This window comes from Anas platyrhynchos, chromosome 1 (assembly GCF_047663525.1).
Source record: "Anas platyrhynchos isolate ZD024472 breed Pekin duck chromosome 1, IASCAAS_PekinDuck_T2T, whole genome shotgun sequence".
NCBI lineage: Eukaryota > Metazoa > Chordata > Aves > Anseriformes > Anatidae > Anas > Anas platyrhynchos.
In genome coordinates, this window is record NC_092587.1 from 136955018 (window position 1) to 137099196 (window position 144179).

The window sequence follows — 144179 nt, forward strand, 5'->3', positions numbered from 1 at the left end:
TCAGACTCTAAAAAAGGTACACACTTGCTCTTCCTAGGAAATGTGTCATTGGACTTCTCCCATCCACCCTCAAAATATGGAAACTGCTCCCTGAGTGGTACAATGCTCAGACGGAATATTTTGCCAGACAGAAAATGACAGAGTCCTAGTCTGGGTCCCAGGAGACCCAGTCCTGCTGCAGCCTAGTGCATGACTTAAGGCAAATCATTCAACTCCCCTGTCATAGCATTAATGTTAGCAATAATGAGTATTTCTGCTATGCTAAAATGTAAAGACTCCAGACCTGAACTTCCTGGGGCCAGGTGTTTCCTATCCAGTAAGATGTTTGCAATAGAGATAGGTTCAGAGCCTCTCTTCTCTGCCCTGGCATGACTCCAATGAGTCCAATGAATCCGAAGATCTAGCCAATGCTGCATAGATAATGGCTAACAGAGTAAGGCTCCGGTTTCATTAGATGCCTCTACAGATTACCATAACACAAACAACATAGAATTAGACCATGAAAGAAGTCCATAGCATTCTACTTCTTTTGGAAAACAAACAATCAAGCAAAAACATTGGTTTTAATGGACTTCATCTCAGCTCTTTGACCCTGCTTCCACAAACTCGTCCTTGGTAGTTTTCAGTCTTTCTAATTCTATGGATATTGCAGGAAGGAAAAAGGTGGTGTGTTCAGCCACTTCCAGGAAAGCAGATCTCATCACATGTAACGTATTTTTGGGAAGGCAAACACCATCACTCCAAACATCCCCTCTTCCTCCTTCTCTACCCCAGTTTTTATTGCTGAGTATGATTGCACATGGTATGGGATATCCCTTTGATCAGTGTGGGTCAGATGAATTCCCTTCCTGTTCCTTGTGCACCCCCAGCCTCCTGGCTGGCAGGGCAGCACAAGAAATAGAAAAGCCCTTGGCACTGTGTAACCACTGCTCTGCAACAACTAAAAACATTGGCATATCATCACCGCTATTTTCATTTAAAATACAAAACACAACATCATACAAGCCTCTACAAAGAAAATTGACTCTATCCCAGCCAAAACCATGACAACAAACTATGTCCAAGCAGGTCTACCTGGGAGTGATTTAGTGATCCCTGGTCTACAAGCCTATGCCTCTTGCATCCCAACCTCATACGGGGGCAAGACCTTGATCTCTATCAACTCTTGTTCTCACACTGGTTTCCGGTTGAAGAGTCAGTGGGTATACAGTCTGGAAATAAGTACAGCACGTGCTAGAGGGTCAGTGTAACTCTGTCTATTTAAGAAAGGATATTTAAGAAAGGACATATGGTGAAACAGTTATGGTACCAGTCTTGAGACACCAGGAGACACTGAATACATGCTTTGCCAAAAACTTAGTAAGTCATATATATTATACTTATTTAGGTAGATAGGTCATCCCCATACCCATTCCTACTAAAACAAATTATATTTTCAACCTTTAAATTTTACCCAGCATCCATAGAGCTCAAATGTGGCCATTCTGCTGAACAGGTAAGTAACAAGGGGGACATTGTGTTTAGATCCTTGTTCACCCCACTGCTTCTGGGAATACACTTGGAAACCCTGGATGGACTGAAGGACTTGCAGACAGGGAGGTGAAAAATATTTTCTCCTGGTCCACCATAGCTAGAGACAAGACCAGGAGGAGTGCCCAAATAGATAGTGAAGGACAAGCAAGGACAGGTTTACCCCAGATATCACTACATTATGCACCATACTACTGCAACAGTGTTAAAAACACCACATCTGAGTTCCAGAGAACAAAAGTATGTCCAATTCATAATATTTTTACTTTTTTTTTCCTAGTTTTACAGGCTAACAGTTGGTAAACAACTAAACTTCTCTTAGTTTAAAAACAAAATCTAATTTATTTTTGGATTTAGATTTGGTCTGCCACATTTGGTCAGTAGAATCACTGCTGATAACAACTAGGCTCTTGCTACTTATATAAATGAGTTTCACCATACTTCATAATAATAGTACCAAAAAAAAAAAAAAAAAAAAGAAAAAAAAATTAAAAAGTGAGATACAGTGATTCCTTAGAGGTTATATATGTAAATTGCACTGAATCCAAGCTACAGTTCAACAAGAAAAGCAATATTTTGGGACAACAGTTCTGCTTTTGTAATGAGCCTGTAAGATTCATTCCACTGAAATAGCTACAGGTATATTATACCCCATGAACTATTACAAAATTAAACTTCATAAGCAATATGCCAGTGCTTTGTGTGATGCATTTGCTAAAAGAATCATTCAATTTATCATGTTTTCCTGAAGCGTTATGAGACAAGGTCTTTGAATAAAACTCATTTCATTAGGCTACCTTGTTACATGGGAAGATAAGATCTACACTTGACTAAAGACATCATTCCATCATGCCCATAATCACCCTACCTGGAGAAGTAAACATTCAGGACCTTAGAAAAATGGCAGTGCATTGCTTCACTAATGGTACTGAAGGAATACATTAAAAAAAAAAAATCCAGGCAGACATGGTGAAAAATTATCTGAAAGCAAATTCTAGTACTCAAAAAACTCTTCTGTATGCACTGGATGCAAGTCATTCATGCTGGGCATTCACCCCAGCTTGGGCACTTAGAAGGCAGCAGTGTGAGAGGACTATGTAACCATGGCTAAATATCAGATCCAGGGTTACAATGCATGCTTTGCTTTTCCATTGACAGATTAAAAGGGATATCTTTTGAACATTATTATCCACACAGTTCTCATATGGATGCTGTTACATCGGCTGTAAAGACACATATATTTGCATAGCTTATATTGTTAAATATTCCTGAATGAAATCTGAGATACAGTCCAAGCTGTGACACAAATTCACTGTGTGGTTTTAGGTTTAACTTTTCTGTGTTTCTGTTTCTCAGCCAATACAGAGAAATCTGTTTATACATATATCTGAAAGGAAGTTGTTGTGTTGCTATTTTAGAAGTCCTTGTGATGTGTTTTGATATCTGCAAGCAAATATTCAGAAGTTAGAAAATTTGAAGCAATTTGAATTTGAAAATTTGGTGCAATTTTTTCCAGTTTCCCTTTGTTAAAATTTTACAAGGCTCAAACCTGAATATCTTCTTGTTTTCTGTGATGTGAGTGAGAAGTAGCTCCAGTAAAACCAACTTATTCAAACAGTCAAGGCAGAGCTCAGGTTTAACTATAGTTCCAGTTTCATATGAAAAGGTCCTGTGTCACTTCTGTGTCAGGTCGCATCATGTACAATATAGAAAACCCCCATTCCGCTAATTTCCCCTGGGTAAGTCAGCATCCCCAAAACCTTGAATGAAACATCGTATAAGGCACACTGACAAGGCCAAGATTTTCCCAACTAGATTAACTGGCTGGCCTTTTGTACCAGGACTCACATCAACGGCCACACTACAATTTGGTAAGAAATGTGCAAACCTCTTTTTATTTTCCTGGTTTAATTTTCAGATAGGTAAGTTCCTTGATGCAGCTAACTATTCAACTGCATGACTGCTCTGGCCAGCCCCAAACAGAAGAGATAAGAACACTCATTAGAAAGGTAAGTGGAGATGGGCTTCTATGGACTTATAAGAACTTGCTCTCCTGCAACCTTAAACAGCATTCTAGGTGTGCAGTTAAATGAGTCTTTTTTTCTGTTGCTATTTCACAGTTAAATAGTAAGTCTCCACCTTTTACAAAAGCATTTTTCATTATGTGATGTTGATGAACCCCTTGTCAAGAAACATCACAGACATGTCTTCTAAGCGAGGACAGTTTTCTGTTGAAAATATTTCTGGTTAGAAAATTAAGAATATTTTCATTTCTTTCAAAATGATTTTGTCCTGCACATTTATTTATGGATATCAATGTTTTTGCTTTTCCATATGTTGTGGGTTTGTTGGTTTGGTTTGGTTTGGTTTTTTCATTTTCACATTCTTCCCCTCTTCTTCCTTTATGTCCTTTTTTCTGATTTGTCAGTGGGGGAGACAGTATGGGAAAGGCAAAGGATTCTCCTTTTTGTGGAAAAAAAAAAAAAAAAAAAAAAAGTCTGCATGAGATAGTATTTATCACAAATATGTTGCCATTTTCCTGCTGAAAATGGACATTTTTCAGCTACTATGTCTCAGTAAACAAGCAATTAAAAATCATGCTATTTGATCAACTAATCCTAACACCTTAGTTGTGAGATACTTTCCTACCCCATTGAGGGTGACTGTACACACTAATAAATACATTTCACTCACAGAAGCTGCAGGTGAAATCTCAGATGTATTTTCTTGTCTTTGACTTCTACCCAATCCTCACACAAATTCATGTTCCAGACTGAAAAGTTCCTAGCAACAAAGTTTCTCCCTTACAATCATTGTAAGGGTAGGCTATAATTCTGTTAATAGCAAGTGTATTTAATCCTCATTGCTACCCATCCTGGTGTTCATTATGTGGATTTTAGATTCAACAGTGCATACATCAGCCAATGTGAGAATCTGTCCTGGAAATTCTAAATCGACTCCAATTTCAAAATAGCCAGTGAGAAGTGAACTTTTTTTGAAGTCCTTGTTTGATGAGGTGTTTGAAGGAAATGCATTCCCTCTGTCCCAGCTAAGCTCTCAGCATCCAGGGAGAAGCAAAGGATGAAAAAACAAGAGAGCAAGCTCCTTCAGAGAGATGCATATTTTGCTGATGGTAGGATTTGGACACAGCACAAAGAAGGGGCACAGGGACAGAGAGTTTCCACTTACACAGGTCAGCGGTGTGTCAGGGAGCTGTTAAAGCCACTTTGTCTAGACTGTATGTTCTTTGATGAAGAAATTCTCTTTTGGCTATAAATATCTGTTCAGCACTTTGCTGTGGGTTTGTGACAGGGATTTCACCGGGATCACCACTCTCACATAAGGCACATATTCAACTGAAAGACTCAGAAATATGATCTTTAAATGTCAGGAACCAAAGAAAGTCAAAGCTCTAATAAACATAGGCACAACACAGTTTACTCACAAAGCGCTTAGTTTGTCAGGAATACCACATAAACTCTGGGTCAGTGAGAAGATGGCTCTGTCCTAAAGCCCTTCTTCAGACACTGCCACTGATGGCTATTTCTAAAGCACTGATGATGGGAATAACATTTTAATGTTCACTGATGCCTTGTAGGTTAGATACGTTTCAAAGACCATACTCTCATTGTCAAGATCCTGATTTGTGAAAGAAAACAAACAAAAAAAAAAAAATCAGAAAATGAAATCGGAACAGAACAAGGGGAAAAATAATGAAGAAATTTGAAGGGAAAATAACCTCCTTGAAAGTACTTCCCAACCTTTTACAAGTTACAATCCCCAAAACATTTTTGCAGTGGTGCTGTTCATCCTTGCATAATGAATTCACGACTATTAACAATAGGTTTGATTTTCTCAGTTACCTTTTGTCATTCCCTTAGAAGTAGTCCTCTGACCCTCAGGGTCCACTGGAAACCGCTGTGACAGTATAATTATGATATACTAAGTATGAAGGGACAAATTTTAAAAGAGCAGGGCTGGAATTTCACTTTCTAAATGCAGGTAATAATATTCTAAGTAACACAATTATATCCAAACATGGCTTGCTTAGAAAATGTAGGGACATATAATTTCTTAATCATTTGCTGTAAATGTCTTTATGCAGGATCAAGACCTTCGTACCAAGGATTCTTTTTTACTCCCATGCTGAACCCTGCATCTGCCTGTCTTGCACTTGGCAGCATTATATAATTTTAAGTTAAAAACTAGCCATATGATATCAGGCCATATCCTCAGCTGGAGTAAATCAGCTCTGCTGAAGCAACAGATCTGTGTTGATGTACACCAGCTGAAGTTCTGGACAATTTTTCAAAATAAAAGCACTTTGAAGTGACCCAAACTACAGCCTCCTAACAACCCTGTACAGCAGATGAATGTAAATCTCACGAGTCACTGCAAGATGCTGATCTCCCATTTCGACTGAAAATATAGCCATCACAGAAGTGATGTATTATGTCTCACTTTTATTCTCTGGGAGGAGGGTGCAGGTGAAAGGAAGCAAAGGGCAGCAAAGGGTCTGGGTCTACAGTCTGTTTCTGAAACTGCCAGGACAACGAGGCTGTATGTGTCAGCTTACCTCTGGTTCATGCTGTCTCACACAATCAGCCCGACCCAGTTGAAGGTCATGTCTCTGTCACTTGCCACTTTGGAGTCATTTACATTTATGTGTAATTGTTTTTTGAGTGTGCATGTGTTCAGAGGAGCCGGATGGCTTGGGAATTGGTAATAGGATATCAGAGCCTGTCACCAAAAGGCCACTAGTTCAAAACCAGAGCAGTTGTTCAAGCAACCAAAAGGCGCTAACTTTCAGAGAGCTGCCCAGTGGCTTAGATGAAATGAGTTGATGATTTCAGCCTAGATCTCCCTGGACATGCATCCCTATTACAAAAATCTGCTCTGTCGCTACAGCTGTCAGAAAGAACACCTTGTGGATATTGTCAACTGAAAGGTCAAAGAATGATGGTGTGAGTGTGCAGATGACTCCTTCCTTTCATCCCTAGCAGCCTGTTTTCTCAGAGTCAGACACACACTGCTGGAACAGTGTTGGAAATGCCACCCAGCTGCTGCCCTTGCTGGTTCCATTCTGGAGGTTGAAACGTGACATCAGACCCATGGATGTTAAATCTCATGCCTTTCAGAATCATTTAAAACGCTTGAATAAAGTGCTGTGAAAACAGTAATAAATAAACATGCAGAGAGAGCTATAACAGGCTTCGAAAAAAGCATTTGCAAACCCTATGGCTCACTACACCTCTCTTACTAAATTTCACTGACAATGCCAGCAGGTGCCTGGTGGCAGAATTACTGATTTGTATTTATTTTTTCCCTAGCATCTATTTTATCGAGTGCTGGTTTTTGTGTGTGTGTGTTTGGTGTTTTGTTTGTTTGTTTGTTTGTTTGTTTTCCCAGTAGCTCTGTAGGATTTATGCTCTTTACTCAGCACCTGCTTCTCACTTAGGAAATAATCACTGCTTCAGGTCTGTCTGCCTTGCTGAGGGACAGAGAAAGGGATGAAGGGCCAAAGTACCTATTCAGCTACCAAGAAATCCACTATCACAGAAAGCCGTAATTAGGATGCTTGCCCTCAGCAGCACAAAGTAAGGGATGAAACATCCTGAGCTGCATCAACAGCCCAACCCCAAGTCATCCTACACTGAACAGCACTAGCAGAATCCCAGTAAGGCATGACAAATGCAATTTGTTGGGTTTTTCACTGTACTTCTCTCCTCCCTACACAGCCCAGATGGGAGCAGACTCACCTCCACCTGCATGTGGGGATGTCTTACAGTTCAAGCATTATTCGCAGAGACTGTAGGCATATCTTCAAAGAGGGTAGAAGAGATAGCAAAACAGCCATCAATCCATGACAGAACAGAGTTCAAAATCTGCTAATCCATGAAGTATATACCCCGTTACTTGTTGTGGTTGTTATTACAGTCAGCCCTGAGTTACCTGCTGCTCTAGCTCTGAAGTTATTGGTGTGTGAGATGAGTAGATAAAAAACAACATGGATCTGCTTATAGGAGCTGCAGTCAGCTCTGTGGTCTGAACTACACCTGTAGTGGCAGAGATGGGGCTTTATGCTCTTGAGGTACTGAAAGGAAATCCAAGCCCTGTGCTCTTCAGGCCTCAGGAGAACTCGATCATGAGTCAGAGCTTTATATCTGATCTCATTTCAGGTAAACAGTCACCTCACAGAGTTTCCCGTAACCTCAAAAATATCCTTCCTGTGCCCACAACTGATCATGTAAGTTCTACCACATTTTGGGTCTCAGAGAAAGTAAAAAGACAAAAATATCTTTCTTGCCCATTGCCTGGAGAAATTTCCATTTCTTCATTCTTCCACCGTTGTTTGTACACCTGCACAGATGATCAAACACTTCAGACTTACGGAAACCACCAAAAGCTGAAACATATGTACTGTGGCAAAGCAGATGGGTAATGTTATTAACCAAATCTGGTATCTGGAAGGAGCTAGTAAGCACCTCCCCTTCTGAAAACAGAAATTAAAATTGTTCCCTGTTTTTGGTGACTAGATGAGCCCAGGGTTACACAAAATTACCCAAGAGGCAGTTAATAGCACAAAAGCAATCCCAACAGCAACTACTGGCATGAGCAGCTGGGTCCCATTCTTGTTGAAAGTCACAGCTTCAAAAGTGTCTAGTTGTTTGCCAAATCACTTCTAGACAGCTCAGGGGCTACCTAATTAGAGACTGGTTTAGACTGAAGTGGACTTCCTGATCACAGTTCTCAGTTTTCACAGTTTTTTTCACAGTTTTTTTCTTCTGTGGCTGATATACACCATTGTTTGGTCACTTGTCCATGGTCACTACATCTTCACTACAGAATTATTTTGGGGCTATTGCATATTTCACCTTATATCATCCTGTTTCCTATTTGTTTGCTGAACAAACAACTCCAACAGGTGTCTGGGGGAGGTTTATTACTGTCCTTTGTATTACAGTAGTCTATACAGAGCTTCATTAAGCATTGTTCAAACATGGAGCAAAAGAAAGTCCCAGTTCTTACAATTCACATGCCAGAAGCTTAGAGAAGCACAATAAGTAGCCCTGGTTTAGTGCACTGGACAGTGGCAGAAGCAAGGAAAGGCCAAAAGGCTTCTGATACCTCCTCACTCCTGAAGCTCATCCATGCCACTGTCTTCCTCTTCCTGAAACCTCTTGTCCTGCTTGTATTGTGTTAGTCTGTAGGAAGTACAAGTCACAGAATCACAGAATGGCCGAGGTGGGAAGGGACATCTGAAAATCATGTAGTCGTACCCCCCTACCAAGTAGGATCTCCTAGAGCACGTTGCTCAGGATGGCATCCAGATGGGTTTTGAACATCTCCAGAGAAGGAGACTCCACAACCTCTCTGGGCAACGTGTTCCAGTGTTCTGTCACCCTCACAGTAAAGAAGTGCCCTCTCATATTCAGTCAGAACTTCCTGTGCTTCAGTTTGTGCCCATTGCCTCTCCTCCTGTTGCTAGGCACCACTGAAAAGAGACCAGCTCCATCTTCTCGACACCCTCCCCTCAGATATTTATACGTGTTGATGAGGCCTCCCCTCAGTCTTCTCTTTTCCAGGCTAAACAGGCCCGGTTCTCTCAGCCTGTCCTTGTAAAACAGGTTCTTCAGTCCTCTAATCACCCTTGTAACCCTCCTCTAAACTTGTTTCAGTAGTTCTATGTCCCTCTTGTAGTGGGCAGCCCAGAGCTGGACACAGCACTCCAGTGAGTGGCCTCACCAGGGCTGAGTAGAGGGGGAGGATCACCTCCCCTGACCTGCTGGCAGCACTCTTCCAAATGCAGCCCGGGATACCATTGGCCTTTTTGGCCACAAGGGCACATTGCTGATTCATAGCCAGCCTGCTGTCCACCAGGACTCCCAGGACTCTCTCTGCAGAGCTGCACTCCAGCAGGTCAATCCCCCGGCCCGTACTGGTGCTTATTCTTCCATAGATGCAGGACCCTGCACTTGCCTTTGTTGAACTTCATGAAGTTCCTCTCAGCCCAACCCTCCAGCCTGTCAAGGTCCCTCTGAATGGCAGCACAGCCCTCTGGGGTATCAGCCACTCCTCCCAGCTTTGTGTCATCAGCAAACTTGCTGGTGCACTCTGTTCCATCGTCCAGGTCATTGATGAGTAAGTTCAACAACACTGGAACCAGTACTGACCCTGGGGGACACTGCTATCTACAGGCCTCCAACTAGACTCCACACTTCTAGACTGTACTTCTAGATTTATAGAAAATCTGCAAAAAGGGGAGTGAGTAGATAGTTTTGATAGAGAAACTTCCTTTCTCTTTTTCCTGCAGGTGTTCAAATACTTGCGGTATAGACAGCTGAGTTGCCTATTCCACCACCATGTGTGGCTCCAATGCCAATGGAGCTATGGCCACAGATAGCAAACCAACACTCCATATACCTCCAGCTCATAACCTTCCCTTGCCAATGCTGTGTGCATGTAGCATTGTCTCCTCTCTCTTTTGTCTCCTACTGCCTGAAAGTTACTTTGTGCCGATTATCTTTCTGGAGGCATCTGTGTTTATCTTTGGGTGGGTTTTGAAGGACTAGGAATTTTCACATTTCTTAAGCCTGAACAAACTTTGAAAATCCACTGGTAGGAGGTTCTATGTGATGTTTATTACCTGAGCATGAAAAGTGTTTCCCTATCTAATTTCTGTAGTCACCTACAGTTAAATGCAAGTGCGTGAGTTTACCTTTGCAATTTTATACCTTGTGAGACATGAAATCCTTGGTGCTCGCATGCACATATGAGTGTTTGAGCACATACTTGCTTAATTAGAAAGCAAGAAACATCACTGGAAACAATGACATGCCTGTTAGTCGACAACTGCCAAGTTAGAAAACTGCAGCAAAACTTTCTCGTCTCTAATTCAAACAGACAGTTGTGTATTCTTTTTTATCCATTGTTTTCTACTTTATTTATCACAAAGGTGAGCACAACAAACATCTGAAGTAGCTGAATGGTGGATTTATCACATTTGACTGATGACTCTTTGATAAAGTTGACTTGTGTATGGTTTAAAATAGTAGATATGAGTTAAAGCATCTATCCACTCACCACTACAGGTGGTGGTGAAATTTTGCTCAAATTTCGGGGAAAAATGTGGATCTCACTTGTGGTGGATGCTTGCCAACATATCCCAAGCCCACAGCTACCTAGTTAGCCTGTTTTGAGAAAGAGGTGAAGGAATGAAAGAGTGAATGCAGAGTAGGGTAAGGCTGAAGCATGAAAAGGGATCTAATTTTTCACCTGATTGAAACTTTCAGGTGCTGAAGACTCTCTCAGCAGCTTCTCATTTTCTGGAGCCCTGAGGGCCAGGTGCACAAATTAGTCCAATATTTTCTGCTGCAGCAGGATTTCCTGGATGGTTCCAGCCCAAGGTAGGTACCAACTGGCCAGGTATTCAAAGGGCTAATAACACTGTATATCAAAATCTTGAACTTGACCTCACTTATGAACTTGACCTCACTTATCCTGAAATATTATGACACTGATATGTGCAGGTGGGATTTACTTATTTATGTATAACCATGACCAGGGCAGAGCTTTCCGAAAACTAATGCTGAAAGGAAGTTGACCACTTAGAAATTGAAATTTGTCTTTTCCCTTACTCTGGACAGAGGAAAGCTGTTTGGTTTAGGTTCTCTTCAAGTAATGAATGCCTGTTGCTATCACTTAATTAGAGTTCATAGCAATAGCATTGTACCAGAGGTTTTGCCTATCTGTGCTCACACACAGTGAAGGAAATTGCAAAGTCATATAGTAAAATATTATAGAAGATAGGTACAGCCTGATAGGCACAGCCTGATAGAGTGAACTGGCAATGGATCAGCTAAGCTGCACAAGTACACTCAGCTAGAAACTGGCAGATGGCTTAATTCAGGAGTGTATGAGTAATATTATCAGTAATTGTCAGCTTTGAGTTAAGACAAGATGAACAACATCATGCTACTGTGAAAGAAGCAAGCAGTGTACCAGGCTGTATATAAAAAGAAACACTACTCATAAGATGTATGTTGTTATCCAGTTCCCTTCCTATCAGCAGGCAGACCACCACAGGAGTCCTTGTATTCAAGTCAAGTACTGCAGGAATGTATGATTTACGGGGGAACAAAAATAAGTAAAAGTCTAGAGGACTCAACCTTCATTGAAGGAAAGATTGAAGGGTTTGGAATTATTTAAGGAATAAATTTGAGAGGAAACTCACTGATAGTCTTCAAGTATGTAATTGATCTGCAAAAATAGAATGATCTTTTCCTCATGCCTATGTTTGATAACTCATCAAATTTTGGATTAAAATTAAAAGTGGGATGGTTCAGGTTTGATCTAGAAACTTTCTAACATTGAAGACCTTTGAGCACCAACACAGACAGCCTGGCAAGGCCATGAAGTTTGCGTCACTGCAGCTTAGACAAAAATCCTCCAGAATGAGACAGATCCCAGTGGCCCAGCCCAGAGCAGGAGGCTGGACCAGACAGCTTCCTGAGATCCCTTCCAGCAGTATGATCTCCTGGCATCTCAGAGCAAGTAATGTATGCTTCCAGTATTACTCACCTAATTCAGCAAACCTGTGGGTTGGTGCACACCATGACACTACTCAAATACATTTCTGGAACAGTGCTGCCATAACCTCCTCTTTCTGACCATGTTGGTTAGCCAGACATCTGTGAATGTAGAGGCAACCAACATTCACATCCCAAAGCCTCCCTGCAGTTCTACAATATTACACATAGGGAAAACAACATTTAAAGGACGTAGCCTAGATAGATAGTGAACACAGAAGTGTAGTATCCTTGGTACACAGGGGAAATATTCATATCGGTATGGTGGAGGTTTCAAAAGATTTGCAGGAGATGCACCAAAATTTTAAGATCTGTCTACTTTTGTCAGAGAAATAACAGAGTTGGTTAAGTAATTAATGATTAATAAAAATTATTTATGGGTTCTAAGTCAACCAGGGTGTAAATGATATTGAATTATTTCTTGTAAATAGAAAGTAAGCATTTGAAGAGCTAGTAATAAAAGGCTTTCTGTCATGCTGTGTTCACTAGCATTATCATTTCTTCTGCTCCCTGTTGCTACTACAGTTATTCTGGGCTGATAACTGAGAAGATAATTTAACGACAAGGTGTCTCAAGACCTAATTCCCTAGTTTTTATCTGTCTGCTTTTACACTGTGGGATGTGCATAAAAACAAACCAATTTTCTGTTATGAATGAGGAGAATACGCTGTACAGCATGGTAGCGCTGTTAGGACTTCCACACATGGTCTCACTTCTGGACAAGAAGCAGCCAGCCGATATGAATTTTTGCAGTTTACTCACACGATAGGAAGTTTCTTGAGATACTTCTGCAGAGAAGTGACTAACAGGCATAAGAGAACCTCCTGAGATAAAAAGAAACAAATCCAAACTTCCATATGCAAAACTAATCCAAAATAAACTGTTCTCTAAGGCTTATAAATATTTAACTTTTCATCTTTAAAATATTGCCTAGCCTTGGTGAAGGCTGACACCTGAGATTCTTTCCAGTCTTACAACTTACCTTTCTTATATTCCATGTTTCTTTTTCTCTCTGACTTTTCTACATGTAACATTAACCAGATGTAGGAGAAATAAAATGTCCTCAAGAAAAGGGTTAATGTTTACAGGACTTGCTATTTGATTGAAAGCATAAATAAAGCCACTCCCCAGCTAGGCTACAATCTTTAAGTATTTGACTCAATACTCAAATCTTTGAATTACTGTATGACTGCCTGGGATTGCAGGGGACTGAGCTAGGTGACCTTGTGAGCTTGTTTAATATTATGGTTGTTTCTATAAATGATCGTTCAAACAACCAAGTAGAACCTACAAACAGATGAGATTTGCCCATCAGGAACCCGAATGTATTTCTTCATAGGACAATACATGTTATTTTTCAACAGTCAGTTCCATGAAAAGAAATACACTTTATGATCTATGAGACCAATAAAAACCAACTCAGCTTGAAAGATGAATTTCAGTTTTCAAATAATCCCAGTGAAATGAGTGTGAAGGACCTACAGATCAAGAATTATTCATAGAAATTATTTAGACAATAGTTTCAAATAACCAACAAATGTGAGAAAACTGCAAGCTATTAACACACTATTCACATGCCAGAAGAGAGGCAGTATATAAAATAAATTATTCAAGACAAAGAATTCTATTGCCCAGTTTTACTTCAAACAGTGTTTTACCAGGAGCACCTTTTCTGTGGACCAGGTCACTGATGCAATGTTTTCAGTAGGGCATGATATACAGAAGACATTCACTCTAATTTGTAGACAGCAGAAAGGGAGAGACACTGCTTCTGAGGACTATTTGCAACATCTAGTTTGGACTTGAATTCTGGTTTGCCATCTGGAATAGACTGTAGAAACATGAGTCTAAGCCTCTAATTTAGACACATTAAGGGCATAAAGTGAAATACAGTGAATACTTATATCATCCTGCAGCAAACACTGGATAGTGGCCAACAGGGGCAATTCCCATATGCACATGAGAGCACAAAGAACCAGTCTGCAAAGGACTAGCACCATGCACATAGTGCTACCTCACTTTCAAGCAAGTGATCTCAAAGAAAAGTCTCTTGGTCCTCTTCTGGGGAGGACCACATTTCTGAAAAGTTACTGTCTAGGTAAAACAAGCAGCAGGGCACAGAGATACACAACAGCAGGAGCAAAATCCCTCATCTACTCATAGGCAGAGATGGAGTGACTAGGAAGAGCAGCATTCTCCAAACCATTAGATGTTTATGTGATTGGGATGGAGACATTTCTTTCCTAGGCCAGAAATCCTGGCCTTCCATTTTCCATCTGATGTTCCTTCTACAGTGCCAACACAGGCTTGCTGTGATGTGATTTTTGTGGAAAGGAAGACTGAGTAGACTACCAGATCTTACCTTCTGTCTTGTGTTCCTTTTCACACAGACCTGCTTTGCTGCTCTAGCCATGACTGGAAACATGAAGTGAGTAATTATGCAGAATTCACTGGTGATACTTACTCCTCCAGTTTATGCACCTATTGTTGGCAAAACTATTTGTCCTTGACAAGTTTGGTCAGTTAAAGGTCATACAGTTCTTTGCCCCAGAAGAGTTGTCACAACAGCATCTTGGCCAAATTTCATTAATGTTGCAACAACAAACACTTTCTGCAGATTGCTTGAAGGGATTGTTCTTACCCAGTTCCTGCCTTAAAATGACATAGGAGGTTGCTCAGAAGTGTTAAGCAAATCCCCACATTTTGCCCTAGACTCTTAAGTAGTGAGATACTTTCTTTTCACTTATAGTTTTAGGACAAATCCATCATGATAATGGTCCAAGAACACCAGCTCTCTCTCCTATACAACCCAAGATGGTATAAATCCCTTGAGGATAACAGACATTTTGAATTAATGTCTTTCAGACAAGAAATCTCACAAAACCGTTGCCCTGTTTCAGAACTACCCAACTTGGTTCTACACCTCAGCTTCAAAACTGGACTTTAAAACAAACCTTAAACCTGACATGGAAATTGCTTCCAATTTCTCCTTCATATGCAGCCTGGTTTTTATTTTCCACAAACCAGTTTCCTCTTCTTTGCTAGTTGGATCTGCAAACGCTTAAAGAGGCACCTAAAATTTGCTCACCAGGCTCAGCTTAGCTAGAAACAGATTAGGCACAAAGGAGAAAAATCAACCCTTTATTTTCCAGAAAGATTTTCTTGCTAAAGCTGTCCAGGAAAGGTGGGGTGCAAGCTCCCAGCCCTGCCACACACAGCTGGGACTATGGCAGAGTCTCCAGCAGAGAAACATTTAAAGGCATTTAAGGCACCCTATGAGCAGCAGCTGGAGATTGCATCCAAGGCAGCTGTTTCAGTATGTGGGAAAGGGGACTGCAGATTAAAACAGACAAGGCAGCTTAAGGGAGCATTTGGACTGAGCTCCAAGTGTAGACACCCCTTCTCCACCAACAGCTGTGCCTACGGAAGGACAGTGGAGCATGCACTTGCTCCAAAGCCCAGGACGCACAAAAGAGAAGCTGAACAGCTTCTCAGACTTGCCAGCAAGTGCTGTTACTGTCTTCAGACCCTCTCCAGACTGTCATTAGGGAGCACCACATGTGTGTGGCAGACATCGCACCAGACACAGCTGTTGGCAACCCCTTGCAAGTGGAAGGCCAGTGTCGGTACTCCAGTGCTTAGCTGGGAAGGGATAAAAAGAGAGGAAACTCCATTTGAATGCCAAATACACACTCACAGACACTTATCTTTTGGCGTGGAGTCAGGGCAGGAGCTTACAAGAAGCCTCGTGTCTCCTTTCCCTTTCTCCCCTGGAGTAATGCCTTGCTGTTGTGAGTCTATTTGTTTCTGAAAGGCCCGAGAATGAACAAGGCTTGGAATCTCTTTTTGCACAACAGCATTCTTTCATAAGTCCAGAGATGAACACTTTCTGCCTCTGGTCTGTGTTCCCACACCTTGCCTTTACACACACAGAGACAGAGCCTGGGACTGTACCACTAAGGAACAGTGGCTTCCCAGAGAGATGGACAGCTGATCTGGAAAATGCAGAGACACCTGATTATAAGCTAATGTGCCAGGTCCCAAAGAGCTTTTCAAACCCATTTTCCAGTCTGGAGCCTGGACATAGTTCAGATTCAAAGTCTGGACTCAAGGAGAGCGCTGAGCTCAGAACTGTGTGCTTGGCATGTCCCTGGCCACACTCCCAGGGCTTTCAGCAATAGCACAGGCCACCTGGACAGGTCAACCATAAGGGGCCTTTCCTGATCAGAAAGCTGTGGACTCACAACACAATACCCTTTTGCACACTTTGGAGGGTTTAAAGAAAATCCCACAGTTGAGCTCAACTATGCAGATGTACTGAGCATGTCTGACCCCAGGTGAGCATCCTGCACTTCTGAGAATTCCCCAAGGCCTATGGAAAGCAGCCTGCCCCTCTGTACTTATCCCTTGGTGGGAACACCTCAAATCCATGGAGCTTGTTACTTACTTTATCCCCATTGCTGCTTTCCATCACAAGAAAGCAGGATGTAACCCTGCTTTATAAGCAGTAATTTGCAAGTGTACGATGCCAAGATCAGCACTGTGTTCCTCTCACAAGGGCGGAGACTTTCATATTTGCTGCAACGGATGAGACATAGCTTCCCACAGTTAAAACAATTTGGCAGGACTCTGCCTAGTAACACTGTCATCAACACAAATAAAATCTGTTTGATTTGATACCAAACTTTTCATCTACTATATTAACAACACTTTTATGCTCCTCCGTCTTATAATTTGGCACGCCAGTAGCACTGAGAAGCTGCGAAGTTCCCGTTGTGCTAGATGCTATGCAAACACATGGCACACTTTCCCTGCTTGCCTTCAGGCCTGAAGTCAGCAATCGAAAATACTACATTAATTTTCCAGTCTCAGAATTCCTCCCAAAATACTGCAGTATGTTATTGCACTGTCCAGAAACACCCCAAAAGCATGCAAGAAAATTGCTCAGTGTTACAGTTCCCCACCTTTTCTGTAAAAAGCCAGTGTTTTTTTATGGGGAGGGAATCACATTTAGACATATTGCATGGTGGCAGTGCTCAGTCCCCCTGCTCCAAGTGCAACCAGTGTTGGTGCTGGTACCCTCCATCACCAGGTGAGTTATTGCTCCATTACAGGCCTGTACCCGGAACTCCATTCAGACTGCAGCAATAACAAGACAGATAGGTCTTTATGAAATCTACACTATTAACACTATTTGTTTTGCCATGAGTTGACAACTTTAGTAAATTGCTCATAATTGGCTATCAAGGAAAAAACACAGCTCTGTTCACCATTATTATGGTATTGATTTTCAATAATTGCTTTTTTTTTGGGGGGGGGGGGAGGGGAGGGGTTGGGGGTGGAGTGCATGCATCACTTTTGTGTCATAAGAGAGCCTACAAAGAAACTGGCTGTGTAGGTCTGCTCTACGTCTGGAACTTCACTGTGACAAAGCAAAAAAAAAAATCATAAAATTCACACTAGAAGAGGAGAAGAGGCTGAAGCAAAGATTTATTTTTTCTTCTCTGACATTATATTTTAGCATTAAAAGAAAAGAATGGAACCATGTAGCTAAACACGATGGTAGCCCTGTAGGATATTCATGTTAGTCAAAGGCTGAAAGACATTAACATTAAAAAACTCCATAGGGTTATTTTAAATATTCATTAGGAAATTTACAAGCTTTGGTGTAATGGCTGAGGACTCCAGTGTTTTTATAATTGGAAGCCAGGCCAGTGGAAACTTTTCCAGTCATGGGAAAACACTGTGGCCCAGTTTTTGTTCCTATGTTAGAGATTCTTGATTATGCTCTCTAAATATTAATCCTTTCAACACATCCACTCACACATATACCTGATATTACAGTATTGTTGTGCTGTATTGTTCATTATCAGCTCTTCTACTTGATGTTCCTTTTTTTTTACCTTCTTTTTTTTTTTTTTTCCCTAAATATGCAGTCATGCCCATGTCCCAAAATACAGCACACTCCTTGTTTCAGATGAAAGAGAAAGGGAAGAATGTAAAGAGTGTCTAGTGTCTCTCAACAAGTAAACGATTCAGAAAATTTGCTGACAAGCACAATCATTTAACATAAACCCAGAAAAACAGTCAGAAATCCTATTTAGGGATGACTCACTCAAAAATCAATTAGCACGAGATTATGAACAAATCTAGGAGAAGAAAGAGTATTTCTGGTGCTTTTTTCCTCTTTTTTTTTCTATTTTTTTCTATTTTTTATATATCACTTTTAAGCTATAAACTAACTAAAAAAAATCAGCATTTGTTCAGTTTTCTGGCCTCCTGTTTCTGTGGGCACAGGAGAACTGCCTGAATTCTTGCTTCCTCACTTTCTTGTTCTATAGATGTCAAACGATCACCATGAAAGACTGGGAAAGGAGAGTTCTGAAGATTTACCCCTCCCAGGAGATCTTTGCCCAGATTTGCTATAAAACTCAGTGTAATCTTTGATCTTCCAGTGACTTGTACTCTTCTCTGTTACTTGAAACCCAGCATTATTATTAAGCTTAAGTAGATTGCTTTAAACTTCTAAAATATTTACTCTCCTGCCTCCCAATGGGATGTTAACAATAAAAAATAGCGAGGGCTTCTACATTTGTTTTTACTTTACATAAACGAATTAAGCAGTCTCTACTAGACTCGTTTAGACCCGCAATAATGTAAACTGAAGCAACATAAAAGAGCCTCCACATCCATGTTTACAGAATAGAAATCCTACAGTTTTTGGAGGGAGAAGTTTAGAGAAGGTGCCTAACTCATCTTTAGTCTCTCGTCTGTGAGCAAACCTTGATAGGCCTCTCTGTTCATAAGGGAAACGTGTGACACTAACAGCTTCGTTGTTTGCTTTTGTATTTTTTCAAGTGAGTTCAAAGGAATCACTTGATTGTATCCCTTCCCCCTCCCCCACCCTTCATCCTTCATAACCATTGTTTAATGAATTTTTATTAGAAAAGCATGGCTGCACTTATGAAAAAAAAAAAAAAAATCTGTCTTTGAAACCAGGAGGAGAGTGTGTTTTCCCTGGCATTAGCCTGTTAGTTTTTAATATCAGGTTTGCACTGGAGTTGACTCCTGGTGCATTTTGGAACCATAAGCCAACAAAGTGAAGCTAATGGGAAAGGAAATAATACAGGAGAAAAGAGCCCCTTTTGAAGTGTGGGCAGGAAATCTGCACAACTCTCCTCCTCCTCCTTCTCCCTCCTTCTTCCCCTACCCCCATCCCATGCAACGTTCTCCTCTCCTCATAAAGAATGTCTGTTTGTTGTTTGCTTTTTGTTTAGAGGATGGGATCAAGCAAAAGTACCAGCTTAACTACAACTTCTTAATTAGCAAAACTTCTGAGAAAAGCATTCCTTGGTGTAAAAAAAAAAAAAAAAAAAAAAAAAAAAAAAAAAAAAAAACAGTAAACATAAGGAATGAATATACCAAAGATTCAATGTTGTAGTTCTGGACAAGGAAAAAGTTGCCTTTCACCAAGCTCTCCACTACAATATGCCTCCCATAGAGCCTCTGAAAACCAATGATGTGCATAACACTTCTTGGTTCAGTGAAGATACTGGAGCATGTCATAGGTGTCTCAGAGACCTACTCACACTCTATTGTGTTAAAAACATGAAGAAAAAATTACAGCCAGAATCACCTCCAGCTCTTCATACTAGTGATGCAAAGCATTGCCAGATTACAGTAATTGATTTAATCCCAGCTGTTTACTGTAGCTCATTCTCTACCAGCAGCCCTCAAGAAGCTCAATTTGTTTTGTATAACTGTGAGAAGTCTGGAGTAATGTTGGTTTTCCCTTGTCATTTTCTCTTTGCTATAGCTTTGGTGTTTCCTGTAAAGAAAATGGTCAGTGGGAAATCAGTGGAAAACCCTCAAATTTAAAATTTGGAGCTTTGCCTACTTTGCCTACTCAGCTACCTACATTGTCACAGACCTTCTTATTACTTTTAAGTTACTTTATCTCAGTAAGTTAAAGTAAGTTACTTTATCTCAGTAAGTTACTTTATCTCAGATACTCAACTATTTCATGGAAATTGGACTTTAAAATATTTTTGTGATTTTTGAACATATCTGAACACTGCAGCCAAGAAGGCCAGACATAATCACACCTTCACCTTATCATAAAGTACCTGGGGTCTGAACATGAAAAAGGCAGTGGATATTGCAGCCCTGTGAATCAAGTATCAAGAGACTTGAGAAAGAAATGCAATGGAAAGTGAACGAGATCACAGATTTAAAAAAAAAAAAATCTCTTGTCCACTATCTTTCAACTCAAAGGCTATGATAATGGAAAATGATATTTAAAAGAGCCATGGAAATGTCTAAAAATGAAATAGAAAATGCTAGGAATATAACATGCCAATAATCAGGGTTAGTTTTGTCCCATAGTGTTCCAAAATGTCATACTAGGATCTGTTTTCATCAATGTTAGAACTCCAGCATCTTGTTTTAACGTAAGCCAATATTTCCTTGGACATACCATCTAGGACTGAGTAACCTGAAACATTTCTTGTCTGGTAGAGCAAAAGCATGGCTGGGACATCACCTAGCCAGTTACTGGGTGTGTGGTGTTCATATGCAGGAAATACTCTATGAACATGATGTATCTTTAGATCAGGGGATGCTGGAAGCAAGGCTGCTGCAGTTTCCAGTGATACCCGGACTCCTTTTGTGTATTAAACACAGAAGAAATGAATGAGATCAGAGGATGGAAGGTAACTTCCTCCAAATGTTATATAATCTTTCTCAAAACCAATTCCATCATAGCACTAATATTATAGGCTTGTTAATTAAACTAGGTAAGTATGTTTCTCTCCATCGAGAGGGTGAGTGAGAATTTAGGAGATAAATCTGTGCTATTTCTTATTTGTCATGTTTGCTGATGATAAGAGAAGGTTGATAGAACAGGACACAGCAGACTTGCTGAAATATTCCTCTATCCATTATGAGACATTTTTCAAATTACTAATATCAAAATCCAGTTGTACACATTTCATCAAGGACCGATCATGTCTACACACTACTGGGATAACAGAAAAGTATCTAACAGCCTATCCAGAAATTGTGTTAGGTAAACAGAATACTACATACTTTACCTTGCCACATGCTTTTATGCTTCTTCATAAGAATGTCATTACACAGTAGTTGTGTGGTGTTTTGTAAAGTCAGGGCATTGAAATAGCATTGATTTTCTTCCTTGGTAAGATATCCATGTCATAGTTATCCTGAATTCCCATTAAGGCTGATGAAAAGAAAATGGGCACTTCCAAGACCCAACTCATTTCCTCCAAAAGCAGAAACCATATGAATCACATCCTAAAAGTCCTTATTTCCATCACCTATGGAGAGAGCGCTGAGTGAGTAGCTCAAATATAGCTGTCCACAGGAGAGAAGTCTGAGGCAGTGATTCCCATCCCTGGGGAACAGACCTTAGCAAGGTTTTGAGGATCAGGGAGGGAGGGACACAAAGTAATGGGAGGCATGTGGCTGGAGTGTCAGTGGAGCTGTGACAGACTAGTTTGATCCGGGCTGCAGAGGTTCCATGTGTGCTAGTAAATTTTTAAAAACTCCTGCTGACTTCCACGTGTCCTCAATGTCAAGCTTGGTGTTAGGGTACTAACTGCTCTGATCCCATTTGCCTCTATGGTCGTGCTGTCTCAGTTCATGACCTCAGCAGCATCCCCAAGTGGCACTAATTAGCCCTTCTGCCTGTGAGAACTGCAGCCCAAGGACCCAAGGTGTATGTGTATGTGTGCAGGGAAGGGGCATTACTTGGAGATCTCTGTGCTATCATTAACTTGATGAAGTCACTCCTTCAGCCAGGAGATCTGAAATCTAGGAGGCAGAAAAATCTAACCAGACATTTGGCAGTTTTTTTCTGCCATGGTGTGCAATCACTCCTCTAGATCTGGAGAGACAGCAGTCTCCTGGTCACTGGCTGAGAGCTGAGTCTGCTCTGGTGGCCCACATTTGGGAAAGTAAGCTGTGTTTTTATGCCTTCTGCAGGAATCTGTGTGAAGGCTGCAGTTACTGCTTAGTCCATCACTGCAACTATGTTCCCGTGAGGACTAGCATTGCAGCCCTACAGAATTTAAACCCTGTAGGAGTATGTTATGGAACAGGAAAGATTATATGTCACCATTCAAGGCACCATGGTGTAGGGCATGGTGTAGGGATCTTTTTGTGCGTGTGTTTGTTTTGTTTTGTTTTCTAAATTCTGATGCAGCTAGTCTGAAATTCCACGGTGTAAATGCACTCTGCAAGAAATGCAGTGAAGGATCTCTTTAAGCCAAAGTTGGAGCACATTAAAAAAATCTTTTAGGGAGAGGTTTATGTTGGAAGTTTCATTTCTTCTCAGAAAGAGCAGTCAGGCATTGGAATGGGTTGCCCAGGGAGGTGGTGGCGTCACTGCCCCTGGGGGTGCTCAAGGAAGGGTTGGACATGGTGCTTAGGAACATGATTTAGTGGGTGACAGTGGTGGTTAGGTGGATGGTTGGACCAAATGCTCTTGGAGGTCTTTTCCAATCTTAATGAGTCTATGATTCTATGAAAGCAACGAGGCAAGCTTGACCAGCTTCAATTCCTGAGCATGTTACAGCTTCCTTGTGTTATGGAGCAGTTTGAATGTACCATAGATGATTTCTCTATGCCTTAACATCTCTTTAACAGAGCAGTAATGATAATTCCTACCACCCTGTGACTCATTTTTCTGGGGCAGTTGGAGCCCTTAAAGTTCCTCAGCTGAAAACATTCAAGTGGCTGACATAGAGTTAAATATAGGTCTGAGATGGAGTCAAGCTACTTCAGGAGGCTGTTTCTCCATCTTTCAAAGAGGGACAAAGAAGCAAGTGGATAAAGAAAAAAATGATATAAAACCAGAGGCTGTGCTTGAAGGTTTGCTTGGCTGAAACAAAGCCATACTCTCTAAATACCAGTGCAAAAACAGTTTATTAAAAAGTGGTGAGGTAAACCCCATGTGAAGGAGCAAGGGGAGTCATTTCACATTTTTGGCACCAGAAGGCTGGAGGAACCCTCACCTGATGTCATTTTGAAGTGCTTTGCAAATACACTAAATAAGAAGGGGTTTCTGCACAAAATGAAAACTTATACAAACCCTTAAAAAAAGCCAAACTTTAAACACGTGGAAGCTTATGAAAAATTAGATGATGTGAAAAACACTTTAAATCAAAGCAGCAGGTAAAGCTGGAAATAAAGTTATCTTCAGTTAAAATCTCTATGTACCACATTGACGGTAATGCTTCATTTCCTGTAGACTGTAAGTAAATCAAAGCCTACTTTAGGTTTCCATATCTGTCTAAGATCTCATCTCCAAGAATGTATTATTTTGGCATTTCCCACATTGGAATTACCTCTGGTCCAAATTTGGGTAATAGAGTATGATAACATATTAACAAGTAATAAGCATGAAATTTTTATCCATTTTAAAATGTATTACTGAGAAAGAAAACAAACACATAAAAAAGCCAGCATTTCAAAAGTAATCAGCAATAGAACTGAGAAAACAAAAGACTTAGGTCACAAGAGAGAAATGAAAGGAAAAGAAAGTATAGCTAATTGGTAGCACTTTTGCAGAGAAAGAATGTAAGAAAAACTGCATACCTATTCAGGAAAAGTAAAACAGATGTGTGAAGTGTCTGACTGAGCTATTGTTTTAGCTTTGTAATCTAAAATAGCTGACTTGATTTCATTTTAACAAGGGATTAGTTTAGCAGACAGTTTGGATTAGCAGCAACATACATAAATAAACATGCTGCTCTTAAAACTTAAATACTCGGCTTACAAGATGCAGGACAACAAGAATCAGAAAAATGTTAGTCTTGAACTTTTAAATTATAGAGCCAAAACACATGTCCATTCCATGGAGACAAGGAGTTAGTAAGAGCCTTCACACTGAACAATGTAATCTAAGAAATATTTGTGCACATGATTTCACTGAGAAGCAACTCAAGCACAGCTCATTGCCCTAATTGCAGAGTAGTACAAAATATTTTACACCTATGCTATATTAAGGAAAAGAAGGGCCAGCTCATACTTTGCTATTCATACCTTCCTATGAGCAGGAACCTAACACATGTCCAAAATCATGGGTTAGTTATTTTGTAAAAAAAGATGCATGTTGCTGCTGCCATATATATATATATATATATTTTTTTTTTTTTTTTTTGGGGGGGGGGGGACACGACACTCTAGTTCTCTAGTTGAAGAAAGCTCTTTTTCTAATAAGCTCTTCACACAGAAGCAGAGATCAGGATTAACAGGTCTGAGGAAAGGAGGTGTCTGGGCTGGTAACCAGAAAGAGGATGAGACTAGGAGAAAACCACCCATCTTGCCCATAGGCAGACAACTGTCTTTTGGTGAACAGTCTCTGATCCTGCACTAACTATTAAGTCACAAACATTCACAGACACTTGGGAGGTTATATATGATGTTGTATTGTCCATTCCAGCACTGCCAGGCTGGATGTGATTGGAATGTCCTGGCATTTTCTGCAGCAGTCATTCTTCTACCTCCTGTAAGAGATCAACATTAATATGGGTCCTATGGTTTTTTAGTCCACTTAAGTCACTGAAGTCTTAAGACTGCTACCAGTTTCAGTGCACTTGAACTCTTAACCTCAGGGCTAAGGCCCGCATTTGGATCTACAGATTCACAGAGACTTGCAGGGGGTGGGCAGGGTGTTCCCTGGAACAGCAATAAACCTCAGTGGTCACGGGAGTTTTCAGTTCAGTCCCTAATTCCTGCATGTTCTCTCTGTAAGGATAGCCCTGATGGAACAGTTTTCCTTGGAAAAGAGTAGAGCAAGGGGGAAGGGTATTGTGCTGTGCTCTACATCCAGGACAAATGTATTGAACCCAGTAGGCTGTAATTGCAGCAAGAAAAGTTTAAAGTAGAAAAAGTAAAGAGTAAAGTTTAAAACCTGGTCTAAGGCCAAAGATATAGAAATGTTGTGGAGATTTTATAAGTGGTGTTCTGTAAAATGAGTTAGACATGCATTTGTGAGGAAAGGCTTAGAAAGGCAGAGCCTGGGCTATGTCTGTGGTTCCTCCTGTTTTTCATGGAATAAGATTCATCTGATCGAATGCTGACAGACACAGTAGATACACACTGCCAGCTGTATGGCAGGCAGACCTTAACATGTATTAAATCCAGAGATTTTACAAGAGTCCCAATTAAAACCAAGAAAGTTTAGCAAGGAGTTGCATCTGTCTGGATGACTACAAAAGAGAGTGCCTGAAAGAAAGATCTTGCAGATGTAGGAAAGAAGGCTTCTGAAGAAATCAGAGAACATCAGACCTGACGCACATATCTCCTACAATGAGGATTTTCAGGTTAAAAATAAAAGACTAGTGGTAGGTGGGAATGTACAAAGGTAATTTTGCATCTGACATGCTTTTTTCTTGTAGATTTGTCACCAATTATGACATTTGTGTCCATTTGTGGAGAAAGAATATAAAGCAGAGTGACAAGGTCTGGCCTCAGAAACGTGGTAAAAATAGAGAAAATATATTGATGGCATCCTGAGGCAGGCCTTTAGTCTAAGTAGCACCTTCCAATCTCATTTTATGCCTTATAAGTCCATCTTATAAGTCCACCTGAGTCCTCTTGCAAACATGAGAACTGAACCAGCAGAAAGAACAGAGTACGGAGAAATGTAACAAGAGCAAAGTGATTTCAAGACAAACATAAAGCTAGGCTATGGCTATGCCCCCAGAAAGTTTTTCACAAGAGGTTGAACAGTAAATGAATTTGTGAGCATCCTACTTAGTATAGGAACTCATAAAGAAAGGGATGCTCCATGGTGGGATGGTGAAGAGAGCAGTGGCTGCTCCTTACAGAAGACCCTATTCTCTCTTTGGGAGCAAGGAGACCACAGAAAGTTTCATTAGAGAAGCAGTTGTTTCTGACAGGATATGGAAACTCACTGTCTATACACCAAATCAACCTCCCAAGGAAGGAGTGTGCTGTCTGCAAGAGTTGTTACAGGGAAGAGCTGGAAGTGGGTTGAATTTTGAAGTCAGGCATTGGACCAATAAATCATTAATAAGAGGACACAGGATTCACAATAACTCTGTGTGGTCTCAAGACTCTTCAGGTTTCATCTGGACTTTTCTTCACTTTCCTGAAGCTCTGTTTTATCTTGTAGAGCTGTCATACCAGTTTTCTAATGACCAGGTGGTTGTTTGACCAATTTATTCTTCCACTTGCTAGACATCTGTTTAGATTTTCATGGTTGAGATAAACATATTTGTATGTAGATATAGTTGCAAGTAGTTATTCACAGAATCACAGAATTTCTAGGTTGGAAGAGACCTCAAGATCATCGAGTCCAACCTCTAACCTAACACTAACAGTCCCCACTAAACCATATCCCTAAGCTCTACATCTAAACGTCTTTTGAAGTCTTCCAGGGATGGTGACTCCACCACCTCCCTGGGCAGCCCGTTCCAGTGCCTCACAACCCTTTCAGTAAAGAAATTCTTCCTAACATCTAACCTAAAACTCCCCTGGCATAACTTTAGCCCATTCCCCCTCGTCCTGTCACCAGGCACATAGGAGAACAGGCCAACCCCCACCTCGCTACAGCCTCCCTTAATGTACTTATACAGAGCAATAAGGTCACCCCTGAGCCTCCTCTTCTCTAGGCTGAACAAGCCCAGCTCCTTCAGCCGCTCCTCATAGGACTTGCTCTCCAGGCCCCTCACCAGCTTCGTCGCCCTTCTTTGGACCCGCTCAAGCACCTCGATGTCCTTCTTGTAGCGAGGGGCCCAAAACTGAACACAGTACTCGAGGTGCGGCCTCACCAGAGCCGAGTACAGGGGGACGATCACCTCCCTAGCCCTGCTGGTCACAGTGTTTCTGATACAAGCCAGGATGCCGTTGGCCTTCTTGGCCACCTGAGCACACTGCTGGCTCATATTCAGCCGACTGTCCACCATCACTCCCAGGTCCTTCTCTGCCTGGCAGCTCTCCAACCATTCCTCTCCCAGCCTGTAGTTCTGCTTGGGGTTATTGCGCCCCAGGTGCAGGACCCGGCACTTGGCCTTGTTGAACTTCATACAGTTGACCTCAGCCCATCAGTGCAGCCTATCCAGATCCTTGTAAAATGAAATATCTGTGAACCCAAAATACTGATATAGTGAAGAGGAATGCAGGCATGAGATGGGACATAGGGTGATACTGGAGACTCTTGGGCTATAACTTTATCTATGGTCAATAAATTATGATTATTTCTGATTCCAGAAGAGTGGCAGCTCAAGTAATCACATGGGCAAGACCCTTCTTTCCTCAGAGAGATGACCAGGAGATACTGACCAGCTCAACTGGCCTGCCTGCAGCCACACAGTTTCCCCCACACCAAAGGTGGGGGAAGGTCTGTCTTTTTTGCTACAGCAAGTAGAAGCAGAAGACCTGTCAGTAACTTACAGTCATCTGTTTGCATGTAGAGTTCTTCCAAACACAGAACTGTCCCAGCCTGAGAAGACCCAGGAGCAGCATGGAGATGGAGAGGACTAAAAATGACCCTGGCAAAGAACTTGGGAAATCAAAAACAGAAGCAGGTCCTGTATGCTTAAAACATTTGCATTAAAACATTAAGAAGAAAATGACTATCAGACGAAGCATTCCTTTTATCCATGGTCCACACCAAAATCTCACCAACCAGGCACCTATCTAAGCATTGGTACCCTGATACTCATGTACCACAGGTGGCCCATCCTTTGGGGGCAGGATACACCTGTCTTTAGGCAGGGAATCTTCACAGTCACGTTCACATGTATTTTACAGTGTGATGAGAGTGGCCTTTGACATAGGCTGACCTTTTCTTCTGTGACACAGCCTTAAGTGACACAATTTAAACATGGCAAATAAACTCACGAAGATGGGAGTGAGGTAACATTGGCATATGCTGCCTGCCTAGCTCCAGTTTTGCCAGCAACTGGTAAGGCAGAAAGCAGAAAAAGAGCAAGTTTTGACTACTCCAAGATATTTTTGCCTGAGTAAAGACTGTGAGACGTGTCCTAACACTATTTTAATTAAAATGCAATATCAATTGGATTTGAACCACCACCTTTGATTCCAAACTCAGCAACTTTATGTAGCAGGCTTGAGTGGAGATAAAAAATTAATGTGTTAAATAATTTAAGCATCAGAGAGTCCCATGACCATAATATAAACATATTGATGTTGGCAAGAAAGCATTTATTATTAATTTTACATAAGAGCTACAAAGTTCCAGGTGCATTTCCTAATTCATGCCAAACTTTATAAATATGCAGAGTTTCGTGGCAATTAGAACTTATTTATTTGTATCAATTTACATTAAGGAAAACAACAACTATACAAAAAAATGAGTATCATTCTAAGTTTTCTGTGTATATTTGGCCTGAACAAGCAAGTACTCTTAATAAGTTTTCAGTTCTACTTCAGTAGATGAGTAGGTGTTTACAATAGAATCATAGAATCATAGAATATCCTGAGTTGGAAGGGACACTTAAGGATCATCAAGTCCAACTCTTGACACCGCACAGGTCTACCCAAAAGTTCAGACAATACAAAAGGTATTAACTTCCCATTTTTTAAATTGTCATGGCAATGCCCCAGATTTCCTACAAAGTCCTGAATAGATACTGGCTGAAATTTAATGTCTTCTGCCTTTAATTTCTTCTTACCTAGAATGATGACCCCACCTACAGAATATCTGGAACAGTATGTGTATACGTATATGTATATGTATCATCCATACACACACATGTGATATGGATATATATACATATATTCAGGAGGCTATACATGCTTCTAGGATAAACAGAAGTGTGGCAAACACCAATACTGTAAGAAAGAATTTGCATATTTTTTTGCCATTAATAATCAGTTGGCAAAGAGTCTTTCCTGAAGTTTCTTCAGAGCGTGCATCTTTGAAGAGGCTCTTGTTTTCTGAATACTGCAACTTTAAATGAAGAAATCCCTTCACCTACTCTCATTTATATTCAAACACAGATATTACAGTAAGTCACTGTGTTTGCTCTCTTCATGATCTAGGCCCAAATTTCCAAACAAGGATTTCCATGCCAAACTTTTAGACCCTTGAATTTGGAGGGGAAAAAACAGTGTCTTTATGTTTGTTTTTCTTACTCAGCATTTCCCAGCTCTGAAATAACACAAACAGAGGCCAAATGCACTGGCCAGCGTTGAACCCCAGCTCTGGAAGCTGCGTGGCACCGAGGAGGGAGCAAGGTGGTCCTCAGATGGCACCAGGCCGCCTGGGCTAGCCCTGGCACCAGCAGCATGCTGAGGCTGCAAGACAGCACGACTGGACCTCCTCAAGCTCAGGTGTTGCCCTGCCAGATGAGATGCTCGACCAGAGCTGTGCTCCTCAGCCCCAAGCACGGCACTGCTCAGCCAGACCCGGAGAGCCAGCTGGCCGTAACAGGGGGCTTGTTTATAAATAAATCATCTCTCAAGTGTTTTTGGATCATCAGCTGCAGCATTAAAATGGGCGCCATGCTGACAAAGTAAATACAGAAGGCAGGACTAGAGACGGCAGCACAATCATAGAGCAGTTGGGAGCAAAATGAGAACTGTTCTTTCTTTTTCTCCTTTTTTTTATTTTCTTACTAATGTAATTAAAGATTTCCTCAATGTGGGCACAAAGGGAGTATTTAAAGTGAAATTAAAAAAAAAAAAAAAAAAAAAAAAAAAAAAGATTTAAAGGTTTAATATACCTTCAGGGAAAAAAAAAAAAAAAAAAAAAAAGCTAAAATATTTCCTTAAAAAAAAAATAGAAAGTTCCACGAATGGCTGGTGAAACTCCATAAAGCAGCTGGAACTTGTTAATAGTCACACTCTCCTGTGACCTGAGATGCAGGAATCTAGCCATGAATTTTTTACAGATATCCTTTAAAACAAGTGCTAGCTGATATCACAATGGCCTGCTGGACTGAAGCTTTCTGAAGACAGTGTGGCAACTACAGGAAATCAACTCTCCTGACATTTACATTTCAAGGAAAACCTTTTTTTTATTTCTTCTTCTTAAAAAAAAAAAAAAAATCAGCAGCAGTGACTCAGTATTAAAAACCAACAGTATGTTTTTTCTTCTGTTCTGCACATATGGTTCCTCTGAGAGACCAGAGTTAATGAATAGTAATAGTAATTTCTTCACTAACCATTGCTAACTTTGATACCATGTGAAAAAGATTCAATGTGAGAGAGTGGTTTTCTATGAAGATGGGTCTGACAAACCTGCTGGATCTAACCAGCCAGAATTTTGCATGGAGTTCATAAAAAAGGGCTAAATATCTCTGTCTTTATCATGGCCAGAAAAAAAAAAAAAAAAAAAGAGAGAGAACATACTTGGAGTCATGCTCCCAGGCACTGAAACCAAAACCCACATTCAGATTTTGGTCACTATTGAATGCTATATTCAGTCAAAGGTTCTTCAACACTGTTAACACCCATAATTCAGAGCTGTGCAGAAATAAAGGAAATAAATTCTTTCCCATGAGGTTTTGTTCCCCGTGGATCAAGGATGAGGACCTTCTGTGGACCATCCAAAGATCCATCTAATTTTTCTTTGCAGCTTGCAGAGGATGAAATGTCAGGAGTTATTCCCAACGAGCTGACCAGCATGCTGACACAACATGAGCTATCTTCAGCTGGACTCCTGGTGGCTTTGTTGCCATGGCACAATATATTTAGCACAGCTTACCATACAAGCTGGAGGACATCACCAGCCCAGTGAGACCACATGGCAGCTGGATTAGAGAACATTTCCCTTGAGGTGCAGGTGGAGGGAGTGTACACCAGCCCTCTAGCAATGCCAGTATGAGGTCAGAAAACAACACATCTAAACTGGAGAATTCTTGAGAAAAGTCATGGGTCGGCCATAAGTTTTTTCTAAAGCAAACTTGTGAATTGGCACTTGTTTAAAAAAAAATAAAAAAATAAAAAAGTTATATCAAAATCTGGGGATAAGGCAGAGTAATAATTTGCTGCCTGAGCCATTACCAGCTTGCTGGAGGTAAAACCAGATTCTCATCCTCCAACCTTCAGGATGCAGCAGGATTGATGTGCTGTACTAGCAAGACATTGGAATACTTGAGAACTTTTGTCTGCTTAACCATGGTAGAGAAAGCTATTTAATTTCCTTGTGCCTCTCCTCCCTTTATCAAAGAAACCTGGTAGGATGGGATGTGGCTTTAAGGATTTCTCCTCCCACACTTTTTTCTGCCTTGTTCTGGCTTTGTACAAGGCCCAGCAAGTATTAGAGTTAAAGCACTGCTGTAATAATAGAGCCCTTGGGAAAGGTGGCACTTCCATGGCTGCAGGTGTTGAAATACTCACCCTGAGATCTCAGCCTCATTAGCTCCGCTTGCCAGCCCCCTTATTATTGGAAAGGTTATTATAACACTGAGCCTATGTGAAAGAAGTCAGGCTCTGATTTGGACATATATCAGCCTCCCAGAAGCACCACCACATTTGGCACAACTCTGCTGTCAAAAAAAAAAAAAAAAAAAAGCCCACAAACTGAAAAGACTGGAGACTGAATCTACTGGGCCCTACAAAAGGTCATTCAAGGTCAAATCAGGGTGGCAATATGGGGAAACTGGCTCTGCTGGAGCTCCTCTGGTGCCCGTTCTGCAAGGCAAACTACAGTCTTTAGGTCCATCACCTTCCTTCACAACCACTAAATTCAGACAAACATTCTTAAAAAAAACAATCTCAGAAAAAGTTAAACTAACAAGCTCTAAATAGGGGAAGGTGTTAAATTATGTGTGGCCTCATTCTTGTGCTCTCCCTGACAAACAAAACATGGCCTAAAGAGAATTATAAACTATGGGGCTGTTAAACTTTCCTCAAACTCTTTATTTCAGGTTCCTTATAAAAGAGTTGATACACTGGATACCTAGGCATGCCATATGGTATAGGCCATAAGGAGAAGGGAGAAGAGTGATTCTCTTCTCTACATGCACGCACACACACAAACACGTATGTACACACATTTCCATTGAAATGAATGAGCCCATTCATAGGAAACACAAGTTCAGTTGGTTTATTAGGCTTGGAACCAAGTAACACCATCTCAACCTGCCAGAGTTAAGTTGTACACACCAGAAAAATGTCTCACCTGCAGTACCTGTCAGCCTATTTCACATTAACGTAAGCACTACAATTTCTACTATCCGTGGACCAAATCCTGAAGGCCTAACATAGCCCTGAAAATGAGAAAAATTATCTTTCCCACCCTGTCTCAGCGTTGCTGGGACTCTCCACCTCCTTAGGAGGCAGGCAGTGTTTCCCGCAGGAATGACTGCCGACAGGAGGAGGGACATTCCTTGAGGTTCCCTTTTCAGAGACTTCTCAGAATCCCTCACCTCTCTCTGGGTGGGTTGGCATCTCCTCTCCCAGCTGAAGCAAATGGCCTATCTCCCACAGGGTCTTAACTGATCAATCATCAGCCATGGGCAAGTTGCCTCCAGGCTGTCTTCTGGCCCTCAGTAGCTCTTCCCTCTGTGGTCTCCAGACCTACTCAGCAGCGGAGGTGCTGGGAATAATCCCCTGTCTGCTTCCAGCTGTCTGTGCACTGCAACAAGAGTCTCACAGTGCCCTGCCAAGCTGCTCAGCCTTTGAAGGCACAGTCCCAAATACCACACGTTCCATTCTGAGTCAGAAAGTAACGACAGCTATAATTAAAACCGTTATTAATGTAAATACATGAAATCACAATAATAACTAAGCTGTCCAGTGGACTCTGAGGTGGTGCCTTGCTTCCTCTGGCACAGCAGACCTGTTGCTGCCAATAGGCAGGGAAGCTTCTCATTCTGGCTGGCTTGCAACTTGGAGACCTATTATCTAAATATGCTGGGTTTGTTTCCTCTGTCACACCCCACATTTCACCAGGCTACTGGACCAAAACTCACTAATACTGATATGTGGCTGGTTAAGGCAATATTTCACTGCAAACTGCTTACGCACTACTTCTGACCCACTGCTGTCAAGTAAAGCATATTAGGTAAAACAGATCTTTGATGTCTATCATCAGTTGTTTAGCTGTATCTCCCAACAAAATTGTCTCACAGGAGTCAGAATAATAGTAAGTACATCGTTCTTACAGTTCTGTTTTGGACTTTTTTTCCCTAATCAATAAAAATAATCTATGTCTACTTTGCTCCAGTCATTTTTTTCTCTGTACTATCAATACAACTTTTTCCTACACCTTGATCTTTATTTCTGGCATATGCAGCAAAACTTAAGAAACCCTTCGATACTACTGTTCCTTTAAGGTCAGAATAAATCTCTTTATTCCTTTAGATTTTTTTTCCCTCAAAGAACTCCTATCGACCTCCATGACTACTTTTCACATACTTTTTAACAGCAACTTTGGAGCCATGATCCTTGAAATAGGATTTCATGCCGTGGTAGTAGTCCCCTTTAAATTGATAACAGTGGTGAAGAATATGCTGTTCTTGCCAATATGATTTTAATTTTAATTACTCTTTGTAGTGTCTCATTCTATGTAATCAATCTGAAACTCACAGCCCTTAGTCCATTGCAGAACACAAAGTTTATTTTTATTAGCATAACATGCTAATGTTGGACTTCATCACTTCTGTCAAACACTTTAAAGAGTGTGTCTACATCACCAAATTCCTTCCAGGTTCAGGCTCAATTTACAAATCATCCATTCGTAGTTGAAAAAAAAGTAGGCTGTGAATTCTCTAGAGTGTTTGCAAGGCCATTTTCAGTAACAGCAATAAGTGGTTTGCAGTCGATTTCAGCTAATAAAATAGTAATAGCTAAGGCCTCCCACAACTAAGACATGAAGTCTTTTACAACCATGCCAAAGCCTCCTTCTCTATCTGAGCTTATTAACTCTCATTTCCTGTTAGCATCTACTATGCATAAACCACTGGTCTCTAGCTGTGACCACTCTACTGCAAGAAGATTGCACCAAAATCTTCATAGAGACACGTGGACTACATAGTTTTGTGCATATTACACCCTTAAATTAGTTCCTTTTACATCCTATACTTTTTATTAAGGTCAGGGAATGTCATTGTGTAGGAGCATTCTCCATTTATTTATATAGTCAGAAGTGTAAGGCACAATTGTCCTGAAGTAATCCATCATTCCAATAAATCTACTATTTCTTTGTCAACAGCAGTGTTTTCCCTGTTACCTATATGTCTTGCTGAATAACCTTCTCTCTCAGGTGTGTTATTTTTGTTACAGAAAATTTACATTTTGCTCATGTCACACTAACCCAGCAGCTCTGCTTCTGTTCCAGGATACTCAGAGATTCCAGTCATTCTCTTCTTTTACCATCTTTCCCCGATTAAAATGTCATCTGTGGTGCCTCAATTCCTTCTGTACTATAAAGACTTTGTTGTATTTCCTGATGAGAAATATGAAGTGCTGAACACAACCTAAATGGAAGTATAAGGAAACAAGATTTTGTCCATAAGTCATGGCAATTTCACTAAATATATGCTGTGTTTTTCTAAAGGTATTCCCCAAAATCCTACTGTTACATCCAGTATATAAAAATACCTTATATAGACAACTTCAACTGAAAGTGATCCCCTAACAGCTACTGTGATTTTTTGTGTGATTTTTTTTCATATTTGTTCAATTCCACTGGTCTATCCAGATGCAAAACAAACTGTTTCTCTTTTGTTCCCTGAAGATGAACAAGGAATGCACCCACAGTTTGTTCTCCTATGCATTTTGTGATTCTTGGGGTAATAAGCTCACACAGCTCCTCTTTTAGCTTCTTTCTTAAGAGAAACAGAGTTTGAATAGGAATACGGACTGGAAGGAGGCTGACTCACTCTTCTGACGTGCATTCTGCTGAGAGACAGCTTGTTCCCTGCTTGGTGTCCACTAGCTCTTCCTTGGGTATATTGTACTCCTTTCCTCTCAGGAGAGCACATCATCCTGATGAGAACAAAAACTTGACACATTCTCATTCCATAATGGGTACTCTTCTCCAGAAAGTTAATACAGACTGTATCTGTCCATTTTATTTACCCTCATGTTAACTTTAGTTGCTATTAGCTTACCCCTGTAAGCTTCCTTTACTCTCTATTATCTGCTTCTTGTCAGGAGGATAACATTATTTCAATCAACACACCATCATGTGCACCAGTATCCAATTTAAAATGAATAAATGTCTTACTTGCTTTCAGGGTGATAGTCCATTCATCTTCTGATGAATTGCTCTTATGAGGAATCCCCCAGAGCAAATGGTGCTGTCATTGATCTCCTCTATGCTGCTTCTTACAAACTATTTCACAGTGATGTAATCCAGCACATACCTTTTTCCAGCTTATGGCTTGTGTTGTTTTCCACACCATCTGCAGTCCCAGATGCTGCTCTTGTAGGATTCCAATTATAAATTCCTCAAACATCTTTCTTTGCACTATTTTGGTTTCTCCATTATGTTCTCCCTTTCGTTCTGAGCAAGGGAATTTGCTATTTTTACAAAATTTAACTCAGAATCACAGAGCAACAGAGGTTAGAGAGGACCTATGAAGAGCATCTAGTCCAACTCCCCTGCTGAGCAGGGTCACCTGGAGCGCATTGTGCAGGATGGCATGCAGACAGGTTTTGAATATCTCCAGACACAGAGACTCCACAGCTTATCTGGGCAGCCTGTTCCAGTGCTCTGTCACCCTCACAGTAAAGTGTTTTCTTGTATTCAAATACAACTTCCTGTGTTTCTGTTTATGATTGTTGCTTCTCATTCTGCCACTAGCACCACTGAAAACTGCCTGTGCCCATCCTCTTGACACCCTCCTTTCAGAGGGCCTTCACGTTGAAAAGAGCCCCTCTCAGTCTTCTGTCCTCCAAGATAAACAGACCCAGCTCTCTCAACCTCTCCTCATATCACAGATGCTCCAGTGCCACAGTCATCTTCGTAGCCCTCCCGTAGACTCGCTCCAGCAGTTCTATGTCCCTCTTGTACTGGGGAGCCCAGAATTGGACACAATACTCCAGGCATGGCCTCCCCAGGGCTGAGCAGACAGCGAAGATCACCTCCCTCAACCTGCTGGCAGCACTCTTACAAATGCACCCCAGGACACCTTTGGCTTTCTTGGTCACAAGGGCACATTGCTGGCACGTGGTCAGCCTGCTGTCCACCAGGACTCCCTGGTTCTTCTCCACAAAGCTGCTTTCCAGCAGATCATCTCCCAGCTTCTACCAGTACATGGGGTTATTCCACCGTAGGTTCACTTCATGAGGTTCCTCTCCACCCAGCTCTCTAGCCTGTCCAGTTGCCAGGCATAGCCTTCTGGTGTATCATCCACTTTTCTGCTTAGAACTTCAGGACCACTGGTCCAAGATAGACATTATTTTCTATCTGTCTTCACTTTCATGAACAGAAAAAGAGTATGGGGTCATTCAGATCTTTTACTGTTATCCTCTATACATCCAGAGTTTTCTCTGCAGTGAAATTTTCTATAGTTTCATACTTCTGCTCAGGATACTTTCTGCCTTCCTTTTTATTCCTAGCACCATCAGGTACATCCTGGTGCTCAATTAGTGGACAAAAATTTGACCTGGTAGCCTGCCCATTTTCCATGGCTGTGCATACCTATCCCAGATCCATGGTTCTTAACCACATCAGCCATCAGGGATCCCTTATCTTTACAGGACAGAGATCCAATCCTCACCCTGTGGCTTGCCTGTAACAGTGGTTCACAAGCACCACGTTGACAAGGCTGACACCCTGAAGGAGCTTCTAAGGCACGGAGGTTGCTTTGCTGCCTCAGGGGATTACAGAGCCTGAAACCATATTAAGTGTTGAACAGACTTCTCTCTCAGATACTAAGGTTTCTCACAGACACTGAATTTATCTTCTGTCCAAAGCTCACAGAAAAAGTTTCCTGAATGGCAAAGAACTTCTTCCCTAAAGTCAGTTTTCCTACAGTGGAAGATGTTTCTCCTCTTCTTTATAAGCTCTCCGAAGAACTAGGACTGGCACAATTCTTCTCATCATTTCTTAGGTTTGCAAGTCATGTAGCACATGTTCTTTAAATCTAGCAGTTCTTGGAAGAACTGGACCTGTTACACATTCAGGATGCAGAAGGTCTGCACACAGCCAGTGAATCTGCTGCCCTCAAAATGCACAGGACAGCACATCTGGTCCAGAATCAGTGGTACAGTAATAAATAAATAAATAAATAAAAGCAAATAAACTCACACCTTGGATATATAAGATGTAGTGGCAAATGCTACAACAGATAAAGTGAAGTGGGAAAGTATCATTTCCTTCTGTTTGTCCTTGACTACATCTTTATCAGGTACTTCATGGAAACACCATGAAAACAAAAGGCTTGCTACTTCATACACTAGCTTACTCATGCTCATCTCTGAACATGGTGAGAAAGGATCAATCTACATGCTAGGCCCAAGCAGGTGGTCAAACATATGGAAATCCCTTGTAAATAAGGACAGTCTTTCAGATCCCATGTGGTTGGAATTGCCAAAATACAAAAGGACGTCGTCTGGAAATACCTCAACACAGGATAGGTTGGAAGCATAGACAGGAAAAAAAAAAAGTTAAAATTACCTTTTTTTCTGATGAAAGGCAGAGTTTGAATGTGTTGTACACTTCGATAATATGCCATAATGAAACATCTTCCATATAAATATCACATGTACGCATACCTGTAAAGTTGTAAGAGGTCTGAGGCTGCTGTAAAAACTGATCCAGTGAGTAATGCTTCAAATTATTGTCTGTTTGTCTCCCAACCACATAAACAAATCTTTATCTTTACAATAACAATATCAGGGTAACTGAAAAGATGCATCAGCAGCCCATGAGCTCCTGTCAAGAGGTAGGATGTACTCTTGGATTTTGTTAAATTAAATAGGAGTATAAAGCACTTTACAAGCAAAGCTGAATCTGAAATTAAATGATGATAATATCACCTCTATGGAAAGACCCAATGTATTAATAACACTATAACACGTGTTTTCCACATTCTCAAAACACATAGGTTTGACTGAAATCCTTACAATCCAGCAGCAAAGTGCTGTAGAAAAGTGCAAGAATTTACAAAAAAGTTTTCATCTTCTGCGTTAACACTTCATATGTTTTTTAAATAACTGTTACTACAGTTTTGGTCTTCCCACTGTGTAAATTCAGTAGGATTTTCACATAAAGTCTGGTCTATCATCTGTTTATGGAATATTCAACACATTCAGGGGAATAAGCTATTTGACATAGCCAAACTATCCTCCTCCAAATTCCATGTTCTCATAATCCCTGCAGAGCTTCAGATTCCAAGAGGAGTGCTGCTACTAAGGACCAGCACAAGGCCAACTCAGATTTATTCAGATTCAGGCCTTTGGAAGCACTTTTCTTAACCCAAAACAAGAAGTCAGATTAAATTTTTCCTCCTGACCCCAAGTAAATCCATCACTTTAAACTCTCACAACTTTAAATATTAATTGTTTTTCCTTTTTGAATTTGGCAAGATTCTCCTGAAGCAGTGAGAAAGATGATTGTTTCAAGTTGAACCTTCATAGGTCATTGTGTCCCGAACAAAATCAAGAGTGGTTTTGCTTACATCATTGAAGGTATATTGTGGTTTCACCAGTTGAAGATATTGACATATATTTAGCACTTTTTGAAGTAATAAAAATTTGTTTGCAACTATTTTTTATTTTTCAGTTTGAAAATTGCACTTTCTGGTCATACATGCACGATTGCAAAATAACTAAACAAATCTTCCTGATATCAGTTTTAGTTTCATAACAGATTTGTCATTAAACTGGGATGACACATGATCATTGTTATTGCCAATGGACCATATGAAAGAAAATCTGAGTGAAAATCGGATTATTATGGAGATTTTTTAATCTACTGTAAGCAGTCAATTGTAAGGATAATATGTTCCCTTCTTGGTTATCAGAAAAGCTTCTCAAAAGTTTGGAGCTAAAGGCTAGGGAGACCAAAAAGGAAGTTTAATGGTTTGTCATTTACTTTCACTCTGGAAAAATTCTCTGAGTTTGGCTTTAAAAGAATTTTTAACAGTATAAATATTAAGCTACATGCTATGGAAAATCCTGTATAGAGTCTGATGTGAGGAGGGAAGAGGGGATCTCATCAGTCATGCTACTACCATTCTTATTACTAGCTTTAGAGAATGACAGTTCAGCAATTTTAGAAATAATGATACCATATCATCTGATCCCTCTCATCACACAATGCAGTATCATCAATACTGTTATGGAGTCATTTCTTCTACAAATATTTAAAAGCTAGGAATTATTATTGACCATCAATGTTGGTAACTATAGTATGTAGAAAACACTTACTATCCTAAAGTCCTGTGATCACACTCACATATAGAGATAACTTTCCATGCAGCACAGGCCTTAGCTCATTGAAAAATCCTCCTTCAGATGAGACCAAATTCATGGAAATAGTTATGATCAACACCAAGTATTTTCCCTATACTTGCTAGCATTCTTACAGAAAACAAAATACTGTGTTTAGCTTTCACTCAAGAAAGGATTTAGAGGATTGAGAGTTCCTGAGAAATTTCTAATTAAATACAATAGATTAGGAGGTCTATGGCATTACAGCTTAATTTGGCCATCCATCAACATTTCATAACCCTAAGCACATTACCTTGACCAGCAATGTGAAATGTGAATGAACTAGAACACTGACAAGGTTGAGTCCCAAGAGGGAAGGAAAAGGAGATAGAGAAAGAGAGGGGAGGGTGGAAAAAAAGCTTGCTGAAAAGACATCTGAAAGAAGAAATAGAATTATGCTTTCTAATGTTGGCAAATAAGATAAATGAACATGAGTGTTACATGTTTTATTATCTTTAAGGTTTAGAAAGCATATTTTCTGTCAGGAGAGTAAAGCTGCCTCTCTTGTCCTCAGATCAAGATATGCTAAAATTAAAATATATGACATTATAAGGGAAGATAATCAGCCTTCCAGTACTGAAACAAAGCCTGAAAAATTAGTCTTAGGTCTCTATTCTGCCCTCTAGTTATTTTTTTCTGAATATCATGATCAGAAGTGTTATCTCCAGAAAGGGTAGTCAAGTTATTCCTAATGAGGCTGGGGATATAGGCCACCCCATTGCAGTGTGCACCAGCATAAGCATATGGTAGACCTGAGGCCCACAGACAGAATTTTACTTCCATTGGCTAAATTGTCTCTTGAATCACGTCACATTCATATCACCATTAGCAGAGCCACAATCCAGCCCTAAAACAGGATGTAAAGTAACATGTTTTCTTAGTAAACATGTTGATGGTCTGCAGCTGACAATTCGACCTGAAAAAAAAAAAAAAAGTGCCCTGCGTTTATGGGACACCCAGCTCAATAGCCTTGCTAGACAATATATTCAGCCTTGCTTGCCCCTAATTCCTTACAAGCAAACAGGGAATGGTCCTAAGAAGGTGCTTATAAGCATCTGGCATTTTTCTGGTCGTGGTTGTCTGCCCTCCCTCACCTTCTTTCCTGGACTCTTCTGAAGCATGTAAGTGTGAGGCAGATATGGAGGTTAGCACAGGCTCAAATAGCACAACAATTCTGGGAAGCATCAGTCTATTACCCATATTCAGTAAATCCAATTTTACCAAGCAATGCCAGCTCCAGTGCTCCTGTACAGTGGATCCCATTATGATGGGAGACAGGATGCAGCCTGCAGTCTCCTCTGCCACTAGGAGAAGCTATTTGGCTCATCTGACTGGTAGAGCAAGGCAATCATGTTCTATGACATATGGAAAAAACTAAAGGCAGGAAAAGTATGATTTAATGAAAAGTGATTTCTGGAGTGCCCGCTACAGATGCACTCAGCTGCATCACATAAATTGTAGGGAAAGATTCTGGATTTTTGTGTTTTATTTTGCTTTAGGGTTTTTTCTCAGCCTGTTAGATTTTCTTAGTGCAGGTTTCTGCTGTTTCAGAGATTCTGAATTTGTTCCTTAATGTGTTCTTTTCTTTCTTTTATATGAAGTTAATTCTTATAAATGCAGAAAAATAATTTTTTTTTAATACCAATATTTTCTTGTGTCTATCAAAAGTATGACAGATGCTTCATTACTGGCCTCACCAGCTTGAGGAGGTGGGATTTCCACCTTCAGAGGGTTATGTCTATTAGTGTGAAAGATTTAAGGTGTCTCTGCTACAGAAACAAGTGCAGTCTGGCTTTTATGTCATTTCCAGGAACCACATCATATTTCAGCTGTACGGATGCTGATCTGATGATCTTGAGACATTATTTCCAAAAAGTAATGGTTTGTGTATGACCTTCAGACACACACTTTTAATTGTAGTAGGCTCATATGAAAAGTGTGACAATCTGTCAGTGTTTTATCAGAGCCCTACCATCACACCTGTCCACCTGTACAACACAAGAGGTTTCTGTAGCTGGGTCACCAACCATATCCACAGTGAGCATACTGTAAGAGCTACTTCTGATAGTCATGGATTATGAGAACCCTACAAATTGCTTTGTTGCTCTTCCACATTTCCATTTTGCCTGGCAGCAAGCTGAGTGGCCTGAAGCAGATTGAGAATTTCTTGTGTTCTCCTGGGATGCTATTTTCTCTCTCTGTCTCGGTTTCCCCACCTGTAAAATGTGTTATATTTCCTACTGAAAGGAGTTGTGCTTAGTTTTAAATGTTTGTGAAACATTCTGAAGTTGAAAGGTTTGGAGCAGTAGTTTCTGGCTAAAGTTTACCTTAAGCAAAAGTGAGATTGTAGAGAAGGTATGTTGTAGCTCCAAGGAGCAGCAAGGAAGCACTTAAAATAGTCGTGAGGAGAGAGAGGTGATATAGTGAGAGAGAAATCCCTGAACATAAATTCAAATAACAGCTGGAAATATATTTTCATGACATTTGGAATTACTTTAGTGCATTGTATGCAAATATTCATACTTTTTAAAAGAGAAATTGTCTTGAAACACAAAGTATTATAAAATTCTAAAGAAGTATAATTTATTATTCTTAAGTATAATACATTACCCTTATTCACAAGGTAATTTTTCTTGTATTTATTTAGCTCCCTATGCCTTTGACAATCAATTACTAAGTCAGAAAGAACACCACTGGTTTTTTGTGGGTTTTATTGTTTGTTTGTTTGTTTAATAATCCCATATCATACACTAAAGTAAACATGACCAAATTCTAGGAACTAGTCACGGCACACTGACTGTGGAGTGGGGATTTTGTTCAAGATTCAGATACCTAAACTTGAGTGTTAACAATGTCGATGGCTAAAAAAGAACAAAGTGTCAACCTACTCAGAGGGAAGATCCATGATTCAGTCAGCAGCCATTTTCAGGTGCTCTAGTGTATCCGGTGAGGTACCAGCTAGATCTCCAGAAGGTCCCTCATATGTATTACACCAAAACTGACAGCCTTATTTGGAGGTCTCAGATACCATAGACCATCTCCCATACGTAGATGAGTAAGTCCCTAAGTATCTTCTTGAAACTCCATTGACAGAATTAACTAGACCTCCAACCACTTCAGTGAGAGTCTCGGACACTGAGCTAACAGAAACCTACATTGTCAACAGCTGTATGGAAGTTAAGCTGTATTCCACTCCAAGCTGTAACCTGTCCCTGAGGCTGAAGAACATTATTGTTTACATAAACCAGTTTGTTCCAAACTATGGACATTTGACTTTTGTTAAAAAACTAGTGGAATAAGCATATGAGCCCTGTTCCCAAGAGTTACAAGCCATCCCATTTATAGTAAAGTGTTTTAAGCAATTGCTCCAAACAACCCTTAGAACTGCTTTTCAATGTCTTCCTTTAGACGAACAAGTTTTCCTCCAGAGAAAAACTGCAGAGAAAAAGACTTGTGCTGTTCCTGCTATTTTCAAGAAGAAAGGGTTCTTTCTGTACTACAGCAAGGGGAAAAAAAAAAAAAAAAAAAAAAAAGAGGTTGGGAGCAGAGGGCTCCTGCTATTCTTATTATTATTATATGGCAAGAGGAGGAACTCCTTTCCTATTGCAACTTCAAATAGGGGCCCAGGTCATAGCATAGGTAGAATTATAAAGCAGGATGAAAGCTTATTTTGATATGACACTGTCTCCTGACACTTATATTTGTTAGTACAATGCAAACATCGTTAATTCGTGCCTTTCTGTTCTGGACAGTCTCTAAAAAATTCTTTTGTAATAAAGACTGTAGCTAAGGGTTGATAAGTCTGAATCTTGAGCATCACTCAGCTATCAAGTGGTTCGAGAGTTGTTGCTATGATAGTACTATGTCACTGTTTAGACTAAGAATTTGCTTGTTAGATGGCTAACATTACCCAAAACAAATTGTAGCTAAACTTCACCACCAGCACAAATGGGAAAGGAAGGGTGGGATAAGCTGTGGTAAGGGAAATAGTCTGGAATTGCTATTTCTATCCAAACTTGTGCTCAATGGAGGTAAGTGGCAATGTTTTTCAGGCCACCAGAAAAACCTGGAGGAGAAAAGTAAAATAAAATAAGAAATAAGAAATGAAATAAGAAATAAGAAATAATAAGAAATAAGAAATAAATAAGAAATAAGAAATAAGAAATAAATAAGAAATAAGAAATAAGAAATAAGAAAAATTTTAAAAAATAAATTAAAAATTAAAAATAAAACATAAAAAAAAATAAAACATAAAAAATAAAAAATAAAAAGCAGAGGCTTGTGAGGATTGTTGTACAAGAAGGAAAAGTGGAGATGATTTCTGCTCTTCAGATGTTATCTAGATTTAAAAACACCAAGGAGCAGGAAGGCACTGTAGTACTCTTCTGCCCCCAGTGAAACTATAATTCTTACAACCAGCCTAGCCCCCTTACTTTAACGGTCACATATGCCATATTTTGCCGATGACTCTCAGAGAATGTCAAAAGATGTGAAAAACTCCATGCAGCCATACATCTGCTGACAGCGTACCTGTCGGAGGAGGTCCTAGAATGAGAACTACTCAAGAAAGTGATATCAGACAAAAAGCATTTGTTAAATTTGCCTGAGATGGCATAATATGAACAATTACAGTAACAAAGAAAGATCTCCCTTTTGTTTAAACCTCATCTATTTGGGGGAGGGGTTGTTAAAACAAACATTAGACCCAAGATACTTCTCAGTCTATCACACATCTTAGTGGAATGTCAGAAATCTCCAAGAGCAACAGCATTGCACAGGAGCTGCTGATAGCTCCTCAAATGCATAGATTATTCTATTTTTGATGATATGCATATGTCAATCTCAGAGCAAAATTGAGCCCTTAGGGCAGAATTCTCCTCTCAGATCTACACATCAATGGGAGTTCCCTCATGTAGGAAGAACAGACTATTGGAGTTGAGTGCTGCTGTGTAGGTCAGGATGGAAAATTTTATCTTTAGTGTTTATTTCTGAAATAGCAAATTTAAAACATAAAATGTAATTTCCTGTCATAACAAAACATTTGAAAAAAAATCTAAATGTGGCCTACCAAAAATCACAGAAAAAAAAATACTGTGTTCACAAATGTAAACAAACATTTAGCTCTGGGTTATTGGAGGAAAAGTGGAGGTAAAATTATGTCTTCAGGAGAAAAAAAAATAATAATAATAAATAAATAAATAAATTACCTTCAGAATGAAAATGCTCTTTATTATAACAGACTCACTGGGGACAGATGCTTGAAGGATCAGTTTTGTGTAATCCTTCATAAGGTGAGAAATTACATTCCTAGTGACTTCAGGCCTTTACAGACTGTCTGGGCACTCACACAAAAAAAGAAAAGCTTCATTTCACCATGCTCTCCATGAAGCATGTCCAGCATATAAAATGGACTTCCATTTTCCAGAGGGGATAACAAAGAGAAAGGATCACTAGAATAGCTACTCAGGAATATGAGTGCAATCTTCCTAGGTCTGTGCAAACCATTTTTGTACATAAATTTTAAGTTAAACATCATAAAATGTGCATGTGCAAAGAAAGTAGCCAGTCAAGGATTTAGTTTTGGAATTACTGCCAAAGTATGTGTCTGAGCCAGATCTGTGTTCACTTTGCACGTGATTTTCTTTGCGTGTTCCCTTAATGTTAAAATTAACTCCTTTACAAGTAATTGGTACAAAAGGTATACCTCCTTTTAATTCATTATTAATTCCCTCTGATAATTTGAAAATTAACAGCTATTAAAATAATGTTAATATATATATATATAAATATGTCCTATATTTATCCACTGGATGGGTGTAAGTTGCACCTGAAAATTCCAGGTTGCCGTGGTCAGTTTTTAATGTTGGTGGTTTGAGTTAGTGTTCAAAGACTTTTTTTTTCTCTGGCTTTTGCCATTTACTCTCTTTCAACATGTCTCTTTCTCTTTCTTGCTTCTAAAATTTCTATACTCATTAGTCATTATTGAGATCATTAGCACACAGCCTGGGCTCTAAGGAACTGCTATAAACAAAGACATAAAGTGCTTTCTCATATTTCTTACTGCAATTTCAGAGACAGCGATATTGCAAGAGGGTAAGAGACTTACAGCTTCAGACAGATAGAATACAAGCAAAGCAGCAGCCAGGGACAACACCTACGGCTTTGGAAAGATGGCACTAGTTTGAATTATTAAAAAGAAACAACCTAAATTAGAAATTCTGCTAATGTGCCTGTAGGAACCACATACCCTAACACAAATGTTTACGAATTAGGTAAGCATTTAAGTACTAGTTAAATAAATATTCAGCTATAACTCTTTCTGCCTGTGGACATGTAGTTAGAAATCTTTGTTACCCTGCTGTAGACACCACGGTTATCAAACAGTAACAAGGATAGCTATTAAAAGTTTGCATCCTATTTCCACTTGAAAAAAGTCAAACTTTCTTTTTTTATTGTTACTGACTCTCTGGGAAATATTTCTTGGGCAGCTTTTTAATCATAACCTGAGAAGAGTGTTTATTTGCAACAATAATAACTGTTGAGTATCAAAATGAACTTAGTACTCATTAGTTGGACTATGACGGTACATCTTAACTTGGCTTGTAAAATTCGTGCAATGAATTATTGAAAAGCCATTATTGAAATAACCTCTTCTTTTCTAACATGGCTGCTTATGTTTCCCAGATGAAATACAGCATCTATCTGTTGCCATAGCTACAGTTTGTTTCTGAAATAAACATTGCTTCTTTCTCGTTCCTATGTCCACATGCAAAAAGCTAAACTCCATCATCTTCTTCATTCACTGTAGGTAGGTACAACAATCAATTTGAATAGTAATCTTATTAAAGATGAAAAAATGTATTGTGTCAAAATGCAGACATTTAAGTGGCATGAAAGATGGTAATTCTCAAAGTTTATAAACACAACATGGCATATATATTTACAACCTTTAAAGGAGTAACCTTTCTGGGACTCCTGAAAACATATAAAACATGAGGAGGAGGAGTTTAACTAACAAGATCTTGAAGAAGGGGGAAAGGTTTAAATAAAAAAGTTCCCCAATGTGTGCTTTTTCTAACTCTTCAGTTCTAGCCTTGTGGTCTCTAGAGCCCTGGAGGAGAAACACTGTTCCATGGCTGAGTGGAGTTTGGGGCAATTCTGTTTGATCAGTTAGACAGTCCCTTTTAACCTTGTCCTCCTGCAGCACAGAGAGTTTGTGTATTCTTCAAATGTCTCACTTAAAATGTCCAGAAATAACACTCAGTTCAAAAAACTTGGGAAGCTGTCCACGAGGCTTAATCATGTCATGTCCATGCTAAGGTTGCCTCATGCAACAGACCTGAAGGAAACACAATCCGAAAAAACATATCAAACTTCTGGAAGTGGGGAAGAAACTAAATTTTCAGAGATTGCTTTTCTGTCACCTATTATGGGTGTAAAGCAGGTGACTTTGCAATAAAAATAAAGCCACAATAAAATGACATCCCAGCAGAGAAACCACAAATGCATATACAAGTTTCATCCAGGCCCACACCCAACTAACGTCAAGGAGACAGACAAAGATACAAACAGATTCTCGTAACTCAGACCTGAAGCAGGGGCCAGAAGTGTAGAGGATATAAATCAGCAGTTGTCCTATACCTTCAGCAGAACCATGCTTATGTATGCAAGCAGTATTCAGCCCTCATAGTGTTGTAAAAGATATGTGGATATTGTAAACATTTTTTTTTAAGAACGTTTCCTCAAAGTATAATCAACACAGAGAAAAGTAGGCCATACCAACCCCCCAGAGCCCAAGTAGACAGATATGCCTTGCAGCATACCTTAAGGGACAGGGGATTAAAGCTATTTTGGACTGCTGAGGAAGTAGATTCCAAAGGGAATACCTTGACAGCAGCCTCCTTCATATGCTGGAAGGTCTTCAAAGTAAATGTTCTTTACTGACCAATAGAAAAATCAAGAGAGACACGGCCTTTTAGGTAGATAAGACCTAAGCCACCCATGTCTTCAGATACTGAAAGCAACATATTCAGTATCACCAGAAAACAAGCAAACAGCCACTGCTTAGCTCAGAAGTATGGTTCCCAGAAAGATACTCCAACACCTGAGTCAATATAAGATGTAGCTCTACTTGCAATATATTATGATATTTTACAGTGGTTTACAGATCATAGCTAGCATTACTCTTCCTTATGTCAGCATAAAGTCACTTAGCTCAAGAAGATATAATTTGCAAGACCCTGTAAACTTCACAGATTACAACCCAAGTGAAAGGCTGTGACTAGACTGAGTTGTGAGCTGGCTGTGCTGTGTTGCATGATAACACTGTGCTGTTACTCTTTCAAAATTTGGCATTGGTCTGGCAGTAAGGGACTTCCACCACAGTTTTTTCAGAAAAGTGTGAAAACTTATGCAACCTGATTTTAGCCCATTTATAGACAGATCACTGTGGACTAAAGAGGAAGATTGGATGTAGCAAGCATTCAGATAAAAGGAATAAAGGAACACTGAGTAACTAAGACAGAAGATAAATTAAAATTATAACAATCTGAGAGAAAACACCAGTCACCAATGAAATCTATGCCTGTCTGTAAAAGCAAAAGTCATAGGGTCCAATATAACGTGAATGAAGCCCAGAATGTGTGTCAAGCCTACAGTAATGTGTGTCAAAACATGTTTTTCCAGGTTCTTTACATGCATGTAGTTTTGTTGGGGTTTAGCAGATAAGGAAACAGAATCTGAACATTTAAGAGACAAGTGATTTGAACTCACCAGCTCCTTGTCCTGCTTTATGTTTCCCTATTAGATTCTTGCTCATCAAAATGACTCCAGATCATGGTATGATCTATTTTATCATTAGCTCAGGAGAGCGTTCATTATGAAAAATAAAAAATAATTTAAAAAAAAAAAATCTCCTTATGCTTCTCCATGAATAAAACTCTGAACCCTCCTCAAAGAAAAGATATTAAACACCACTGAAGGCTTAGATATGCTCCATTTCCAAACTGAACTACACAATTATTTAGTGACAAGGATAAAGTGAGAAGCAATTCCAAGGTACTGATAAATGAATTAAGTACCTCTCTGTTAAGAAAAAAGGTTCCTTTGTGCACAACACTAGTCCAAGCCCTGCCTCCCAATCTGTGTCAATCTTAAACTGGACTTTCCAAAGCCACTGAAAGCTATTTATAGCAGCAAACATATTTCTGCCCATCACTGGCCAAGAAAAGTTATGTGTCCCTGAAACAGTTCAAGTCTCGAACACTAGAAAAAAAATACATGAGGTCCAGAAATAAACATTTCCAGAAAATCAGACTATTCTAATTCTACCACACTGAAAAGTGATTCAACATTTTACCAATACTACAGCTTTTCCTTTATAGCAAAGTTAGTAACTATAGGAGGAGCAGTAGCAATCCTTCTATATTAATGATGGCTGGCATCTCCGGCAAACTTTTTGTCTTGATCAATACTTCTAGGGCTCAGATGCACAAAAAATTCTGTTCAACTGCAAATATCCATATACATGTTCATAGTCTTTGGCAAACATGGCATACACTAAATTGAATTAGCCCTTGAAGAAAGACCTCATTTGTCAACCAGTGATAACACAGTCATTCATCTCACCCCCTACACTGGGTTAAAGCTTGTGCATCTCCTAATGAAACCACTACAGACTTGGCCAGCTTCTGCATTTCCCAGCTGTTCCCCTTGCTTTAATCTAGCATAGCTTTGGTTCACAGCTGTAGTTTTCTACATTCTGAACAGTTAAATATCCAGCAGCACCAGCACCACATCACAAGTGACGATGGAGCACACTTTGCATGGGATGGACTAGGATCCATCTGGATGGGATGAGAACAAAAGGGGACTGGGAATCTTTTTCCCAAGTCAAAGTATCATTTGGCCTAAAGTAAATGTACAGATTGCTCACCACTGTTAATTTCTGTGAGCCTTTTATATCCCTTACTGTTGAGCAGAGACTCACTGTGCTGAAAGCTTATGTAAACTGAGAACCTTCGTCTTTCTGATCTCTAATCACAAGAGGCCCCAAACTCGTAACCATCCCTCAAATCAGAGGGCTCCAATGTCCATAAAATGAAGCCTTCCGTACATTTTGTGTCAATAAGTTCAATTCTTCAGGTAGCTGATTTGACCAAGTCTTATGACTATCTTTTCTTCTATTAACAGGCTCTTTTGTGGATCGTCACCTTTAGACTCCACCAGATAGTCCAGCGACCCAGACTTAATGGTTCTACAGTGAATACAGTCTGTTTTTTTAAATTTTTAATTTGAAAAAGAATAACTAGGCAATCAGATATGTAAACGTTGAAGGAAATGATACTTAAGGCTGAAAAAAATAAGCGTTTAATTCATTAAACACCCAACAGTCAGGAACTGACATTACTGGCATTTACTGTGCAATTGAATTCTACTCCCATGTGTATACACATTATGATATGTACTTTAATTATATGATGTCTTTTCTTTTTTTCTTTTTTTTTTTCCACAGGACCCCAGTTTTATTCTGTGCAAAGTGTTCAGTGAATACAGCAGCTGCTCAATATTTCTCTTTATCCTCATGCTTTATTTACTGCACATCCTCTGAACATTGCATTGAATACAGAGTTTCTTCTTGTCTCATGGGTTTTGTGCTGATGCTTGCAAATCTAGTATATCAATGTACTATAAAGATTAATGAATTTATGGTCACAATCCCTCTATGTACACACTAGGAGAGTGTCACTCCTATGCACACTCTAGGAAACTGTCATTAAACCCATTTCATAGAATGAAGCAGAAAGACATAATTACCTACCTAATAAGTCAACGGTACATTGACTGAACAAATCTACACTGATACATAATGCTTCTCTCTTCCTCAGAGTCCCAAGCCTCTGATAATTAAAGTTGTGACAGACAAAACTGAACATTTCGGTACATAAGACTCCTGGTCTTGTGACTTTAACCGCCAAAACACAAAAAGCACACCTTAAAGGATATCCTGAAAATGCCTTACTACCTTTGAAGTATCTAGTAGTATCAGCCTGTAGCTGGATAGATCTGCTTCTCCTGCATGATCATTAACTGTGTTAGTGACAAAGCCAAACTTACTTTTTTTGCAGTGTGTTGCCCTCTCGTACATATGGACACCTACAGGTACATCAAGCAAGTGAGGCGCAATCCTACAAAAAAGGTTCATTCTCTTCACAGTCTTGACTCAGTCCTTGAGCACAGCTTACTTCATGTACCAACTAAGACAACGGTCTTGTGGTAAAAAATCATATGATAACATAAGATGGAACCATATGAGATTGCTTCACTAAAGATCCTAAGTCTGTATATGTGGTACTTGAAATTCTGTCAGGCTTTGATGGATTTGTTTATCAATGTTTATATGTATATGTACATCTATATTACTCCCCTCAAGAGGTCTTTTTACAACCAGGAAGAGAGGAAAATTGAAAACTTCATGAAATCTAGGAACTTTGCTGTGTAAAGCTGATATATTTAGGAAATATTCAAACCTTATCATATTGAGCCACACCTAGGGAAAACTATAAAAGTTCTTTTTCCCAAGTACCTGTAGAAAATCAATTTGTGCTTTGGTTGACTATTATATCAGGGAAAAAAAAAAAAAAAATGCTAGCAAAACCAGCTAGAGCTGAAATCATAGCATTTGCTTGTTATGCTATCTAAATGGCATAGCTACAGTCAACATTTTCCCAACAGATCCCTGTCTAGTTTGTCTTGTAAAGTATTTCTCCAGCATCAAGAGCTCTAGCTTTTCATTTACCCCGTCTATTCAGATAAAAGAAACCAGGAAAACCCAAATCGTAGATTCCTAGGTGAATCTAATAGCTATTGAGTTGTTGTGTAAAAGGAAATCTCCTTCTCTGAAGAAACCCAAGTGGCGGAACATCATTTCCACAGTGGAAGACACATAAAGGAAGCATGTGGAAGACACCTGCCATGGAATTTTTCTGTCCAAAGAGAGGTGTCTACAGGGTAGATGGCTACATCTGAGCCAGGCTGCTTCTAAAGTTCATCCTTAATACACTCACCTATTTGCTAAAAGTGTCTGTTTCCACTGACAAGTTCTGCTGTGGATGACTGCACTGGAAATATCTGAAGTTAAGCAAGATGAAGGAGATGCCCAGCTTCTGTAATTCAGTCAGTCTAACAGAAGAGAAAGCCTCCCAGCCGCAGAGATCTGACAGGTGCCAGGCACGCACAAAAGCAGAACATTAGGCTCATGGAGAAATTTAATGTGTGAAAGTAGAGGACCTGCAACCCCCAGCCTTCAATAGAGTTTGAGAAGCAGCCAAGAGTCCTGTGTTAAGGTTTTGGAACTAAGGGCTTAAATTCCTCTGAAATCTAGCTTTAGTGTGAGACATAAAGACCCTTCTTTGGATCCAGCTTTCTGACCTTGTATTTTTACATCCTATTGGTAGCAATTATAAACCAGCAATTAAATGTAAGACTAGTGTCATTACTCTTAATCATATTGTTAACAAAGTCTGAGTATTCGATTTGGGGAAATGAAATTACATGTGCTTCCTTTTGTTTTGTTGTGCAATTGCTAGTCATTTACATGTGGCCCATGAGTTTAGATCTGTCTTTCTGTAGCTGCCTCTGCAGACTTGAGTATATAGGTTTCTTTTTAACTTTAACTGGAGTTTTAGATATGCAGGCAGCATAGGACTGAACCACAAATACTGGTAAATTTTCCACAGTTCATGGGTATTCATGCCTACAGATACTCAGTCCAGTTTCCTGTGCAGCTCCTCATAATTTTCTTTTCAGATGTATGCAACACAAAAAGTAACAGTCTAAATGAGAAGCTACTCAAGAAAGAGAGGAAAATTTTACTGACAATTCATAAGGCATTTATTTTCTTACTGTGTTTATTCTTATCCAATTCAATTTTGATCCTACAGAGAGAACTAGAGACAGTAGCCAAAAATGCTGATGGTAATAACGTTTTGTTTTGTTTTGTTTTTTTAATTAAAAATAAATTTTCATGCAAAGAAAAAAAATATATATACCCAAAGACAGGAGAGAAGAAACCTCCCCCAGAAATTTCAGTGAATTCAGAAATGAATTGAACTAGTAGCCATTGAAAAGCACGCTTATTAACAAAAATTAAGAAGGAAAAAATTCTCCATAAAAACTAATTGCTAAAATAATTTCTCTCTCTTCAAAATCTGAACTAAAAATGAGTATACAAAAAAAAAAAAAAGTGCTTAAACATTTATTTTATATTGCTATTGGTCTTCTGGTGAAGTTAATCTTTCAGCACATGCTGTTATCACTTTATATTTTTTCTGATTGCTCTTGCAGTACATGCTACTGACAAGCATTCACTGCCCACGTACCTTTAAGAGACAGAAAGGAAGGATTAACTTTCTTATAATAGCCTGTCTCTTACATAGTTAATGACAGGAAAAACAGGATGTCAGTTTGTGGTGTTGGATTAGAGAGAAACAGTAATCATGATGTGGGAATATTGTACCAATCGCTTTCTAGTTAGGTGCCAGTTCAGATCCTCCAGCTGGTGTAAATACTTGCAGAAAATGTGGGGATAGAAAAGCCAGGTACAAATTCTTACTTCAGTTCATACAGCCAGCTGCAGACAAGAAAAGGACTTGCTGGGAGGATCTGCAGGAATGTCTGAGACAGGGAGCTGCCCCTCATGCAAGGCTGATGAAGTTTAAATGCAACATATGTGTCAGACAAGATGGCCTTCGAACAAGACAAGTCTACACTAATGTTCGTGACTAGATCTCAAGGTTGGAACCTGACCCACAGACCCTAACAAATTTCCACAAACCCAGTTTGCTTTTGCCATTGATGAAAAAACACTATGCATGGGAACAGAAGAATTTCTTAGGTATCCTTTTCAACACCAGAAAAAAAAAAAAAAAAAAAAAAAAAAAAAAAAAAAAAAAAAAAAAAAAAAACAGTTCACTACTGTAAAGATTAAAACTATAGGAGAAAATTATATCTAATGTACTGATAATCAGGGACATGGAAAAATTCCTTAATTGCTTTACATATAAGGGCATGATCTGATGCCTCTCCTATTCATTTGAGCAGACAACAGATCATACCCATCAATTTCAATCTGTAGAATAGTCCAATATGTGGAGTCCTTTATTTCAGTTGATGCTAAGGACAATTTAGCAATCAATAAAATAAAATAAAATAAAATAAAATAAAATAAAATAAAATAAAATAAAATAAAATAAAATAAAATAATTATTCATAGATGGGATGCAAGAGGCTAGGTTCTCATTAATCTTCACTAAGCTATAACTTGCTCTGTAATACTAACTTTGGAGCCAGTGATAGATCTGTAAGAACTACAACTACAGATTAAAATGCACTGCATTCATTCCTTGCAAGAAGAAAGGGAGTATGATGTTTAAAAATAAATAAATAAATAAAAAGCATTAAAGTGTTAAATACAGAAAAGTTCTGCTTTAACAGGGGAAAATACCTTAGTACTTATAGACCATTTGGTAATATTTTTGGGGTATTCTTTAACACATGATTACAAATATTTATAAGTTTATTCATATCTCACTTTTACAAGATGTACATTCATATCATGTGATTCAACATAATACACTCTGAAACTGGAACTCAACATGTCTGGTGAATTCATGTAGGAGCATGCTGGCATAACTGAAACCTTAAAAAGTTGTTTGTTTGTTTGTTTTTCTCTTCCACAATAGCAAAGGGGTACAAACTTTTAAGACGAGTTGGTTTTGGAATACTTTTTTTCATTTTAGTAATCCCTGAAATGTCTGTAAACTCAGACACACTATGTGTACATAACCAAAACAACGCAATGGTACTGCAAATTTCACTGGCTGCTCATAGTTTCGCAAAAGCAACAGGTTTAAAAAATATAAAAATAAATGCAAAGCATTGTCAAATTTACACTCAACATAATTAAAATAATACACATTTAGAAATTTTCAAACAAAACAATAAATAAAACATCCACATACATTAATACAAAGGAACAGAGATATTTGCCTGTCTTTGATGTAATTAATACATACCATAAGCCTAGATTCATGAAAGTATTGCCTTTCAATAAATATCTTCAGCTTCAAAATCTGATATTTTCTACATTCTTCAACTGATTTTAGTTAAATATCAATTTTCAATATAAGGTGTATGAACTGCATCAAGTTTCAATTGTTTATTGGAAATCAGCAAATTTCTAGGCTGATTTACTAAAATTAGGCACCAACTGTTAGCATCAAATCTGTCTAACAGACAAACAAAATTTGAGGTATACCTGGTATCATACCCCTTTTGAAGAATGCCTCAAACGCCAAAGCCTATGGCCTTTCACTGATCTAGCTAGAAAGGCCAATTAACAAAAATAACCAATATAATAACAGCCACTGGGTTACATCAATAAGACCCATGGTGCACCTTTTAAAGAAGATGCAGCTTAGAGATGTAATTTTACAAACAGCATGAGTCATAAAGCAAAAGGCTCAATTATTCTCTTAAGGAGAGATCACACTCTGCAGCACACCGCATTTCTTTTTACTGTTTCCAATACCAGGCCTTCTCCAGGTCTACCAAATCTTACTGCAACCAGTAGAAGTTTTCAAGTGACCATGTTAGCCACAGCTCTTTTGAAACTTGCTAACCATGGGAACTCTGACATATCAGGGGGAAAAAACACCACAGTGGGGTCAGTAGGCTGCTCACAGATGAGAAGTGGGACTCTTTGATAATCCTTCTTAAACACAACAAAATTTCCAACCATATTGGTTGTGTGCAATTTATAGAGTTGAGTACCATTAGCAATTCCAAGGATGTCACCTGAATCATTAGATGTTAGACATTACAAAAATAAACACATTTCTAAGAAAGACTTGTAATCTATCTTTTCCATACTTCAAAATTTGTTCTCAAACTGAAGGGGTAAAAAGCCTGCCATCTCCAAAGAATGTCTCAAAAAAAAAAAAAAATCTGTTTAAAAACAAATAAACAATTTATTTTGCCTAGCACATTTAAAAGAGCAGTAAGCATGCATATTTTTGTCACTAAAAAAAAAAAAAAAAAAAAAAATCATAACCTGCACTTGCCTTAGAGATCTGAATTTCTATAGGACTACAGTACTACTACTGTATTTGAGTCAACAGTCCCAACATGTCAATGTTATGTCAATCCAAATCATGTCTTATTATTATTTTATAGGCAAACACAGGACTAAAAGATATAGCAGGTAAAGCATGCAAAGAATTGACATCAGTACAGTTGGTCTTTTTGAAAAATTTATGGTAGGGGAAGCTGGAAATTTGGGGTTTTCTAGCAATTTGTGCATGCTGTTGGGAATTCTGATTTTCAGCTCTAGCTTTAGCACTGTCACAACTTGGCCCCGCTGAGTCACAAACAAAACTCCCACTGATGTCCAAGGTCAGAGGATCAGGCAGTAACTTCTGTTCTGTGGAGAACACACTGCCACTATAAATCATACTCAATGTTCCCTTTCAGACTTCTGATAAAGTCAGGTATGGTGTTCAAATGCCTTGGAGCTGCGCCTCTGCTACTCACGGTTTTGAAAGGTGACTGGCACCATGAACTTTTTCTCAGATTATGATCTGGGGGATGCTGCTACATTACAAAATCACAAGTCAAAATACTCGGTGCTGTCTATGGGTGATGGAAACTGGTCTTTGATTTATATACCTTAATTTCTACAAAAATGGGGATAATAATTCTTACCTACTTCATAATGGGTGAGATTAAATAATAAACATTTATACAGTGCTTTGCAAATAAACATTATATAAGTGCTAAGTATTATGATATTAACCAAAATGTCACTACATCTATATGACCCTACTAAGCAAAAAAAAAAAAAAAAAAAAAATCCAGTATAATTTTTTTCACACATTTCCAAGTCAATAAAAATGAACCATGGAGTCTACTTTCTCTTTTGATACAAATGGATGAAATACTTAAGCTTATTTGACAGTTCAAAAAAAAGATCATAGGATGGTGGGGTTTTTTTCATTATAAAAGGACCCATGTAATGCACAAAGCTTTTTCTATAGGCTTGTTTGTAAACAGCATTATTCATTTGGCAATCATTCAAGTTATTTTTTCAAAATACCGGACCGAACATTTGAGGAAGATTCTTTAGCAATCCACACACATTAAACAAAGGCCTGCTCCAAAGGAATTCTGCCCAGTGCCTGCTGTTTTCATGGTCTTGGAAAACTCATGTTTCTCCATGAAAGATAATGCAAAGATCCTGTTGGATGATGACGGATCATAAATGAGGTTTGGCATGCCTAGAAATCTAACGCAGTTACAATACTTTTAAACTTTAATAAGCACCTTGGGACCCTGGCTATCTTATCTTCAATCTCCTGAAGAAAAAATAATAATTATTAAAAAAAAAAAAAAGGGCAAAGGAAAGAACACATGATAACTGTGACAGAGTAAACACTTCAGTCCAGATTCTCAGTTCGTATGGATCACTGGAGCTCCACAGGGCAAACAGAGCCACAGTGACTTGCACTCAGTGAAAAGTACACCCCACAACACTGTAGCCCAAGTAGGACTCCTCATTTCTTTCCAGTAACATGAGGATGGCAAGAAGAAGCCATCCAAAGCAAGGCAAAGTTTTTATACGACCACTGATGCAACTGCCCCATTCTAGAAATAAACAAAGCAGAACCGGTTTTGGCTACAGCCCTTGCTCAGTGCACCTTTCAATTTCCTTTCATGTTAAATGAAATGCAAGAGCAGCACAAAGTACCTTGGCAGATTCTCAGCGATGTCCAGACCCTTTCCCCAGGACGATCTATGGTACCTCCTTCAAAACAGGATAAACTGATAACTCTTGCCATCTTCCTCCCTTCTGCTATGGAGAGCAAGTCTGCCCTTGGGACAGCCATTAAAAGGTCCTAGTAATCCAGAGAAACTATAAAAATGTTTCATTCTGTAAAAATTTTTCTTTCTGTAAATAAGTATGCTACACTACCATCCTTATTTTAAGCTAGCAGGGAACTGCATTTGTATTACCAATGTTTTTTGAATACAAGAAAGAAAATATGCATTAAAATTTCTGAGAGAAACCTAAAACCACTTTTGCTGTGTCGGTACCTAGTAAAATAGCAATAGTGGAGCAGTTATACCTGCCAGTGTGAGAGGGATGCATACAGCACATGCATCCTGCAATGCTGTGAGATCGGGAGCGTTGGGCAGCCTCATTTGAAAACATCCAAAAAAAATTCAGACCCCAAACCTATCACATCAAATAAGTTCATCCTGTAGAATTATTTAGGGTTGAAACCCACTGGTTTGTGAAATTCCTGCACGGGACTGAAGAATAACACAAGCCCCTCATAAACTATCAAAAGAGGACTTGAAAGGGGAATAGTTGGATCACAGGTAGAGATAACTAGCATATCACCGAATCAAAAACTCCCTTGCCTTCAGTGTTCAACAATTTGTATCAAATTCTCCTTCAGTGGCTGTAGGTATCGAGCACAACAAATTACTTCTGGTAGCCTAAAACATCTCTATGGTAGTGTTTATCATTTTTAATATGTGCACGTTAGAAGTGCTGGAACCATTCTGAATATTTCTTACTTTAGCCACAAAATCATACATCATCATGAATAATGTTTTCCTTTCTAGGTAATGTTTTCTTTCAATAAGAAAATGTTAATTGCTTGAGATTTTTGTCCATAGTTCTCAGCAACAAGTAATACTATCTTAATATATTGGCCTTAGTTTAAAAAGGTACAGGGCTTTCACAGAGAGGTAGAAAAGGCAGGTAACAATTCTCAGCTCTTGTTAATCCAAAATATAACTACTTCTCACATCATAAATAGAAGGGAAATGGCACAACCTTGACATTTCAGAAATTTTTCTTGCTAGAAAATATCAAAACTTGAAAGAGGAAAAAAAAAAAAAAAAAAGAGACAAGTGTCTAAAATTTTTCTACAGTTTGATTTTTTGTCCTACAGTAATATTTGGATTCGATAAACATCAGCAAAAGCCAAAACTAGTAGCGATTTGTTAAAAGAGACATAAAAAGCATGCTTAATAGTACTGTTGAGAGGATAACCTTCCATGAATGCAGGCCTTGATAGCAAAGGCAACAAATAGCCGTCTTGTTAGATGTAGAAAAGACCAACATTTGCACCTTCCTCTTTCCCCTCACTACTCCCCCCCCCCCCCAAAAAAAAAAAATTAGAATAAACTCATTAGAGGTGAATAGCATAAAAAGTAGAAATATGGAGGAAAGAGAGAGGGCCAATAAACCCAGACACTTTGGTAACAAAATTTAAAGGATTTTCATCGTCCCCATCATTTCTGCATTTATAATAGTTTGTTTAAGCATTACCTTTAGACTTGGTAACTAAATCACAGGCAAAATTTAAAATGGCCAAATATCAAACTTGTTCACCTCTACAAAACACTTCTGTGGGTTGTTGTTTGTGTGTTTTTTTCTCTTTACTTTAAATGATTGCAAAAAAAAATGTCATACAGACTTTTCAGCTTACTTCCCAGAAATATGGCACGTTGACTCAACTAGAAATCATGGCATCTACTTTTTCCCATACGTGATACATATAACTTTATCCATCCATAGAGGACTCAGACCGTCATTTTGGCAAAGAACTGCAATGCACCAGTCTGAGCATAAAGGACTTAAGTTATGGTTCTTGCAGAATCGGTTATTAACAGAATAAGTACGGCTATTTCTTTTTAATCTATAATATTTACAGTATTGCACTTTACTGCACTTAATTGCATTTCACTAAAATTAACACTGCATCAGTATTATGCCTTAAAACCATATGTCCATCTTTGTTGTATAAGTCATTCTTTCTACATCCTGTAAAACAGCAAGATTTCAATTCAATGATCCAGACATTTGGAAAAAAAGAAAAATAGAAAAATTGACCTGTTTCTATGGCACAACACATCTCTTTGAGTTCAGGTGATTCTGGCAAAACAGGTGCATTTCTTAGTGTTCCCATCTTTCAAGTTATTATTAAAGATTAGTAAATTCTAGTCTCTCTCTCTTTTTTTTTTTCCTTTCAAAGGACATAGCCATTTGAGACACATATTTTTCTGTTATTGCTGCTTTTTTATAGGAAAGAAAGGAAAAAACTGCCTTGCCTCAGATCTGAAATTCCACATTTAAATTCAAACCAGTTCTGCAGCAGCAGCTCCTCAGTGATGGAAGAGATTCATGGCAGTGAAATAATACTGTTGGCAACAAAGAAATGTCATCTTTAATGGAGACCAGCCCCAAGGATTTATTATTTATTATTATTATTATTTGTTTTGTTTAGTTTTGTTCTAATATACTTTTGATCCTCAAAACGTGTTTAGTTAGACACATGCACAAGGTAGCAAAACTGACAGCAGCGGATGACGTTACGCTGGAGCGATCACTTTTGCCAGGGTCAAAAAAAAAATATCCAAAGGTCCCCAATGTTCACAGATTAACATAATTTAGAGATCGTTTCCTTCTCTGTTGTGGTGGTGGTGGCGGTGTTTTGTTTTTCTCTCTCCTCTTTCCCTCCTCTCTGTCTGTCTGTCTGTCTGTCCTCCCACCTACTTTCTCCTCTTCAAAGTCTCTGGTTTGTGTTTGTGTGTGTGTGCGTGCGTGTGTGTGAGTGTGCCCGGGGACCCGGGGCCGGGAGAGTTTCCCCACGCGCCAACGGCCACCAACGGCTCCCAACGGCTGCTAACGGCCGCCAACAGCAACCCATGGCCGCCAACGCCTCCCAACGGCAACCAACAGCCTCCAACGGTCGCCGTCTTCGCCCCGGCTCCCCCCGGCCACGAAGTCTCTGCTAGGCGGGATGAGGCGAGGGGAGAGCAGCGGGAGAAGGCTGCCGGAAAGTACTGGGGAAAAAAAAATCAAAAAAAAAAAAAAAAAGCGAGGGGAAATAAACCAAAAAGAAACAAATCAAATCAAAGAGGACAAAAAAAAAAAATAAAAAGTAAAAAACACTGAGAGGTGGAGGCGAGGCGGCCCGGGGTCGGGGGCGATGGGAGGGGTGTGGGGGGTCGAGTAAGGGGCTGTGTGTGTGTGTGTGTGTGTGTGTGTGTGTGTATGAGCGGGGGGGGGGGGCCGGGGCCGAAGCGTGTCAGAGCCCCAGGGCCTCGGCGTGCTTGCGGGCCTTGAGCCGCAGGTCGGCGATGCTGGAGTTCTTGCTGTTGCTCTTGGCGGCGGCGGCCACCACGGCGGCGGCGGAGGCGGACTCGGCCAGGGAGGCGATGGGCAGCCCGAAGGGCGGCGGCGGGAACATCAGGTAGGGCGCGTGGGCCGCCAGGTGCGGGTGCAGGTGCGGGTGTGCGTGGGCCACCCCCTCCAGCTGCAGCTGCGCCTGGACCTGGGCAGCAGGAGAGACACGGCGTCACGGCACGGCACATCCAGGGACAAGCCCACCCCACGCCCCGCCCGGACACCGCAAGTCAAAGGATAAACCCACCCCACAACCCCGCCATGGCACCGCGAATCGAAGGACAAACCCGCGCTGCAACTGCTACACAACTTATTGCTCCCCCCCCCCTCCCTTTTCTTCTTTCCTTTCTCTTTTTTCTGTCCTTTTTCCTTCTGTTTGTTTTAAACCCAGCTTAAAAAACTCGCCGCCTTTCTGCCAGGGCGGTGTTTGCTTTGGAGAGCCCTCGACCTGCGCAAACACGCTGGGTTGACTGAGAGATTTCAGCTCCGGGGAGTTTGGGGGGTGTGGAGGGGTGTGTGGGGGGGAAGTTTATTTATGTATTTAATTATTTTGGTCCAAATATGTCTTTTAAAAATCAATACAATTAATCTGTCAGCTCCACGTGTCTCCGAGAAGGAGTAGGTGGCGGAGGGTCCCTTCGGGCCGGGAAAATCGATTCCCCGATTAATTGACCAAAAAAACAAAAAAAGGAAGAAGAGGGGGGAGCAGCGACAAGAACCGGCTGCCAGGGGCCGGGTTTCCCCCACACGCAAGCCCCCCTCGCCCCCCTGTGCCCCCGCGGGGCGTCTCGGAGCCCCCTCCCCGGGGCCCGAGGGGCGCTGAGCCGCCGGCAGCCGGGCGGGGGCTCCTTCGCCAAGTTTTTTTACGGGCTGTTTTTAAAACGTGCCAACTTGTGTATAAACGGCACTTGTAAACGTGTCCGGCTTCCTCCCGTGCAAACGAAAAGGGGGTCGGAGCTCGCCGGGAGGGGGGGGGGGGTGGAGGGGAGAGGGAAAGAGAAGCGGAGCTAACTACCTGTTGGAAAGGCATCCTCAGGGCTCCCATATTCACGTACGGGGCCACTCTGCAGGCGTCTAAATGGCTGGCGGTCCCCAGGATCACACCTGCGGGGAGAGACGGAGCCGGGTGAGCAATAAGGGTGCCCCGGGGTCCGTGCCCGCCGCCCCCCGGCTGGCCCGCGCCCCCTGCCCACCTTTGTGCATCTGGTTTTCCTGCTTTCGGCACTTTGCTCTCCTGTTCTGGAACCACACCTGTAAAAAGAAAAGGAAAACAAAACCAAAAAAAAAAAAAAAAAGAAAAAAGAAAATAAAAGAAATTGGAGGTAGACTGGGGCAGCTGCTAAGAAAGCGGATTAGCTTCGGGGCCGGAGGGGGGAGCCGGGCCGGGAGGCTCCGCGCAGCTCCGCTCAGCTCCGTCCCCGGGGGCACAGTGCAGCCCGGGGGGCAGCCCCTCTGCCTGCGGGGGGGGGTCCCGCTTTTGGGGGGAGAATCCAGGAGGAGAGAAGCTGCCTCGCAGTTTGGGGACCCAGGGGCTTCGCACTGAGCCCCCCCCGGGCCGGGCTGACAGGAGCCGGGGAGAGCTGCGGCTGTCCCTGCGCCCCCTGCCCGGAGCAGGGGGCTGCGCTGGCAGATCCCTAAATCTTCCCACTCCAAGCCCACGGGCAACCCGGTATCCGATCCCATTGCACCTCAGCGTCCAGTCAACAGCCAGCGTGGGGTCTGGCCCCTAAAAGACGGGGCCGGGCGTGGGAATGCCCGAGACCTCAGAGTAGATGCGAGACACCGAGCTGAACAAAGGGGCTGAGTCACTCCCGTTCCCCAAAACGTTAGAGTGAAAGAAACCTCGCTTCTGTAGCAAAGAAGAGCAACGTCCTCCCGGACAGGGATTCAGAGAAGTACATATGCCCCTGCCCGAGAAACGCCTGCAAACCAGTAACCCTGCCCTAATTCTGGGCTCCCTGACTCGAAAAAGCGCAGGACCTCCAGTCGCCACCGCGACTTTTCCGAGGGCATTTCTGATGTTGGTCACTTTCCCGAGGTGCTCGGTTTAGCGACTCTCCCCAAGGGGACCGTCAGAGGCACGGACCGAAATGTTGCGCGGCCCCTGATCCGCACACCAAAGCCACCGCTTGTGGACAAACATTGACTTTCACGGCTGATAAAATCTTGGAGCTAAGTAAACACCTTCCACCTTTGATGTTCTCGCACTTGCCAAGAGATCATACGGTTAATTAATACTAACTGCACTTCCTACATCAAATTTTCCCTTCAAGCTTTCTTCAATTGCCTTAATGACGGTCATTTACAACGGAGTAATTAGTGCAAAGAAAGGCTTCCAAAGGCATTAATTACCTCGGGTACCTCAGTGATTTTCTTAAGTAGGAATTGGCCTTCTCTGATTTCCAGCACCATTTTTCCTGCCCGGGGTGGCCCGGGGAGATCGGGCGGTTGCGGGGCGCTGCGGGGCGCTGCGGACTGTCCGCTGTCGCCTGTCGCCGACACAGCCCCCCCCCCGCGACAAGCCTGCATCTGCCGCCGCAGCCCTGGCTGCCCCCTCCGCATCCTGACACGCACCGCACCGGCTGCGTCTCGTGCCGCAGCGCACCGGCAGCGTCGCTGCCTTTAAGTCGGGCTGCTGGGGATTTTTAGATAAGCACGCAAAATATCATCGGGCGGTTGCGACAATAATGCATTTTTTTTTTACAGTTGTAAATCCTTGCAGGAAATCTCCTCGTGTGTGTTTCCCCCCGCACGCCACCCCCTCCAGCCCCCCTTGCTCTCTCTCTCCCTCTCCAAAGGAGTATAAATTGTCAGGAGGAATTTAAGCAGCGTTTAAACAACTTCTCTTGCAAATCAGAACATCTTTCAAACAGAAATTATATTTAAATCTGGAAAACGAAGTGCCCTTTCCCTTTAGCTATGAAAAAATAAGGTTATGAGGAATAAAAGTGATGAATTAGCCACTGCGTTAAGCGATAATAAATCAGGCTTGGTGTGATTCACGATCAATTCCAATTAGTCATGAATATGCTAAGTAAAGCACAGTACACTGTTTTAGACAGTTATTTCTTCATTAAGGATCACTCAGTGATTTCTTTCACAAATGCTCTAATCTGATTTCCTTTTGATTTCCATTAGAGACAGTGAATAATGACATTTAATTTAGCCCTGCACCATAAACCCAAAGATATTTGTTGTAATTGAATTACTGCCTGCTCCTCACTATGGTCTCATAACTTTCAATTATAACCCTGACAGCTGGGTGATATGAGTTTCCAGTACAACACTAAAAATAAAAGGTTAATAAGGACTAGCTACCATAGGAGCTTCAATTTATTTACAGCAAATTTCCACACTAAATTGAAACTATATCCTTTAACAGCAAGGGACAAGCGCTTCAGATAGGAATTAGGGAACAATTCTGAAAGTATTAAAAAAAAAAATCTTCCTCTTTTTTCCCTCCCCTTCTGCTTTTTTTTCCATTTCCATTTCTTCATGGATCTCAAGCTCTCAGTTTATTTCCTAATTAATTATCTATTTCTCCTCTTTTCCCTCTTGATGTTTCTTTTATTTCTAGTATTTTCATTTGTGCAAACCTCTTTTGTAAGATGATTATATATACATATTTATCTCGCTCATATTCTCCACTGGAATCAGTAGCGCTTTTTTCTCTCTCTCTTTTTTTGGTGTGCTGTTTTGAGATCTGTAAGCACTTGAAGCACCAATTTTCCTGCAACTATGAACATCCTGTTAAGGTGCTGCTCAGTAATAAAGTACTTGAAAGAAAGAGTGCAGAATTCAATTACAAGTAATTTATTTTTATAGAAACAGTACATCAAGGCCTTGGAAAGATATTACAGAGCCCAAGTAAGAAGATCTGGGAAGATGACGTAAGAGTTGATGTCCCCTTCAGCAAAAGTTTAATCTTTTCATTAATTTATATGGTGTGCTTAGATCAATCTTCCGGGAGAGTGCAGGCCAGCAGCACTCTGAACCCCTGCAATATCCCCTGCCAGCATCCCTCTCTAAGGCGAGTGCCCGGCGCCATCCCCTACCCTGCTCGCTTATACCGAGAGAGGCAGGAGCTGAAAATAGCCTTTAAAAAGTAAAATAATAAAAAAGAAGACGAAGAAGAAAGAAAACAACCCGGCTACGTTATTTATTTCGGGAAATGCCTCCGGGAGGCAGCTGTTTGGAGCGAGCTGCTCGCTCGCTCACTCGCTCAGACGGAGGCGTGCTGAGGGGTCCGGAGGAGTCGTCTCCTGCCCCTCGGCTTCCCCCCGTGGCTCTCACGGGAAGAAGCAGCCCCTCGCCCCCCTCCTCTGCCCGCCAGGATCGGGGAGCACCGGCTGCCTTCCAAAAGTACCGCGGGGACCCTACGGGAGGCGGGGTGCGGCCGGCGATGCCCCCACGGGCACCTATGGGCACCTATGGGCACGCAGGCGCCCAGGCATCAACTGTACATGTGCACACGCATCCATCGCCTCCAGGCTGCTTTGGTCTTTGGTGACTTTTTTTTCTGGCTGGATTTTGGTTTGCTTTGGGGTCTCTGAGGCCAAGCACCGAGTCCTAACCCAGCAAGGGGGTTCCTGCAGGTTTCTCCTGCTCTGCGGGCCTGCTCAGAGAGCCACAGGTTGATTATAATAATTATTTCTAGGGTGTTGGGTTATTTTGTTTGTTTGTTTTATGAGACATCTGTTTTGGGGATGTGTTCCCTAGTTGGCTTCAGGTTTGGGGAGGGGTGTATTTTCCCCCTGCAGCAAACCGCAAATCGAGTTTAAAAACAATCGATGCGAAGCCACCGAAGCAGACGGCTCCGATGGCCCCAGAAATACAGCAAGCCGGACCTATTTTCAGGGTTTAGAAGGCTAATTGGTATTTAGCTGCATCTGAAGCGGGATGGGAGGGCCGGGGGGAGACTCCGGCAGATGGGGTGCCATGCATTCATACGCTTGCTGTGCGAAGCAGAGGGGGCACCTTTCCCCCGGCTCTGGCTAATCCCGTCCCCGAGCACCCGAACCGTCTAGCCTTATGCACGGCGATTGTTTTCTGCACCCCCCTCCCTTTTTTTTTTTATACAAACGGCTCCATAAAAGGAAAGGCGAGAAGAAATGAGGATTAAGGGAGAGTTAATGACACGTTTGCAAGGAAAAATACGATAATAAATAAAATAAAATTTAAAAAGGCAAATCGCACAGTTGTTAGAGACTCGTCATCACCACCACCCCGAAAATAAAAATCAAACCACCTTCCTAGGCATTGCAAGGACCGGGCAGACGCCCTCGGAGCAGCCTTATTGTGTGGCAGGACAGGTACACCGGCATCGCAAACAGCTTCCCCATCACACGTGTCGTCTCTGCCTTCACCTCCCCGCTTGGGATGAAACGGGGCACTGCGCTAGGATCCGCTGGCAGGGAGGAGGTGAGGTGAGGACGTTTCCAGGAACAGAGCCTTTCTCTTACCTGAACCCTAGCTTCAGACAGTCCCAGCCTCTGGCTTAGTTCCTCCCTCATGAAGGCATCCGGATAGTGAGTCTCATCAAAAAGTCTTTCCAGCTCATTCAGCTGCTCTAGTGTGAAATTGGTTCTGCTTCTCCTTTGTTTGAGCTTGGTCTGTCCATCTTCATCTTCTGACTTCACATCTTCCCTCTTCTCTTTGCACTCGTAGATCCCTGCCGGGAGGGGGAAGGGGAAAACGACACTGAGCCTCCCCGCAGTACCGCTCCCAAGTTTCTCTCGCAGCACACGGCCGCTCCCCCCCCCCCACCGCTTCCCCAAATTCAGCTCAGCCCGTGGGGGCACCGCTGGGCACCGGGGGCCCGGGCAGCCCGGAGCCGGGCCGCGCCGTCGGGGCAGGGCCGGGGAGCACCGGGTCGGGCTGAGCACGGCCGGTTCCCCGGCAGAAAATAAAATAAAATAAAATAAAAATATAGATATTATTATTATTATTATTATTTTCACTTTATGTTGCTTGCAGGGACAGGCCGGGGAAGGGGCTGTCAGGAGAACCGCCGGTACCCCGTGGCGGGGGAAGGGGGTTTCTCCGCTGCTGTTTTCTCTCGAAATAAACAAGGTTGTGTAAGAAGCTCCCCGCTGGGGTCATGGTGAAGCTGGGCTGAAAATGTTTGCCTCGTACAATAAACTTTCCGTGGGCCTGGGACCGAGAGCGTCCTCTCCCGTCCCCCTTCCCGTTATCACCCCTTTCCCCCGGGTCCAAGCACCCAGCAGCCGCACGGCCCGTCGGGGGGCAGCGGGCTCAAGGACCGAGGGTGCCTCCAACCCCTCCAAACACCCCCAGCCCTAATGGGGGGCTCGGGGATGGATGGAGATGAGGGCAGCCGCCTGGGCATGAGTGTCCGGGACAGAGGGGAGCAGGACTGGGGTGCCAGTGAGGGAAAGCGATTTCCCTTTCTTGCCTAAGCGTGTGCTTTTGGGGGCGTCTTGCTTTCGTTTCCTTCCTCCCTACTTTGCCCAGCGGCCTAAAACACTGCCCCCGTTCAGCCCGGTTAGCGGAACGGGAGCAGGGCACCGGCGGGGTCCCGGGATTTTGTCCCGCTTCCCCTCCGCGGGCCGGGACAGCCGCATCCGCAGACGGTGCCGATTTCAGTCTCGTTCTCCCTCCTCACCACATGCATACGTGTTTTATCTACACGCATCTCTGCGCATGCACGTATATCTAAGCCTATATAATCGGAGACATTCCGAAATTCATATGACTAAGCTCGTGTTGACTTCTGAAATGCAAACTGTCCCCGACAGTAACCACTCCTCCGGGCTCCCCGGCTGCGGGCTAGCGGTCGCCTGCCTAAAACTTTGGGACGGGTCCGGCCTCCCGAGGGGTGCTGGCTGCTTGTTTTTAATGGCATTTTTTTCGCGCTTCTCCCGTAAGGGGAACCCCTATTAAAAGACGAGGGGACTAACCCAGCAAATGCCTAGGGAAAATTAGCCGCGTTCAAAAGCCCTGTCTCCTTTCGGAGATACGGGGCTACAGCATGTCCGTGATAGGTATAAAATATTAACTAGCATATCGGTGGGACTGAAATCACACGCTGGAATCAGTTGAAATTAGACTGAAACCTGGCATGAATTTAAACTGTCACAAGCATCTCAGTTCTTTCCAACTCCTCCCTTCCATCCCCACCCCCAGCCCCTCTCCATAGATTAGATTAGCTAAACATACAAGCCAGAATTTCGATACACGGGGAAAAAGGGGAGTAGCAGAGAGATTTTTTTTCGTTCTTTCGCTTTTTTTTTCTCCTTTTTTTTTTTTTTTTTTCTAAGATTATTTTTTTCCTGGATCGTACCCTGTTTTTTTTTTGTTTGTTTGTTTGTTTTTTAAATATCTTCCGTGCGGATAATTCCTCCCCGCTGATCCCTCTCGCTCTGCAAGCCCGCGACCCGGGCAGCGCAAGCAGCAGGGCTGCGTGGAAGCGGCTTGCGCAGAAATGCGGGTACCCGACCGTGCTATCGCACCCGGTCCTTCCATTTGGGGAGGGGGTGGAAGGGAGAAGGATATTGCACAAGCGTCGGGGCTGTAAATTAAATCGCCGTTCACCCAACGTTATTATTAAACAAGATCAAACGGGAGGAAACAGCTGAAAGGCTGGCTGTTGTTCCCCAACCTATTAACCGCTTTTTATTACCCCGAGCTGGCCAGTAGCTCCCCAGGCAGGTCCACCTGTCCAACTCGCCTGGAGACACTTTCTCAACTTTCTCATCCCCCCCGCCCTTTGGTGCTCCCCTTTCCCCGCGAGCCTGGGCACGGTGCTGAGCCACCCTGCTGGAAAATCGCCTTTTATTTCACCTCCCTCCTGCCAGCAGCGGGGCCGCCGCTCCGAGCCCCTCCGGGCCGCCCCCCGGCCCAGGTGAGAGGGGCGGGCTGGGCCCCCTGGGCCCCTTTTTGGGGAGGCTCCGCCTCGTCCCGGCCCGGCCCGGCCCGGCTCGGCTCGGCCCGGCCCGGGTTGCTGCCCGGGGCTCGGAGCACGGGGGTCGCGGGGAGCCCCCCGCACATCGGCCTCCCCCCCAGGAGGAGAGGCAGCCTCCCGGAAGCAGGAAGAGCAGGTCTGCGGAGGCAGACCTCGTCCCGAAAGGCGCGGACCGGCAAAAAAAAAAAATAATAATAATAATAAAAATAAATAAAACCTAAAAACGTCTGCCCCCTTCCCCCGTGCGAGAGATCCCCCAGAGCACCGCACCGGCTGCGGGCCGGGGGGCGGCGGGGAGCGGGGAGGGGGGGGGGAGGCCCGAGGCTGCGGCTCCTTTTGCACGCCGGGGTGCGCCTTGCACACGCACGGCCGGGTGCTGCTAAGCGCCTACGGAGGGCAGGGGCCGGGGGGCTGCCCGCAAAGCCCCGCAAAGCCCCGCAAAGCCCCGCGATGCCGGGCTCGGGGCTCGGACCCGCTGCGCAGCGCCGGGGGCGGCCGGGGAGGGGGCCGGGGCGGAGGGCGGCCGGCCCCGCTCTTACCTTCGGCCGTCCTGCCCGCCGCGAACTCCTTCAGTTTGTCCTTGTCGCTCTCTACGTGGTCTTTGAAAAGGTGCACCGGGCAGTGGTTGCTGCTCTCGGTCATGTCCTGCAGGTTAGAGTCAGAGTTTCCAAGCTCCCTGGAGCGAGCCAACCCACTCTCCAAAACTTCCCTGTACGTGATCGTCTCCTTCTTGTTGCTGCTGCCACTGCCGCTGCTGCTCTCTTTGCTTTTCTGGTCAAAAGATTTGGATACAAAAGCTGTAAGTTCTTCCATGGCTGCCCGGTGATCTTATCCACAGAGATCCACTTGTTTTCAGTAGGAGATGTGGCCGTCCTCTCCGCACGCTGTTTTTGCACGTAGAAGATGGGCTGTATAGGGTTAGATCACTCCTGCTGTTATTTATGCCTTTCAATTTGAGATCACACTATTTATACATGGCTACCTCAGCCCAACCCCCAGCTCTCCCTGTCTCCAGCAATTACTGCCTGCTCCATAGTCGCAGGCGGACTCCTAGCAGCTATCTCCCCCACCTCAGTCCAGCAATTGGCTTTCTTTTCATTTCATCACTGTTTGGCATCTCCGCACCTCGGTTTGGGGAGGCAAAGAGGCGAGAGCGAAAAAAGAGGGGGAGAGGGAGAGGGAGAGAGAGGAATAAAAGGGAGGGGAAAAGGAGCAAAACATAAAAATCGGGGTCTGCATTCCGTAAAGGGGCTGCAGAAATGAAAGTCGAGGAAGACTTAATTGACTGTAAGGACATCCTGTGCGCGGCAACACTGTGAGTAAAAGCGGACCCAGCTAACCAAATAACTGTGCTCCTGCCATTAAGTGTGTCGCTACCGAGAGGAAAGGAAAATGATTGTTCAATAAAAAGGTAACGAACAAAAAGCTGCAGACGTGCGTTTTGTTGCGATCCCTCCAAATCCGACCGGCTTCGCTGCTCAGCTAATTTGGCTTAACCGAGCGGTCGGAATGATCGGCGACCCCCCCCCAAAAAATTGCTCTTTGCAAAGCGCTGCCTGTGGCGGCCCGGGCTGGGTGCGCGGAGGGGGCCGGGGGCTGCGGGGAAGGGAGAGGCGAGGAGCCCCCGGGGTCCTGTTCGGGGGGCTCGGGGGGCTCGGAGGGGGCGTGGGGCGGGGGGCTCGCCAGCTGCGGGGGAGCACCGCGGGGTCCGTTTTCGTGCTTGCTGCTCGTACGTTGGCTGGAGATACCGATGGGGGAAATCACGGTCTGAAACGCGTCTTTGGCTGGAGAGCTGCCCTGCTGCGTGCAGCGCAGGAGTAATTTGTTAGCACGGGAGTTTGTACTCGACAGATAGAGCATTACATCGTCTGTCTTTTCTTTTCCTTTTTTTTTTTTTTTTTTTCCCTTTTCTTTCTAACGAAACACAGCCGGCTGGATTTAAGATAGGACTCGGCACTAATTTCCCCGCCTTGGTCTTGCTAGGCTGCCGTTAGCTTTGGTGTAGCCCCGGATTAAGAATTATTACTTTGTGCGCCTGAATAGCTGCTTGAAATTAATCTCCAGATAACGGCGATGGCATTCCTAGCACCTCTCCGCCCGTGCTCGAGCCGCATGCGGAGCTGACTTTCTGGCTATTTTATTTCCCCCTCTTCTCGCGGGGTTGTAAAGCGGCGGGTTCGGCGTTTGGCGGAATTTGGTCCTCTATTCGTTTAGCTTTTGACTTCCTCCTCATTCCCGTGGCAGTTCCTCGCCTCGACTTTGCGATAATCGGAGCCCGTAATCACGCCGCCCTCTGCTCTCAATTGCAACCAAAGGAGGCTTCTTGCCCGAGCGAGGGGCCATTGTTTCTTTTTTTTTAGGGGAGCGTGCGACTGCTCTGAAAATTAGCCGAACGCCAAAACCCTAAAAATACGTTTAATTAAGCCAAAGGTGCCCCCAGCACCAGAGTTAACACCTCCACAGGAGGAGGGGGAAAAATAATAATCGAGGAAGCAATTAATAAAGGGCTTTAAAAAATCAATCTCCCCCTGTGCGAATTTAAAATGATTATCTAGGGGACAAGGATTGATCATTTGATCTCGGCCCTGCGGATATCCCTGACATTTATTATATTGTTGTGTCTCGGTGGCATCCTTCCTCCGGAGTTCATTTAACAAGTGAGGGAGCCGAGGAAGCCTTACAACTTAACAAACAGGTCTTGTCATCGCAAACGCCAATCAAATCCGAGGCTCTAATGTATATCACACGGCACCACATAAATAATAAAGGCAAGCGATAGACGTGGAAGCGATGTATATCTTAAAAAAAAAAAAAAAAAGACAAGATGCTTCTGCCTCTATCGTGTTATCATGTGCCTGCCTGCGTGTGAGCGTGTGTAAGGCCGGGCTGCCGGGGACAGAGGCACGCACGGACAGACGGACTGACACCCAGACACACTGACCCCGCCGCCGGGGAAACTTTCCCGGCCGGGATCGGCTCCCCCCCCCCTCTCTCAGCCCCTCCGCAGCTCCTCCAGCCAGCGGGGGAAGGACAGACAGACAGTCCCGGCTCCTCTTCCCCCCCTCTCGGAGCCGCTGGGGCTCGCACCCCCCGACCCCCCACCCCCTCCCCGTGCTCCCCCCGATCCCTCCCGCCGCCCCCGGGGCTGCTGCCCCCGGGGACCGGGGCGAACCCAAGACCCCCCCCCCAAAAAAAAAAAAAACACAACCCCCCTCCCCGTTCCACTTTCCTTCCCCACCCGGTCGGGAGAGCCGGTTGCCCCCCCACCCCCCAAAGGCCCCCGTGTCCCAGTGCCCTCGAGGGGCTGCTGGACCCCGGGGCAGCCACCGGGAACGGCAAAGCCCCCGGCCGGGCAGGGAGCCCGGGGTCGGGGGGAACTTGCCTCAGATGGCTCCGAAAGCAAAAAAAGCGAAACAAAGCACCGGAAAGGGAAAGGGAAAAAAAAAAAAGGGGGGGGGGATTAAAAAAAAAAATAGCGGTGCAAATCGTAACCCTCCCCGGGGATCCGGCCGCCGCCCCGAGGGGGTCGCGGGGATGAGGGGCTCGGCCCGGCCCAGGGGGCTGCGGGGAGTGGGGGGGGTGCGGGGAGCGCCCCCGGCCCCCCTCGTAGCCAGCAGCCGGGCGGCCAGAGAGGGCAGGGGGTGAGGGTGCGGGCAAAGGTGGGGGGCGCTTCTGCCCGTCCCCGCTGCAAACTTTGGCCGCGCATCCGGCGGGGAGTTGCGCTCATTGCTGCGCCTGATAACGGGCTGGGGAGGAGGGATGGGCAGAGGGAGGAGGGAGGGAGAGAGGGAGGGAGGGGGGAAGCAGAGAGGGAGGGAGCTCCCGTCCAAACCCCGTTCCCTCGCAGGCACGGGGCTCCCGGGACCCTGTCGCAAAACTGACAACTCCCCGGCGCCCCCGGCCCGCTCTGCACCCCGCCCCCCCGGCTTGGCACAAGCTCCCCCTCCTCTCCCCGTCCCCCATCCCCTGCAGGACCAGGCAGCATCTCCACGGGCTGCCCGGCCCCCGGGTCACCTGCGGGGGGGCCGCGCCCCTAAAGCCCCCTCTCCCCTCATCCCTCCCCGGGACATGATGCAGGACCCCCCCCATCTCCTCCCGCAGGGCGAAGCACCCCTCCACCCCTTCTCCTCCCTCTCCTCAACTACCCCCGTGCCTTCCCCAGGGGTTTGAGGACACCCTCTAAGCCATTCCCCCCCCCCCCCCCAAAGTCACCCCCCCGGTGGCCGTCCCGGGGCCCCGCACGGCGCCGGGCGTGCGGCTCCCCCCTGGGTGCGAGATGCGGGAAAAGCGGCGCCAGGAGCGCACGGGGCAGGAGCCCGAGGGGCCATAAAGCTGGCAGTGTGAGCAGGGAAACCTCGCCCTGCCGGGGAACAGCTCCGGACCAGGTACCACAGAAGAGCGTTTTTTAAATTATTATTATCTTTTTCCTCGTAATATCAATAGTTTTGTTATTCTCCGTTCCGCTCGCAGAGGGACCTCTTGACCATCGGGGGCTTTCTCCGAATTAAACGAGAGGAATAATTGTGAATGAGTTGGAGCGTTGCATAGGCTTTAAGCATTTCCAAGGCGAAGGATTGGATTTCATATTTATAAGAGGAATTTACATTTGTACATTGACTCACGGGATGACGTAGAGCGAGACCAATTTCCTCCCTCCCTCCCTCCCCCCGCTTCAGCTTATTTTGGGCGAAATGGGGCAAATAAGCAAACAGAAAAATCATCGTCTTAATTCACGCTTTAATAAGCGCTGACCCGAGGAGCAAGATTTGAGTAGATAACGGAGTCCTCTCTCTCCATCGCCAACCCTCTCTCTCCCCCCCTCTCCCCCTCTCCCGTGATTAATTCAGAGACTGTAATCATGGACATTGTACATCAAACCTTTCTGCTCATGCTACAGACTCCTGCAGATTTTTATTGGTTTACATGAAAGCGAGTAAACATATTTCAGAGGATGCCCTTTCAATCTGGCTCCATTTCCACAGCACATAATTCCAAGGACAATTTGTTTTAATAATAAGAATGGATGCAGTGTTAATGGTTTTCAATTTGTGTATTTAAAAAAAAAAAAAAAAAAACATTAAATATTTATAAGTATCGATCGAGGGTTTCAGGATTTTACAGACGTCTTAACACATTTCATAGATGGGATTTTTTTTAATTTAGAAACCTGCGTCGTATTCTCTTTTATGCTGTTTATTGATTTAAGCAACATCCGTGTCTCAAATGAGAGACTAATAGATTTTCATTAAAATAGGCTCTCTTAATCCTGATTGTGAATGGATATGATTGATCCTTCCAGCACACTACACATCTATAATATTAATAAAGGACATTATCATGGCAGGACTTGTTTTTCCGTCATCAGTGGACTTTTTTTTTTCCTCCCTGAAACCTTAAAGATTTATTTGGGGGCAGTAAAATGGCCCACAGGAGGGAAACGCATTGGGAAGAATACATTTTTATATTAGATCTTTTTTTTTTTTTTTTTTTTTGGTAGCTTCAGTGGAAAGATATTTTATTTTATTTTTTAATCCGCGATTCGCTCTGGCGACATATGGGGAAAATTAAACCGTTTCCCCGCAAATCTAATCTTAAAACATTTACGTTGACTTTTATTTTTAGAAAAACAGTTTAGAAGGAGAGGCAAACAACCTTGGACGAAAAGTAAAATAAGGAAGAGAGGCAAGGCTGCAGTGGAGGCTAACAATAGGCTGTCTCCCAGGCGGAGGCTGCCGTGCGGGTGCCGTACCTGATGAATATGTTACGAAGCGTTTCGGACAGGAGGGGCTGCAGTAATTAATGGAGTGTGACAGAAATGCTAAGGGCTTAATTGTCTTTAGTCCGACTTCTCGAAACGTAACCAAAGGGGTAAATTAATTCAAGGCAAAAAACACACAAACGCTCCCCTCTCTCGTGCGCAGAGGCACACGCTCACACACGCACCCCGTCCCTTCTCCGCTCCAGCTATTTTTGAGGAAGCTCCATCTTTCCAGCCACGTTAATTACTCATACATTCATTACACGGAGCCCAGACGCCTTCAGACCCTCGTCTACTTTTACTTCTGGAAAAGAAAACACTCGCGTGGTGAATCGCAATAAGCCGTAGCCTTTTGTGTGTGTAATTAATTACAATTTAGTGGGTGAGCAGGATGGGCGAGCCGTCCCCTGGATTTCGCTCGCCCTGGATAACTCGACCGGAATTGGAAGAGTCCGGCAGAAGGAAAAAAACAAACAAACAAACAAATAAATAACTCCAAGAAAGGAGGGGAAAAGTTCTGAGCCACAAAGTTTGTACCGATGGTAGGGACACAAAAAGCACGCCGAGAGAATTGTTTGCCTTCTCCAGTAATGTGCTAGGGACGCTGTAATTTTGAACTCTGTAATAATGATTAATAAGTCAAAAGGGCATGTTTTTCTTTTATGGTATGCAGCGCTCAGGGGACTATTCTGTGTATGTCTTTAAAACGAAGTAGGAATATTTACACACATGCACAGAGTTAGCAACAGCACCAAAGAAAGGAAAAAACCCACGAATATTTCAGTGAACTATTACATTTTTTCAATTATTTCCCAATGAGTATTTCAATGAACTGTTACATTTTCCCAATTCACAGGGAAGATTTATGGGATTATTAAGATTTCTAGTGGAAATATTATACAGTGGAAGTTTATCGTCTCTCAGGGATTGTACACCATTTGATATCAATTTCCAGATGTTATGATCTTTTTCAGAAAAAATAATTGAGTATATTAACTTCTCTCCTACAGAAGACTGTTTAGGTATTTATTTATTTACCCTGCCAAGGGCGCAACTCTCTCTTCCCTCCTTCTCGTCCCTTCCCAGGATGAAACCGGCGAAACGTTCGAGCGAACTTAAATCACGAACCGGCTCGAGCCTCATGGGACGGAGTAATTCATTTGCGACTTTATTACGAGCAGAAGCCCGGGGCTTTGCCCAGGTTTTTTTTGCAGAGCGGCAGCTGCCGCCGCCTGCCCCCTCTGCTTACCTGCAGCTGCCTGGAGCCCTGCGTGGGCACCCGGCCCACCCGCGCTCCCCCCCGGCGCCACGGGGCTGCGTGGAAGCCCCACGGCTGTCCGCGAAATATCCCTTCGGGGCTTGCCCTCGCACCTCCCCTCTCCGTGACCCCCCCGTACCCGGTGCACACGCGTGCACATCCCCGCTGCAGATTTGCAGCAGTCCCACGGCCGCGGGTGGGTGAGCGGGGCCGGCTGCAGCCCCCGCGGGCAGAGGCAGAGCTGGCTCTGGGGGCTGTCCGGGCCCCCGAAGGGAGAGGGGGTGCCAGGTTGGCTCGGCTTTACCGGGGCAGTTAAAAAAAAAAAAAGGGGGTGGGGGCAGAAAATCAACTTTAGAAGACTCAGGTTTAAATAACAGCCTTTGATTTTCTGACAGTAAAATGGAAAACGCTTAACAGGAGTCAAGTTTTGATGTCTGAGGCTGGCAGCGCCCCCTAAAATTATATTGTCCTGCCTGCTGCTTCAAATTGGACCCAGGACCCTATAACGTCTTTTCGGGTCTTTATCTGCAGCCCTTCTGATTGCAAAACCATAATTGTATCATTTTACACCAGTCAACTAAGCAAGTGCCAGTGGAATAAAATCCACAAAGTGCACACACATACCAGCTCCCCGGCTAAAGCAGTCTGTTCTTTGCAAGTTGTAAAGGCCTGCAAATTAAATACCAATTACTGGAAGCAATAAAATGTTTTTTATTGCACGAAATCTACTTAAAACAGAAAAGAATAGTCGTTTTCTTTTCGGCGGGGGGAGGGGGTCAGCTCACCAAGACATATATTGGCAGAGAAGGATTATATACAGCGCCTGCACGGGGCCACAATGGAGACATTCTAGCGCCGGCAGCAGGCCGGGCTCCCCGCGCCGCGCAGAGGGGGGCTGCGCAGAGGTGCTTATGGTAGGGATTACTGTAGGTGAGACTCGGGGAGGTGGGAAGCCCGGGAACAGTAGCTCTAGGTAGAAGCGAACGAGCACTGCGACGAAGTTACATGAGGGCGGTCTGCTGGGCTTCCAAGCCCCGAGCACCAGTGAGGCTCTAAGGGGTTGGTGGTGAGCAGAGCGTGGAGGCTGTGAGGCAAGAAGCTTGTCTGCTCCTCCTTCCCCTGCTCTCTCCTCCTGCTCCTTGGGGCTTGGGGGAAGAAGGGGTTAGCAGCATAAAAAGTCTCCTAATTCCCCACTGCAGGCTCACTCCCCAGCCCCTTCAGGCCCCCAGTCTTGAGAGGTACCGTCCCCCCTCAAACATCCTCGAATTTCCGTGAAGCGAAACCCACCGTAGGGAGGGGTGTTTACTCAGACCAGACACTCTCAACTTCTCCTTCGGTGCTGTCCTTCACTGCAGTGCAGCCCAGTGCCTAGCACAGAAAAGGAAGAGTGGAAGCAGCCAGGAAGACATGCCCCGTCAGGGGAAGGCCAGTGGGATGAGCGATATGACAAACTTCATTTAGCATGCTCAGCCTATGAATGACACAGCCAAATCTCTCCCTGATACATGCAGCACACTCCTAATTTCCCTAACATTTCCTTACTGCGGGAACATCCCGCCCTTGTGGTTTTCCCCTGGATTGTGCCCACAGTTCACCCTCAGCTTCACGTGTTGCCAGCAGCTGCCGGTGGCCAGGATGCAGCCCGACGAGAACCCAGCACACACAGTGGTCACAATGCACCCACGGGTGCTCATGCTGCACCTCCATACATAGCACCTGAAAGAGCAGGGTTTATTTTTTCAGTGACAGAGGCACTCTGAGGATTGTGAGCTTGTTTCTTACACGACCCCATTCTAAGCGGACTGAAGTCTCCTACTCCCCAGAGCACATTGCACAGAGCCAGGCAGTGGCAACAAGGACATCTCTGAGGCTAATTACCTGCAAGCACACAGGCTTTCTGGGGACAAATTGGATTTAGAGATGCTTGAAGAGACTTCACTGGACTCAGACACGCAGGGATAATCAAAACTCTGTTGTGCATTTTAGTGTTATTTCAAAGGTTCCCCGCACCTGCCAGGTGAGTGGCCATCCTCTGAAAGCACTGATTGAGGCCACCAGGCCCTGCACTGCGCTGGGGGGCCCTGGGCCAGTGCTGGCCTCCAGAAGCCCCTGGAGGTGGCGATGATGCCTGGGGCACCTGGGGAGAAGTGAGACCACCCTCCAGCCCAATTGGGGGTGCTGGGTGGGTGACACTGGTGTGGCTGCTGGCACCAGAAGGAACACAGTGTAGTATTTTCCCTCCTAATGCTACTTTGAGGGGCTTTGGGGCTTATTTTTCCAACTGATGCTCATCTTTTCTCCTTTCCATTCCCCTTCACCACCTCTGCAGCAAGAAATGCCCCACCAGTGCTTTGCCCTGGGTTTGCTTGCGAGGGCTCATCCACTTGGCATCAAGGAGAAGGCCTTCAGAAAGAGCTGGGTTCCCTGCTGTCGGGCCCGAGGGAGCGGAGGCCCAGGGCTGACATTGGCAGCAGGTCCCTCTGCTGCACCAGCTCATTGTTTAATGCTGAGCGAGGAAAAGCTGTGGGAAGGAAAAGGCTTAACGGCACAGTCATGCTACTCCTTTTGGGGCAGGGGGTGGGAGTCACTATCAGGGAGAAGAGTGCTTATTCATTTATGTTTCCTTAAAGAAGTAAATCGAGTCCTCAAGGTCACTAAATAAGCAGGACTTAGGCTGTGGTGCACTCAAATGAAGCCACACGTTCCTTGTGGATCCACTCCCACTTGAACTCCTCGCCACGCACCCACGCGTGCAAGCATTCACCCATCCGTGACGTTGTGGAGACTTCTGGTTTTGTTTAAAAATTGGCCGCCTGCAGCCTCCCCGTAGCTCCTCTGGGTACGTGTGAGCAGCTGTGGAGAGCTGCAAGGCTAGCCAACAGACCTTGTAGCCCCCACAGATGTCAATTATTTTCTCTTGAGCTTCCTTTAGATGCATCGGGGTCTTGAGACCTCTGTCTGCTGACTTATTTGTAAAGCATGAGCTATTCACTAACTCCATGTTATTAATTAGAAGATTATCAGCTCTCCACCATTAGCCTGGCTGTGGCAGGCAGGTTCCTAGGTACGGAGGGTGCCAGCTGATGGCCGTGGTGGGACAGTAAAGAAAGACTGGAGGTGTAGGAAAGGCCATGGAGTCCCTCAGTGCCTTTCCAGGCTCAGGAAGGTGGGAAGCAGCCTGCCACAGCCACACCACTGAGGGTCGTGGAGGGCTGGCCGCCCACCCGTGGAGGTGAGCCTGGGGATGGGGGCTGCAGGCCTGGAAAAACATGCCGGGAGCTTGTGTTGGGCTGTGGGGGAAAAGCCCTGCACGAACCCTCCTGGCAATGAGCAGAAGACAAGGGGCCAGGTGCTCCCGGTGCAGTTAAGCACATTGCCTCCAGACCCCGCGGCTTTTTCAAGTGCTTAAACTGACTGCGCTCCTCTAGGGACCCATGTGAGAGGAGGCGAAACTGAGTGCATCCTTAATTTGCCTAATTTTCTTCATCCTATATATTTTTGGTTCCTCCCTGTGCTAATGAATCCTTGCTGTGTTCACAGGGAGAGAGACTTGTTAGCATTAGCAGAGGTCGTCGTGGCCTTTCTCCGAGCTATGTCCATCCTTCCCGTGACTTGGTGAGGTGCACAGGAGGGGACACTGGGGCAGGAGAGGGGTCAGCCTCTCCCACCCAGAGTGCCACCATTTGTCTTTGAAGGAGGAAATGCTTCGATCTAAGGTGCGACATCGAGCCTAACATATCATGCAATGTACAAGCATCAGTGAAGAAAAAAAGAAAACAGGAGGCCAGTATTGCTGTAACACAAAGACCATGGTGAGGATGAAAAACACCAGGGAAAAGCAGGAGTAAAGGAGTGGGGTACAAAAGGGATCTGGATGGTTGTGCTGCTGGGATGCAGGAATACCTGGGGTTAGTGAGCATGAGGGGGTATGGGGCTTTGCCATGCATTACCCATGTTAAGCAAGTTGCTTTTTAATCTTTCCCTGCCTCAGTTTCCCACCTGCAAAAAGGGAGTTATAGCAGAGCATTGTGGCTTCTCTTCATTTACTTGCCTTATTTACAGTTTAGGGCATTGCTTTCATTTCTGTTGCATCTGTGCACTTGGCAGTGTCATGTTCCTGGGACCCATAGACATTTTCCATAACACAGATGATAATTTTAACAGGTCCTTTCCTTTTCATTCCTTTGACCTCAGCGCTCACCACATCTCGTTCCCGTGAGCCACAGGCAGGGCACTATCTTACAGCATCTCTGGGAGCTCCCTGCCTCTCACCAAACAACTGGGGGCAAATCCAGCACAATAACCCAACCCATTGTGCTCACCAGCCGGCCAAAAACAATGTCTCTTCATCAGGCTGAAGCACCAAACAGTGCTATGATTCTCAGCAGGATGACACATGGAAGGAGAGGGACGTGGACCCCACACCTACACCAAGGAGATGCATAGATCCTGCCCCAGGGCAGCTGGGGAGAACAGAGCCCAGGCTTGAGAAGTGGCTGGTCATTTCACACACCGGTGGTCCCTCTTTAATTTGAGACATGTCTGGATTTAAAGCTGTGGTGTGTGTTGTCAAATCCTGTTGTCTTCAACACTTGCAAGTTAAGCACCATTCTCGTGTTCCATATATCTCATAAATCACCAAGAGGTGAGGCACCCTAAATTGGAGAGTGCACTTGAGAGGGGAGGTTTAAGCAATTACAAATTGTTGGGGTTTTTTCCATTACAGCAGAAGAGGGGTATGATCAGATTAAACCTGGCAGACCTAGCTGGAACAGTTTAAGGAGTCACCATCACCAGCTGTTTATTGCCGTGCCTCTGCCAGAGGTTACCTCCTCCTCCCACTCACAGAAAAAGAGTGAATCCTCACCTCGGTTGCTGTGCCCTGGCTGGCTTTGCCTTGCACAGAAACGTAGCACCCCATGCAGGGAGCAGCACTGAGCATGCTGCAGTCATGGTTTGGACGGTTACACGCACACATAAATGCTCAGGACTGACTAATCCCTATTTTTTTTACGAATATGCGAGTGAAATGCATTGGAGGGTTCTGAATAATTTTCCGTATTTAAATTTTTACGTAATAGCTCATGTGATTGTTTTTCCAGAAGCACACAGATGCAATTAATTTTAAAAATAACTTACTAGTAACAGCCACTAAGCATGGCTGTGTTTTTGTCCCTTACTTTCTAAGATTTTTCAAACTAGTTTTTGGGTGTTTTTTTTGTTTGTTTGTTTCCGTTTGTTGTTTTGTTTTCCCGTGGCAAATATTCAGGCTCTGTGGACACAGACTTCATGCTGCTTGAGGGAGGAGATATAAAAATGATACTGTTCTTCAGAGAATCATAATGTGAGAGAGAGAAAAGAAAGCTTCCTTTGTGGTCTATTTGTGCATTACCAGGCAACCTTCCTGTGCTTCAAGTTCCTTCATATGCAGATACATCATCCTTATATAATAGATAGATTGGATGAAATGTCAAATGTAAATTGTGCACACTTTGAATTTCTATTACTTCTAAAGTGATTTTAAAATAAAACAGGTCCACTGGGAGAAAAGTTACATTAGTATATTTGCTAATCCTAAACTGTAGTTTAAGAAAGATTTTTGGCAGTGGTGGTTGAACAGACGTTTCTTAACATTGCTTCAGTTTTATTTTTTATTAGACAATCGATCAGTAACAAGGCTCAACAGTCACCAGTTTTTTCTGCCTCCAAGTCAGATGAGTGCTGCAAGCCAGGTGACCTAATGGTTCCCCTACTTGCCAAGCTGAAAGGAAGATGTCAGACTTAGCTCTGCTACTGGAAGCCTTTTTCAATGTAAAGAATGACAAAGAATGACTTTCCAAAATGATCATCAAAACCTCTGAAATTCATTTGCCAAACAAAGCTATTTATATATCAGTAGTGCTCTCTCCGTTTGCTTAAATTATAACTTTATTAATAATAATTTATATGGACTCCTTAATTCACATCAATTAAGTGTTAAGCAAGTGTACTGTACAGAGGGAAGAATCAATATTCACTAGGAAAATACATATAGTCTCCATAATCATGTTCTTCAAAAGAAACAAAATGAGTCTTAGAAAACATATGCATCTGTAAAAGTAGATATCTCAGTTGCAGACCTGACTCTGCTTAGAGTTGGACTAGGTGACCTACAGTCTTTTCCTACCTGAATTATCATCCTATTCCTACCATCCTAAAAATCACAGCTCAGAATTTACCATGCTTCTGATGCATGCACGGGCCATAAATCCCTGTTGCAAAATGTCAAAGCCACCAGTGCCACCACCACCCCCAGACCAGAGCCAAGAGTACACAGCAGGCCTGGGTGAGATGCTCATGGTGGAGCTGCCCAACACTTGTCTGTGGAAAGTGAATTTAGGTGCATTGCCACATCTGAAATACTTAGTATTTGTCTGCCTGCCTTACTAGATGTTTTCAAAGTCCTGACATTTTCAGGTGGGTTCATATGCCATTCTCCCCATTTATGTTCAGGAGTCCAAGCTGAGAGCCTGGACAGACATTCATGCCGGATGAGTTTAACACCAAGCTCCCATCCTTCCCTCCTGAGGCTAGACTCACTGCCTCACAACCTCACCCAGTGGCTGGGACAGGTGCCTCAAGCAGTAAATTCTGTGTCTAATTTATGGTCTTTTCCTGATTCTCCCCCTAATGGAGAATACCTACATACAGAAAGCCTACAGCTATCAGCTGCCTGATGTCCGTACCTGAATTAGGTACCCCCGGTAACCAGGTCCTCTCCATCCCCTCCAGCCATAAGACAGATGAAGACAACAGGGACCAGAATGGGACCAAAGCCTCAAAACACCCAGAAAGTGACAAAGGTGGGAGAATAAATCCTAACGACAACAGTGGTGGGACAAGAAGGAAAGAGAAAAGAGGGTAACCACTGACAATGCCTAAAAGGGGGTACATCCAAAACCAGAACATGATCACCAATCTAAAACCCCAAGAGATGTGAAGAGGAGTGTCCAGGCAGCATTTCTTGCCCTGTTTGTTGCCACAGGATTGCTAGCTGGGCCACGTGGATGCGTGACGTGGAGCACGGGAGTATGCAGGTGTGAGAGTGTGAGCCAGCAAAACTGCTCTGAGGTAAAATCACCTCCCTGTCCTGTAAGGTCTCACCCTGAGCTCTGCTATGTTGGTGCTACAAGGCTGCAACAACATACTACCTTAATTGGCAGAGAAGAGAACAAATAGACCAAAATTTGGGACAGAGGTTTTAAAAGGAAATTTGTTCAGATTCCTCCATCCCACAGAAAACAAACAGCTGCAGTGAGAGCAACCACCTAAAAACTGCATGTCACTACAAAGAGAAAGGAAAGGGCTGGGTGTGCTTGGAATAGAAAAAATGGTCCTTAACTGTAAATATGATTATTTCTTGCCCAATACTTATATTTTTGTGTGGTGCTTTCCTTTGTAAAGACTGCAGTTAGAATAGGTTTAGCCAAATCCAAATCAGGCTTCTCTTCACTTCTAGCAGCAATACACTGTGAAATTAAAAGGCTGATTAATAAAGATGCCATTCTGATAGGCAGCCCTTACAACTCTTCCATAATTCAAAGGGTGAGTTGAGATACAGGTGTTGATGGCTTAAATGCATGCTGACGTGGTTGGTGTTAAAGCGATAGCGGAAAGGAACACTTATAAATGATGGAAACAAACAATATCAGCAAAATGCCTCTTCATGTGGAAAAGGCAGATCCGCAATGCTGGTAAAACACCAGTGTTAAAGAGAATGGGAACCAGAGGAGACACAGCTCAAGAGGTGAACAGGCTTCCCATCATGTGGGTTAAGGGAAAGAGAGTTTGCATGCAGTGCTCAGTGACCCCACATGCCAGTGCTCAGACTGAGAAGTATGTCCTGCAAAATTGACTTCTGTCAAGGACAAAGAGGGCTATGGAACAGAGGTGGTTCTGTCTCTCACTGCTCAGCTCCAAAGAGCCTTCTTTTTAATGCAGTTTTCCTAGCTTATTCATTTTCTTTGCATTTAACCCTAGCGGAAATTTACTTTGACTGCTGGGAGAAAGGAAGCAAGCCCAAGCAGGTGCATGGAGCTTAGCTACAGCTTCAATAGACATGCCTATATAAGGATATGTTAACAATAATGAGGAAAAAAAATCAATAAAAAAGCACCCTGCAGGATAGCAAATGCTTCAGTGTTAGGCCATATCTCCTTAATACACCTCTTGCACAGGTCTGGAGATAAGAGTATTGGACTCTTCAGCCTGAAGGTGAAACAAGTGAGACCTAACAATGTGTACTGTGTATTGATTGTATTGTGTATTGATGTGACATGTATTTGTAATGATTGTCTGTAATCTGTCTGTACTTGTATCTCACCAGCCAGTAATCCCTAATAAAAAATAATGAACAAGTACTTAACGTTTCAATACATCCCACCTGTAACACAGTTCTGAGATGTTTCAACAGGCTGAGGTATTCTCAGATGGCTGGTGTATAAAGGCTGAAAAGTATCTGGTACTGAACCAGAAAAGATAAACTGAGAAGGCAAGAGGAGTTTTATTTTTTTTTAATTGTCTGTCTATTTAAGTTTCTTCTGTCTTCCTGACAAAAATCCTCTTGAACAGGATCCCCTTTTTCAACAGATTTTCCTTTATTTGGTCCAATATGGTCCACCACCCTTGATATGCTCTGCAGCGTTTCCCTGATCTGAATGTGCTCTTTCAGGTCTCCACACACTTCAGAAAGTTCATCTGGTAACCCTACCTATCCAAACAATAGCAAAAGCAATGGAATTAATTTTATGGGAGAAAGGTGGGAAAAAAAAAAATGGTTTGAGGACCCAGGTAAAAATCTAGTGAAATTCCATGAGAATAAATGGAATTACAGCACATTCAAAATCCTTTAAGAGGCCACAGACTGATCCCAAAATGCTTACAGCAACCCCTGGTTATTTTGGGCACACTTTGGTCTAGTATAAACAGTCATAATAGTGGTGAGTTCAGGAAATCTGTAACCATTTTTATAACATGAATTTCTCCTCCCAGTCCATGGCTGATAATATTGAATGATGGCAACAGGAACCGCATGTGGGGGCTGTACAGGAGATATTAACAGGACATTGTTTTCAATCCCCAAATGTTCCCAGAAAGTGGCAAGAAGTAGGCTGGGGCTCACCCTGATTTCATTCTTTCTCACTTCCTTCTGCCACCCCTTATCCAAATGCAGCATGCCCAGCCATGCAGGTTAACCCAACCACACTTACTCAGATAGGATACAGACTTGTCTGCTTTTTACTATGTGTAAAATAAACATTGTAAAAGTCTCCCATCGGTGTCAAAAAACACTGCGGCACAGAATGGAACCAGAAAGAGGAAATTTTTAAGTAAAATATCAGACTTGCTAGTTTATTTTGTCTGAACTGAGTGGAGTGTAAACTGAGAATGTATCTGATGAAAAGTGAAGTTGATTTAAAATTAAATGCATAAATTAATCACATCTTAAAATGTGACATTGGAGGTATCAGGTAATGAGAAGTAGCCGCATGACTGTATGCATGTCAGCTAAATATACTTATCTAAGAGTCAGGTGCCCAGTTAAAGCTGGTGGTGTGGGCAGCCTCTTCTATGCTGCACACAGAAGCTGTCTTCCCTATGAGGGAATTTGTCCTGTTTTATTTACCCCACCCATCTCCTCCCATGTTGCATGCCTCAGAGAGAGAGTTCCCTTTCCGAGGTCCTTCTTTGCTGACTCCAGAGTAATCCTAATCAACTCTTCTGGCATCAGGCTTAACTCCAAAGCAGGGTAAGATGGGTCTTACCCTCCTGTGCAATACAAAGAACTCTAAAGTTACCCCCTGCTGCCTTCAAAATTGATTAGGAGTAGTTATATCACATTTGTATTCTGGCAACCAAATGCATGACCATGGCCCATGTTCTATCAATGATAACATCCCACAGTTTGAAAATAAACTCTTTTGGTTGTTGTAATAAATGTGGATGTACTTATTGCCTTCCGCTGAAGTCAATAATATCCAGTCATGTAGGTATCACAGTCTCTACACCCCAACTGCATCTGCATTATTCTTACAGAGAATACTACATGTATGCAGAGAAAATATGCACATAAAAACAACTGCATCTATATACCTTCACACTGAAGTATCTCTGAATGTGAAAAATATAAAGAGATAGCTTACACTGTACAGATTAGTAGTTTATAACCTGAGCATCCCTAAAAAAATGTATCCTGTATTTTTAAATAGAAGTTATTTCACAATCTACATGGCTTTATCTACCAACTAGCTCATGCTGTCAGGTATCACCGAACAAATATCAGCTTTACTTACGCCTTCTCTTCCTACAAGGATGGTTTACAATAAAAAATATTAAAAGCGCGTGGTTCATTTAATCACCTATTTTGTGAGTGTTTTACTTATGTCAACAAAGAACAAATTGTTTTCAGCTTCTGGTATCTAGAATGCAGTATGCAGCATAAATTATTCAAATCAAAGCAACATAAATCTTTGTACAGCAAAGGTGAAGCCACAGAATTCCTGGCTGTGTTACATCTTTGGGTAGGACAATGACCTCTAATCAGAACTCCTCAATACAGTCCTTACACTGAAGATGCCAACTCGCCACTAAGGACCTGATTATCTATAAATTTATGGGAACCTGCAATAACTGGTGTTTGCCTCCTGATAATGTTTTCTGACACATATCAGGAGATTCAGCTGATCTGTGTTAGAGATTATTGTACAGAATCTGCAGTTTATACAGGCAATGAGTAGACAGAAGGTCCATTTGAGACCTTTAGCTATAGAGAAGCACATAAGGAAAACTGTTTCCATAGAAACATGCCCCACAGCTGTAGTTAGTATAGGAAAAGTAGTTTTATGATTATTTCAATGAAGTTCTACCTTTTGTTTTCAATGCAAAATGTTTACAATAGGTTGCTTCATAGTATGATGTCAGTGTAGCTGAGGTCTTACATGTGAAATTCACCCCAAAGTGAAGGAACCCCATGTTTCTCTTATGTGTTCCTAAGAGTTGTATTAGATTGTGTGTATAGTGTCTCCAGCAGAATGATTTTTCCATAAAATAACATTGCTTTTCAGTATTTATTCTCTATACAATAAATGTTTACTTCTACATCAACTCACAGCATTGTACATAAATTTCTCAGAAATTCAAAGTAAAATGTACACGACCAGATAAGCTTCCAACAAACTCAGGAGAAGGATGTCCAGTGATTCCAGGAGGAGGTGAGTCAGGCCCAAGGAGAACTACAGGAAAACAGAGGCTGGGCATGAAGAATTTGCTAACATTTTGGCAACATTTTAATTCCTTTCAGATATTTTCCAATTTATATGGAAAATTTCTCACCAGTTCCCTGGAATTAACAAGGTTGGTAAATCTCCAAACTAGTTAATCCAAGCTATTTTTAGGAGAGTTTTTGCCCTGTTTCTTTGCATGTTTGCAAAGGCGCTGGGAAGGGTCCATTTTATGGTGGTAAATAGACAGATCCACGCTTCCAGCTGAGATTTTTTCTCCCTCTCATTTCAAAAATGTTAGTTAACAAGGCTGCAGATTTCCCCTTCCTTCCTGGAATATTTCATCAGCTGCTACAATGTACATATGCAATGCACAGAGTAATACGATGCTTGGAGTTTTTCTTAATGAGTCTGAAATTAATATAGCAGAATTGCACCAAGTCACACTACAAGCAGGGAGATGCATGGCTGGAAGCTTGATTTTGGGCATAAATAAGTGAACAAGCCTAACGTACAAGGATTCAACACTGAATGTGTTGAAGTCTGTTGGCATGGCAGCTGTGGCACAGGTTTTGTGTGTTTATGATAATAACAGTGGTTATTTTGTTTCCTCTGTCATTTCCAAACAGGATTAAAATCATGTCCTCCTGGACAAATTTTGATCGCGGACTTCATAGCCATGCAAAACCCATGCAAGTTGGATGGATATCCATCTCAGTGCCTCTGAGAGGCACATTTTCTAGAAACAACATTCTGCAGTGAAGGACACCAGAGCCAGATTTAAGATATTTAGACAGCACTATGTAACATCTCACAGGGGTGGAGGGAAAGGGGGAGGGAAGGTTGTTGACCTAGGTATGTTCCCCCCATGCTGCTGAACCGAGCTGTGCTTCAGGGGTTCCTCCTGTCCACCAGTGGTCCACAGGTGGTGCTAAGTTTTAAGGTCAAGTACTTAAGTTGGTTTTGAGAAGCGGATGCTGTCAGTGCACCTGAGTGCCTCAGCCTTGCTTCAGAAGCAATGTCCATTGACTTAATAAATACTAGGTTCATAAAACTCAGCTGTCTGATGCAGAAACTGATTTGTGGAAGATATAGCATTGCTGTCATTTTGGGCAAGTAACTCCAAAATCTATCTCCTCAAACTATGGGAGAGGCAAGCAGTGGCTTCACATTTGCTAATTCTATAGAATCCCACAACAGCACTATAAGAAAAGAAGAAAAAAAAAAAAAGTAACATTTCACACATCATTTTAACAATAACATTTTAAGACTATACCAATATGAACCGGTTTGTCTACAGAGGGTTTGTAAAAGTACCTCAAAACAAAATAACTTAACGACCCACAGCTCAGTAAGACATAATTGAATAATTCACATATTCACAAAACTTTATTTCCAAAACAGAGATCACTAGCTTAGTCATTTTCTTTTCAAGTTTGCAATATGACCCAGCTTGGCTCCTCAACAACTACAGCAAGGCTTCAAGATGATTTTCCTTGTAGCGTTTAATTTGCTAATGGGATTTGCATGCACACTTCCAAAGAAGTATCAAGAAAGTTGGCCTCATTGTTTGTGATGGCCGGACAAGGGGAAGAATAATTGTGTCATATAGAATCTATCCCTGGTCTCCCCACAGAGACATAATTATGCATCCAAAATGTAGAGTGGTGGAAGAGACAGATCAGATTCCACCTAAGTCTGAAGGATTAATCCCTATGTCACTTCTAATGGTACAAAAGGCCCAAGTATAATTTCCTCTTCTGCCTTGTGGTATACCAGATTGCAGAAGATTGCATGTATTATTTTAAGGTTATCCAGAGAAAATTTCCCTGGGCTTTCCTACAAGGACTTTTGACCACAGTACGGCATTTAAGGGGAAGGGCATTGGAACAGCTCGACAATAGGACTTGAGGAGCACAGAAAGCAAGTTCCAGAACAGGCAGAGATGATGAAAGGGGGAGCAAATTCACGATGCTATCTGATGATGATGGAGGAAATCTTGGCTGGATGAAAGGAAAAGGCAAAATTCCCACTGACTCAGTGGAGCCCAGAATTTCCTCCAAGAGGGAAAATTGTGCTGTGAGGGAGAGCTGCCATTAAAGAGCAGGAGTCTGAGATGCATCAGCATACTGAACTACCACACTTTCTCATGAACTGCAGTGCACGAGCCAACACCGGTATACATGTGGAAGAAGAGACCTGCACTGGAAAGGGTCAACGTAAACAGCTCTTGCTGCTGGCAGAATCACACAGTGTAACATTTTGACAAGACATAAACAGAATCAGCTTTGATTTGGGGGACTCTGAGTGGGGACAAGGCACAAGTTTCTCCTCACTGCCAGCTGCTAGAACTGCAGGAGATGGGAGGTAACACTGTGAATACACCCAGCCTGCTCAGGAGCCTCAACCATGGATTTGGGCTTGTCTGAATCTTGTGCACGTCTCGGGGAAGCTGGATCTGCAGCCACAGCTGCTCTAGCCCACATGGCTGCTACGTCAGGGCTCAGATATCCTCGGCTGCTGGTTTCAGGGGGTTCTCATTTCGGTATGTGTGTGTGTGTGTGCTTTGCTTTCTTTGTTTTCAGGACACTCGTGAAGTGACTTTGTTCTTTCCATATTTTACACAGGAAAAAGAAAGAAGAAGAGGCTCTGTAAATTGCATCAAAAAGCAGCAAGTATTTCTAAAGCTTCTGAAAACACTTCAAGCTCTTAGGCAAAGCTGACACAGCTAGGGGCTTCTCAGAAAGCTGCAGTAAAAAGGGACTTTACCCCTGTCAGACACATGGGACAATCCCCCACTATGGGGAGAGATGGGAAAAGGCCAACAAAATTCGTGGTTCTCTCATCAAGCTTTCTCCCTGCTTTCTATTTTGACTGTATTGCAGGGGTCCATTTTTACGTGCTGTTTTTATTGTTTTGTTGATGTTTTTTTTATTATTGTTTCTGTTGTTTGCCATGCTATCCAGCTCATGACAAGAAGAGAGAGCAGGGAGAAGCAAATCCATTTTGCATCAATAACAAAACATTGCATTTCTAAGGAAAGGAAAATAACTGCTTTTCACAAACAAGGCTGTGCCTGCTTGCCTGTTGGTTTGTTCAGAGCAGTTATCAAGCCAAAGGAGCCCTGGTGATCATGTTTTGCCAGCACAGACAGAACAAAGGGTTATTAAAAATAATATAAGCCTACGACATGTGTTACTGGTATTAAAGTTGATGCACATTCCTGCCTATTGTGGGGAAAGCCAGGAGCTGGATTTTATCTTGAACAAAGTCAGAAAATAAAACTGTTTCAGGCTCATTACCTCTAGCAGGGATACGTATGTGTCTGCATGGGGAGGAGAGGCTGGGGGGAGCAAAGTTGGGTTTGGACAAAACTCAGCCAACTCTCCCCCAGAGTAGATCTGGCTTGACACAGGAACTTCTGCAAGTATTTTCCCCACACAAGGGCTACGAACCAAAGTGAGGAGCAACCAGACAACTGTCAAAAAGCAGCAGGATCAGACCCACAGTTTTCAGACCCAGAAACACATTTCATGAGACATTTTAGTACCACATACAAAAACTTGGTCATGGTGGTTGCAAACAGAGACTGCAGCCAGAAATTAGGGTCCCTCTGCACTAGCTGCGAGACAAATGATGGCACAAGAAGGACTCCCTGCTTCAGAAAATTCTCCCACCCAGCCTCGGACTTCTGTTGCACCAGAAACCAGCCCCATTTGATGCAGCCCAACACAATCTGTCCTCACATTGCCCCACAAAGCATGCTCACCTGGCATTTTGCATGGTCCGGGAAGCCTCACAGGCGGCTGGGTTTGCAGTCTCGCTCCATGTCTGACCTTACAGTTCCTGCAAAGCAAAGAAACTTGTTTGTAATGCTCGCACATTATGCCGGGATGGCGCGCTGTCAACACATGCAGCGTTATGGACTGGAAAATCCAAATACAGTTTGCAAAGCCATTGGAGGTTTTCCACAGAGTACTTGCAAGGGCCTCTCCTAATTGAATTTGCCAAAATTCACATGAACTCAGATTTAATCCAATCAGTTCTACATCACATGTCTTTCAACATTGACAAAATATTTTTTTCTAATTGTGACTCTCTTATGGAACCAAATGAATCAGAAAGGGACTTAAATGAAAACCAGTCCAGATTGTTCTACACTTTAACCTTACATCTGTGCTTAATTAGGATGCTCAATTTCCCTAAACTCAAGTCATAAAATGGAAGTAATCTGTGGCCTGTTTGTCAGTCATTACCGGGCAGCAGACCTGCAAATCAAGGCTGGCTCAAGCACGCAGGATGCTGCTCAACATGACCATGCAGGGAAGTACAGGAGAAGTGACTGTGTGGCTGGTTGGAAAGGAATCAGGAGAAAAGCTCACTGAGAAAGACGTGTGAATGACCTACATGCTGGGAATGGGGCTGAGCCTTTAAAGAAGGGAGCAAATGACTGTGGAGAACAGCTGTGACTATTTAAAACTCCCCCATCCTGACTGCATGAGGCTGTTACAAAAGGCCTCATAATAATTGATACTGGACAGTATTTTCAGCCACAGAAAAGACAGCTTTCTCCCTCTTCTTCATGTGAAAGCCAAACTCTTTGGCCAGAGAGCCGAAAAACCTCTTAGGGTATAGCTTGGTCCTGCATACCACACAGGTCACCATGCTCCTTGCTACTTTCCACCGCAGCTGTTTGAGGGGCCTTCCTGTAAAGCAGTGTAAAGAACACATATAGAACACAAAAACCCTTTCTAAGGGTTTTTGAAGACCCTGAGCTGTCTCCTTAGCTCAGTCTTTCAGCCCAGTCCCAGCTCCAGCACCACCTGGAAGCTGCGGCAAGGGAGAGCTGGGATCTACTGGAAGGGCTTATGGCATTGCTGCATGGAGTGGCACCCCTGAGCACCTCCTCTCCCTGCAGCCAGCAAAAGTAGCAGCAATTAACCCACATCCTTAAATGTGTGAGAGAGGCTTGTCGTCTTGAGCTGTTAAAGATGCACTTCTCGGGTCTATTGCAAATCACTGGAGGAACAATAAAACCCTACCCCACACGCCAAGGTCTGTCATCATTCATTTCAAACATGCACTTCAGAGTGTTGCTGTTATGTTGTTTTTTGACATCTTGAGATCTGCATGAGAAATCCCTGTGGACGTGCTGTAAATCCATATCTACAGCAGTAAGTTTTCATTGCATCAGTGTTATTAAATATATATATACACTTATATATATATTATTTGGCAATGCTGAATGAACAATTGGCCTTTAACTCCTCCTAGACTATTAGGTCGTACTATAGGTCAGCGAAAAGGTAATTTTCCCTAGATTTGTAATAAGGTCTGGGATTTGACCTATGACCCCAATGTCACAAGGTATTCATTATCTCCACACAGATGATATACAGGCAAAGAAACATATATTTTTTATAGAACTGGAAGAATTATATTTGATGGATACATTTTATTAGATGGGTTTTATTACCTGGATAAACTCAATTAGCAGACCTCATTAATTTTGAAAACGTAACTTATTTACATTGAGCTATTCTTCCTGTGGCCATTAGCATTCACAACATAAACTTGAGCTCAGGGCACAACAGATTTATTTTTATTTTTATTTTTTGGTTCAGTGGTGGTCAAATCTGAAAAAAAAATAGGAAAGAAAGAAAAAAAAAATTCTTCTAACCAAAACAGAAAGCTTATTTTGTATCAATGCAGAATGCTCTGTCTAACCTGCAATTAAAACTTTTTTCCTCATTCTGAGGCTGTTGTTTTTCTTTCTTTTTTTCTTTTTTTCTTTTTTTCTTTTTCTTTCTTTCTTAATAAATACTAGCCAACATTCCAAATGTCATTTCCTAATGAGAAACTGAAATGTTTTGCTTCCAAAGCGGTAGAAACTAGCACTTTATATTTTGGGGGTGGAGAGGTTGTTTCCTTTGTCTTAATTGAGTAAATAGTTTCAGTCCCCTGCATCTGGGCTTTTGGAACAATTTCACTAGTCCACAAAAACATTCCACTTACTTGGAGAAGCTGTACCTGCAGGAAAACATTAGTGATATACAGTAAGCACAGTGTAAAGAAATAAAGACATAATTGAAAGGTGTCTGCATATAATGCTCCCATATCAAATCCTACATGTTGCTAGAGTTTTGAAGAGGTAAAGGAACAGTCTGTGAACCACTTGTCCATACATTATTGTTCCTCAATGAATTCCCAGCTGCATTTCTACCACAGTCAAAAGACTCCACCCCTTGTATGACAGATGCCACAGTCCTAGGCCAAAAAAAGGGAGTGAGAGGCCAACAGCAGAGGATGGGGTTTGTTTCAGCTAATGTTAGACTATTTATGGTTGGTCCAGATCAAGCTACATTTTGTAGCCCACAGAGAAAGATAAAGCTTCTCCTGAGAACAATCCACCCCATACCGCAAGGCAGGAGCGTAAGGCAAGTGGGGAAGATCAGTCATCACCTGCTGGGGTCCCTGATGCTGCCACCAGGCAGCATCTCACATGCAGGCTGCTTGAGCTAGGTGATGTGATTCCCATCCATCTGAAGCCTGGAAAAAAAAAAAAAAAAAAAAAAAAAAAAAAAAAAGCAAGGACCATGTTGGCCCAAAGCTAAGTATTTAGGATGAAGTTCCCTCAGCCTTGTTTCACCCATTTCCTGCAGTCCACAGCTGCTCTGACCGGCAAGGTGGAGAGCCCCTCGGCACAAGGAAGCATGCACATCTTCCAGGGGATATATGAGGTCCTAATACAGCTACACAGGGAAGAAAAGGGTATGGGCAAGTGTGAATAACCCCTCTACTGATGCTGAGGATCCAGCCCTTAGCATAAAGTCCTCTATTATTGTTAGCATCATGAAGCAGCTTTTATTTTGAGATGGAATGACTTGTGTGTCCGTCCAATGAATTCCTGTTAAAAGACTAAACCTGGTAGAGGATAAAAATCCATTACAAGTGAGAAGCAATTTACAGTAGAGAATTGACCTATAAAACCAACGCATTTCCACCACACTAATCCAAAACATATTTCAGAACGTAGGTCTGCACTCTGAAATAGGTCTTGTTAAACCAACCGACCTGTTAAAATTATGGGCTTAGTGCAGCAAGCTTGTATATTTTAACAGGACTTTCATGTGCTGGGCTCTAGTCCTAGGAAATTTTCTAAGAAAGTGACCTCACTCCTCGCAGCTCAGGAAGTGGAAGGAGATTTAAAAGCAAGACGCATCCCTGGGACATCAGAGCAAGCAGCTTGCAAGGCTCATGGCCTCTCACACTTTGTCCCACTCATTTTTGCATCGCCTCTCATCCCATACCTTGCACCTGAAGGAGCACTTTTGCCTTTTCCTATCTGTCAAATATTTCCCCTTCTCCTTTGTAAAATCTGCTTCAATTCCCTAATGTGCTTCCTCCTGAATTCTTGAACCTGGGGGGCTCCCATTCTCCCCCTTCAAAACTCCTGTGCACAGAGTGGGGACAGTGCACTCAGGGTCACCCACTGAAGTGCCCCCACAAAGCCCACAAGGTGTGCACAGATGTGCAGTGCTAGGTAGACGCCTCACTGCAGCCAGGGCAGGAGCGCCTCGTATTATCCCAGAGCACGCCTGCTCTCAGGACTGGCCCACAGTGCTTGAACTGGGACCCTCCAGCATCCGCGTAGGAGAAGTGGGAGGCTCGGAGAGGGGAAGAGGAGCATCTAACTTTTCAGGAAAGCCAACTGTAATTATTTAAAGCTCCAGGGTCTACTTCGAAGCCCGTTGAACTCTGTGGAAGGAATTCAGTGGGCTTGCAGTCGCTTATGGCTGCAGGGTTGGATCTTGGTAGAGAAACAATGAGGTGTTGTTGTGTAAAGGGTTCTGCCCTCGATAAAACATTTCAGTGGAAAATTGATCTCCACAAGCGGGAGAGTTTCAGCCATCACCAGGAAGCCCCTGCATGTTTGTTCTTTTTTTCTGCCAATGCAGAAATACAGCTTAAACTTCGGTCTACTCCTATTATTATCTAAGTTAAGAGAATAAGAACTGGAGTAAAAATAAAACTAGCAATATTATTTTTCCATTTCTTTTCCTCCTGTTTCCAGATGTTGCCTTTATGAGTACACAAGACCTGTTAAAAATGGTAAACATAAATGTTTTAACAATAACACAATTCATGAATGTGATAGCTTACTTCATAGTAACCTTCATAGTAACCTAGATTATTAGCATAGAGAGTAGCACAAGGGTCACATTTAGTAAAGAGGCAAAGAAGACACCTAGCTCAGTCTTGTGTGTGTCCACTGTCACTAATCCACCGCTCAACAATGACCAATATTTTCCTTGTTCAACAAGGAAAATGGATGGAGCTGTAGAAGCCCTTCCTATTATCCTATTACTATTCACCTGGAAGTGTCAGGTCTAGGCATGCTTCAGCTTCCCTGACACCATCCTGACATGCCTGGGTAATATTCCTAAATGTTGATGCAGCATGTCCCTGCTTCCATCGCATCACTGCATGATGCCTTTTTGCATTGGAGCTCCATCATGAGCTCTCTGCTCAGCCAAAGCACTCTCCTGATACATCTGCTTGTCTTCATGAATACTGGAATGGGCTGTTCTTGCATTTGGGGCATGCAAGTCCTTAAAGGTCTGCCAGCTTTCCTGAGCAACTTGCCCTTCAGAGCTGCCTCCCTTGGCATTCCACTTACTAGTTTCCTAAATGAGCTCAAATACACTCTTCCAAAGACCTGGGTCTGCCCTCTGCTGCTCTCCTTCCTCACTGCATTCAGGATCTTACACCCCACCATTTCATAGTTACCATAGTCATGGCTGTTGCTGATTTCCACATCTTCAACCTATTCTTCCATATCAGTGAAGAGCAGATGCAGCTGTGGGTCACTGTTGGTTGGCCCAGCCAGTACCTGTTTCAATATGTTATTCCTGACACCCTCTAGAAACCTCCTAGACTGCTCATGTCCCACCACGCTGATCTTCCAGCAGCTATCAAGGGAGGTTAAACTCCTCCATGAGAACCAAGGTCTGTGACTCAGAGGCTTTGAAGAAGGCTTCTTCCACTTACTCACCATGATGGGATGCCTCTAACACCCCCCACCATGATGTTGCCTTTACAGGTCTTTTCTCTGACCTCCAAGCTCTCCACCAGCCAATCATCCACCCCACTGAGAAGCTAGTTATACCCAAGCTGTTGCTTTGCACAAACAAGCCCTTGCTCCCTCATCTTCTTTGTCTTCTCCTGAAGAGACAGTACCTGTCCATCACAGTCACTCCAGGTGTACAAGTTGGCCCACCACACCTTTGTCACACAAAGAACATTGCAGTTAAGTAGAAAAAGCTCCTAGTTTTTGGTCTTGTAGCAGTATCTTGGAGTCTTTTCATCTTTAGTGCTGTCTCTGCAGGGATGGACTCAGGAAACAGAAAAACCTGCACCCTTTAGTTACTACAACAGGATAGAGCAGTAGCCACAGCTTTTGTTATAGACATTTGCCTTCTATCTTGCAGAAAAAAAAAAATATATAAATATCAGTGTGCAAAAACAGCAGCAGGGTTAGGTCCTGAAGTGGGGATTCCATTGGGCTCTGTCAGAGGCTACACCGAGGTGCACCTATTCCCCTTGCAGCTCCCTGATGGCTCTCTCTTGGCCTTGCCCCTGTCAAGGGGAGCAAGAATGGTAACAGGATGTACAATGCCCAAGAGGTCCAGGAGCTTCCAGAGGTGGTCACAGAGGCTGCTGGCTTGTTGCTGGGAGTCTGGGGCTGAAAAATGCAAAACCAAGGAGACTTTAAGAGTCAGCAGAGGATTTCTGGACAAGCGTAGCCCTTGCTATTGAATGACTGCCTCGTCTGCCCTCCAAAGCATGTGCTATGTGTTTCAGTTGATAAGCTCTGAACACTTCATGGCTAACAAATGCATTTGATTCTGTGGCAAAGCAGATTTTAATACATTGAAAAACCTTGCGGAGCAGGATTGCAGGGCTCTATCTGCAGAGATACAGACTGTACAAAAAGACAGTTTCAACACCTCCTTAGCGAAATAGATTAATGCCATTTCTGAGATTGTGACATGGGCAAAACATGTCCTCATATGGTATAAACTCTTGGTGAGAAGAGCTTCATACCTTTACCATGATTTCATCACTCAAGAGTTAAGTGGCCATCCCAGACTGACACAAATCAAAACTTCATGTTACTATGGGACATGATCTGTTCCTCTCCTCTTCTTGTGATGACCTCCATCAACCATCAGATCATATAATTTTAAATAACACAAAATCTGGACCTTTTGACATAGATTTCCCCCCTGCATCTAAGGAAGGACAGCTCTAATTTATACCAGATGGTTTCAAACTGTAAGAAGCTGTGTGACAGCTGAGTGTTAGGCAAGCACAGGTATGTCCCACCCTATCCCAAAATGCATTTTCCTGTTCTCCTTTCCACCCAAGCAGGAGAAAATATGGGAGGGAACCAGCTGCCCAGCTCTGCACCACCAGAGAGTTATGCCAAGCCAGTTAATGCATTCAAGGGTCACATCTGAAATTCTCTGTACAGAGGTAAAAGGAAGAACTCTGTTCTTTTAATTTAAGAACAAGTCACAGATCAAAAGGGGGGGGGGGGGGGAGAGAGAGGAGGGAGAAAACAGTCAACTTTAGAACTAAGTGCATGAAAATGCTTAATATATTGCCAGAATGTTGATGAAAATGAAGAATTGGATTCCAAAGAATCTAGAGAAAATGATCCCTTTGAGTCAAACATTAATAAAAGTCTGCAGTGATATAAAGATGATCTCATGTTCCTGGTTATTTCCCATTTGCAAGGTTTTTTTGATATAGTCTTTTTTTTTTTTTTTTTTACTCCCAGATGTTGTAAAGTTAATTACACAATCATTTTTGTATTAACAAAAAAATGCATAAAGATCTCATGATGTACTACAGTGCAGTACAGAATGAAGGAAAATGACCCTCTCAGATCTTTGGAAAAAGGCAGTTTCTACATAATCCCACAGATGATATTTTTCAGTATTCTTTAGCCAGACACTTCTTTTTACAAGGCAGAAATTTTCAGCTCAGTCTGAAACTTGCTGAGAGCATCCTCTGTGTGCAAGCTACAAGGTCAGGACAGCCCCAGCAGTAAAGAATGCTCGCCAATGAAGAATGGAATAAATTCAGGCACATCTGAGGGAAAGTCTTTTGCAGACCTGTGTGTCATAAGTCCTCTGTTCACTGTGCCTCAATGTCCCACGTGCAAGGCAAGATGTAAGGGGTCTCTTGTGTTGGGAAACACATGTGCTTAGGTAGACTTGGTGCACACATAACTTGTCCCTGGGTGCACAACCACACATTCAGCCTGGCATTAGTGGTACATTGGATAACCCAGTGTGCCTGCAAATCTATAGGATCTGAAAATGTAAATATGAGTGTGTGGGTAAATGGTCTCTTCCACAAAGGTCTCAGCCACACAGGTCTCTAAATGTCTGCCGGAGCACAGAGGGAACAATCCCTGAGCTGGAACATGGCGTTACATCCAACTGATGGTAAAGGCACTTGGGTGTAACAAGAGAGGACAAGTTTAACTTAAGGAAAATTCTGGGTTTGGTGGTGGCATCTGGCCTTTTTTGACAGCACTGAAATTAGGAGATACTTTGACTAACAAGTGTTGCTGAAAACAAAAAGATTTTTAGGAAATTAAATCATAGATTCAGAGAATCAGAGGCACAGGGTTCTGTTTCTCTTGTCATTTCACTTATCAACAACCATTTTCCTATCTTTTTCCCTTCTTCTGAAGTCTAATGGGTCACCTTTGGCACACAGGATGACCAAAAGACGAGTCACCACTTCTGGCTATTTAAAGTTAACTCTTTTACAATGTACACAAGGGTTTGGGGGGATTATTTTGTAAAAGATTAAAAAAAAAAAAATACTCCCTGCTGTATTTGTCAGGTGAAGAGATATTTTATTATCTTTGTTGCTATGAATTTTTATCAAGCCAATGAGGAATATTCATTCCTAAGGGGCTTAAACTAATGAAATCTCATAATGGAAGGCTATAACAAGTGCTTCAGCTCTGGATAGTTGTGTTTTTAAAACTGAATCTCATCCTGTGACTGATCTCAACTTTTTCTGCTTTTGAAAATACAACCATTTGCCTTTGTTGCACTATGGCTCTTAAAATTCTGACACCTGGAATCCTGTGAATATGTAAGAAATCAGATTCCATCACAAAAAAAAAAAACAAACAAACAAACAAAAAAAAAACCTCCAAGTGTTATGCAAAGAAACATATATACCCCTTACTGATGTAGATTCTTAAACTGATCAATTTTAAAGCCAAACGAGATTGTTGTGATTGTCTCACTAGTTTCATTACTTTCCATACAACTCTACAACTTTCTTATATTAATTCATGACTTAAGATTAAAAGCTGTGCTTTCAGCAGAGTAGCTCTTTTAAAAGAGTGTTTCATTTTGACTGAAAATATTCCAGTAATGGAGAATCCAGCACAACCCCGTGTAAATCATTCCAAATGATTAATTATCCTTGCTGTTAAGAACATGCACCTTCTTTTTTGGTCTGAATTTGCCTGAGTGCACTTTCCAGCCACTGATCTTATTAGTCACTGTACCTTTGTCTGGCAGACTGAAAAGCTCTGTATTACCTAAATCTTTTCCTTGTGGAGATACTCACAGGCTATGATCAAGTCACTGTTAACCTTCTTTCTTAGCCATTACTTAAATCTTTTACTCTTAGTTATACTTTAATTATTCTCAGAGCTCCTCTCTGAACTCACTGCAATTTTTTTTGCATCCTTCCTGAAGTTTGGGTACCAGATCTGAACATGTGACACCAGAGACCACAGTGCCAGTACTGACAGCTATGGAAATACTCTCACAACCTCTTTTTTTTTTTTTTTTTTTTTTTTTTTATACAGGAAGAGACTGAATTCTAGCCATAGTGACATGCTAGAAGGTTATGCTCAGGTGATTTTCATCTTGACCACTAGATTTGTTTCCCTAACTTTCTCCTTCCACAAGCAGAGAACCCATGGAAATGTAACCTACATGTGTTGTTCCCAGACTGGTTCATTTTGTATTCAGCCACCCTAAAATACTTATTTGACCAGGTCCCATGTTTTCTCTCTGTTTCAGTGAGAAACTGTTGTCTCAGCTGTGAGGAACTCCGTCCTGACCCCTTACGTTATTGCTAAAATGGAAAACAGGGAAAAAAATCACTGTTGGACCATCTTGATGGAGACTCCCTGTCTATAATCAGATTTGAACAGACCATTGAACACATTCTCGGTCTTTTTAATGTTACATTGATTTTATAACATTCTGCTTTGTTATTCAAGATGTGTGGCCCCATAAGCAATAATGTCACAATTTTATTGCATTGCAAATACTACTTCTATCAACAAAAGTTGTAATCACATTAAAATTTATTCTAAGCTAGTTCAACAAGATTCTTTTCTACAAATCATTATTAGTGGTATTTCCTTCCTTTAAATTGTTATTAATCTGGTCCCACATCTGCTATTTTGCTACTTTGTCAGGGAATGTTATCAGTTGGCTTTGGTTACTTGAGGTATCTTTTCTGCTTGTTCTAAATATGAGTGTATTTGCTTTTTTAAGAAATCTTCTCATTCCCCAGGATTTACTGAAACTCATTATTAATGATCCAACAGGCTCTCAGATCGCAGACTGAAACTCACCAACATGATGATTTGAAAGGATCCTACTTAGTATCTGTAATTTAAGACCATATATAGTTACTGTGGAAGGTGGATATATTTTATCATTATTGCATGACTTTAATACACTTTCTGTTTTCTCCTTCTCTCTTCCTCCAGCCCCAGTGCAGAAAGGTTTATTGGATATTCCAGCTCCTTATTGACAGTTCTGCCATGACTAACTAGTAAAGCAACACTTTTATTGGGATTCCTTTTGCTCTTTAGATGTCCAAACATTCCTCCCACTGTCTTAAATTCTTCTGGATATAGCTTTCCCTTTGTATCTTTTTTCTTCCCTCAGCAACTTTTCACATTTCATAATTTATGCACACTGCTATCCACATTTCTTTATTCCATATATTATGTACAGGGTTCTAATTGTTATGCATGCTTTCTTTTTTTTTCATATGCACCTGACTGTTTTTAAACCCTCTTTCTTGACTTTAGCTTTTTAGATCTTGGATAATTTATAAAGTATTTTTAAATAATATAAATTATTAATTATTATTGTTAATATAAAATAATTAAATAAATATTTCATATTTTACCACTTCCAGTCTTCCAAGCTGAAATATGTCTTCATTACTCCAGTTTTGTAAAACTGGACTCTTAGAAACTCTATATATATAGATATATATATTTTACTGATATGAATTTTATGTGCTTTGCATGAACCAATGTAGTTGATTTGAGTCTAAACAACTGCTGATTTCTGGTTCTGAGATCAGTTTCTATCTCTCTGCCAGGACAACGTCCAGTCTAGAAATGTACCATGTCAACTACCACCCTTTCTCAGCTAGAAAATTGTCATCTGTAATTCAGTAAAATTCCAAAGATATTTTAGTACCGGCAGCACGAAAATTCCAGCACATGCCATTCAGACTGGAATGCTCCATTACAAAAGACTTTTCATTTTTCTACACCTGTGAGACTGGCATTTAAGCAGCCAGTCATCCTGTACTGTAGAGGGATTTTGTGGACAGCCATAGACATCAGTAAGCCTCTATCTTCTGCTCTGTGTGTTGGGACACAAGCCCATAAGCACTGAATATCACCTGACAATGATTCTGAGACAGCAAATGCCATTTTGGTCATAGGATGCCCCGTCCTTTTATCCTAATTTCATCTGTCTTTAAAAAGAAATTTTGAACTGCTGACTTTAACAGTCCAGTCATGCCAGTTTTTCTTCCGGAGTCTTATAATACCAAGTGTGTGTGTGCTCATCAGTTAGCAAATTCATATCCTTTCTCTTTTTTATTACTGGGCTCCTTGTGGCCTTTAAGGCAACTGGAGACTTTTTTCACATCCCTGGCACCTTCGTTAGTATTGTTCTGGGTATCTTGATTTTTCTGCTATCTCCTTTACCACTGTTCTTCTTGTTTAGTTTAAGACCTTTCAGTGCAGTCTAAGCAACCTGTACCTCAGAAAACTAGTTTCCACCTACTGCAATTACTTCTTCTGAGACTAGTTAACTCAGCTTTCCCCCCATCTCCACAAGAGAGACAAATATTTCCCTGAAGCTCTCCCAATGCTATCTGGCAGCTCACCTCCAGGTACCTCTTTTGGGTGCATCTTTAGTCCATCCATGATCTCTGGAGCTGTTGCCAATTGGTGGGACACCACAAAGCCCTGGATCTCTAATGCTAAGCACAGTCATCAGGGAGGGCTACCCCCCCACTAGCGCACTCTCCTCCAGTGACATCCAACGCATCCAGCCCAGATTTTTTTTGAAATCTGGTTCTTTGGGGGAAAAAATAAAAAATAAAAAGTTGGGTTTTGCACCCCCCATTTTCCTAAAAGTATAAAGACAAGGCTTAATGGCCTGACCATTAAGAACTAATGCCATTTGGGATTACTGACTCTATCTATTGTGCTGGACCAGGGGAGATTGAAGGTTCTGGGGGCAACCAGGGCTCAGTTGAGACAGGTGGACACCAGGCTGCTCATTGCAGCCCTCAGAGAGAAGAGTGGCCACAAGGCCATCCCTTCCCACTGACTTTTCAGCCTTACAGCTCAAACTGGGACTAACCGCTTTCTTTGGTAGGCACATATGGAGCTCAGCAAGTTCAAGTGAGACCTTTGTTAGTGTGCAGAAAGTTTTCTTGCCTGTCTGTTCACCTACACAACAGTCAGTCTATAAGATCACTCTAGTTGTATGTTTTCTTTCTGCTACTTATCTGCTAAGCATTTCCCATACCATCATCTTTGTGCCTCTCAGAATTGCTTGGCTTTGCTGGTCACCACTGACTTTCCTGCTAAGCAGAGCTGAATCCCAGATTCATTTTGCCCTCTCTGTTTTGTTATTTTTTTTTTCATACATTTATTATATCAGTAGAGTGAAGGAAAGTATTACAGGGAGAGACAGTGTGGTAAGGGAAGCATTGGAAGGAAGTCAGCTTATATTTGTGCTGTCATTTTTAATGCATCATTTGTTGAATCTGTATATTTTATGTGGTCCAGAAATAGTTTCTGCATATCTTGTCCATCTCCTGTTTTATCCTGCAATTGGGATGTTTGTGATTTGTGTTCTTTATTAGGGTTAGACTCCTTTCTTTGATTTTTGGGATGGTTAGCAATTTCCTGGGTCTGGCAATTGCAGGGTGGTCTGCAGAGTGGCTCCTTCTCTGTCTCAACATGATGTGTTTTGTTGTTGTTGTTGTTGACGTTGTTTTTGTTTGTTTGTTTGTTTTTCAGTGCTTGATAAGACAATCATAATAATGTTTCAGCTTTCCAGTTTTGTTTAGTCATTTCTTTCCAGAAACTGCACATCATAGCCAGCTCTCAAGGACAGAAGGGGTGATTTTGCAATCCAAAGACAGACAAGCCCTGCTTACTCATGGGGCAAGTCCCTTTAGACATTAAAAACTGCTGCTCTGTCTCTTTTTAAATAGGAAATGAGGACTGGAACAAGAGGAGACTTGAGGAAAAGAAACCATGAAAGTGTTTTTTTCCTAAGTACTGCTAAATACTCAGCAAAAAGTTACCGGAAAACAAACAAACAAACAAAAACAAACAAACAAGCAAGCAAAAAAACAAACAAAAACAGATCTCCTCCTCCAACATTTTTGACAGTGACGAGTGTCCATAGATGTTCCTGGGAAAAAATAACTACAGTGTCTCGTTTTAACACAGCTGTCTGACCACTGCTAGCAAAGGGGAATATTCTCTGCGCAACCCTTACCCGGCACCAGCCACAGAGCTGACCCCCAAGCACTTCAATACCACGAGAACTGAAGCCGGAATGTAACTGCCCACAGCCAGTAGGGCTTAGACACAATCACACAGAGATCATCAGTAATGCTATAATACCTGTCTCTTACATATACTTTCACCTGCTTTTATCAAGGTGGCCTGCTCAGGGCTTTCACATGAACATTTTACAGATGGAGAAACTGAGGCTATGGGCAGCTACAGAATTTTCTACACTTTTTACAACTGAGCCAAAAATATAATTTTAATTCCCCAGGTTCCCTACTGTGCCATAAGAATGCCAAATTGCATTATTTAATGTTTTTACTATTTAAATGCCAAAACCTATTGTCAGCTCTGCCAAAGGGGTAGAGCCACACATATCATTTGAGGAGCATCAGACAAGAGATTCCTGTTAAATATCTGTTTCTGTGTTTATCCACAGTCATGACCCCTCAAGATGAGCAAAAAAAACAGCCCACCCAGATAACAGAAATGAACTTCAGCACCTGAAAAATAAGGCATGTGTATGGATAGTAAAAGGTGGAGGGAAATTAGGTTAAGTTACCTACAAGGATGTTTTTGTTGTTGTTGTTTGTTTGTTTGTTTGTTTTTGTGAATTCCATGGAAAAATTATGTTTATTTGCAGGGGGCTGAGTGTTTCCAAGCTGGCAAAACTGATAAAACAATAAACTGTTGGGTGATGTAGCTAACAAAAGTCCTGTGTGAGACTGAAATTCAGAAAAGCTGCTTCTACTGCACTTACAGTGTCAAGGGAGTGTTGGTGCCTGGAAGAGCCAAGCTTAGTAGACATCACATAAATGACTTGTTTATAAACCATGATATGCAGAGAAAGTATATTTGACACTTTCAAAGAAAGGGCTAGGAGAAGAGGGGCAATGAAATTATACTTCAGACAAAATATTCTCATCAGTCAGGTGTGGCGCTGCAGACTCTCTTTGATGACTGGTGCAAGGGGGAAGCTGCCTGCAGGATGTACATCCTGGTGGTGGAAAAGAATGTCAGGAATTGATTTTGGTTTGTTTTGCTTTCTAACTGGTAGACCTTGAGAAGATACCTTGGACTGTTTGCAGACTGAAGGGTGAAGGAGGAGCAAACAGGTAATGTTTATGCCTTGCAAAGGAAAAAAAGAGCAAAGTAGATGTCAGCTGGGGAAACTGCAGACTACCTTTTCTCATCTTCTAAATACATAAGGAATTGCTGCACATATGAACATCCAAGTAGCCCAGAGAAGAGGACTGGGCAGGAACCAAGTGAGCCCAGTAGAAACCTATCTCTAACAGAAACTGGAGAACAAGAGTTGGAGCCAGGGTGGCCAGCATGTACAGATTAGGACCAGATCCCCACAGACACCTAGGGGCCTCTTTTCCACTGATTCAGTAATTTGGAATCTCGTAAAGCCTCATAAATCTCTCTCTCTCTCTCTCTCTCTTTTTTTTTTTTTTTTTTTTTATCTGCTGTTTTTGATAGGGAAACAAAGAAGCCCAGTGTGAACACTATAGATATTGCTCAGAATTTAGAAAGTGCTTCCAGATATGGTAGGTTTCCTCACCAGAAAAAAAAATAATAATAAAATAAAATAAAAAGTCCCAAATTGCCAATATGTCACTTTAAAATGAGGTAATTTGGAGGTTTTCTTGGTTCTCATAATCCTTTGAATCAACTAGGCAAGACATGCATTATCAACATAAGAAGAAAGAGTGCAGGAGGAAAGAACGTATTATCTATGTACACAATAAAAAAGAATAAAAAAGAATACAACACTGAAATGACCATCCATTATAGTTCACTGTTGCAAATACACTTACAGAATAAATTCTCATTAAAAAAAAAAAAGGGAGGGGGGGCTAAGTGGAATAATTACCATTATGTGTCTGCAAGAGTGTTTTTCCATTAGCCGCAATTAATACAGTAATACTAAATTAAAATCTTTTCCCATTTTGCACTTATTGTGAGGAAAAATTAAAGAGAGGGGGAAAAAAAAAAAAGAAAAAAGAAAAAGGGGTGAAATGAAGGAAAAGCTAAGCAAAATAATTAATATATTGATGATTTTGTATCGTCTCTGACCTGATCAATCATCATGAGATTTTGGTTTTATTTAATTAGCTTATGATAATGTCATACAGAATCCCAGTGTGCCGATGAAAACTGGCAAGTGAAAACGTTGACCTTCTGCTCACATATGCAATGCTGCCTTACGGTGTTAACAGCCTATATGCATCAATGCTAAGAGGCTTCCATCTAACATGAGAGCCACTGTATCAGGGGGAAATCATTACTGCCTACAGTGAGATCAGAGTTTGGCTCTTTTTGGTGCATGAGAGTCTGGGGAGCGAAAGGCACATCGCTTCTTGCCAGAATAATAATTGGGTGCTATGAGATTATGGAGTGCTGCCATAAACTGAAAATGAACAGACAAGTTTCTTTTTGTTTGTTTTATTAAATGCTATTATTGTTATTTATTATGTTCTTGGTCATCAATTTTCTCAGAGTTGCTAACAAAGTGCTGCATAAATCCAGCCTGTCCCTTTCTGACCTCTATAACATCATGCAATTTTCCCCATTCACCCTTAATTCGAGGTATAAACTAATGCAAAAACAAGCATTTTATTGAATGGCAAGTTTTCTACTGAAGAAATTTCTTTTGCAGTAGGAAGCAACTGCATTAGAAATAAATATCTCAGCCAGACCTCCTGCATACTTCTCCCAATACATAAGCAAAAAAATATGTTGTGGTCAAACCTACATTGTTCCATTTGCCAATTGCAAAATAATAATAATGTTTGATGGGCAAAAACTCAGCTGTCAGGAGAGAAGACAGACGATTCTGCTTATTGAATGCTATTGACTTCATGGGGCCAATAAAACTACTTGCAAATAAAAGAAAGAGGAACCGATTCATGTCCTGAGATGCTGTGACGTAGCCTTTTTCTGTTTGTATAATGTTGTGATTAAATATGGTGGGGCCCTAGGGAGTGAATTTTTTATTTGAAGGTTAAGCCAATATTAGCAAAAAATAAAATAAAATTAATCAAATGGCCCAGAGCATCACAGCCACAGTTGATTCCAAGAATGTTTGGTTACAAAATGAGCAACTGACTAATTGTGTAAATGCTGTTAATTAGCTGTGCAGAGCCCCTAACTGGGCTTTTCCCTGTAACTAATAAGAAATCAATTAGCTAATGAAGTGGCCATTAAATGCTATGCTAATCTTAGCTGGGATATTTTTAATGTTTCTTCTTCTTCTTCTTTTTTTTTTTTCTTTATGATCCTTCCTAATTGCCATTGCCATACGGAGCTCACAGCTTTCAGCATGTCTAATGAAACATCATTATATCATAACTGGCATTCTTGGAAGAGTTAGTGGCAAACCTGCTTCCCAATTATTTTTAATTGCCAGACATACTCATAACTGGGCCTTTTACCGCGTAGTTCAGATCCCTGCACTGTCATGTAATATACACAAAGATTGTGTTTTCTTCCCTTTGCATATGAAGCGTGGCTGCAGCACCAGCCATGCTGGGGAACGCGCGCAGCACCCTGAGCAAGGACCCTGAGCCTTTGCCCGTCCTTTGGCTGCAGCCTGCAGAGGCTCAGCACCGCTTTCCCACCGAGCAGATAAAGCTAATCTCAAGGAGGTTTCACCTTTGTCTGAGAACGTTCCATGCCTGGTAAACATCATTTGCAGCCAACCGCTCAGAACTAAAAAAGTGACTGCGGCTCCTGGTTGCTTATGCCAAAGCACTGCGATTTAGCAATTATTATTGGGATTAGCAATTGGGGAGTGTGAATGTCTTCGGTAATTCCCACAGATTTTGTCACTTTCTAAAAGAGTTCATTATCACCGTTTATTTGTGTCTATAAAGTCCAACTCTGAGAAAGAAGAACGCGTATCTTTGCTTTGGGTGGCACGGCTGCAAAACAAGTATTTCTTCTTTTAAAGAGCCCTTTGTAGGGAGGGAGGCACGGACAATTCTCAGTTTTTAAAATGCTCCTGTAGCTCCTAGTTTTTATTTACCTCCCCAGCACCTATCTGGTAATGGAGTCATGTTTAAACCCTGAATCTCAATGAACTTCTCTAAATCTACTGGTGCCGGAGTAGGTTATGTGTCAGGATTAGGCTGGCTCCTCCCTGCCCCCCACAACACAATAGTACTCGGGACATCTGTGCACAAAATACGCGCTTTTTTAAAGAATGTTTTCAAAAGAGAGTCTTGTCTCTCTCGCTCCCTCTTTTTTTTTCCATCCTCCCTCCTTTTTTGGATAACATGCAAATTGAATTGGTTAATTCTGTACCCCAGTTTCAGGAAATCTGCCACCAGCAGCTGCCACTGTTTCAGATGTCAGGAGGATGCAGATACACTGTGACATTTTGTTCATTAAATAAACAAACCAGGTTCAGGCTAACAACATTAGGTAGAAAGCCCCATCAATTCTTGTACATTTAGTTCACATAATAGGAAGTGACAATTGTTCCTTAGCTTCATAAGCACTATATTGAAGAACAAAAGGAAAAAGCATACATAATGTGGCAACTGCAACAACAGTTGCCATAAAATCCTGCAAGGTTGATTTAGATTAATGAGGCACATAACTTTTTGCCCAAGGCTACTTAAAATAAATATGGCTACAAACATGGCTACTAGGGTAAAGGAAAAAAAAATGTCAGGATTTTTTTTCTCTTACATATGGGTTTGTTCTTATTTATTTGATTTGACTATCAATAAGAAAACTTCTTCAGCGATAGCCCCTCTATAGATGAACGAAAAGGATTTGTACTGTATGTTAGTATGAAAACAAGGAGCAAACAGAAAAAAAAAAATCCCATTTTTGTACATTTCAGTGGCATAATATTTTACTCAAAAATGTTGACTATCATGTTGACCTTAGGTTAAAATGATAGATATTAGACACTCAAATTAAAAGCCATAGTCTTTTCCATTGTGACAAATCAATCTATCTGAAATATCAACACTTCTGGCTTTTGCATCAATCAGATATATCCTGACTTTTAGGGAATCTAGGGAATATAAACAGTAAATTGCCAAGAGAACAGGTACATTTCATCGTGTATGCATCGTCTAATAAAAAAGTCACTAAAACTGGAAATTCGGTAATGGATTAAAAAAAATAAAAGGTCGATAATGAAGAGGAAGAAGAGTGGCCTATCTAAAATCAGGCCATCCTAAGACTTGGATATCATAGATAAGGCTGTCAGTCAGACTTAGACTGAAAGGTACAGACAATAGAAAAAAAACCTCGCACATTAATATGTATAGCACCATGATGTGGCTTTTAATATTCCAAAGGGACTTCAGCAACTCCATGGGAAAAAAAGCCAAGCGGAGGCTGGCTCTTGCAAATCCTTGTTGATGGAGGCCACCCCGTTGGAGGATGTGTGCCCCTTCCCTGTGCCTTCAGCAAGCCCTTCCTTATTCTGCCCCTCCCTAGTCCCTATTCTCGGCCTTGCTAGAAACTTGCCACCATTTTGGAGCCACCATCTCCGAGGTCCTGCCTATGGCCAAGGAGCCAGCAGGGACAAGGGGGTGTCATTCTTGGCATCCCTCCTGCAGTAGCCCTGGGAAGTCCTGTCCCCTCGCACCACAGCCAGACGCGGTGCTGGCAGGTGTGAAAATGCACTTTCATCCAGACAGCCCCTGCTGCCTCCATATATGCAGAGGCTGAAAACAGCAAGTGTTTCCAGGACAGGTCGGCATCAATTTAAATATGGCAAGGGGTTGCACACTTCCTTCCTTGTCAAGATGTTCCCTCGTAGGGATTCTGGGCTCCTCCACCTACTGTCAGGGCATCTCCCCACATGTCCAGGACAGGTTAGTTGGAGGGCCTGTTCTTTCCTGAAGAGTGCAAGATGAGCGGAGTAAAACTTTAGAAGCAGGCACACAGATTTCATGGGGCCCCGTGGGCTTGGAGGGCTCTTGTGTGCTGGCACAGCCTGAACCAAAGGCCACTGACAGCAGAAAGTACATTTTCAGTGCCAGCTTCCTAATGACCTTGGGTTGTCCATCAGAAACTACACTACAGTACCCCCTCAGTCTGCAGGTGGAGGACATGCAGATGCAGCAGCTTAGAAAAGGTGAACACAGCACCCACCATTTTGCTCCTACTTTCTTTCTTGCCCATTTGTATCAAAGCTCCTCTACACAATTCCCACTGGCAGGTGTGGTGTGAGTCATGGCCAAGAGAGAATTTTGGCAGTAAATTGCAAGATGAGCTGGTGGGATCAGTAGCATGATAAACCCTCAGCTTGAACTACATACTGATAAGGAGATTATTTCTGAGGGATCTCCTTATCCACTCTGTAAACCAGCCTGAGTCCTAAAGAAGTCTGTGTTTTGACTGGAGAATGTTATACATCTAAAATTTAAAAAGAAAAAAGCTAACATTTATTCTTCTGATCATTTTTTATTATATTAACTTTACCATCTTTGTAAGAATCTGATTGTCACAAAAGTAAGACATTTCTTGTTTTTTGTGGACTATTGTTCTTCAGGAGAAGATATGCATCTCCTTAACTTGATGTATTTCCACTTGCTGGAATAATTTTTAAAGGATTTCCCCCTCTTAGATCTTAGGACAATGTGGACTCTGCAGTGGACAAGGAGTTCTTTGATTTTATATGAGCCAGTTAATTTGCTTTATGTGCTGCAGTTTTATCCAAACACACAATTTTTGTGAATACCATTCCCAAGACAGTGACTGGTCTATTTCCAGAAAAATATGGAGGTAATTTTTATTTCCTTGATATGAACAGCCTTTCAAGTGAAGAATCACAATAGATGATGTTTTGCAAACTGAAATAAACACTTCAAAATCTGTTGAAAAGGTAGCTACAGTGATGTAAGAGATGGATCACATTTAGAAGAAATCCCAATAGAGAAACAGTTGTGATTCTGAGTGACATTTCCAACAAACAATGAAAGAACAATAAGTATTCTAGATATTCTCTTGGGTAGTTTTTTTATTTACTGTTATTTCAATAATAGGCAGATGCACTTATTTCCTTCCTTCCTTCCTTCCTTCCTTCCTTCCTTCCTTCCTTCCTTCCTTCCTTCCTTCCTGTCCCTTTTGAATTATCTCCTACACCAAACTGAAGAATTTGCAGATTTTCATAAGCTTTTACATCTACATATTAATGTAGCATTTAAAAATCTCATCAGGGATAAGTTGTTCATATAGTAGGGACATGGAACCATTTTAAAACCCGCCCATTGGGGAAGCCAAGTACCACTGACAGTATGAGTAATAAAGGGATGAAATATAAAGGAGAATAATTTCATATGGGGAATTTGTGAAGCTCACAACACACCACTGAAAGTCCCAGTCACAATGGGTGAAGAACTGCCCAAGGACTTAAGGCCTCAGAATAAGATTTCTATAGATTTATCTGAAACTGGTAAATTGCCAAATCAAGATAAACTAATTTAAGCTATATTTAACCCAGTTTACATATACCTACATGAGGGATTTGCACTGGTACCACTGGACAGATTTAAAATAATTTTAGTTGACAGCACTGTAGCTTTTCTAATGTAGGTAAGTGTAAGTGTTTGTCAAAAAGCAAGGTGAAGACAAGCAAGTTAAATGTAGTCTAACCATTAATCTCAAGAGACAGACTTCATCCTGTATACCATGTCACCGAGGAAAAAGAGATTAAACAGGAATACAGGTCATCAAATATTTTTATTTCTTTATTTTTATTTTTTTTTCTTTTTTATTCTTGAAGCCCACACTTGGAAAAGTGCAGAAATCACCTTCATAGGAGAAGAAAGAGAATTTGCACCGAACGTGCTATCCCCTCCCACCTTTCCCTGCAAATTGTGGCAGACGTGTTTAGTGTGAGCAACAAGAAGCTCAGCAGAGGATCGAGGGCCTCTGAAATACAGCTGAATCCTTCAGCAGCAGGAGAGCACCACTTCCCCAACAGGACTGCGAGCTTCTCATCTGGTCCTGCCTCAATTTCTGGAAATTTACCCCATCTTAAATTCTTGAGCAACGAATTAAATAAATCCCTTCGATCTGCGCCTCTAAGATCTCCACTATAAAAACTGCCTCATGGCGCTTTGCCCCCAACAGTCTCTGACTTTGCTCCCAGCTCCCCAGGCAGCAGTGCTGGGCTGGTGCCCTGTCCCCCCCAGCAGCCTCCCTAGAGCCGCTGCCCAGCTGGCCCCACGCCCCAGGGGCTCGTGTGTACACGGGAAACGCAGGCAGGAAATTACGTTTTCCCTCCCCATAATTAATAAGAACTAAACATTTGTGGGTTTGTTGCCCCTTTTTAAAGCACTGAAGCCACAAAGAAAAAATCTGAGCATTTCCAAATAAAAAGTGACTATTTCTTACAAAAGAAGTTAAAAAAAAAAAAAAGTGTGCAATCATGCAATAAAAAATATTTTTTTTTTTCTAAGTTTGGTTAAAGAATTCTCTAACAGTTGCTGTGGGCACATTTTATTGCCAAGTCTGATTCACTGCAGCATGAAAGAATGCATTAAATGTTAAGCACATAAGTTATCTCACCAGCTTTAACACGGCTTTTCATTCCGAAAGTAAGCGCGGACTCCAGAGCTCTGCGGAGCGAAAATCTAAGTTAGCACTGCTCCTCCTCTGCACATTGCTATAGAGCGTGTGTTCTGTGGAGGTCACAGCACAGAGTCCTGTGCTTACAAATAAACCACACTTTTTACAGTAACTATTCTTACTTTGGAAATGCTGCAGCTGCCCAAATGCGAGTGAAGAGGGAGAGACAATATGCAGCAGATCTGCCTGACAGCATATTGCTTGCACATTTTCAGGTGAGCCCTGAAAACAGATAATGGGCATGCTTTCCCTGAAATAGCCAGAGCATCTTTCATAGCACGGCTTCAGCAGTGATATGGAAGCAAATTCCAAGGAGCTTTGCAGTTCACCTCTTATTTTGCTTCTCTGCAAATCCTGCATAATGTTCAAATTGTTTCAGGGATTTAAAAATATCAAAGTGTATTTTTTTATAGAGGGGAATAAATCACTGGATCAAAGATTGGGGCGAACCTTGTTCCTTGTTCCTCTTTGCATCATTTTTAAACAATTGTGTAGTGCAAATTCCAAGCTTCAGATTGGATTTTTTAAATAAAAGTCTCCACATCTTATTTCCTATTAAGCCTCCATTTTGAAACTATACTGTTTGTTCTCTGTTTTAAGGAAAATGTGTACTGCATCCTGTGAGCGAGAACTTGTAAAATCAGGTCTAATATGTGTCTTTATCACTAACTGCCATATTATTGTGATTAAAACACATAACCTACAGAAAGATGGGTGATCATTTTGAACGATTCTGTCTGAACTCAATTAAAGGAGACAAATATCAGAATTGATATCTAAGACGTGCCAAGGGATGCATTTTTAAATTATTCAAAGACACATTACAGCACTGAGAACTGCAGAGAACCCATCTAAAATTTTGGAAAAGCACTTCTCAGCATGTTATGTTTTGCAAAGGTCATTTCTGTAATACACTGAGTGGAAAAAGTACATTTTGTGCCTATTCCATTAATCTGGTAAGTTAATGCAAAATTATTTTAATTACTTTTATTGAAACGCTGTGTACACCTATGTCAGTACGTATATTATAAATAATAAATAATCATTATTAGACTTGGTTGAATTATTCATTGAGGATAAATTATCTGACAAATACAGGCTTTTTCTCTGCTTGTGACTTGTTTATGAGCAATCTTGTCTTCTCTGAATATATTCCTTCTTGCATTTTTTTTTTCTCTGTGAATAATGAAGGGTATTCGGCCAAGGATTGCAAACTGTTCGCTCAGATTGCTCCTGCTCTGGTTACATGTGATCACTTGGAAAATGCAGACGTGTCAGTCATGGGGTCTTGGTTCTGTTGCATGGTCAGTGGGCTAGAAGAAGGTCACAAGCATTTGGGGAGGGTCTGGGCATTACAAAAGTGCTGGGGCAGCTCTTTCTAACTTATACCTCCACCACTGCTTACCAAGCCTGTCATCTGCATTCCCAAGTGTCATGTACAGTCTCTGCAGAAAGATGATAATGTGACGGTGATCATGAGCTGAACAGAACTGATGTATAATTAATAGCTCATGAAATCACCAACAAGCGAATGAAGAACCCCACCTGGGGATGAGAGGAATGAAAGCAAGTGAGATGGGATGGGGACTTCTCACAGCAAGTACATATAGATTTGAGGTAAAGGGAAGATAGGCTGGCAGTGCCCTCAGCACCAAGACCCTAACAGGGCTCACATGGGCATTCAGAAAGTCCACAAACCTGATGAGCACATAGCCAGAGCCCATAAATGCCTGAGGCTCCAGATAAAGCAACCCAAAGCCCCAACCCTGTAAATAAGGACAGGAGAAAGGTGGGGAGGAGGACATGAGGGTCCAGAGCTGAGAGCTGGAGGGCTTATCGAGACTGGTGTGCTCCTGTCCCCACACACATATGGGTGCTGGTGCTGGCAGCAAAGAGCCCAAAACTGTGCATGTGGGCTTTTCAGAGAACTGGGAGTGAGGGGGGGGAACCCCAAAAACAGGCAGCTCAGGGGTCTGCCGCCAAGGGGGTGGCCAGGCCTCAGGCCAGCACTGCGAGGGATGTCCCAGCGGTGGGTATCGCTCGGCCTAGGGCAGGCTGCAGAAGGACATCCCACAGCTCTGGGCAGTCCCAAAGTGTCACAGAGACAAATGTTGGAAAGCGAACACTCAGCGGAGCAAAGAGCAACAATGAGCACTGCAGTTTGCTCACAGATGCCTTTGTCTTGGCTGCTCGCACGGAAGTTCACAGTAAGAAAGGCTATTGTGCTGACAAAAATGTGTGTGAGCAAATGTTTACATAAAACAAATGGGAGGGCATGAAAACAGCAAAGGGGTCCCCTGAATGCGGCAGGCTTTTCAGGAGCACTGTTTCCCGCGGGTTGGTTTACTCCAGGTTTGACTGCTTTGAACTGGCTCTCACGGTTGTGGTGGCAGCCCCGCACTCACTTTGGAGACGTGAGATGCAAGTGCGGGGTCAGACAAGTCTCGTGGTGGTGGCGCCAACGTATAGCCAGTGCACATCCTGCAGGCCCTTAAATTAAAAGGAGCAGGTCAAAGCCTGCCTCAGATGTTCCTCTTGCTCCTGATGCAGCAGAAGAGATCAGTCGCCTTTTGTGGCAGCTCTGGATGATGCCAGGCATGAGACACGAGGAGCAGGGCACAGGTGAATCTGCCCGCTCCCAGCACACCGAGCACCCAGCCCACTCGAGCCACGCTTTGCTGATGTTCTCTTTCATTGAAGATTAAGCCTCCATTTGTTTTCCGGCATTTGATGTTTCACTCCCAATCATCTCTAGGCTCGGCACCAAAGTTGTCTTCCTGACAGCGGGTGCCAAGTGTGATTACCCGCCCGGCTCCAGATCCCACCTCGCCGCGGCTGCGCTGCAGCGGCTGCAGGGGCGGGCAGGCTGCAGCTGCGAGAGCAGCGACACCGCCGCCGGCCCCCACACTCGCTCCCTCTCTCTCTGGGTTGGTGGTGTTTTTTTTTCTTGGCTTCATGTAACTGCACAAAGGCAACACTAAATAAGGAAAATATGCTTCCCAGTAACCCAAACTGACAAAAACAAAGATGGCATGCTTGTGTAATTAGTTACACATCTAACTTTTTCTTTTTTTTTCAACTTCTCTTCCTTTCAAATACCCCACGACAACTTCGCAGTCCAGGCTATGAGTGAAGCTGAAATGGATGTAGAGTGGTGAAATCAGCATTTTTCTTTCCCCCTAAAACACACTACAGACCTTAGGTAACTCCTGAATCTTGGAGTCCCTCTGTGACTGCTTTCTGCTGTGAGAGCAATTCATTAAAAGTTAATTAAAAGGTGAAGTTCAATATGCAGTTTCCTTTAGCTAATCCTCCTAAGGCAGCTTCATATGGCACTAATGTATCCATTTTGTTGATGTTAGAAAACAAAAAGGCAAGATTGTCTAATTAAGAGGTTGGTGTTTACAAGAGAGAGGTTTTCTAATTGGCAACTTGGAGTCTAAATTAATCTTAATGCTGCTCATTTAAGCATTCTCAATCGAACTTGGACTTTTCCCCAGCAAGAGCTCGCAAAATGTGAATCATTTCCAGGATCTTTCAGAACAGTGCTCAGCCTGCTAGCTCTTTCTGTGCTCAGTCCCCTTCAGGGGCCCAATTCTGAGCTGCCTCCCCCTGGCCCTGGTGTGGGAAGCTTCTTGTTATGGGCTTTGCTGGGTAGGCTGGCTCCCAAAGGTGGAGTTTCATCCCTATCTTTCAGCATGTTTTCACTCAAACATCTAAATGTGTGCTGTATGGCCATGCACATCAGTATTTTTCTGATAACACATTTTATGTTTTGCAGAAATGAACACACTTCATCTGATTATGTTAATGCCAAGCATTTTTTGTCTAATAAAAGACAAAAGCATAATAACTGTATTCCTACTAATTCTGGCTTATTCTGACAGCAGCTACTGACTTCCTGCCTTACAGTGGGAATACAGAAAAATAAAAGAACACTGCCCCCTCCCCCCCCCCCCCCCCCTTCCCTTAAAAATATGAATTTAAACTGCCCAGACACACTTATGAGAAAGGGCAAAAATATCCTAAGCTGCCATCGCTCAGGAAGTTTTGGCCACCCGGACTTTAATTTTGGCGACCATGCTGGTAACAGTATGTGGAAGAAATCAAGACTATCACAAAAATAAAATAGCTATCTCAAGAGAAAACCAAATCTAAAATATAGGCTATCCAGGACAATCTTTTCCTTTAAAAAAAATGAGATACTAGCAATGACAAAACTCAATATGTTCATCAAGGACTGTCACACAGCTGAATTAAAATTGTAACTTACCCAGAAAACGAAAGTGCTACCCAAGGGCTAAAGAAGGTGACTTTTTATTTACAACATTTTACATTGATTTTTGTTTCTGCTGCCATCACTGGTGACTCAGCCCTCTAGTGTGCCAGTGTTTGTCTTTGTGCATATGACAATCTGCTTCTCCTTTAAAAGAAGCCACGTAGGCAGAATGTTTTCCACTTTTATCTCAATGTACCTCATGCGGTAACCCCATGCTTGTCAATAAAATATGAAGGTTAGAAAAATACCCCTCACCAACATGACACTTTCCCCTGACATCTCCTGCTTCTTCCTTCTCCTTTGTTCATTTGCCTTGTTGGTGAACCATAGCCAAAAAGAAAGGAGAAGGAAAAAAAAAAAAGCCATTAAAAGTTCTAATTTCTTTGCTAAACCATGGAAGCCCCCAAACACCAGTCTGTACTGCCCAGATGCTGCAGACATGTCGTGCTGAACTGGGAGCTGTGTGGTTGGAAAATATTCGCTGCCCGCTAAAAAAACTGTGCTGGGTACGCCCTGGCGTTCAAGGTATGGAAGCTAAAAGTGGGAGCAGCCTTCGTCAATTCTAGGTTGCAAAATGCACTGTTAAAAAAAAATAAAAAAATAAAAAAAATAACTTGCTTCACATACAGGAATGCCCAAATCTTCCGGTCCTCGGCGTACAAGCACTAGATGTGCTCTGGTATTTCTGGGAGCTTGGGAGCTGGAATAGCATTCTGGGTATACTGAAATTAAGAGGTTTGGGCATGTTTGTGAGTCTGCTCAGTTCCTTGCTATATGTTTTCCAGGACAGAAATGTGAAAGAGTTTCCCAGTTATAGCCTCCATACCTTTGCTGAGAAGGGATGCCACAAATCACGTGAATAATTAGTGACACTCTTAAGCATCTAGCACTGTGCCCATTTATTTTCTTGGCACAAAATGTATTAGTTCTACACTATTCATTTAGTTTGCATTTAGCAAGAGATAAATTTTAGTCGGAAGCTGTACTGAAAGACAATATATACTGTACGTTGAAGAAAAATCTATTTGCTCTAAGACCATAGCTTTCTCTAAAAAGAAGAAAAAAAATAATCAGGAGAAATAGCATGGAGTTAATTTGTATGAAAACCTAATTTTTGCATAGCTTTTGATTGTTCAAATCTCCTAACTAAATGGCCTGCAGTGACCTTTTCAGGAATGCTGTACTCAGAGCTAAACTCTCACCAAAAAATGCACGTTTCTGTGATCCCCTCATTTAGATAATAGCTCTGGGTCTTTAGCTATAAATGTGGAGTGAAGGGAGGGAAGAAAAGTGAAAGTTTTTCTTTCTCCACAAACGTTAATGAGACTTTTCAACTGTGCTATAGAGTGGAGGAACTTAAGCCTCTCGAGGTGTTTCTGTTTTTCAGGCTTTGAGCTCTTGCTGTGCCTTGCTCTCTCCATCCCGCCTCTGAAAGGCCCTCAACAACCCATGGCTTTGTCTCGGCATTTCTCAGTATAAGCTACACTCTACCAGGACCACTTTTTTGCTTTCATATTTCAGCAGAAAAGCAAATAGAAGCGGAAACTGTTTGATGTATTTTAAGTAGAGAAGGCTAGTAAAATATTTTTTAATGGGGATATGAAGTCTTTCAGCCAACAGGATGCTGGTTCAGTTCCAGCCCAGATGAGGAACAACTAAAAGTTGCTACCATCTAAAGGCTATTAAAGCCTTTGTAAAGTGAGTAGCTGCCTAAGTACTGTTCCCAGTGGCCACATCACAAAAAAAAAAACACACTAACAAGTCTGTCTTCAGCCTCCCTCTTGTTGGTTTCTCAGCAAGAAGACAAGGAATGAGCGGCCATGGAGATCAGCCATCCTTTCAAGAAGGTTATCAACACTCCTGGAGGTTCATGCGCCAAGCTGAAGTCTGCCTAGAGACTTTATCTCATGCTGGTAAGTTAAATTGCATGAATATATAGATGTAAGAAGTCTTTCTCTGACGGGTTAACAAGTGTAAATCCATCAAAATACAGCTTTGGAAAGTCTGGCACTAGATTCGTTCCCAGCCCACAAGAGAACGAGTATCTAGGCTTGTAGCAGGTATGTGGGCTTGTTCACCCATGCAGATAGAAGATGCACATGTGAGCAGTGCCATGGCCCAGCAAGGAGGGCACAGCACCACATTGGCTGCCCAGAGAGCTGCTCTGCACAGACATGAGTGGAGCCTCGGGAGGTAGCCGTCGCGCCCAGGGGACCTGCACAGGAACCATAGCATCAGCCTACACTTCCTTCCCGCAGCTAAAGCCTTGTGCGCTGGCAGGATTTTTCCTTAACAGGCTGCATGTTCAACTGAGTAAACTCCGTTTTACCCATACATCTCTCTGTAGTGCAAAACAAGGGAGGAGGGAGGAGGCATGAAGCAGAAGTCTGATTCAGGAATATAGGAATACAAACTATATTTTCATGCATACACACAGACTTGTTTGCTGAAAGTTTCCTGTACATCAAATTAAAATAGATAAAGCAACAAACTCAGACACCATTTACCCATAGGGAATATACTCAGCCTTTATTTAGCCACTGAAAATTTACTCCTGCCTTGTCTGTATCGCTAACCTGCTTGGGTAGAGTGATGTTTTGATGCCTGAATACCCGTAGGGTTTCCAGAGAACATATCATAAGATTCACAGCTACAGACACATCCTCGTAACGAAGCAAATTGGACTTGGATGGGAGCCTTGTGCAGAGCTACTCAGCCTGCAGAAGACTGAGGGCATTGGAAGAAGAAAGCTTTAGCACCTCGAGAAGCTTGCTGCAAAAATGCACATACTTAAGGTCATTGGGTACTTCCAGAGCTTGCAGGAGAGAGGAGAGCTAAAGATTATGTTCTGTGATTTTGGGGCAGAATTCAAGTGCTTCTGGTCATACCTGATGCTTTTGGTCCCTTTATGCATATCTTTCCATGCTTTTCACATGGCAGTGAAGGCACTTTCCTGCCTCCCAGCGGTGTTTTAAAAACAAAAACCTGAAAGGCTGTGAGGCACACACGAGTCACAGGATCAAGTCTTGGACCCCATTTATGCAGAGGTTTCTTTGTGCAGGGTATTGTCTATAAGGTCCAAGCCATAAAGGTTCCATGTTGGCTCTGTTCTCATATGGTTATAAGGGTCTGAAAACCTGCAAGTAAATAAACTCCAGCCACATGAGCAGTCCTGGTGAGCTCAGAGGGTAGCGTTCCTCCTACTGTGTGTGCACAATAAGACACTCAATAAAGCTGCCTCAGTACTGCACGACCTGGGCAAGTATGACCTATAGAGGGACACACATGGCAAAGACGCTTTTAAGTTCTCCTTTTATTTGAGACTTAGGATTGCTTTACAGTTCTCCATTTTCTTTTTCATAATGTAGAGTGAAACTTAAAAGTGGCCCAACTTGTAATGAAAGCTGCAACGAATTTTAGCAAATAAAAAGCCACTTAAAGAAAAAAACACTACTGTCCTGGCTGGGAATTTTAATAGTGCTGCACTCACAGCCAGACTGCTTGTAACTTTTCTATTAAAATGTTAAATCGAGAGCATTAAACAGCTTCCAATTAAGGGGTATATTATCACCTCGATGCACAGGGAGTTTCACACGTAAATCCCTATGTATTAAGAAGAGAATATACCCTGTGGCTTTTTAAATAACAAATAAAACTTAAAAGAGCTTTTACAGGAGGTAGAAGAGCCATGGAAAGGCTTATATTTTAACACACTTTTAGTGGAAAAAAACTAATTTTTAAAACGGTATAGGAAGAGTATTTATTTTCATTTTTTCCCACTATTCCCAGATATTTCCACTGGGACCTACTTATTAAGATAAAAGTCTAAGTATTCCATAGGACTGGAAACAATGATTTTTGAATGCCTTTCACATATACAGTGTAGAAGTGCTATTGGTCATGTCTTGTTAAGACTGAGGGCATCCTTCCCATTTCCACAGTATCATCATTATGAGTCAGAATTCATTTTTTTCTAAGGCAAAGGCAATTCTGTTAATTAATCTGAGCTAATATTACTAAAAAGTCAGAAACAGTTAAGAAATCCCCTTAGCATCTCTTAGCTTCCTGAGGGCCTTTTGAAGTAGAATGTGAAGAGCTGCAAGCCTCCCAGCCTATATACATGCTTAATTTTTTTTTCAGTGGAAACTCAGGGAATAACATACACTTAGAAAAGTCAGATGGCACTGACAAAGTTCATTAGTGATTATTATTTATGATCACTGCCATTAAAGCCAGAAGAAATGACCATTTCCTTTGGTCACTGTCATACCTAATGCAAGTCAGTTGGCCATCTCATCTCTTGATCTCTGGGTGTAGCTCAGCTCAGTCAGGGCAGGGAGGACACAACACACCACTAAGAGTTTTCAGAAAACTTGCTCGTGGATGTTGAAGCAGGGCAGCCATATGACAACCTTTGGCTCAGTATGGACAGGTGGTGGCCCCAAGTTTTCTTTCTGTTCTTGCCAGAAGGAAAGGCAGAAATGTGTGAGGAATACAGTACTAAGATGTCAGACCATTTGCTGGTGGAGGGACATGCTGGCAGACATTGGCTACCCCCTGCCTCCAGCTCCAGCTATGTTGCTACACTATGAGAGAGCAGGAAACTTGGTCCCCCACTGCTGTAGTTCCTCTCCTCACTACCTCATGCTGTTCCCATGACCCTGCTCAGCTCTGGCTACATAGCTCTTGCAGAAGTTAGTAGGAAGGAGCTCCCATGAGTACTTTTCTTGCACAGGAAGATAAATTTATTACCTGACAAGCTAGAGCAGTGAGAAACTAAAATAAAAATTAGAAATAAAACCACCTTTCCCCCATCCACCCTCTTCTACATCCTCCCGCCGAGTGGTGCAGGGGAAAGGGGAATGGGAGCTGCGGTCAGTCCCTAATGCTTTGTCTTCACCACTCCTTCATGGTCCCTCCCTGCCCCTGCTCCATGTGGGGTCCCTCCCACGGGATGCTGTCCTTGAGATCTGCCTTGAGATCTGCTCCATGTGGGACTCATGGGCTGCAGGGGGACAGCCTGCTCCACCAGGGGCCTCTCCACAGGCTGCAGGGGAACTGCTGCTGCCTGCCTGGAGCACCTCCTGCCCAACTTCTGCACTGACCTGGGGGTCTGCAGGGCTGGTTCTCTCTCATATTTTCTAACTCCTTTCTCCCAGCTGATGTTGTGCAGCAGTTTTTTTCCCTTCCTTAAATCTGCTTTCACAGAGGTGCAAACAACATGGCTTATTGGTTCAGTTCTGGGCAGTTGCAGGTCCCTTTGGAGCCAGCAGAAGCTGTCCCTTATCTAACATGGGACAGCTTCTGGATTCTTCTCACAGAGGCCACCCTGCTACCAAAAGCTTGCCACTTAAACCCAATACACTCCAGCACACAGGCAGACTAGAGGAGCAAAGGCCGGAAGATGGATGCTTTCCATGGGAGCATGAACACCTTCTTTGAAAGCTGTTCCCTCCAAAAGGGTAAAAGCCAGAAGGAACAAACTCTCTTCATCTGACTCCTTCCTCCCTACCAAGCACCCATAGAGCAGTTTCTGTGCAGGAGCATATATTACAGAGCTGGCACCTCTTCCTCTCTGTACCAAAGGTAGTATCCATCTGGTCCTGCTTCTCTCCTTTGTGGGACCATTGTGTTGTAGATTGTTTCCATGTTCCTTCAGATACAACTTATCATTCATGTGTTAATTGTGGCATTTCAGCAAATGGTGTGACCAAAGAAAAAAACCAGCATTCGGGTGCCGTTTTCAGATGAAAGCAAAGGAGGCTACCTAATTTTTTATTTATTCACCATGTGCTTGAGAACAGAAAGACCTGAAAGCTCCCCCACTCTCTTTCACTATAGACTGCCAAGGAATATGGCACCTCTGAAAGCTTTGGCATAAGTTCTTGTGTTTACCTTCAGGAGTCACCATTTATTCAGCAGTCTTGGAAAACAGGATACACTAACATAGACTAAGGTAGCTAACTGCAGATATCCAGTTTTTAAACTCATGTCTTTAGTTTGTTCCCTTAAGATTTTTACCAAACTAGGCTTCTCCTTTCTCCTTCTCTCTTCTCTTCTCTTCTCTTCTCTTCTCTTCTCTTCTCTTCTCTTCTCTTCTCTTCTCTTCTCTTCTCTTCTCTTCTCTTCTCTTCTCTTCTCTTCTCTTCTCTTCTCTTCTCTTCTCTTCTCTTCTCTTCTCTTCTCTTCTCTTCTCTTCTCTTCTCTTCTCTTCTCTTCTCTTCTCTTCTCTTCTCTTCTCTTCTCTTCTCTCTTTTTCTCTCTTCTCTTGCCCTTATGCTGTTTCTTTAATAAGTAAATGCTGGCCGTATCCTGCAAGTTCAGGGTGGACTGTTGGTAAACCTGTTATCCATCACAGTAACTCATAGAATCTGGCATGTACCAGATGGACAATATTCCATTGTTTAAAGTGAGCTCTGTCAATCTTTGCCATTGATATTAAACAAAAGTCAGGATTATTAAAGCATATGGGTACATGGCCTCAAACACTGGTTAAGCCTTTGCTTTGAGAATGTGACTGCTGTTCTTGAGCATTCTGAAAATATATATAGTGTGCTACAGTACACAGGGAATCACAGATGTCAGGGGGAAATGATATGTGAAAGCAGTGTACGTTTAAAAATGCAGCACTACTGTACCTTAGAAGAAAAAGAAACTTTCCTCCTTCTCCCTCCTTCCCCCTGTTGCCAGTTAAAATGAACTGTCAGAGCCTGGATAAAGATACAAACAGGATTGCATACCTTACCAAGCCTACAGTGACTCTTAGACTTTGATCTAATTCTATTTGCTGCTTTATGATGCATGAAGCTGTCAGATAAAGAGGTGTTCAAAAAAATCCACTCGAGCTGTCAGGGCTGACAAGCCCTGTGATGGATTACAGAGAAAACAAAAGGGTTATCACCTTAACCACAAACATTTATATCTTTTTTTCATAAGGGTGCTTCAATCAACATGTAGTTACTAGGGTGCAGGTTGTTGTGAGCCTGTAGGAACACAGATTCAATGACACATGTTGAAACAGCATTTAAAAACTACAACACACATGCGTTGGCACTAATATGCTGCTGACATGGTACAGTTGTGCTTACTTAGATCAAAGATAAGAACCCTATAGTTTTCTATAAAAAAAGGATTCTTTTCTGAAGAACAGATTTCCCCCTCCTCACCCGTCTTTCAAAGATTAAACACAGTCATAACAGTCTGAATGGGATTTAACTCAAAAAAGCCCAGTACTTAAATATGCCCATATGATTACTTACACAATGGAAACTTCAGCATGGAATAAAGAGCAGTTAGCATTTGGCTCATGTATAGGAAACAACAACAAAAAAAAAATTGTCCTCGCTCCTTTTTCAACATCAAAAAGCAATCTCATGGCCCATTCATCTACCATCTCTTCCCCCTCCCTCTCCAAAGTGTATCAATTCTTAAAAGGCCACCGCAACAAATAGTATTGGACCTGAAATTTATCAAGCAAAGCTAATATTCTAGCTCTAATAATGCATCTTTGACAGTTTAGGAAAGAGAAGACAAAAAATTACATCTAGATTCTTACTCAAATTGATAATACAGGCATTTTACCTGTGGTTTATACTCTGTATCAAGACAGTGTATGTTCCCTTTTGGGCAGTACATCCATATGTTTAGAGTGACCAGAGGTTACGCTATAGGATGTTAGGCTCATGTTTAATTCTTCAGTGTTTTGTTTTGTTTTTTTTTTCCCCCTATTTAGTGAAGTTGGCTTAACACTATCCTTAACTGCATGGGTTAAATAGACAATTTATGGAGCTGAGCTCCATTTAGTAGCTACAGAACAAAATGATCTTTGTCGAGGAAGTCCAGGAAGTCTCCAAACCACAGATTACTAGAACTGGGGGAAAATGTCAGGAAAAAAGGTTGTTCTTTGATTGCCCTGCTTCCCCATCTTTTCCCTCAAAAATCATTACCACCTACTGCCTAGGAGAGGATATAGATGTAGGTGGACCTTTGGTCTGACCTGTTATATGTCTCCAGTTCTGAACAAAGGAACTTACATCTACAGCAGGAAGATTTTGGCCAGGATATATATCTATCTTATATGTATCATACACACACACATATATATGTATATAGCCTGCATGATGTCTGCCAAATTAGTGAGCCATGGAAGTTAACGCACACTCTACATATGGAAAGCAGGTTAAAAGTGAGGCATCTTCACAACTAATCATAGGTAGAAGAGACTGATTTTGCTGGTTGGCAGAAAGGGACTCATGTTATTTTGTAGTACATCTCTGGTATGAGAAAATCACTTGTTTTTGGATACGGGGATGACAGCAGAACCATCTTGAAACTCCCCAAACAGGGAGTTGTGAAATCATAATCATCATGCACAGGCTTTTAGAAGGTAGAAGGGAAAAAACAGAATCCTGGTAATAACAGCTGAAGATCAGATTCTGATTTTAGGTACATGATTATTTTTCCACAGTGCAGAAACCTGGGCTATGTCACCTGGTCACATCAGAACAAGACACAAGCAGGGAAAGATCTCAAGGAGAAGCACTTCAGTCAGGATGAAGAGACAAGAAGAAACACTAACTGAGCTGAAAAGAATTCTCTCACCCAAAAATGGACCACCTGAAAATCATAATAAATCACATCCATATTAAACTTATCCTTTCTGATAGATTCCCAGTAACACCTACTGCCTAAAGAGAAAGGGAAAAAAAAAGTCCAAATACATTGCCTACAAAACAACTTGAGAAGTTTTCTTAAGTCCCTTTATAAGCACACCAAGACTGGATGTGATCTTAGTGAGCAGTCATGAAGGGAGGGAGGACATTGTTTCTTCATTAATTCCAGCAAGCTTTTAAGGCTTTTTCTCTTCTCAGCTCTACCTCTGTGGCACAACTTGCCAAGAACTAATAGACACAAGCATTACCATTATTAATTAAACTATATTCCTGTGCCATAGGTATCCAACAAACCAATAAAACTCCTTTTCAAAAAGTTGAAAGGCAAGCTGGTTCAGATAGGCCATTATTAGTATGCACTGAGTGTACATTCACAGGCAATAATACAGTGGGAATTTAGCTAGCCTGAGCATAGACTGATGTGAAGCATATGATATTACTTATGTAGGCATGAAAGCAATCTGCTTTAATATCAGACACTTTAGTGCAAAGAATGTCAGGGTTACCAAAGGTTAAAGACAGGCCGATGGATTTTTTGTTGTGGGCTTTTTGTTGTTTTTTTTTTTTTTTTAACATGAGCTGAAAAAATGTGGGACAACTCTTTCCATGTTCAGTTTTTGGGGGCTCCTGAGTAAAACAGTAATAAATGATGCCATTTGAAAACAACAGAGAGGTAAAATCCAGAACGTGGGACTTGACACAAAGCACAATATGCAAAGAAAAAGGAGAGTGTGAGAACTGTCCAGCCCCACTCTGCAGATGCCAGGAAGCGTTGCCCCAGCTCTCATGATGCTTTCAGGCTCTGAGCCTCATCCCCTTGGGCCAGCACCTTCAGGGAGTACTGGATGGAGGCACACTACTCCAGAGCCCTGACTGCCAGAGCCTGATGCTCTGCCACACCACTGGACCAAGGTGTTAGTGAGCACATTGGGCTGCAGGATCAGGCCCTCTGGTGTCCGGCTGGTCTCCAGTCCCCACTAGCCCTTGCTTGCACCCCACTGCGAACAGCTGCTGCAGCACTTTGAACTTTCACTTTTCCTTTAATAAAATTAAAAACCAGGCACATAATCAAGATGAGAGCTTCCAAAATCTCAGGTGGGAAGCATTACTGAGAACAGAAGCCAGGCGGACTGTTTTTCAGAGGCTGATTGCTTTTTCAGAGCGTATTAACATCTATTTTTTTCCCAGCACTGGAATCCTTGGGTACCAGGGATCCTAAGAAAAGGGAAGCTCTCACACCAGTGGGTAAGGAACCAAGACAGAGAACAAAAGAAGGAACAGAAAATGAAGATATTTCTTGCATTTTTCTCAGAAACACAATTCTGTTTCTATTTGATTCCATGTGTTACAGAAGATAAAAACTGTAAATACTGAATAGAAATAATGCAAGCTGTTAGGAAACAATTTGCTTTCATAACCTGCTGTAAAGTCACTAAATCCCCTGTATATATTGATAGCCTTCTCTCAGGCTGCTACCTGTCTGTTAGTCCTCATGCAGGACTGTGCCTATATTTGACAGTTTATGACACATGCAAGGAAAGAAAGAAAGAGAGAGAGAGATTGAAAGAAAGAGAAAGAAGGGGGGTGCATGCAGTGAAAGGAAGACAGATGGGCCTATCAGTTATGTATATTGTGACCCACCTGCCAGTCACAGCCCCATGGGAATGTGGCATAATAAATACTGAAAAATGGAAAGTAGGAATTAAACTTAAAAAAAATAATAAAATAAAATAAAAAAATTCACCAACAACCAAACATATTGAACAAAGTAAATTGTCTGGAAGGGAGAAGTGTAATAAAGATTTTTTAGGAGCATATAAATCAAAATTTCAAAAGAAATTTGCCAAATGGGGTCTCAGCTCATGTGCAGTCAGTGGCAGGAGGGCGTAATTCGTGGATCTAGAGGATGATTGGCAGCACGCCTAGGTATGAGGGGGTTGATTCAATAAATATTCATGATGGCAGCATGTATGCTCTAAGCACACACCCTGCCCTAGCGAGCCCAGCCCGGCTGAACTTCACCGCGACCCAGGAGCCTCTGCATGTTCTTGTGCTGCTCTCAGCCAAGTCTCATTGTGTTTTGAGGTTATGTGTGTGTGTGTGTGTGCAGATGTATGAGCCCAGACCCTCCAGACCAGGCCAGACTTAGTCCTCCCAGCCCTATTTCGATACCTGCCCTTCCAGAGCTCTGCAATAAACTCAGTTGTACAGCCTCCAGATTATTATGACAATCAAAGATAATATCACTGAACGAAAAACTTTCTTGTTAAGCTCATGAATAACCCAAACTTGTTCTTTCTATTTGTTTCATGACAAATCTCACTTCCCTTCTCAAATGACATGAAGTCCAGAGGATCATCTTTTGCTTCTGTTGTGCATTTCTTTCACTCCAGCCCTAATGGTGTTTCTACAGCTTCAGAGAAATCCCATACACCCCCATTCCAGCCACAAGCTTCCGTAGACTTCATAGTCTCCCTGACAATTCTGCATTGCATGCATATGTACCACATGGACAATCCCCAGCCTACACATAGGGGAATGTGACCTGTGGAAAAAAAATAAAATAAAAAAATAAAAAATCCCCTTGGTCGAGGACCAGTGTACATCTGCATCTGCCCACCTCTTTCTAATTATCTTACACCAGCCCATGAAGGTAGCTTTTCCTTCCCAAATCCTCTCACATATTTAACAAGAACGGGTGTACAGAAACACTCTTGTTTTCCTTTTCCCTTTCTGCTCCCCTTTTCTGCCTCTGAATTGATGCTCGTCCTCTGCTTTTTGACCCCTTTCCTGTCACTGAAGCTCTTTTCACTCTCCTCCTTTCACCTCTCCTCTCACCCATTCATTCCCCCATCAGGGAAATATGCAAATGAACTCTAATTCTAATTTAAGGGCCTCTTTGATGTAGGCTCTGTCTAACCAGCAAAATACCCTAGCAGTATCTCACTTAATTTCTGCTCTGACCTTTTCACTGCTTTTAACCTTAAGAATTCTTAGTCTTCACATCACAGGCAGAGAGACAGGTCTATGGTTGTTTAAATGTTTTTAACAACATGTGAACTGAGATAATTACCTAAGAGAAAATATTCACAGAAAGGTTTTCTTATCTTTCTGAGTAAGGAAAAAAAAAAAAAAAAAAAAAAAAAAAAAAAAAAGCTTACCAAAGCTTTGACGTAGGGTTGGATAATATTTCTGCTATTGCTGGGGATGCAGGGATTCTGCCATTTCTGCCACATATGGGAGGACTGGCTGGGGACTTGCAGCTTCTAATGGAGCTGAGGAAACAGCAAACCAGATGCAATCCTTTTGCATAGTGCTCTGTCTGAGCAAGTGTCACCTGGCTGAGCAGTGGCAGGCAAACCCACCACTGGTTACCTCCTATTAAGTGTTTCTTCATGAGATCTAAGTACCCCCATAAAAATATATACCTACACTCTTTCCTATGCTTATTCATTATCTCTTTCTCACTCCACAATCATCACTATTTATTATTTTGACAATTTACTTTTGGTCATGAATAATATTAACACAGGAATCTAAAATTTTGATGAGTTTCAATGATTCCAGGCAAACTCTTGATTTAAAATCTCTAGAACAAAATGAGCCAAGTCAAATATATCTCTGAATTTCTCACTTTAGGATAAGCCCTACATGAAGATGGTCCCCATTTCCAGTACTGCACTGGGGTCCTGATTTGCCATGTCACTTAAACATTTAGATTAGAAATTTGGCTAAATGGCTTCCACGGACAGTCCCTCCATGGACTTTCCCCATTAAATACAAGAACCTAAATATTAAAATTCGTTCCATATTAGTTATGGTGTTTAATATCTATAAAATCTGTGACTCAAATACATCCAACAGCAAATGCATGAGGTGACGATAGGAAGTATTTTTCCCTACAAGAAGAATTGTTCAAACCCCATGGAAATCAATGGTCTTGGAGACTGACAAAGCCAGATATGGAAATCAGATAATTTTACTGGAAAGTGGTTGCAGCAGCATGAATATAAATGGCATACATACCTCTGAACACTGTAAACAATGAAAATGAACTAATATACAAGAAACTTGAGTAAGGTGTGTTTTCCAGGAAGAAATAGACACTTAAAGTGAGTATCTGTTGAAAGCAGCGAGCCTGTGGAATAGTTTGCAAAGGAGTTAAAAAGAAAGTACATGAAGTAATGGCATAGAAACAACTCTTTTTTTTTTTTTTTTTTAAAGGATGAATTAAACAGGTTGATGGTTTTTCTGTACACAGCACATAAGCTTTGTGGGTCAAAGTCATATTGGTTGCACTATATCTGTTCACAATGTAGACCAATCCTTTCCTCTTGTAATGTGCTTTGAAAGTAACGAGTCCCAAATATTGCTGTGCTTGTCACCAACTTACGACTCTCCACCATTTCATGACGCTTGTAAATTATAATTTCTCTTTGCTCAATCTTTTATACTTAATTAGACATTGCAACAGGAAGTGAGACCTCCTCATCTTGTGTCAGCTGACAGAGACAGTGCGTGCTCCCATCTTCACCCTGCCTCATAGCAGGTCTTTCTTGATCAGCCACTTCAGTGTATGTCAGTTATGCCAATGTGCCTCTGATGAGACAGGCAGATTATTGCATCTAGGGAAAAGGCGGCCCATAAAAAATACTCACCAGTGCTCCACAAGCCAATGGTTTCCCTATTGAAGCAGAGTGATTTACGGGTGATGTGTGCAGCCTGGAAGATTAATCTAAGTATCAGCCTGACAGTTTTCACACTGGATAAGAATAAAATTGATGGGTGAAAAAATATAAAAATATGTGCTGCATGTTTAATATATTTTCAATCTTTCCAAAAATATACCTGGGAAATCTATATGCTCCTTCCTTGGAAGAAAAATATGATTTGATCCTTCTTTATACTACCTGTGCTGCAAGCAGATATCAAGATGGACATCAAGGTTGTGTGTTAATTAATACAAGCATTAGGGTATAAAAGACTTATGCAGAGGGTTCAGTCACATCCCATATCATCTGTAGATATTCTACAGTTAAATCCTGATGGTCAGGTGGCAGTCATAGGCTTGATATGCCAAAGATATTAAAAGACAAAGTCTTAGGATGCAGGAAACAATCACAAGGGAGGGGACATAGGAGGTATAGAGAGAAATGGCTTGTCAGTCATCAAACCTTTATATTTAAGAAATGGTTTCACTGAAGGAGAGTGAAGGTAACAGAGAACCAGGAGAGAACATTTATAGTGCTAATAGAGCAGTAAGTTAATACAGCAAACCCAGTGACACCAAGGACTGAAGATGAAAAAGTGCAATGCAATAGATCTTTGGACAGGTAAGTCACTCTGTCACATCTGTGCTTCATTCTCAGGAAATGAGAAAAAGACAACACTTCAGACTGCTATCAAACCTTCAGTCTGTGTACCACCTCTGCTTCACTGAGCAATGCTTCCTTGTGCAGGTCCTCCTAGAGGCCACCTTTAAGGGCATACGGAGAGATGGTTAAGAAACAAAAGCTCGGGCATGTCTGCAGAGTGTTTTTTGGAGTACAAGGGCTTCTGCAGAGATACACCCATCAGTATAGCGTCACGCTACTCAAGCTTCAAACCACTCACAAATTTGCCCCTACAATTGTAGGGTTGCTACTTGGGTGGGAAGCAAGGCAAGCAGGAGCCAGCGTATCTTGTGTTCACAGTCACTTCCAAGCCCACTTTTTCCTGGTAGTACAGTTACAGCCTTCTTGTTCCTCAAGGAGATGATCCACTCGACAAAAACAGCCCTTTTTGTGTGTTGTTGGGTGTGTTGCTTGTTTCTGCAAAACTGATTATTCATTATAAACTTCTGGAAAGCAGAGCAGACAAGCCACAGTTCATCACAGGAACAGAAGGCAAGGCAGAACACATTCCCCATTACAAAGGCACTCCTAGGTTGCAATAGCAGTGACTCAGAAAGCACAAATTTTAGACAGCCTTTCACGTGTTATTTAATTGTTTGTACTATTTTTTGCAAAGGCAATGAGGAGGCAAGAAAATGTACTTCCTCAGAAAGGTAATCAATATTCTATGAAATCTAATAATTTTTCCATGAAAGAAACCTGAAAAACTATGGAAAAGATTATGAAAAACCATCCTAGGAGAAACATATTAGTCATATTTTTGCCTTTTGGGCAGTACTCAAAATTAAGGTTGGCCAGGTCATTTGTAATTTTATTCCTCCTCTCTCCCCTTTTTCCTCTATTTTTGTCTTTTGTTTTTCACCATTTTGTTGATTACTGAGAGAGAATGCAAAAGTCAAAAGGGGTAAGTACTGAGCAGCTGAAGGAAACACTGAACACCTGTTTTTTCACTAAAGAAAAAAGCAATCAGAAAGCATCAGTTTTGTATTTCATCATTACAATTTCTGACCTCTTTTCAGGTCTGATTTTGCAACATTGTTCATGTGCACCAAGTTTAAACCACTTTTTCTTGCCTCCTGAGCCTGGTGAAGTGCCAGTCCAGCCTCCATCGCAGCACCGTGGAGGAGGAGCCAGGCACTGCTCTGCAGAGAAAGTTCACCAAAACCAAGACATCTCATCGAAAACATTTTCAGCGCATTAGGGCAGAACTTGTGTGGGCTCATTTACCCCACTTAACTAACTGCCTTACCTTCCCTGCTCTGCCAGTAATGTTAACTTTATTGCCTGTTTCCTTCACTATTTTCATTCCCTCTTCAATGTTTTCTCTGTGTAATCCCTTATGCGTGAAATAGCCTCCCTCACTTTGATAAATTACTGTACCTTCCTCCTTCACTTCTTTCCAGTGTTCATAAGCAAACTAATAATCATCTTTTCCAAACTTCAGGGACTTTATTTTTCTTTTTTTCCATTTTTGAATAACTAAGTTACTTGTTCCTGCTGTATCCACTGTTTCTGTCTCTACTACCCTGGTAAGGCAGCTCTGCCCCATAAAACTCAGGTTCCTGTGTAGTTTGTTGAGTTGCCTTCTGCTATTGATCCATGCAGCTTTTTGGTGGCTGGGTCATGAAAATTTGTAAGACCCTAGAGATTTTCTTAGATATTGCACAGAGCTAAGAACATCCTGTGTACTTAAAAGAAGCCCATCAAGTTCATATGTGGTGCCTATTATTAATATGGCTGTCCTAAAAGATTGCTATAATTAGCAATGAAAGATCAAAAGAGAAACATCTTTTTTTCCCCCACATTTTCCCAGCTTGCTTACTCTGTGCAATTGTTTGTCTCAGCTTTATGGCCCTGTTGGCAGCAGGCTCCCCTTCTCTAGGTTCAGCAAGAGGAGTTTTAAAAGAAACAGCGGTAGCAGAGCTAAAGGAGAAGGAAAACAGGCCATGGGCAGCAAGCAGCATGTGCAGAGAAACACACAGGAAAAGAAGAACTGCGCCAATGTGCAGTGAGGTCAAGGTTTCTGCAAAAACAGAAATTCTGTTACTCTGCAAATAAGTAAGTCTGGAAGAAATAGGTGTTTGACTTCTGATGACTGGTTGATTTGAAATTCATCCCAATCTACGTAGCACATTTCTTTCAGCAAATATGACAATATCTGTCAGCACCAGCAGCGTAACGCAAGCAGTTAACTTCAGTGGAGCCACTGGGGTATGCAAAGGTGCTGCAGTGGACTTGATGTTCCCCAAGCCCCTCTGACACAAAGAGGTGAGCTGAGCAGCAGCTCAGGGTTTGCTCAGTTTTGTGCAACCATATCAGCGTGATGGGAGCTGCAGTTGTCTGCTCCTTCCCCACCCAGCAAAGCTTCCTCAGCTCACAGCTTATACAGTATGACAGAAGTATGCCTTAAGTCTCTAGCTAAGGATTAAAGCTTTGCAAACCTTTTTAAATCAGCCAGACAGCTCTAGGCCTTGTTAAAGCTTTTACCTCATTTCAAGCCTGGGTGCTCCCCAAAACTGGACTAGCAATAACAAGCGTAAAGGAAACCTCTTCATCTCTCTGTAATAGAGGGGAGGCCTGTTCTGACTGTAGAGATTACTGGCACTACCTCAAAAAGCACAGGAGAAACGTAATGGGAAGTTTGCAGCAACTTGCACGAGGAAGGTACGGAGGTGATTGCTACGTCCTGTACTGCACACCAGGGAAATAACAGAAAGGGCTCTGGGCTTGTAAAGCTGAGCTGGTTTCCTGGTAAGAAAACAAATACAGCACTTCAGCTGCAGCTAGCACCATACCCAGGTACCTACAGACTGGTTTTACCACACCTCCTCCTAACACTTCCTCCCTGCAGACCTGGCCCAGATCCACACAAATTGCTAAATAGTTTCTTCTAGCAACTTTTATTGGCTTGATCTGTGTGCCACCACCTTCTGACTTGCCATAGCCAGAGCCACTTAATGCACAGCTTAATCTAAGGTGTTTCCATAATGCACAGCATGGTGGCCCTGGCAGACCTGCGAGGCTTGGCATGTCCTGTGGGGCTGCCACAGGTCCCTTCTCTTTCCCTGGAGAGCAAGGTGTCCCCAGACACAACAACAGATACCAGCACAGCACTTCCAGAATGCTGATCCCTTAGCGCTCTTCCTGGCTCTCCTGAATGTGCATTGATGGTGGGGAAATCATTGCTGCCATTTTATCAAATTAATCCTTGGAGGGTTGGGAGATTGCCTTGGGACTTGGTGTTGCTCTCACCTTTGGTGCTGGCATCCATCCACAGCACCCATACCCATGTCAGCACCCTAACATTTCTGGGGTGCTGCCTCCTTTTCACCATCCTTCATCTGGTCTTGGTTTTACTTCCATGGTTGTCCTGTGGTTACCTGGTGTGACCCGCCTCCCATAATAGCCAGGACTTCTGCTTTCAGTCATCTCCTTGGACTGCTCACTGGACATTTCCTCATGGATCCACAGATACAGATCTTGCTTACTTGAAGCATGCCTCTGTCCTCACAATGGGAAGAAGTCAATCTAATTCATCAGGCCAGGTGCCTGGGGGCACTTTTTGCTGCCTAGTCCACTGTAAAAATACCACATATTGTACTTGCTACTTATCTCCTGCCTGGCAGCAAGATTGGTTTAAAAATGTGTGTGGGAAAAAAACAATGTTTTGTTTTAATTACATTTAAATGACTCAAAATTTTCTTCTTCTCAATCATCTTGCTTCCAATTTAATTTGAAATTAGCCCAAACTGCATTTAGCGCTAAATATAATACATGTAAACAATCAGATTTAATTAAAATAGTCCTTAAGCAAGTACACGCTTTCTGCTCTTTTAAAATCAAATGGGTGATACTAAGGAAGTCACTGTCTGAGTGCCAAAACCCAGCTTCTGTTGAAGTGATAAGCCAGCTCTTGACAGGGCTAATCTACTCTGCAGGTGCCAAGAAGAGAGTCTCTTCATTTCAGATTACTTCAGTATCATTTCTAAATAACTGGCTCACGCAAATGTGGGAAATGATGATGAGCTAAAAGCTTGGAAATCTTGTTTTCCAGTTGAAGAATTCAGATGACATGTGGAAGAGTGTAATCTATTGTTTCTAAAATCTCAAAGGCTAGGTATCATTGTAAATAAATGGGTTAAAAGTTTGAAAAACAAAACTTGCTGGCTAAGGTAACTTTCATCCTCCTGACAGTGAACTGTTTCATTTGGCATAAGACAATATGACAGCCAGATACCTTGACCACCACTGCCTGGCTGGAGTCACACACATATCCATGCCACAGTTTTCATCCTCTCCCTCAGCACTTGCATATCCTCTGCTGTTCATAGGCACTTGTCCAGGGTAGGATGTGCTTCTTCCCACAATTCCTCTGAGAAGCATATCCCACATAAAGTTCTCATTTCTGATCTGGGAACTTTTGGCTTATGCCTCCAGACTTACAGAATCCACCACAGTAAATCCTAGCATCATGATCCCTCTGTGGTCCAGACCTGTCCCTCTCCTGGCTCATGTGCCTGAGAGTCTTGTGCACAGTCAGCATCACCATCAGAGCTCAGAGGTCTCCAGGGCTCTTTCTAGAGACAGTATCAAAAGCAACAAATCCTGGTGAGATCTGTAGGGAAATTTTGATCATATATCACTCCTCTGGATTCAAAATGTAATGACAATAACAATATAGCCTGTGGCTTTACAATATTTGAAGTGAGGCCAAAATCTGGTATAGAAAACCTAAGTTGGATTAGGCTTTGATGCATCGAATTTGAGGAGACAGAGGAAGTTTTCTAAGCCTGAGTTTGTCCTGAAAGAGATCCTGTGGTTTTATTCCTCACAATTTTATAAGAAAAGTATTATTTTTGCTCATTATTTTGTATTTCAACTAAAAAAAAAAAAAAAAAGATCAATTTACTGAAGCATTGATTTACTGAAGATGCTGAATACTTTCCTGACAGTAAGACCTCAAGAATTTTCAAGGTTTTGTTTCAAGGAAAATCTGAAAGCTTCATTATTTTTTCTAAACTGAAATGCCCATAAAAATTACATGTTTAAAAAAGCATTTAATAGCAACAGCAACCATAGAAAATACTTTCGTCTGGCACCTGATCTTTAAATCCCCTTAAAACTTATAAGACTCACTTCTGTAGTGGATCCAAAGTGCTTGGAGATCAAATTACAGAGATATTAGTCAAGAAAACATAGTTCAGAGGTTGTTGCAAGTAATTATTGACACAGTCAATACAGCATATTAATTCACACTATGAATTAATTATCTTCTGTATCACCAGCAGCTCTCTTTAACTTTATTTGTATGTCATTACCATTATTATTACTCTCTTCCATCTGAACTCTTCTTGTCTGAGTTTGACTTCTAGGGAGCATCTTTCCATGTTCCTAAAATTGCATCACTAAGTGAATCCCCGAGTGATGTATGACACTTGTTTATATAAATCCCAGTGCTATCAACTCTTGAGAGTTTACTCCAAGCCTCCTGACAGTTAGTGTCTTTCTTAACGTGTCAGTTCCAGGAATCAGTTGCTTACATGGAAATTTCAAATTTAACTTAAAGAAAGAAAGCTTCTCAGCGTTAGGATTGTATTGAAAAACTTGAATCAAAAATAAAAGAGGATTATATAACATAAGGCAATTAAAAATGTCCCAGAATAATTACTCTTTAAAATCACATTATTTTTAAGTCAGACTCTTAATGTTAGGGGTCTTGGTAGGTGACATCTGGAAAGACATTTGTGCAGGGAGCTGTCGGTCACCATCTTGCAGAATACTGTACTATTCGCCTTATATATACTTATACCTTATTCAAGGGGTTCCTGTGAATAATGCACTCACCTATTTTTACATTTGCACAATTTCTATCAATGCCCAACAGTTTTAGTAACCAAAACCAGAAATTTAACTTACCACATTTTGTCCCATAACAGTCTTACTATGATTATTCCTGGAGTCTGCAATGTAAACTGAAACTGCTCTCCTTTTTTAAATATTCCCTGTCCCTCAAACCAATTGACTCTTCTTTTCTTCATATACCGTGAATCATCTATGCAGCAACATGCTGTATTTGAACATGAAAGTTCAATAGACAGCAGAAATGTCCCAGGACATTGATTTTTAAAATGACAAGGACTCATTTTACCCTTAAGTTTCTCTTCTTTGTCCCAGTTCATTCCCATTGTATGTGCTGCAGAAGTAGATTGAGCCTTATCCATCCTGGAAGCATCTGAGATATCTGTGAGTTGCAAGCTTTTCTTTTTGGAAAATAAATAAATAAATAAATAAAATTGCTCTCCACTCAAAAAAAAAAAAAAAAAAAAAAAAAAACACAATTAGATGAAAAATAAAGTTTATTTCTGTATTCACCCAATGGTAATAATGTACAGGAATCAGGTCTTTATTTAAAAGAAAACATAAGTCAAACCAGAAAGACATTTAGCTTCCAGGTACCAGTTTATCATTTAGTGAAACAAAATTTCTCTTTCAAATATGGTTCTTCTACATTATGTATTTTTAATGGTTTAAATTATTAGACTGCTGCCCAGCACTGTAAATATGGATGTGCATTGAATGCCAACATATTCATACATCTACATCAGCAGTAAAATTTGAATTCATTCTCCTTAAAACTAGGCTGTATAATTTGAATTTATATACACCTTACGTCCTTGATCTACTGCACCATTTACCATGCATATCTGAAAGTGAAATATAAACCCAAAACAGGTTTCAGGCTGCTTAGAGGTTTTAAGACTTGCCAACACTAGTTTAGACAACACCAAATGGTTTTCTGATACTTTTTTATGATATGGACTACATTCTGGACAGAGCTGAGTTTACTGAATAAGAAAAATCCTTTTTACTTCCCACCTATATTTCTTGCCTCTTTGGGGCTTCTTGAAATTTATGTATTAAACAAACCAAAACAAATGTTGTGACTTCAGAAACCTCTACGAATTTATGTTTAATTTCCATCTGAAAGCTCTGTGATTTCAGTTTTATTCCAACAGGAAATCTCCTGCATTTGGGTACATTACTTTGTCTTTACTGAATTGCTCAAGTTTACCCTCGAAAATACCATTTTCACCATTGCTTTTCTAGTTAAGTGGCCAAAGTCAAAGTAATAAGATTGCTAATAAGACCCAAAAAATATCAGTTACTACTTTTGGTCCAGTGCCCCCTTGACAGATCTATTACAAGCATTAGCTGACAATCACTTTTCTGAAGCCTTTTCTAAGGTTAATATTTAATGGTCTTGGCACTGATATTTTCCTCAACAAAATTCAGAGTGAAGCTCTCAGCTAGCGTAAACTAACGGCACTATTGCCAGATCTGATTACAGATCCATCTGAAGATCTGTCCCTCTTTATTTGAAGTTCCTTGTAAGAGTACTGCTCTGTATATTGTTACCTACACTACCCTACACAGTGCTGTTTATAATACCAAAAAAAGATACCAAAGTAATACCAAAAGTCATCCTGTTACCACATGTAAACATGTACACTCACCATCTGTAAATATTTAACGTGGCCACTGTATCTTCATATCTGAACAATCCAAATTATCTGCTTTTTAATTATCAGTAAATCAAAGACTCGTAGTAAACTTTCCAGCCTTTGTTGTTAATTTTTTCCCCAACAGAACAAAAAGATTTGGAAATCAGTGTGCCACAGCATCAAATACAGCAAGGCATCCAGCAGACAGACCTGCTGGGTTAGGTTAAGCAGGGAGGTCCCACCCAGGCTGGTGAGCACTGACTCACCTCACCTTCAGCTCTGGTCTGCTTAGTCCCTGTTCTCCCAAGCTCCAAATCACCCTGCACCAACGTGTTTGCTGTGTACATGCTTTAAGGTTCATCAGGCAATATGTGAATGTGAACATGGCCATGGCCATCTTGTCACGATCCTGCAGTGTTCAAAGCCTTCCCTGATGACTGCAGCTTTAGGGATGGTCACTTCTCCGCTCAGATGACACCCAGTCATGCTCAGATGGACACCTGGCTCTCTTCAGAGATGCCTCAGGGAAGTAACTACAAAACTCTTTTTATTTTCAATCTGAAATCCCTAGTTTCAGCCACAGATCACTCTGAAATCTCATCCAGCAAGTGTGAGAAACTGTTCCATCTGGATGAGAACTGGTGTTTGCAAACAACAGCTTACAACTGCAACAGTGCCACCATTTCTTAGCTTCTCCTCATTTCCATCACACACACCACAATTTGTAGAAGCTGTGAGCTCGCAGGCACCTCTTCTTCAGAACAAAATGACTAAAATTGATTTAAAGTTGCCTTTTAGCATAAAACATAAGAACAACTATTATAAAATTTTGAAACAAATTTATTTTCCACACAGAAACTAGGATGGACATTTTCTCTAACTACCAAGAGAATTTCTTCATAAAGTTTAGAATTAACAAAAAAAAAAAAAGGAAATACCTGAACTTTTACATGCAATATAAATATTTATCAAAAACACACATTGGACAAATATTACATATGGATCCTGAAGGGCTGGAGAACAAAAGATTTAGGCTACCACATAAAAGAAAAACATTTGGAGCAAAGCTATCCCAGGGTCTCAAGGGGTAATACACAATCTGTTCTTGGTCCAAAAGCTGTGAGAAATGCACTTGTCATTTTGTCATACGTACTTTGACAGAAAGGTCAGAGGAAGAATTTATGGGAATACTACAGTCATTAATGTGTGCTAGAGAGAAATAGTGATCAATCACTGGCCCACTGCAAACTCCTGATCTCTGTTTTCTTCTTCTGTTTCAAATCACAAAGCCTTATGTAATGCAGTGCTTTCCCATCTTCATCATTTGAAGCAAAATGCAAAGAAAAAAATAATCATCAAATCCAAAGATTCTTACCAGTGTTTCGATGACATTGTTAATCCAAAAGAATACATTTTCTTTCTGTTTTTCCCTGAACCATGACATATCGCCACTTTTAAAAGGTCATTTCAACTGACATTCATGAGTACAGAAGAGAGGCTTATTCTCTTGTAAAACACTGCAGAGACTTGATTATTGTTTCACCTCTCAGTGTTTTTTTGAAGACTGAATCACCCAAGCTAGTCACATTTTTCTCTTGGCTCTTCTTACCCCAGCCATTTTCCAGCAGTCACCTGGTTGTAAGAAGTTGCAAAGGGACTGATGCAAAGATGAGCCGGAAGTCATCTTGTGTTGATAATCCTGACAGCCTTTTGCAAGCCAAGGAAACTCCTGATTCTGGGAGTCTATAAAGAGCAAAGAGAATGAGCTTTTATCTTAGACAAAGAGTGATGGCACAATTTTTCCTCCGTTCCTAAGTTCCTTTACTTGGGAAGCAGCCATTTCCCAGAGAGAAGCTTTTAACAGAAGAGGGGGGTTCTGACTGCTAGGAATGTAAATTCATCAGTTTAGTAACCTCTAAACAAATAGACCTGCCATGAGTGTGGTAAAGATTACCTTCATGAAAAAGAAACCACATTATTAAATTTCCGAGTGACTAAGGAACATGATAATATTTACCATCAAACATGTTCTCCTCCAACATTTAGACAACTAATACAAAAAAGTAGGAATGTGGTTCATGGCTGCCTGTGGGGTACTCAGCATGAAAAGGCAGTGGCTTTTTGTCTAGACCAGCCTACATTTCAGAAATGTCAAAGGCAATTGGCTTGTTATGCAAGACACACTAACGATGACAAGTGCCTATCTGGTAGTTTTTTGGGCAATCTGGCAGAGATGTAGTCCCTCTACACAAGGGGGCTACCTTCAGGTTTGTGCAGGAGGCTGCGGGCTCCTGTAGCTCCTATGACAGCAAGCTAAGGCAGTGTGTTTTACTGCTCTGCATTTTGAGGTAGATATAATAAGAATGTGAGCTTGGGAAGAGAGGTGCGTAGGAGCAGAAACCTTTTTTCTTTCCCATCTTTGATGCCATGCTTCAAGCAGTGAGGAAAGGGACAGACGGAGTGGCTGTAACAGAGTACTTTGTCTCTCCCACAAAGTCTGCTGTGCTGGGGAGCTCAGTCTCTCTGCTTTCTCAAGGGAGCATAACTCTATCTGGCCAATCATTCTGTAAGGAGATCACAGTGACATTTGGTCACTGACATGCATATGGAGGATGAATAACTCAAGCCAGATCTATAAATGCAGAAGTTAAATATATATATATATATATATATATATTTGCTGTTGAAAGTAATTTCAGTGGATAGGTCAGATGGAGAATATGACTACATCAAGCATAACCCTTCAGTGAATAAAAGCCCTGTCATAGGATATTTTAGATAGGCAGGTAAGGAAGAAACAGTGACAGAGATGCTAAAGCTTCAGAAAAGGATTTGTGTTTTGAATCACTGTGTCTTAAAACAGCACAAAAATACACAGCTCACCTTCAAGAGAAAGAAGAAATGGCAATTAATTATGGGCAAAGGACCCAGGGTTTAAAAAGGGCTATTTAACAACATTGCAAGTTGTGATGAAACAGAGAAGTTCAGCATAAACAAGGAGCAGGGGACAATTCATTCACCAGCAAATGGACCAGGAATGGCAGCTGGAGCACAGCTCTACTAGAAAGGACTGGAGATCCCTTGTAGAAAGTAAACAGCCTGTGTCTGCACTGCACTATAGCAGATGAACAGGGGCATGGCCCACATGGGGTTATTCCCCTCATTAGACCATGTCTACATATTTCATCCAGCTTGAGGCCCCCAGCACAGGACAGCCATGGACAAACTGGGGGGAAGCTCAGTGGAGGGCCCCCAGGGCATTTGTCCCATGACAAGCAGCTGGGGCAGCTGAGCTGTTTCAGCCTTCAAGCTGGAGAAGGGACAGCTTTAATGCACCTAAATAGTTCCACTGCATGCCAGTGCCTATTGGGGGCCACTAAGGAGATGGAGCTCTGTTGGCTCGTATTCAGCCGACTATCAACCATCAACCCCAGGTCCTTCTCTGCCAGGCAGCTTTCCAACCACTCATCTCCCAGACTGTAGCTTTGCTTGGGGTTATTGCGCCCCAGGTGCAGGATCCAGCACTTGGCCTTGTTGAACTTCATACAGTTGACCGCAGCCCATTGGTGCAGCCTATCCAGATCCTCCTGCAGAGCCTTTCTGCCCTTGAGCAGATCAACACACACACCTAACTTGGTGTCATCTGCAAACTTACTGAGGGTGCACTCGATGACCTCGAAATAAATAAATAATAAAAATAAATAAATAAATAATACCTGCTGTCTCTTCCCCTTCAGTTTAAACTTTCCCAGATGCCTAGCTTAGAAGATTCAAACAGGTGCCTTTGCCATGCAGAAATTGCCTTCTGCTTTCATTCCCTTTGATAACTCCTCCACCAAAGCTGCTTCAAAGCCCCAAACTGCAAAAGGAGAGATTTGACAGCAAAATGTGAAGACATCGTTACTTTCCTTGAGAAAGAAAATATCTGGGTTCTCTAGTCTCTATAGCAACACTCTGTAAATATGATTAGCATTAACAAGAAAGCATATAATCTTGGGTAAATCTTTTATCTTAACTTACTTTTATAACTCATTTTAAAGGCCATTCCTGATATTATTGCATGTAAACTCTTTATTGGGCTGTTGGAAAACTCCATGATTCACATTCATTTCTGGTATAAATCTACCAGCTCTCACTAACAAGAGTAAGTACGTCCCTCAGTCTATGACCAAAGAGACAAAAAGATTTTCTTTCAAGTTGCACAGCAAGAGCTGCATATTTATGAGAATACTCTATATTGCAGATTATTTATCACAAGTAACAGACTTTGCAGACAACTGAGCAACCTTATTACAAGCAGGTACACACTGGCCTATTTCAGTTATATACGTTTCTCCCACCCCCTAACAAGACTAAAATGATGTGATAAACCTCAGCATGGCACCCTGAGCCACCGGGAAAAAACACAGCACTGTCATGCATCATGTCTGTTCGATACATGCCTACGATCATATTGTTCCTCTTTGCTTTTTAAACTGACTTCTCAAGAATAGCTCAGGCTCTCAGGGTGAGTCTCAGGGCCAGGCAATGGGGTATTTAAAGGAGTTTTTAATATCCCGGGGTGAAATCTAGTCACCATCTTCCCTATGCAAACGCAGAAGCATTTCCCACGGCAAAAAAAAGACTTTGATCCTGCACACAGACAGTTGATATTTTAGAGGGGCCTGGACTGGATTGTTGATGATCTCCAGGGGAGGGAAAGTATTATACATTTTTCCCCTTTAGAGAGAGTAAAATAGCTGGATGCTCTCTCACTCTATTGCCATTTGTGGTTTAATGACACATGTGCGACCATGTATCAGGAAATAGATTCTCTTTTTCATATTCTAGGAATGCATACAATTACAGGTGTTTGCAGTGCACACTTCTCTTACACTTGAAAACTCATTTTAAGTCTTTTGCTGTTTTTGACTTTAAGTCTTTAAATCCCTATCTATATGAATAGTTCCACTACAAGGTAATGGGAGCTGCCTGTGTTAATGGAGTTGGTGAGATCCCTGCCTTTACGCATCTTGAAGAGTGCAGCTCACCTTGCAGTTGCTCAGACTGAAACAATCATCTTTTCATTCATATTAGGCTGTACAATGTTACCACACCACCAAAAAGAAAGGCAGCAGAAGGAGCAGATGCACCCATGTCTGATTTACATTGCAGTTTGTGTTCCCACAGCTATTGATAGAGAAACTTCACAAATTACTGGTTAAACTGGCAGCATATTAAAGCCACATGCAAATAGCTATATCCCCTTCAAGGCTGTGAAGACTCAGGCCCTCATATCTCCTACTAATCAGGCTATCTATCAGGTATACTCTTGGCAGCAAATGGATCATGTAACAAAGACAGAATATGTCTAGTATCTAAGATGAAAAAAAAAAAAAAAAAGGTAATAAAGCTTCATTTAAATCATGTATTGGCCCTTTTGGACAGTCTTTGGAGCATTACTGATGTCAGTCCCATGTGCTAGTTGCCTTTTGAAGACCTTCATCTATTTGAAGCTTTTCAAACACTTTTGAAAGAATGTCTACAAAGTCCTGCAAACGCCAAGAGCAGTTGATTTAACACGACTCTAACTAAGGCAAAATGAACTGAAGCAATTTCTCCTGTCCCTGCAGGTACTGTGTTGAAATATTTTATCTGAAGTCTTCAGAACTATCCCATTGAAAATATCTTTTAAGAAGCTTCAGTCTCTTCACACATCAAAAAAGTGTGCAGTGTATTTGGAGGGAGGGGAAAATCCCTAAAATCAATGTTGTTATTGCCGTCCTAATAGGCTCTGCCATATTCTAGGCAGTCTAGTTTTGATAGCGGCAAATTTCATTAAGATCTATCTTGAGACACC

General features: G+C 42.1%; 1 protein-coding gene and 1 long non-coding RNA gene across 4 annotated transcripts; both read right to left on the minus strand.

Moving 5' to 3' along the window:
- Positions 1-59789: 59789 nt before the first annotated feature.
- SHOX (SHOX homeobox) lies at positions 59790-71893 on the minus strand. Its single transcript, XM_027447095.3, has 5 exons — positions 69247-71893; positions 66246-66454; positions 61977-62034; positions 61799-61887; positions 59790-60931 (listed from the first exon to the last, which is right to left on the minus strand). The coding sequence occupies exons 1-5, from the start codon at positions 69518-69520 to the stop codon at positions 60686-60688; spliced, it is 876 nt and encodes a 291-aa protein (XP_027302896.1). The 5' UTR covers positions 69521-71893; the 3' UTR covers positions 59790-60685.
- A 14916-nt stretch (positions 71894-86809) lies between these two features.
- On the minus strand, positions 86810-91870 carry LOC106018917 (uncharacterized). 3 transcript variants are annotated; one of them, XR_001193343.5, is made up of 3 exons: positions 91238-91870; positions 90751-90827; positions 86810-88183 (listed from the first exon to the last, which is right to left on the minus strand). It is a non-coding gene; the product is annotated as an uncharacterized lncRNA (long non-coding RNA). The 3 variants fall into 3 exon arrangements; XR_001193344.5 differs by having other exon boundaries at positions 91250-91869; XR_011806703.1 differs by lacking the exon at positions 91238-91870 and adding an exon at positions 90925-91228.
- Positions 91871-144179: the final 52309 nt, after the last annotated feature.

Excerpts from the sequence above, each read along its gene's own strand:
- SHOX (XM_027447095.3), bottom strand. The coding sequence starts at position 69,520 with ATGGAAGAACTTACAGCTTTTGTATCCAAATCTTTTGACCAGAAAAGC. Across the intron at positions 66,455-69,246 it reads GGCGGGCAGGACGGCCGAAG|GGATCTACGAGTGCAAAGAG; the intron begins GTAAGAGCGGGG and ends CCCTCCCGGCAG. Across the intron at positions 62,035-66,245 it reads TGTCTGAAGCTAGGGTTCAG|GTGTGGTTCCAGAACAGGAG; the intron begins GTAAGAGAAAGG and ends TTCTTTTTACAG.